General features: G+C 41.2%; 1 protein-coding gene and 1 long non-coding RNA gene across 4 annotated transcripts; both read right to left on the reverse strand.

The window, feature by feature from the left end:
- Window positions 1–15,964: 15,964 nt before the first annotated feature.
- Window positions 15,965–79,964, reverse strand: KLHL14 (kelch like family member 14). 2 transcript variants are annotated; one of them, XM_027638839.1, is made up of 9 exons: window positions 79,599–79,964; window positions 77,639–78,621; window positions 62,827–62,948; window positions 33,642–33,731; window positions 29,144–29,222; window positions 22,608–22,798; window positions 22,264–22,422; window positions 19,454–19,611; window positions 15,965–18,696 (listed from the first exon to the last, which is right to left on the reverse strand). In XM_027638839.1, exons 2-9 carry the CDS (start codon window positions 78,574–78,576, stop codon window positions 18,556–18,558), a joined length of 1,878 nt encoding a protein of 625 aa, XP_027494640.1. In that variant the 5' UTR covers window positions 78,577–78,621; window positions 79,599–79,964; the 3' UTR covers window positions 15,965–18,555. The 2 variants fall into 2 exon arrangements, with proteins under 2 accessions (XP_027494640.1, XP_027494639.1); XM_027638838.1 differs by lacking the exon at window positions 79,599–79,964 and having other exon boundaries at window positions 77,639–78,827.
- Window positions 79,965–104,932: 24,968 nt separating this feature from the next.
- On the reverse strand, window positions 104,933–127,180 carry LOC113945016. 2 transcript variants are annotated; one of them, XR_003526916.1, is made up of 3 exons: window positions 127,093–127,180; window positions 107,200–107,342; window positions 104,933–106,775 (listed from the first exon to the last, which is right to left on the reverse strand). It is a non-coding gene; the product is annotated as an uncharacterized LOC113945016 (long non-coding RNA). The 2 variants fall into 2 exon arrangements; XR_003526917.1 differs by lacking the exon at window positions 127,093–127,180 and adding an exon at window positions 111,912–111,943.
- Between the last annotated feature and the right edge of the window lie 16,999 nt (window positions 127,181–144,179).

The following is a 144,179-nucleotide window of genomic DNA, read 5'->3' on the forward strand; positions in this document are numbered from 1 at the left end:
CTTTCTGGTATGGCTATTCTCCCAGTTGATACCACTCAGGATTTAAAGAGTTCCCTATTTTTATCTCTCTAATTTTAGTCAGTTCGTCCAGCTTTGATTCCAGTTTGTGGCTGGTTTATTATCCAAAATGGGCATGAGCTTTTGCCCATCCCATTTTGAATGGCATTTTCTTGGCTAAATCTAATAATTGCCGATCTTCAGTTCTCCAAACTGGAGACCTGCCTACTTCCCAGTTCAGTGATTCCTATTGACTGAACCATTGTGTGATGCTGACCCACCATCATAGGAGTCCACATATATCATTTTTCCTCCATTCTGTTCTGCCAAAACAACTGCCCTTAATTTTCCTACTTGTGTACTACTTTCACCTTCTTCTATTGTTTGTTTGCCAATGTTAATGTTTAGTGCAGCAACCTTATATTGCCATTTACCCTTTATCATTTTTGCTGAGGCACCAGTGAAACAGTTTGAAATAGGTTGCTGTAAAAACAAAAACCCATTCTGTTGTGATAGGGTCATGGGGATGCACTGGTCCCAGTGATTGATATGTTTCTAATTCCTGTATTAAAATTTTAACTGCCTCTTCACGTTCCTAATCCCACCTCCAGTTTTCCCATTCATAAAAGTGAATATAATGTCCAAGCAATAGTAGAAAATCCAGGCAAATGTTTTCTCCAATATCCTAAAATTCCCATTAGCTGTTGTAATTCTCTTCTAGACTGGGACATCTGCAAGTGTTCTATTTTTCTTAAGGTGTCTGGAGAAATAACTGCACTGTCTGCTATCCACCAAGTACCCAAAATCCCTGCTTCTTTACCTGGTCCTTGACATATTTCTTAGGTGGGATCTCAACTTCTGCTTAATGCGGTGCTTGTCACACTGTTGCTGCTGCTTCCCCTACCTTTTCAGGTGAATCTACTGCAATTAGAATATCATCTGTATATTGATATTATTTCACATCTTGAGGAAGCGAGGCTGTCTGCAAGAGTTCAGCAAGGTCAACAAGCACAGCATGAGCAATCATGGGTGAACGTTTGTATCCCTGTGGGAGTCTGCAAAAGGTATATTGTACATCTTCCCAAATAAAAGCAAATTTCTCTTCATTCTCTTCCTGTAAGGGGACCATAAAGAAAATATCTTTTCTAGCTAGCACTGCCATCCATGGGTGCATGGCTGATTGTAGTGTGGCTATTAAGTTTTCAGCATTGGGTACTGCAACGGTTAGTGGGGCTGTGTTGGCATTTAAGCACTGGTAATTCCTAGTTAGTCACCATCTCCTGTCTGGTTTTTGAACTGGCCAAACCAATGAATTATATGAATTATATGAGGAGTCTGTTCTGGAGATGATTTTTCATTTTTCCAAATCAATTGTAACTTCATAAAATTCTGTTTCATGCTGTAGCAGGAATTGAGTATTGGGGGGGTGTGTGGGCAAGATAGGGATGGAGTGAGGGTGGAATGTACCACCACAGACGCTCCTTACAACTCTGCTTACCCTGTTTTCACAGCAGCCTCATCCATCATTTCCCACACACCTCCTGGGGTTTCTACCTTGCTTGTCTCTCCAACATTGTGCTTCATGAGGCATAGGTAGTACCTGCTGTAATGGAAGGACCAAAGATGTGAGAGAAGCCAGGATGGGAGACACACTGGCTAGTGAATTGTTGGATTAAATATCAGTGTAATAAAAGCAACTCAAAACAGTCTTCAGTCACCGAATGTGACAATAGGATACCAATATCAGAACATCAGCGTTGTAATTTCCTGTCCTCGGCCAAGTAGAATGGGAACTGACCCTTTGCACAGGCAATATAGGCATCAGGTTAGACTATCAGATCGCTGAGCCCTGGTCTCTGTGCTGCTTACTCCAGGGTCCAGGAATCCAGGCTGAGGAGGGTGAGGTAGATAGACAGAGCTTGTGCTGGAGTGAAGAACCCATCCCAAGAGCATCATCTCTGTCCCTGGAAGAAGAGGATGTATGAATACCTTTTCTCCAATCCAATATTACCTTTTTTTTCTTCTTCCTGAGGCAGGAGTAGAAATACTCTTGCATGTTCCTCACCCCTTTGAGAAGCTTGGGCCGGCTTTGCAGAAGAGTGCGATGCCATTCCCAATGAACTTTCTCTCTGTAACTTTCTCAACAGACAAAATTTTAGCTATTCTTTTGCTAAAGTCAACTTTGTCTGAGGAATACAGACATGTCAGAAGAAAATTTGAGGATATGTAGGGTCCTTCTGTGTGATCATGTGTTATAAGCCAACCGGATGGTGAATTGAAGATAATTGAGCTAAAGACCCATGTGACAATTAATAATTCTTACTAAATAAAGTTCTAATTTGATATTTTTGGTAATGTAACACTAAATGTAATAGAAGAGAAGAATGTCTTCTTTGTCGGCTTCTCACAGATGAGTTAGACTAACCCTGCCTGCGTGCTTAACCTGACTTCAGCAAGGCTGCTGGCAAATATGTGAATTGAAGCAGATGGACAAGCATGCATTTATAAGAGGCACTAACTGGTATAAGTAGAATAAAACCAACACATTCTTATGCTGTGTGATGTACCAGCACTCATAACTGTATAGTCTCTTTGGATTCCCCATTTTGATCAGAGTTGCAAGTCTTCCTAAATACAGTAAATTTCTTTCTTGAAGTCTAAGATCACTGAGCATTGAGCACCTCTTGTCATTAACAGTAGAGGCTTTATAGCTGGGTTCCCTCCTGTCTTCTGAAGCCAGAAGTATTGTACATGTAATGCAATAATATAGAACTCCCTGGGGCAGAAATATCACAGCAAGGAAGAAAAAAGCAGCTGAACCTTCATGGTTTCACTGGGTCCCTAGTGGAATCACAAGACAAAAAGTTTAAAATCCAAATCGATTTCAGGTTTTTGAAGGACCTATTTGGTGAGTAAATATTTCAGGTCTTCACTAAAGCTTTTGATAATATTGCTAACATCAAAACTCTCTCAGAAAGATGAATGTATAATATCAATAAGAAGAATGATTTTTGCATTGCCAATTTGTTCTTTACAGTCGCATGTTAAAGGTGAAATGCAGATATTTTCTGTCAATCCCTGGCTTTTGAGAAAGTATTTAGCCTCCACTGAGTCACTTATCTTTGCTGTTATCCTATCATTAGTAGTTATATATAAAAATATAGATGCTTCTCTCATGCAAAAATGAATCCCAATAACAGGTTTCAATTCCAATTTTCTATCATTTTTTGTGCCCTGTAAATAAATTCTGGTCTCTGTAAAAGTAAGGTTGAATACATTCAGGTTGCAATTCAAAAATGGTCTGAAGTGCACGCTTCTGGTTCTTGGACAGCATTTCAGCAGGCACAGATCTGCAGCTCACATTGAATGGCACATGCTAAATTCCAAATCATGTTGTAGCTGTGCTACGTATCTACAGATATGACAGACACAGACTGTAGGAAGAAATTATACCTTTTATTCTTGGAGCAACTGATAGAGTTGGAAAAAAATATACAAGCTTTCTGGCACAAACTTCTCTGCAGATAAAAAAAGCTATGAAGTTTTTCTGTGGTTTACAATCAAATAATAGGTCTAACCAAAGATATAATGTCTCCTGACCGATTTGCCCAACAGCAGCCTAGGCAGCATGACTCTGTGCTTGCTGGTGGTGTGTGTTGCGACTCTGCTGGCACCTACTGTGGGACCTTTCATGGGGACTGTGGCCCTCCCAGACACAGCAGAAGCGGGACAAGGCAGGGATGTGGCAGCAGGACGTGAGTGAGGCAATAAAGGGAAAAACCTCACCATTTGCCCCCATAAAGCCCACATCTATCTTGCAAACCCCCTCAGGCTTTAATTTCCTCTCAGGTGCCCCAGCTTTGTCCCTAGTTTGGACAACGTCCTTACCATGTCTATCCAACCAACCTTAGGTCCTATTACTCTTGTTCCGTCTTTCCCAGAAAGCCCACTCACCACCCCAGCAGCCACCTGCTCCATGGGTACCAACAGGCAGCCATGACTTGCCACAGACACCAAAGATGAAAAAGCAGAAATGTCACGGCTTTTCACTGAGTATAAGTTCAAAGCATTTCTTTCCAGGGAAACATTTAATAAATCAAAGTCTCAAACAGGAGACAGAAATTATAGCAGAATAAACCATATCACTGCAAGATTTATTTCAAAGTGCTGAGAGGCAAAACAAAGTATGAACATTCCTTCTTAATGTTAAAATAAGGGATTTAATGTTATGAAAAGAGTCTAAGAAACTACTTAAAAAAAGGGCAGATATTTTAAATCACCTGCTACTTCTACAGGCATGGTGGCTTCACCATCTGAATACTTTGCTCGAGTCAAGAAGTACTTCATTTCCTCCATTAACTAGACTGTATTTCCACAAAATGTGACTAAAGTACCCCTTTTTTGACCTTCATATTTTCACATGGACAAAAGCTTGTGGTAAATGCAGAACTGGGAAATTTTTAGATGCTGAATCAAGCTCATAATGAGGAAAATAACAGAAATCATAAGAGGACTAGTATGTACAATGAATCTGTTTCACCCTAGAGCTGCTTCCACCTGTCTTTCCCTGAGCACTGATCTGGGGACATGTGCCAGTACAAAATCATCAATTTCTACAGCAAGTTGGTGTTCAGCAAGTGAGGCATTTCACAAGGCGGTGCTGGTGCTCCAGTGGCCATACTCCCTGGGGGCTGTTTTTTGTGGAACTAAAAGCGTCATCCTGTGCCCAGAGTAAGGGTTTTGCCTTGCGCTCAGCAGCTCTGTGCCCTAGCCGGTGCCCCGATCCTTTTGTTCGAGGAAGCCAAAGCAATATTGCCCTCCACTGGTCCTGAAACTAGTTTAACTACTAATGTGAGTTGGACAAAACTGTTGTTGGTACCATCAGGGACGTTTTGAAACCAAGACTCAGATTTCTGGGACGCTGGTGTAGTTCCATCTGTGCTAGGAGCTTTTGCCTTTCCATCTCAGCTGTAGCAGGGACAGTCATTATGAGTGGCACAGCATGACTGCGCAGCAGGAGGGGGGTGCAAGCAACATCACATCCTACGTGGACCAGTGCTCTGTGAGAGGTCTTTGGTCAGGGGATCTGTGGCTCAGCTTTTGTTCAAAGCAGATAGAACCTTCACTCAGCATGAGCTCTGGCATTGTGCAATGTAAGCCTCCCTAGTGACTGGATTTCCTCATGCCAAATAGTTACTGTCCCAGCAGGTAAAACCTGCAGGTCCACTAAACGTTTCATATTTCTAAAGTTTGTAATATTATGTTGAATGCTCGCTTTTTCAACAACTTCTCACTACTGGCTAAGGAAGAGGCAAGGAGCCCTACTTACAATGCCCCCAGGCTCTGCAGGTGTCAGCACTGGCTCTGAGGCATCCAACGAAGCCAGTGTCACTTCAATAACCCATCCAAACACCAGCTCTGTGCTAACAGCAAGGGAGATTAAATACTTCCCATCATGCTTTGAGGCCCATCCCAAGGCTGTGCAGGCAGAGCTGCAGGCTGCAGGTTTATTGCTTTGGAGCGTGGTGTGAATGTGTGTGGCACCGGTGGGTTTCACCCGTGTGCTGGTGACATGGAGGAGGTCTGTTAGATGATAGGTATTTCTGGTATGGTGAGCAGCAGTGAAATGATTAACTGTCCTGGCATTTAAGTGACCATAATTAGGCTTCCTGTGAACAGCCCTTTGAAATAAATAACAGAAATTCACACCTATCTGGGTCCTACAGCTTTCCAGCCTATTTGGGGCAGGCTGAAATTGGGTGTGTAAATCTCCTTGAGTACCTTTGGCACTCTGCAGTTGTCTTAAGGAGCTCTAGCAGTTGCTGACTTTGCCTCCTTAGTTCAGTCTTTTAACCTGCTGTTCCCAGCATCACCTCCATGAATAAAAATGTTCCTGTTTTGCAAGGTATGCTTCCTGGGAAATTACTCTTCTAAGGACCCACAAATCTTACTTCTGTCTAAGCGTGGCTTGATACACCTAGAATAACTGTGGACAGTAAGTCCAAGACTACCGTGCATGGTTGAATTATGAAAGATTTTAATATTGATACACTTATTGTGACTTATTAAGAAAAACTCATTTAATTTCCACCATTAGTTTCTTTCAATGAAGTTGGAAGAGGTGTATGGGAGCAGCTTGGATGTCAGCAAGATTTCTGGTAGACTTAAGGACTTAATTTTAGAGTAATTTCCAATAAGTTGTGAGGAAAGATTATGGGCTGAACGTTTTTGCAGGATATTAAGAATTATATCACCCCTTCCAGAGCTATCTGCAAATCCTGTGCTGGTGTGATAAATAACCCCATGCTTGTCAGAAGACAGGGAGCAACCAATGTCCTTGCAAACTAGAAGAGGTCTGTTTTCCAGACAGAGTGGAAATGAGAGCTACAGTTGTTGTTCTAATGCTGTTAATGGGTGACTGTATGCTAATTAGTCAGATTAACTAAGCGGGTGAGTCATGCACTAACCCTTCTTGAGAGAAAGTGCCCATTTTGAGATGCTAAATGAGAACATAAATGCAATCAGGTATAGAATTCTTGAAAGATAAGACGAGAGCAGACCTGGTTGTTAATGGAGTCAGTGAAATTAATTCTGCTTTGGAGAGGGGTGCACATTTTCATATTCAGGGTTCATTTTAATGGGGAAGGGTTCAAAATGTTCAGATCTATACAATGCAAAGCTAAGTAGCTTTAATGACCTAACATAATAAAGAGATTTCTGATATTCTCTGCTATGTTTGTACCTTCAGAAAGATTTCTTTATTTTTCTTTTTTTCCCCCTTTAATTAGAGGCATTCAGATGTTTCAAATTAAGACAAAACTATAATATTCTGAAAAAACAGAAAGCCCTGTCATCTATGATTGATGGGAAAGTATTAAAAATGTTTATTGTGAATACTCAAGCAGTTTTGCCCACATTTGAGAAGTCGGCATCGATGCTGACAGGGACCACAGGTGTGGTCCTGCTGTGGTGCTGAGAGTCACCACTGTGGGTAAGGAAAAGAGGGCCGGGTACCCTTCTGTGGAGAAGATCTGCATCATTTTTTTGGTATGTTCAATCCCTTCCTTTCTTGGTGGCCACCCCCTGTGTGTGTGTTAGCCTATTTCAACATTTTTTTCTTCATTACTCATAGCACTGTAGGCATCAAGGAAGTGTAGCGGTGGTGCTAGCAGCCATAACACACTGTCTGGGATGCTCTGGGTCTTCAACTAAACAGGGTTCAGACAGCCCAGAAGCCCCAGTCTCCCCTCTGAAATCCCTATCAGCTTCCCAAGTGCCTGACATGGTGAGAGGAGGGAGAACCAGCCCTGGCTCCAAGTAGCTGTTCAATGACCAAGCCTGTAGATGGCATTTACTTTCACCAGCACCTCCAGCAGTCCTTTGGGCACCATGAGGCTTGCAGATACACACTGTATGTGCACATGTGAGCCAGTGGGGTGGTCAGTCAGTGCTGCAAGGAGGGCTGGTGCTGAACAGAACTTCTGAGGGAATGATGCCTGGGAGGTTCTGTGGTCATCAGGACCTCAGGAGAGCACACACGACCCTTGGGCACTGAATTTATCATGACCTTATTCTACCTCACACTTGCTTTTGAATATGTTCTGTTGACTCATCATTTGCCAGAAATAGCCTTTTCTCTGAAAGATTTTTGACACCTCCAGTCTGATACCAAGGCAGGTGCTTGGCAGTGGGACTGCTAGAAGTGCTGGGTCCATGACCCTGCCTTCCTTTCTAACCCGAAGCCTTCCCGGTGCCACTGCAATGGCCACCAGTTTCCAGCCCAAAGGTGGCTGCACTGAGGTGATTGGTGAAGTGATCCCTATATATATTTGCAATTCTCTGAAGTGCCTTGAGGCTTGCAAAAGGCACTATATAAATCAATTAATAACAGTATCGGGGTCAGTCAGCCAATAAGAATACAATTTAGTTTAATGAGAGATAAATAAGACAGAGTGAGAGGGGAAGGGAGCTACAAGTCTCTCTACTCGGTGCCAGGCTCTAAATATGCCAGCTCTTGGCTTTATCACAGTGATCATCAGAAACATGGAGGATAATTGTATCATCACCATTTCTTAGTCCAGTGGAATATCTATTACTGGTTTTGATGTCTTACTCAGCTCTGTACCAGTATGATTTTAGAAAGAGTGTACATTATTTTCATGAAAACAAATATGAGCATGAGGAAGCATTTTTCCCTTGCGTGCAATTCCTACTAAAGAATTTACATTCTTCTAATTTACTGGTTTACTGCACCACTTAGTGCACTCCTGAGATGTGCAGAATGTCCTCGCAGTTAAGAATGTGCAGATGAAATTTACCCTTTTTGCACTGAATCACTCACTCTTCCCTTGGAAGTCACCATGCTCTTTCCTCCCTCTAAATCTCCTTTAACCACTCTAATACAAGATTATTCTGCATAGTTACAAAATGGATCCAAAATGGATGGTTGGCAGTTTATTTGGATTTTAGGGTAGTTATATATTTTTGTAACTAGTCTGGTACTAAATAGGTGAATGAAAAGACATGATTTTACATTTGATTCTTCCACTGATATGGAACTGTGGATATAGGAATGAAAATTCTTCACTCTGGTGAGTGAAGACAAAAAGCTTGGCTACATCATCCTCATGAAAGCAGTATTTGATAAGTTGTCAGAAGATGAAGAGGACATGGAGCAATAACCCTGAGTGGGGTAGGACAGAGGATGGGGGAGGCCTGTGTGGCCAAATGAGGAGGTGTTCCATGTTTGTGCCACACCAGAATATAAGCTGGACAGCCTACTGCTGTACCTGTGTCCACATGAACCTGTTGGAATGTACTGAATGACACCTCAGGCCCCACTGCCCTGGCTGTGCAGCTGGAAGAGCTGTTAGGGAGAGTAGCAGCTCCCATCCAGCCCCTACACATGTCCTTTATGGGCATCCAGAGGGGGCTTGTGCGTTGGTATGCATTGGTACATTGAACATTGCTAAGGAATGTTCCAAGGCTCAGTATTACAGAAACAGTCATTAGCAGCAGAGCATGAAACATGTATCTAAAGCAGAATAAAGCAGTATGAAAACTCATGGTGAGCAAGCCCATAGCTGTAGGGCAAGACTGACTTGGGCTAAAATTTAACACAGTTTAGTGTAGCATCATTACATACAGAATCGTCTCACCTGGTTATTCCTAGAAACTTTTTTTTTTTAGCTGTTTTTGCACTCACTGCATATCTCTGTCTGGCAGTTGCCTGCAGCATGCTCTAAGGGGGTACTTGTTCAGACCTCAATCCCTGTGGCCATGGCAAAGGGAGGTAAAGGAGGCAAAACAGACCTTCCTAAAGCTCTTTGACAAAAAGCCGAAGCCAAATGGACCTGACTTCACACACATCAGCACTTCCAAGGTTACATGCCCCAAAAATACCACTTACATTTTTGAGTCCTTTCACGTGCCTCAAAACAGCAGCCTGTGCAAATCTAGGGCTGTCTGCTTCACACTTAGGTAATCCATTTGCAGCAACTCAGATCTGGACATGAAAACATTGCTTCTGCAAGGGGGGCTGCTCTTTGTTCTCTCTTCACCGTGCCAAAAAAAGCCAGCCCTGAACACTGTGACAAAGGATTAGCTCAAGCTGAGGCCAGGCTTTAATGTAAATAGCCAGACAGAGAATAGAATGGCTTCTTTTATCAAACTTAACATCCCAAAGCTCTACTGATTTCATTGTCATTATGGTGGTGATTAATTTGACCCAGAGTACTGCCACCCACTGTTAAAGCCTTCGCTGCATCCCTGTTGATAGCTCTCATGACAGAGATTACGGTCTGCCACTGCGTTGCCCATAATTAGTACTTGTCAAAATGAGGTTTGCCTATGGTAGCCCACTGCCCATGAGAAACCCATTCAAAATTAAACATGCTTTGGAAAATTGAGGACAGTTCATCCTCTAATTGGAACCAATGAGTACAGAATGACAACTCTTTTTTCTCATCTATTAAGTGTTGTTCCAGGTCTTAAAAATGATTTTGTGAGTTCTCTCCATAGCTATCAATAAGTGTCCTCTGGTGAAGTAGGAGGGTATTGATTCTGTTCTGCAGCTGGGTCCTAAAATGTTTGTACAGTTAATTCCCTAAAGCAATGTAGTTTAATTGCTTCATCCGAAACAGGAATGGGGTCAGGGCACAGTGGCCATCCCTGACACATGGACGATGCCAGCCCTACTGCCATCCCGGAGCGACAATGGGCCCTGAGGAAGGCAAGGGCTGGGCACAGCCTGGGGAATACTTTGTGCCAGGGGTGACACTGGGAAGGGGGCATTTGCATGAGCTGTCACGTATTTCCGGGGAGAGGAGGGAGTGAAGCTACACAGACCATGGCCTTCCCCATGGGTTAGCATAGAAATGTGAGGTTTATAGTGACTGAGGTGTAGGCTTCATTCATCGACTTTTTTGGTTGGACTAGACATGGAGTCTACTAAACAATTCAGTTTGCAGGCCAAGGCTACGACTCTTTGAGTTTTTCCCCAATGTAAGAGGAATGGACAGTGTTATTGCAACCCTGAATGCAAAGATTCAGTATCCAGTTTCACTAATGATTGCAACAAAAGGTTTTCTGATTAAACTCTGAACTACAGGGCCAGGAATGGATTAAGTATCCAAGTTGGAATCAAGTGAAGTTGATGTCGAATGACATTTTTCACATGACAAACAGGAGAGCTGGTGTTTTTCAGAAGCATGAATAGATACAACTATGAAAATAATTGCCTTAAGTGACCACCTAAAAACAAGAGGAGGGGATCCAGAGCATGACACCCTCGTGCTAGTCAAAACAGACTGCTGTTGGAGAAATACATCTTTTCATTTCAGGTACTGGCTGTGCTCAGTAGCTCTTGAAACCAGTGGAATATATCATGGCAAAAGTGAATGCTTGGAGAATAATTCACAAGAGGTGATGATGTGCCAGACATAATTCTTCACCAGTGTCTTTCATTTTATTCCACTAGAAGAAGCAAAAGAGCTTAAAAGACAACAGTAATTTTTTTTCTGAGTGGCCAGCCACTGATAAAAGTGCCACATTTTCCTACAGCAGGTTAATTAATCTTTATGCAGTCCTGTGTGTAAACTCCATTCACTAAAGTTTATTGCACTCCCTACCTGAATCTTGCACAGCCAGATAGCAGTTTTCATCCTTATCTTCTGTGGAAGTGCTGTTAAGAAGTGGATGTTTTGTCCTGAATGTTGCCAAAATATCAGTCTGATCTGTTCTGTTCTGGGCAAGTTACAAGGAGGCTTCCTAGGGCTAGAAAGACCTCATTGCAAAGCTTTGGTCTATTGCAACCCTGGGCTGCACTACTGTAAGTTAGACAGAAACCTCCTGGTCTTCTCTGCACTGGTCAGTGTGCAGCTGAAGATGTGGGCCAGCTCGAGATCAGCTAAAAAGCGAAAATCAGACTGCTAATAGATGTAAATTCTGTAGTCGGGGAGGAGAGACTGAGTTACAGGCTTAGAGAAAAGTGAAGACTGGTAGTCTGGGTTTGCAAAAACAAAGCTGTTGCAAACAGTTCTCTTTAACCACTGAAAGCAGGAGAAGGAAAAGCAGCTTTGAAGGTTCTGTCATTTGTAAAAATTTTAGATTATTTAATTGTGGATTTTCATTTTTGGAAAATATTTGTTTCCTATTTTAGGTTCTTCCTGGAATCACCTCTTTGAACTAATGAGACATTTAAGCTAGAAATTAGGAAGCATTTTCTAATGATGACGATGACTGCATCCCGTCACACATTGCTATGAAGGTTAGGAAAGTCAGCAAATGTCTGCTGGGAGCGAGTGGGCTGGACATCGCTGACCCCGCCGTGGTGTGGGGGAGGCGGGAGATGACCTTGGCAAGCGCCAGTCAGTCCTGTGCCCTATCACTCTGGCAAGTCTGAAGATTTACTTTCACCCTGAAGGTAATCAGTCAGTCATGATTTTGACCTACAGTTTAATGTGCTCTCTTACTATAGTTACAGACACCCTCCTTCTGGTTATGCTCCCTGCTGTGACTAATGGCATCTTTGCAGTTAAAGAGGTAGTTTTTAAAGAAAAACATCCAAGTTTCAGTGCTGTTACTGAGTTTATGGTTTTAGCAAAAACAGTGGCACAGCTGTCCTTGCTATGGCCTGTGAACTTGACATTTTTTGGGTGCAAATGTATACATGTGTATTTATACACCTTTCTTAAAACCACTAAATATACAGAAAGCAAGAATTTTTCTGTTACTGTTTGTGGAATGGATCATCAGTCTTGGTATTCATTATCCACAGTGAAGTACATTTTACGTTCTGCCTCCACTCATAAAAAATAGTCTTGGTCAGCCAAAGTTCTTTGAAAAATGAATTATTTTGCACAAATGCAAACAAAAATGAAAATGAATTTGCAAAGAATGAGGAACTTAATACCACAGAACATAATGAGATATTAAGCAAGCTTTGCAAATATGATCCTGCCAGTGTGGTTATCTGGAAGATGTTTAAGGGTAACATGAGGAACCATTTCTTAAACATAAAACCATAAGGATTTTAATGATATTTTGTGAAATAACTCAACCATTCATAACTATTCCTTTTTAAAACACTGCAGTGATTGAAGGCAATTTTCCAAACTGAAGAATGGTGTTTTAGATTAAATGATGAGATCGCTTTAAATAAATTCAATTGATTTTTTTGTCTGTGTAGATGCTGAAAAAAATTTGTGAAAATGTTACATTTGTTTAAATCTCCTTCCCTGGTTTTCACTTTCTAAATAGGTTCCTTGTATCTATTCACCTCTAAGCCCAATTAAACTCAAGGGCAGCAGATCACAAAAGCTAATGCTATTTGACCAAAATTTCTACTCTGTGTGGCAAGAAAATCAGCAGAAAGTAGCTCAAGTTTTGCTTTTCTTTGCTATATAAGAGTGCAGATGTAATTTGGATGCTAAGTGGAGTCACTGTACAATCATGTTAGATGCCCTGTTCTCATTCAATATGTGGAAGGTAACATAGTACCTCTGTTCTTCAAGAAAGGATCAATGACAGAAAGGTAGTTTTCTGCTGCAGAGAGAAGACAGACAATTAGAAAATCACTCTTTGTATTCAATCTCTGTTTACACTGGTTGACCACATCTCTTGCAAGCGTGCGTTTCTCTCTAGTTTCAGAAATACACGAATATATCAGCACCAGAAGTCTCCTCTCGTTTTAGTTTGCAATTCAGGATTGCTTTATTAATCAACGCAAGATGCATTCATTGAACTGGATTAATCCTGCATAAGTAATTTTGAAATTTCCTGCTGAAGTTATTTTTCATTTCTGGGAACAAATCATTTATTTGGATTTTCATATATCAGGATCACAGAGATTTGCCACAGTCAGATTTTAATTTTAGTTACATCTGAGCTGGCTTATATATTAGGGCACATAGTTTTGCATGAGAGCATCTTCTAAAATCTGTAATTGGTGTGGAACACTGACATGCACAGAATACATCTGACAAGGTCCAGGGAGTTAGGTTCAGTTTCGCTGATCAACATCTATGCTGCAGATTAACTGAATCTTTTATGGCATTACAAGCCCTCCAGAATTCATTAATGCGCTTTCCCTTCCTGCTAACTACTCTGACCTCCAGTGCTGCTGTCACTGCTTCCTTGGGCTGGACCTGAGAGGCTGAAACACTGACTCTTTTCCCCTGCTGCGCCAACAACAGAAATTAGAACGTGTATCTTATAACTACCCAGGAGTGTGTATGTTGGCAATTACTGTCTTGGCCGTCTGGCTCTGTTTGGGATGTCTGTCTCCTTTGTCTGTACCCAGAAAGCTCCATTCAAATTGAAATATGGACTCTCCCTTAAAGCAAGGGAACTAGAATACTTTATTGATGAGTGATTATAATACAATAGAAACTGGTATATATAATGAGGTTTGGCATGGATTTTTCCTCAGAAATTGGCTCACAGATGCAGCTAGCAGAGTAAATAATTGTACTAAAATCAGGAAGGGGGACAAACACATGAAGGAAAGCAATGCCAGTTTTGGGAGGTGGCATGTATCTTCTAAGACAGTGCTATAATTAATGAAAAGTGTATTTCTGAAATGCCATCTTTGTCATTCTGAAGGGCATGTGTACAGGTTGCAAGTTAGCAGCAACCCAGTCTTCTCACAGTTCTCAGGACCACAGGCTCAGGACCAGGGAAATAGTTTCATTCACCAGTCTATTGTTTTCCAGGTCCAGTTCATCAGAGGTACCTAGGCAAGTTTGTCATGCTGAGGACAAAATGGAGAAGATTAAGGTTTGGCAGGAAGGACAACAAAGAAGGAGAACCATGGAACAGTCCATGTGTCCAGCTCCCAAAGATGACACTCACCAGAGGATCAGAAATGGAAAGGGTGCTTCTCTCCAGCCCAGTAGGGACCAGGAGTTGTTACCCATCTGCTCTTCTTGTGCTTTTCACCACCAGTGTCAATTCTCCTTCCTGGTCACAGGTGTTGGTGGAGTTGGGTGCTCGCCACAGCCCAGGCACTGCAGAGGTGCCTCTGTGCATCTCCTTCATTGTTTTTGCTGTGCTGAAGTCCGTGCATTGAAAACTTGAGCACTGCATCACCTAAGTATTCTGCAGATTTATCCTTCTGCTTGACAGCTAGACCACTGGAAATGATTTGCTGAATAGGAGCAGTATCATCACCAAGTGCTTATTTAGTTTAATGTTTATCTCACATCCTCTTTTATTGCATTTTGTCATGTTTCTCTTCCACTCTTATATCACCTCTCTTGTAATTTCTTTCCAGCCTTGCTCTGATATGTGCTTCTCAGAAACCATCTTTGCTTTCCTCATTACTCCAGCCCTGACTTTCTCTGTGCCCATGATCCACAAGAACTTCCCACCTTCTCCTCTCACAGCCTCGTTTTCTGTTCTTTCCTTTCATTTGTACCTCTTCTTTCTCACTTCATTCCTTTCCTTTCTAAATCATATCTCTGTGCACTGCTTCCAGCTTCTCCTCTTCCTTCTTCTCCCACATTACTTTAAAAAAAAAAAAGTATAAATCTCCCTTTCTTCCTCTGCTGAAATAAAATAATTAATGAAACAATCCTATTCACTGTACTTCCTTATTGTAGTTGCTATTGACTCACTTTTCCCTTCCTCACAAAAGATCTGAACAGGGCTGATTCCCTCTTGTTAGAACAGACTCTTTCATTGTGCTGTCAGCCACCCCCCAGCACAGCTCACACTTGCTGTAAGCATTGGGGTCAGGGACCACCTATCAGTTTGCTCAGTGCACCCACCTGGTTTGCACAGGGCAATTCTGTTCCATGACAAAGGCTGGTAGGTATGAATAAATAATGCATGTAGTAGTATAGTAACTGGTATTGATGATGCTTCTGCTTCCTTGTAAAAACCCCTGCCTTTATCTTGTCTTTTCAGCCTGGAAATACCTCTTGTCCCAACTCCTCTACTGCACACCCATGCCAGCATTTCCCCTCCAAGAATGGAAATACCTATAGTTAGAAGGGTTAATTGCCACAGGAGGGTCATTTTGAAGAGGGATGAAGTTGCCACCACTAGCATTAAATTCCCCAAAGCAAGACTGGGTTTAACAAAGCAGTGCCCTTTCCACTTGAGATAAGCTAAGTTGGTTAGAGCATGGTCTGAATAAACACCAATGTTGTGGGTTTGATCCCTGTATGGGGATGGCTCGATTATCCTTGTGGGTCCCTTCCAACTCTGACTATTCTGTGAAACCATGGGACAGAGGAGCTGGGGAGCAGCACAAGGCAGAGGCATTTCAGAGGCGTGCAATTGCTTCTGTGGTCAGAGCAGGCACACAAGTGGAGCTTTCCCGGCTGGAAGCACAGGGCATGCACTGTGCTCAGGGGAAGACTGACTCACTACAGACTGCATTTACAAGCACTGGGTAGTGACACTTGGAAAACAATGAGGCTGTTATGTAACACCACAAAATAAAAGAAGTTTACACATCTGCATGATAAAAAAAGTTCCAAAGAATTTAATGTAGATAATATTTATACATACACTTTATAAGTCAGAATATGGCAGACAGTTGAATTAGTACATAAAGTTTTATTTAAAGTTTCCCCCCTACAAGCAAGCTTCATTTACACAGTCTAGTACTGTACAAAATTTACATTCTTTGTGTGACTTATTCAGTTAGCACTTTTCCCTTGGTCATGCCTTCCTGAAAGATAGAAAGATTTACATACAGTCCTCATAAATCTTTAAATTATCTTGGTAAAAAAAAGAACCACTTAAAAGGACAAGAAATATCCTTTTAAAATGGTACATTTTAATAGAGACAGGTGACAGTCATTGTTTACTGGCAGACCTTTTAAATGTCATTCGAGGTTTCCTCATTTAGTATCTTAACAGTTTCCTTTTTATATATATTTATATTTATATACTTTCAACAGGAAAGAAAAAAAAAGTCATGATTGCACCAAATATATTTTACAAGGGATCCCTTGGATCTGAACAATATAAATAAATACAAAACCAACTAAGATTGCACTATATAGTAGAAATGGATTGAGATTTCAGGATATACACTCCACCTTTATGAGTTCCTTAGTGATGCTCACTGGAAAACTCCCCAATGGCACATTCAAATATTAGCATCTTCAGATAATGATTTCATTTAAACATCTTTTCCAGGCATGCGGCAACCTCATCAATTGGATTATTGCATTTGTGTGGTATCAGTCTTTACTGCATTAGTCCAATTTTACAACTTGCATAATTCTGCTGCAAGCAAGGGAGTTGCACTGCAATAAAACTGGGCTGATGCCAGAGAGAAACAGTCCCGTGGTATTTGCTCTCTGTTATTTATATTGCTCTCAAGCATCAATATATAGTGTAATTTCTGTGTACATTCACCGTTTTTATATTTTGCAAAGCAAATAATGAATTCTTTCTCTCATCTATTGCCTCTGCAGCAGAAACCAACCTCCAGTAGTTGCCTGCTCCTTACTTAATGCACTAGCATTAAGTCCTGTCATGAAAGATATGTGCAGGGTTGAAAATGCAGGATCTGAGTGTCCTTTGCCTTTTATCTGGTGCAGCCAGCTACAACTAGGCAAATTAAAGGCCAGATATTCAGCTGACATAAAAAGTACATCCATTGGCTTCAATGGAGCAATGTCAGTTTATACCAGTGAAGAGGATGGTCCTGAAGGTGGATGCAGCACCAGTAAACCACAATAGAAGAATTATGCATATACGTTACTGAAGTGCAGATGATTATGCCTGTGAACATAATCATAGGTGGTGAAGAATCAGGCTCAGATTTTGTCACTGCTTTTGCAAAGCCAGGACAGAAAGGCATAAGCTTAACACATAGACAGTCTGATTTGTGCAAGCAACTATGAATTCATGAAGCAAGTCCTAAATGCTACTGGTCCCATGTGGTAGCATTCTGACTCGCTTTGCAATGTGTAAATAATTACACAGGCTATAAGGCAGTGGAAAGTCTAGCCTCATATTACTTTGGATCAATAGTAAAAATCTCTCAGAGTACATTTTAAGATCAACCACACAGGACTACTTTAACTACTTAACAGCACCTCTCCAAAAATGTGCATAAGCATTTCAGAGTCCAAAGTAATAAATTTATAATTAAATGCAGTCTTCTTGTCTTTGGAAGCAACTAGCATGGATGCTGCTATCTAACAGGTTACTGAAAAGGAATTAAGGTTTCTGGTACTTTTTTAAGTGGTCATAGAAATAACTTACTTTGCAAAGCCAGATTTTAAGGTATAGAACCAAAATTCTGTTATACTAATGTAGAAACAGTCATTTCGTGTGATTTCAGGGAAATGACTCTGACTTTACACAAGTGTGATTAGAAGAATTTGATCCTAATCCCTAAGCTGCTATTGCAAGAAGTGCTCTGTAAAGCATGGCTTTCATTGTAGTCTGCTTTCTGTTGCACTTACAAATGGGGACTTTGAAGGCAGAGTGTATTAGTTGCCAAGCTGTGCAAAAACTGAATGATATTTCTTTACCTTTTATAATCTTCTGATGCTGTGTTGCTTGCAGAGCGTGTGAAGTAGCTGTAGGTTAGGATTACAAAGGAGGAGACAATTCTGCAATGCAGTATGAGCTTTTCACTATCTGAATTCTGAAGCATTCATGAAAACAACATCCTCATGACTTCAACACAGATCACATGCAGGTAGATACAATGCACAATATTGACCTTGTCTCTTCAGGCTGTATTTGAACAGTTAACCATCTTTTTTTTTTTTTTTTAAGTTAAATTTGACGTGAGGAGTATCTCTGCAGCAGGAAAAGTTTAAATCAGTCTGAAATGGCAGTCTGTCAGCATGTAATGTTCGGTGTGGTTTAGCTACTTGCTTCATAAGACACCGGCACCTATCTGAGATGGAACAATGCTTGGGTTTTCCTTTCTTTTAGTTTGCTCCTAAAGCATAAATATGAAATGAGGGGTTGATTATGGTAGCTTTGTTTTAACAGGAATTCTGTTCTAATAAAATATTTACGTCACCCGTCATTATTTTCCCAAATGCAATCAGTGTTCGTATGAGTGCTCCTGGATTATCACTTGTTGTACGGTACGCAGGCTGGCAATACCACAGTTGAGCAGGCAGGTCCTGCAAGTGGCTCTGCAACATCTCCTTCTAGCTCTGTCCAAGTCCCTTTCTCAGGACTATAGCAAATAGTAGAAGATTTGTAGGCTCCCTGTAGTAGAACAAAATGTCACAGTAAATGTGGCTTTGGTAAAATCCAAGTCACACATCTGCTCTAAAGAGGTTTGAAAGTGGTTCATGATTTTGAGCTCTAACTTAGAAGTCCTTCAAGAGGTTTGGTTTTCATATGGGTTGAGCACCTAGCCTCTGCAAATCAGTCTCCTTTACAAGTGCCTCCTAAGCAGAGCTATAAGCATATAGTCTTGTCAATCACATTTTCAAAATTCCATCTTTTTATATTAGTCCATATCAGTGAATACAGTCTAATAATAACTTATCTATGATTCTATTCTTAAGCTCTGCCAGGGGAGTTTTAGGTTTGGTATTAGGAAGAACTTCTTCACAGAGAGGGTGATCAGGCACTGGAATGGGCTGCCCAGGGAAGTGGTGGATTCTCTGTCCCTGAAGGTTTTTAAGATGAGACTGGATGTGGCACTTAGTGTCATAGTCTAGTAACCACAGTGGTCGTGGATCAAGGGTTGGACTTGATGATCTTGGAGGTCCTTTCCAACCTGGCTGATTCTATGATTTTATTCTATGATTCTATGATTCTATTCTTATCTAAACAGAAAAACACGAAGGTGGAAAAACACTCCATGTTCTCCACTGAAAGCTGAAAACCAAACCAAAACCTACCCCTGCAGCTACCTCCCCCTCTCATCTCCTCTCCATCCCATCTGAGTATCAAATGGACTCGTTGCAAGAACTCAGAAGAAATAGAAAGGTCATTGCAGAAAGCAGGTACTCACCATACTCCAGCTGTAGCCTCCTACAAGATAAATACTGTCTTCAAGGACTGCGCAGCCAGGGCCACTGCGACCCTCCAGAATAGGAGTCTGGAGGATATTCCACTGGTCACCTTTTGGATCATAGCATTCCACAAGCATTACGTCAAGATGGGAGAAACCTGGATGAGGGTATTGAGAATAGAGAACGTGCTATGTTATGACATACATGTCAAAACATGTTATGTTTTATTACTCATTTTATTGTTAAATTTATTAAATTACAGGTACAATTATATTATTATAGCATTATAAACCTTTTCTTTTAGAAAATATTGCCATATACATTTAAGCAAACTTCGGTAACAATAATGTCTCATTATTTCAGTTTAAATAAATCTGTTGAAGGTTTTTACTATTAGTTCTACAGTCTTCTACAAATCATGAGTACATACAAAACCTGGCCACTTCAGAAAAAACTCATTAATAACTTATCAGCAATGCAATCAGATTCAAGGAATAGTCTTCCTCATCTATCAGTGTTAATAAAAGTTTGAATATGTGGGAAAAGACTGTCCTGGCAGTTTTTCTCAAAGGTCAGCAGATCTAATCTATTCAGAAGTCAACAGATTCCCCTTGGTTTCAGAGGGACAAAGTCCTTAGCACGATGGACATGATGTGCTGGACCAGTTTCAATTTTCCAGCTGATTTAAGGTATACCCTAAAGCACGCAGCTGTGATAAAGTCCTTAAGGCAACAAAAAAGGTAACCACAGAAACAGTGGTCCCATCCCTCCCTGACAGGCCGAAAATGCTCTAAGCAATTGCTGCTTTCTGATCACCAAAGGGCAGATGGGTCTCAGCTCAAGTCTCTCAAACTGTATTCATTAATATGAATTAAGTGAGCTAAACACAGACATAGAACACAGGAGTCCTGGTTACTGCTTCAATATTTAGGCATTTCCCTATCTCAAACTACTTTCTTTGTCAGAGCATTGCAGTAAAACTATGACTTTCTTAATATGCTGGGAGGCTTTACTTGACACTACTGCCTTCTCTTCCAGGTATGACAGCAAAGAGAAGTAAGATTTTCTGCAAAAAGGGTATTGGTGATATCGGCACTTCACAATGATGCTGCTTGCTAGAATATTATTTATGTCAGGAATGAACAGCTAATTTGAAATAATTTTTTGCTGCTGTAAGGTTTTCAAGAGGCCATAGAAAGGCCACTGCTGTGCACCCAGAATCTGTCCAAAGCTCTGTAACAAACTGCAGTATGCACATGACTGGATGCGATGTGGTAAATGCACTGCTAACACTACTATCCAGATCCAATGTCACAAAGAACAGCTTTTCCATGGAGCCCTGCTCCCTGCTGGTGGAGAATTTGCAGCATTTCATTTGCACTTCAGTCCTCTCCCTCCTCTCTTTCCTTGCAAATCTTCCTTTTGTTTCACTATACAGAAGAAACCAGTTTTCTAAAAAGCCCTTCTACCAGACAGCCATGTCCTAGAAGCCTGGATGTTAAATACCTCTCACAACAATGAGCAGTTCATACATAACAAAGGCATCTAGGGCAACAACTGTAGAGGCAAAAATATAATGTTCATTAGAAGTAGGTGAAACTGCAGGAAAAAAAATCAGAAGACGGGAAGGAAGTAATTCAATGCTATGCAAACCAAAGCATGTGCTTTAGCTATAGGACAGCTGTGACATTTTTTACTTTTGTAGGAGGAAAAGCCAAAACTGCAGAACTCTGCAAAATTTGCAGGTGTTCCTGTGCAAGCAGCTTTTACCCCCTTCACCTAAGGTCCAGTCCAGAAACACCTATCACAGAGGTGGAGAACAGAGGTGCAGTATCCATGAACCTGGCTGCAGGGGTTTATGCACCCATACTATTTATCAGGGAAGATTTACATGTGAGACTTTGTCCCCTACATGTTCCACAGAACTCAGCTCTCCAAAAGCAGCATGTGGCTTTACAGTTTCATGGGGACCCAGGTGCCAGAGTCATACATGGCCTGGTGTTACTGGCAGTTAAGGTGTTACTTTTTCTTTTGTATTACAATTTTCTCTTTTGTTGTTGAGAGTCTTTTTCTTTTTTTTTTTTTTTAAAGTAAGAAAGGAGAAAGAAGAAAAAACATGAATATAGACTGTCAAATATTGTCACGGGACAAAGGAGCAGAGCTGTGCTTTTTGTCTAAGTGGCTGGATTAAGCAGCATCTCTTTAGCAGTAACAGCAATGACATGTAGGCATTAAGACAAAAATACCAGATACCCCAGCAGTAGTTATTTTAATATGAGACCTTTTCAAAAGATGAAAACAAGAGACCTCTAAAAAGAATTATAATTAACAAGCTACATTTAATACTAAAAAGGGATCTAAAGAGCCTAGTCTTAATATTTAATGGCTGGAAGTTTGCTTTTTTTCTCTTCATTAAATAAGGCGCTTGTTTGTGTGTGTTGCTGTGAATAAAGCTCTCTTTAACTGCACATTTTAGAAAATGATTTACAAAGGAAAATATTGCTGGTACTTTCGGGTCAAAGAATAATCTGTTTGTTTCATTGAATTCTTGGTAATGACAAATTGTCCATGCCTTTGAGTAATGGAAGCTCCCATTTTTATTATCTAAAGCATTCATTACTCATATATTTAATGTACTGTTATAATTTTAAAATAATTTGCATAAAATGTTTTTAAAATTGCTGGCTCAAGTGTCCTGTTAAATTGTGTTGCTTGGTTTTTAATGTATTTAACAATGACTGTCTAACAAAAATATTCTTTATCAGAGATGTGGGACACTGAAATGCTTTTTTGCTATTAAAAATGTGACCTTTCAAATGGTTTCCTCCAATTGCATACAGTCGATCATTCATTACGGCCAAAGTGTGGATTGCTCGTTTTGTGTTCATGTCCTGTTTTCGGGCCCAGACGTCCATCACAGGGTCATAGCAGTACAGCCAGGGGACATATTCTCCATTGTGAACACCTCCTGCAAAGTAAATACACATCAGTTAATTAATGTAAATAAAGATGTTGGCTGCAGCAGGAATTTAACGCTCTGATTTTGGGGTCTGTGGGGGGTTGTTTGTTTGTTTGTTTGTTTGTTTTGTGGGGGTTTTTTGGGTTTTTTTGGGGTTTTTTTGTTATATAGCAGGAATTACACAAGACACTGGCCTGAAATATATATCTTGCCATTGTGAACGGCTCCTGCATGGGCTGCCAAAGGTTGCGGTAACGAAGATACGTAACGCCACTCGTTTGTCTCCAGGTTGTAGCACTCAACACTGGACAAGTAGCCAGTTTCATTTCTTCCACCGATTACATACAAGTTCTTGTCAAGGCGACAGGCATAGAAACTGGCTCTCCTGGAGGACAGGGCAGAACAAAACAAAAGAAGCCAACAACAAACCAATTAGCCATGTCAACTATTTTTTTCCCCTCTACAGTTGACTCCCTGAACTAAGATAGCTGCTCCTTCAATTGCTGCTTCAGAGAGAAGTGTCCAGGAGCCTCATATGCTTACAGCTATCCTAGAGACAATATCTGCTTTGCTAATCAAATACACACTCCACATCAAATAAATACTTCATTTTTTGTGTCAAAACAATTAGGCACACATAAACCTGGCAGAAAATAACCCTTTTCAAAGCTGTTTGTTGCTTTTTCACACCCGTGAAAGATAAAAAGGTGCTCATTAATGTTTGGGGCATTACCTTGTAAGGGATATAACAACTCAGTAAGACAAAGTGAAAAATGAGATAGATAATGTAACAATAATAAATTATCTTGACATTCACTTTCTTTATGGTCCTTCAAGGGTCATTGTTCCCAATTTACTAAGAGAACCACATCATCAAAATTTTTCTTCAATTATCATTTTTTTCTTCTTTCTGCAGTACTGCAAATAGAACAACTTCCCTTATGCTAGCCACAACACTACATATGTGCCCTTTAACTCAAAAGAGATCTGTCTCCTTCAAACTAACTCTGAGAAACGTTTTAGCCACCTGTCTGCTTTCACATGCAACTCAGGGGTGCAAGAAAAGAATTAATTTTTCTGGCCAGGACTGCTAGGCATATATTAGTTTGTCTTCCTGATGCCTCCAGAATTAATGGTGTTTGTTGCTGAAGTAAAAATTGAGCAGCAGACGATTTTGAGAGACCCTGTTTGGTGTAATCCACTTTTAGGAAAGCTCACTAGATCATTCAGCAGCAGGAAGGTTTGCTAGAATAGAGACCTTTAATTTTCATCTGCAATTATGTGAGAAACAAAAATTGCAAAAGAGCATAGCTGGCCTAGATGAAGAACTGTACTAAATATTAAATGACAAGAACTGTCAGTCCCAACATGAAATTTTCTTCTGGGTAAACCAGAGTGATGTGGGAGCCCAGAGATGAGCAGGCAGGTGTAGCTCTGAATGCTCCTGGAAAGGAGGCACACTGGAGTGTGGCTGCAGCTTTCCAAACCCTGCTCCATGGCTGTTATGATGCGCTCTGGTTCCTGCCCAGGTGGCCGAATTTGAATCTGGGAGCAGCTGCATATTGCACTCCTAAATCATTTGGTAAGTCCTGGGGGCTTGATGGTTGCCTGCACCATCAAGGACTTGAACCTGCAGACCAATGCAAAGCATTTGGGATGAGCAGTGGTCCACCTGCAGAGCACAGCACCCTCAATTAACAGCTTTGGTATGTCTCAACTCCTCCCAAGGCATCCCAATAGTCATCCCATGACGAGGTGAGCTAGCAAAGCCTGGTGTGCCGTCTCTAACCTGCTATCTAGCCAGGGACATCTTGGGAGCATTTTCCAGTGAAGGCAGGAATAAGATTTCTCTCTTTTACACAGCTATCTATTTTCATAAAATTTGTAGAGTCCTTTAACATTTTAGAGAAATCTCCCTCTTTGTTAAAAGTCTCTGAGACTGGCTGGTGGTTTATAAGTTGGAAGAGAAGTCAGGCAGACACCAAGATACAGCCATGGAAACAGCAGGGCTGGCTGGGCATTCAGAGAGCAGGTTTGACACAATGCTGCCTGTTCCTGACCTTACTTCTTGGATTTGGTGCACACCTGACAGGGCTCCTCACCAGCCAATGTCACTGAGCATCTCCTGTCTACTTCTTTGCTTTCACCTTGCCTGCAAATGGGTAGCTTGGACAGTATGGGACAGCATGGGACAGCACCCCTTGCTGAAAGGGGGTGAGAACTCCACTACGAGGATTAGACTACTGAAAAAAACCCTATGTAAATAGGAGGACAGGAATACTGCTAAGTGCTCCAAATCAAGTGACGAATTAAATAAGACCATTTAATTTATCTGTCAACGGGCAGATAGAAGCTGATGGCATATATTGCTCCGCATGGTCGGGCAGCAAATTGTGCATCTATGTTTTTAGCCTGATTTTCTATGGAAACAAAGCTTACTTGATTACACTGTACATGTACCCATGCCTGCCTGACTATTATCTCCTCAAAAAAACCCTGTTGGCTAATTTCACTCTAATCTGACAGAGGGTATAGGTATTACAGGCAATCAAGTGCTTATAAGCTTTCTGAGAATAAGTGAAGGGCCAGAGGCAAGACAGCCCACAGCTTCCCCAAAAGTAGGAAAAGCTGCAGAGATCACCTCCTATTACACATCAGAGACCATGCATAGGCAGGCATACATTCCCCAATGCTCCTGTGTCCAGCAGCCGCAAAGCACAAATCCACAGGGTCCCTGTCATCAGTGCTCCCACATCCACTCCTCTGTCTTTGTGCCCTTCTCTGATGAATAAACTGCTCTCAGCATGTTTGGTAGTTTCGGTTTTTTTGTGGTTTTGGGGTTTTTTTGTTTTTTTCTTTTTCAGTTCAGGTTTAATAAACAGAGATAGGTACAACTTCCAGGCATTATTCCATTAACTAGGATTTCACTGGCATTATTCTGTATGTGTACTCCTGGTTTCATCCACACAGTGTCACTATAAGGAGCAAAATAAAACCATCGGCACGCTTCAGTCTTCTGCTTGGATGTGAACATTCACTCAGTAGCTCCTGTCACAAATATTTTAAGCTTTTTGGTTTTTTACTTTTCAATGATACTGTGTGTAAGGGCATGCTGTTACAGTGTGTAAGGGCATGCTGTCAAGTGATGATTTTTAAATTGCTGTAAAATGTGATTCAGATTAAAATATAATACAGCAATCTTTGCATGACAACTTTCCCCACAATACTGGGAAGACACTATCCATTCTAATCAGATAACTGGAATGCACCTCAGGATCTGAATATGGACAATAAGACAATTATTTTGTGATTTTCTTCAGGACTTGCAGGTACTCAGTGTTCACTGGTCTCTGAAATGCTTTTCCTTCACAACCCTTCACTCAACCATCAACCCAACCAACTTCTTCTTTCAAGTATACACACATAAAAGGGAAGATTTTCTTCCTGATTTTCACAGATGATTAATTTATGCCCTGAAACACTAAACAGAACTACCAGTCTGAGATTTGAAACTACCAGTGCTATTAGTAATCATCGGAATATCTGGACCTGATTTCAGTCACTTATTGAGTATATGCTTTGCATTTTAAAAATAAATATTCTTAATAGGGGTAAACATTGCTATTATTAAAGTCGAAGACAAAAATAAAATGTGAAATTGTTTTATCTCCTTTTCTGTGCCTACTTTTCTCAGTTCACTCAGCCTCAGAGAGTACACTGACTTGCTCACTTCCCACTTCCACTTGTGCTTCTTTAGAACCTGGTACAATGCTCTGCTTTTTGCTGGACTTTAAACAAAAACTTTTAATTCAGAATATAAGAAAAAGCAAAATGTTTTAAATGTTAATTTGTTTCACACACCTTAAACAGCTCTGTGCTGAGTTGGCAAGATGCAACAGTTCTGACTGAGGTGTCCAGCTGAGGCTCACACCACAAGTTCAGATACAACTGCTACAAAGACCGTCCTAGTCTCACTGATTTGTTCTCTAAAAAGCATCCCATTGTTATGGCATCATCAGGGAGATGTGTATTTCCAAGCTTATGAGTCATTTGCTGGTTCTCTAGACAACAAATTTCTGAAAATAGTACATACTTTTCAAAAGTATCTATTTTTGAGATGTTCTTCAAATAAAAAGAAACCAAACTTGGCTTTAAAGAAAATACACTGACAGCACTGAATCCATAATGGGATTAGACTTTTCTTTATAGCTCCTATAGTAAAATCAATCAGATATGGATTTTGGCATATGAGATAAAAGTTTACTTATCAAATATTTCATCAGATTCTCGACTTGAGAATATACTGCCTGTGAATGAAACCCACATTTACCTGGCAGTCATTTCAAAGGAGCTATTATAATCCATCCAGCCAATTATTCTCAGACTAAAATTCCTAAGTAGGTTTTGACTTGATGGACCATAATGGCTCAAAAAAACCCCATCAAACAGTCTGTCTTGTCAATGGTGCCTGTATTATGCCAACAGAGACAGGGCATGACCCTGTACTCCTAGGGGGAAAAAATAGCCTGTTGACTTTAATGGGAGCTTTATCTGACTAAAGGAGCTGGGAAAGGAAGCTGCATAAAAGCTCCCTCTTATTTTTACAATCTTCTAAAAACTGGACCAGTCCCTACCTCTGAAGGCTGCAACAACTTTGAGGAAGTCATTAGGGATGAGCAAATACACCATCAAAAACATTTTAGAAAGCGATTTGAAAATTCCTGTTTTTCAACAATAGCCCCAATGCTTAGGACCCTTTAAAGAAAGAAAAGGAGCAAGCCTACGAGCTATCCTGGACAAAAGAGGTGGTAATTAACGCTGTCATAGTAGAAGTCCCTTGCAGAAGGAACTATGTATGAGTATTCCATTACTTTTAAATAACACTGCAAGGAGCTAAGATGCTAATACCTTACAGTTTATTACCAGGCAACTGCGAAGCAAGTAACACGCACAGCTGAATTTCTGACTCTTTGGTGACTCTTTCCACCAGAGCACAAGGCAAGTCACATGCCACACGACTTTCTAGTGAAACACAACTGGCCAACGTGGAGGTGGAAAAACTCTCACTGTCTCCCTTCTCCAACCCTCAGCTACCTTCTTCTGCCTTCCGAGCTTTGTCAGCCAAATAAACCCAACAGCTCAGCCAGCCGCACATGCCCTTCAGGAATTCTGCTTGCAGATACCCAGAGGGCTTAATTAGGACACAGATTAGGCTCCACGGAAGAGCTTCAGGCTTGGTACAAACACTAGTCAGTCTCCCGGTTCACCGAGGATGACCTGCATGGTGATGAGCAATCTGATGCTCAGCTTCTGTCACCCCTCTGCCAACACCTGAGCCAGCGGTGACTCAGTCTGGGGAGCAGAACCCTCTGTTTTAAGTTAAACAGTGAGAGCTGTGAGGTTATCAGTGCTGGCAGGAGTGAGGGAGAAGGCTGGGGGCTACCAGAGCAGGGCCACCACTGTTGGGTTAGCTCTATTAACAACAAGAAACCGAATTTTAATAAAGGATTTTTAAAGTAAAAGATGACAATATTAATAAAGTCAGAGACTATAATGCACTGTGATGCTCTTTTTTATCTCTATTTTTATGGTTAATTTTGTAAGTGCACTCAGCTCCAACAGGGAACCTGCTCAGAACTGCTCCCCTTGCACTTTTCTGTGCACTGGTAGAAAGCAGTATTTTTTTGTGACAAACATCAGACGTGGGTCTGCATTAGGATTTAGGTCAATCAAACTGAATCCTGAAAAAAGGTCCTTCTAGAATTCTGCAGACTGACATTTTACCTCTGGAAATTTGAAAAGACAGCCATATTTTCATGCATCTCACAATACACACCTCGAATCACAATGCTGCACTGAAATCAATATATTTATGACTGCCAGACACCTGAATACTGTGGACAGTCAACAAAGAAAGAGTTATAATACTGACAGCACATGGAATAAGGAGACCGTCTTAGGGAGACACTGTGAGATCTTTTGTACATAGAATTCATGAGAAGATGGGTGTTGAACTGAAAGATGAAAAACACTGAATGTTTTTACAACTTTGGATCTTCTGCCTGTGAGATTCTCCTTATGAAACATGCATCATTCAGTTCAGGTTTGGCGGACTTTTTTTCTGTCAGGATAGGATTTGGGATCCACAGTTAAGTTTACATCATCTTTATGAGTCATTGCTCAAGTCCACATGCACCTTTGCTCTCTGGTACACAGCAAGGTTAAAACATGAGCTACTCTAATATGCATTAGCTGACAGCAACTTCACTCAAGATCACCTATGACAAGTGGAGACATGTTCAGGAGAGCTTTTCATGGCTGGTGTGGTGAAACAGGATGGAGTCAACATGTGAGAGTTTCAGTTCCCTCTAAGATATCTGACTATAATTACTGCTTGTTTACTGCAAACTCATCATGACAGTTCAGTCAGGGAACATGACAGGACACTATGGAGACTTCATAAAAATTCTTCAGACCGTACTCAGGCAACCAGTAATTGCACAAAGTCCATGGCTATTTTGCATGAGTTAGCACTGCAGGATTTGGCATCTAGAGTTCTGAATTTGGAAACTTTTAAACATCAGGAGATGAATGGGATGCAACTGCATGCTGCAGTTTTATCTGTGTTTTCAGTGCTTCTGTAGGCCTCCTTACTCCCAGAACTAAGCCAAACCTCAGCTGCTCCTAGGATGAGAAAACAGAAATTGAAAAACACATAGCAGGTTTTTACCTCTCTTGCATGGGTGGAAGTTGTATCCAGCTGTTAAACCTGGGATCGTATCGGCTAACAAAGTTTGTACTGTGTTTCCCTGTAAAGATAGATTATTTTGACACTCAGCTGTTTGTTTTCATGTATTTAACATCATGATTGTAATATATATACCATATACTTCACAAGTTGACAGCTTTTATGAAGGGTTCCCCCTTTTACAACAATGTCTGATTACACTATGTGTACAGTAATAATTCAACAAATGGGGCACTGCAAGGTTTGAATTAGCAGTTGGTAGCAGTAAAAGCAGACAGAGATTATTCTTGCTCTCTGTAATAAGATCTTGAAATTGTGTATTTAAATTTACTTACACATGCTGTGGTATTTTCCCAGCCACAAGAAATCACAGCACTAAACAATACTACTGCCCAAAAGAGGGCATCTCCACAATATTTTTATGACTAGAGTATTTTGTGTCAGGTAAAAAAATTAAAGGGAGAACAAGTGCTTTTCTTTCTTCTCACATCATCTCTACGTGGAACATGGCAAAACACCCTTGTGCAAATAACCAGGAGCTGCATAAGCCATCAGCATGGGGTATGCAGCATTTGCACTAGATGGTTTATTCTACTATGTACTTTCAGTGTAAGTTAGAAGGAATTACAGATGTGCATCGAAGGGGGAATACACTTTTAGAATTTTATTCCAAGTGTGTTAGCTAAAATATGAAACATGAGCAACATACACCAGCTAACTATCTTCTCCCTTCTGTCAAGCCCAGGAACTGTGTTCATGTCTTCACGATATTAAGATTTCACCTTATTTTACATGCAGATTGACATCAAAGCAAGAAAACTGAAGCAAGAGATTGCATGGCAATTTCCTCTAACACCTGAGACTTTAACAGTTGAGCATTTCAGAAACAAAAACCTTTGTTTATGTATGTATGACTAAAAGATTGAATTAGAGGCTTCACAGGCCAGCAGAATAACCCAACAGCATATAAATGGTCACTAGGTATTCTACAAGGTGAATATTTTTGCATAAGACAAGCCTCTTGCAGGATTGGCTCACTTTGCCTGCTTCATTCCACACTTACTTCGTCATGTGTAAGTAGACCGTCAAGATTTAGAAAAGAATAACAATACAGCTAGAATTTGTATTCGGAATAATTTAAGAACATCTTCTACAAGAAAACAGAGAAAGAAACCATGATGACCACCCTGGAAGTAAACTCATTTCCTTGCTATGTTATAAGCATGTTCTGTATGAGGAGGGTGAAGCAGAAGACTGATAACTATTGCAGTATTTCCCTTCCAATCCAACAGTAGCCTAATAGGGACCATGCTTGGCACCATTCAAACATATCTCAAAATATAGGGTGAGATCCCCATACTCTAAGTGCAATTGGTCATTCTGCCACTGGGTTTAGATAAGTGAGACTTTGCTCTTGGTGCCTATCTGAATTCCTTTAGTCTATATAAACAATTTACAAAAAGAGGCATTGAGAGCTATAATGAGCAGTAAAACAGTAACAGCAGACATCTAAGTGCCTCTAGGTTTCACTATTTAGGACAGTTATTAATCTATTTGTATTTCAAAAAGCAGGATTTCAAAACAGTGTATTGACCATAAGTTTGGACTTCCACTAGGAGGTTTTAATGCTGCCATATTCACTACATCTTTCAGAGTTACTGGGGACTTCAGTGGTCACTGGTTATACAGCAGCTTTTTCATTGTTGTCATACAAACCTATGATTTGGGGACCTTGGCACATGTTCACTACAAATACCACATATATAGAAGATTGTAGAATGCAGGGTAGAAAGAGAAGGGTTTAGTAAGACTAGAGTAGGAATACAGGATACAAATGTGGTCCCTTCACAGGAAGGGAGATGAAATCAAACTAGAACAGGCACAGAGAAGAGCTACTATGGTGACAGGAGGAACTGAAAGTTTACCTTATGGCAGGAGACAAAGAACTTGGCCTGTTGCACCTAGGAAAACAAAAGCTGAAAGGGGATAGGAGTGCTGTCTGTAATACTTCAGAGAAACAAATCTCCAGAAGGGGTAAAACTATTAAGATAAAGGCCAGCTTTGGCATGAGAACAAGGTGATTTAGACAGTCAAAGAATACATTCTACTGGACATTAGAATAAGGCTCCTAGTCATTTAGAGCAATTGGATTCTGTAACAGCTTTCCAACAGGAGTACTTGGGGCTAGAAATCCAACTGCTTTTCAAATGTAGCTTAGAAAATTAACAAAATGGAACTATATGATGCCTGTGATGGCAGGAAAAGGACTTGATGACCTACTTAAGCTGCCTGTTGTAACTGGTTTGACTCCAGTTTAATTCAGGACTTAGAGAACTGTATCTATTTTTTTGCCTTGCTCATTAGTCAGGAGGTTACACATGTTAGGAAGCACCCGTCAGAGTACAGAACTTGGGATAAGTGATCGGAAATCAGGATTAGCCAATCAGGATGATGGGATAAAAGGTGGCAGATACTCTGCGCTCTACAGGAAGGTCTCCGCAGCCATGCCAAAAGGTGAAGGGCTCTGCAGGTTATGAAGGTTGGTCTTAAATCCATGTCTGTGTTGTGCATCCTGGTTTCATCAGCATTTACTCATGCAGGGACCCCTCGTGCCTGAAAAGGCATAGATATAGGTGGATTCAAAAAGTGAGAAAAAATGTCTCCCATGCTTTCTGCATTGCTAGGAAGCCAGAGGAGCAAGAAGGAGGCATAAGCACTCCTTGGGGACCATACAGCTTCTCAAGAATCAGACGGTCTGATGGTTGAAGCAATGTATGCTGCTCTTTCCATTGCTACCACTTCAAGGATAATTTTTTACACTGGAAAAAACACCTGGAACATTCTCATTCAAAGGAAAAGCCTTCTAATGCCTTGGCAAGACAGTTCCAGCTATGTAGGAAGCTCCTTCTGTGCTACAAGAATAGCACACAAGCAGGTATGTGCGAGCTGTTCCCCTGTAGCTGCACGTTTAGAGCAAACCGGTTCCAAGAAAGAACTAGCCCAGCAGTAGCACAGGATGTAGTTTATGATTTCAGGTCCACTTTTTGTGACAAGTATGATTCATTTCTCTTGGGGTAAATTCATTAAGAGACCAGTATATCAATGCTCCTATCTCTTTCATTGCTGTCTTCTCTACAGAAAATAAACTATCCCTGGTATTCACAGAACAAGGAAGTTGTTAGATGTATTCAGTAACATCTTCAGCTCAGTAGTTGATCTAGGCAACCATAGACCTAAGTTACTATTCATCTCACAAACAACTGTGCTTAAGTCCTATCTCAGATGCAGGACATGTACCCCTTCTAATCTCTCTTCATCGCCTTGCCATTCAGTTTCCATGTCTTTAAAATGCGGGTAATTATATTTCTTTTATTCTTCATGTGACATGGCCATTTAAGTATAAACTGTCTGGAACAAGGTCTGCCTCATACTATCCATATACCTACCACCAAGCACAAGGGGGGCCCTCAGTGGATGGATATGGCCGATGATCCCCCCAAAAAAATTGTCATTAATGATACTGCACTGTCTCCTGTTTAATATAAAGGACATTCAACAATAGAACTAAGGGGCTTGTCTCCTAAGACATTTAGTGATATTCTTAACTACACCAGAAACATGCTTATAGGGTGGACTGGATTGTTTGTCTCAGGTTTTAGGAAGTGAACAGATGTAACAATTTTCTATAATTTGGTTTAGTGCAGATGCTGAAATGGGGCATTCACAATAAAATATATGCAGTATATGTAATTTCAGCTGGATCCTCTGGTGTTTTAAAGTAAAAATGTGTACCTGCAAGCTGTTTTATGGTTTCTCAGTCATAATTATCTCTGTTACACAGACTGCTACAACTACAACTCTTTCTTTGTGTGCAAGCTTTTTAACAATGTCTTGACAATTTTGTGAATTTTGCAAGGCATGGTATTCTCCTTTTGCTTTGCTCAGAAGCCTGTTAAATTGTTTAATTTCTCTTTGCGGTAAATTTATGAAGTAATCAAATCAAAGAAGGTAGCAGCAGATAATCTATATGAGAAGCTCCTCACAAGACTAAAAAAAGGACCAGTGTAAGAATCTCAGAGTCTAGATAATTAACACATTAACAACTTGAGCTGTGAGTATCTTGTTTGACAATAGAAAAGAAGCATTCATCTATTGCTATTGCATTATTATATTATGACTGGAAGGAGATTGGAAATGAAGGTTAAAATTCTTAACAGCTGCTGCCTGGTGCATGCACTTGAAAGAGTCTGTTCTGCTGCCTGTGGCATTTCTCAAGGGATGTGGGAGCTGATGAATGATGGAGATGATAAAGCAAAAGTACCAGATATTCATTACATCAACAGCTAAAAGTAGCCTTTAGTAGGTTCAACAATTAGGCTGAAGGTCCTCAAAATCTCTTGCTAATCACTACAGCAGCTGACCTGACAGACAGACAGAGGAAGGCAGATGCTGCTTTTGCTTTTTAGTATTCTATACATACCATTAGGGTTCCATTGGTCTTCTCCTCCCAGCACAAACAAGAAGTTTTCCACTTCCACAACACAGTGATGGGCACTGTTATATGGCATAACTGCAAGCAAAGCAAGAATTCTTTGTCAGCTTAGGACACTGATTACATCAAGTATTTCCAAAGGTACAAAGTACAGCACAAAGATTACATCTGTAGGAAACTATATGGGAACGCATCACCCCAAGCATTTAAGTCCACTGACTTAGCAGTAGACAAAGCCACTTATTAGTAAACTTATGCTATTCAATCTTGCAAATAATTAAGAAATAAAGCAAGAATTCTGGTCCCTGCTGGGTCCCCCCTCACCTGCCCAAGTGCCATATATACTGCTCTAAAAACAGCTTGTAAAAAGGGACGAAGTTCCTTGAAAATAAGCAGATGCTAGGAATCCTAGTATGCTAGAAAACATTAAAAAACCTCAGCCCAGCTTTGTTCTGCTGGCAATGTTTCCACAAGAAGAGTCAGTATGTTCAGTAGCTTTCTATTACACAGCAATGAACAAGCCGCATTTCCATACAGTTTTAAGTTTTTAAATTAAGGTCCTGCTGATTTAATGCCTTTTCCAAATGTATACGCTTAATTTCCTGTACAATGTCATTAGCAGCACAATCACACATCTTCTATTCATCTAATCAGGAAGCCCTTTGTTAACAAAGATCAAAACTGTGGCATTAGGTTTGCAATATCCCCTTTATTTTACAGAGGTCTCTTGGTTACTGTGGACCAGCTACAGACGCAAACATCTATTTTTTAAAATTTATGCTTTCCACTGTAAATGCTAAAATGCAAAATTAATTATTATATATACATAATATTCACATATTATTGCAGTGTGCCATACAGAACTATAATGATATTATAAGATAAATGTAAACTTACACAGCATTAGTTATCATACCACATAGAGTAGTTTTGGCCCAGTGACACCAGTAGGAAAAATGATGTCCTTGTTCAGCTCATCATATGGGCACCTTAAATCTAGGTGAGGACAAATGGGGTGGTGATGTGCATGTACAGGCAGGGAACTTATTGCTTGACACGGATCAACAGAGCACTTAGGAAACCAGTGCAGTGGGAAATCAATATGACTCAGGGCCAGCTTTTACTTTGTGCTCTTTTGCCAATGCCAAAAAAAAAAAAAAAAAAAGAGGCAGTCTATCTCACACTTGAATTATTTTGGGTGATATATCTCTCATTTCATTTGTTTTATTATCTTTTATTTTTCTCGGAATGCAGTTGTGCAGTATAGCATATGCAAATAATAATAATAAGAAATATGCACAGCTTTGTTATTTAGGACACTTTTTTTTAAAGATCAAGTGGGCTCATTTAAGCTTCTTATTGAAGTTTTTGCCTAGGCAATGATGAATAAGTAAGGTATGTTTTTAGTTTCTAGTAAAGGTCGAATATCATTTTCATACTCTGTGGTCTTACAAGTCATGTAAGTGAAACAGTTCTCAAATTAGGCAGCCAGTACAGTGAAAGTTCATTAATTGAGGTTATTTGTTACTGGTACACCTTATATTACTGGGAACTAATCCTATACCAGACACTGCAAAAGATTTTATACTACCAAGAGATTCTCACAGAGGGATGAAAAAATTAAATAGATTTTTGCTATCTTTTGAGCCCTCATATCATATTTATCTCATTCTTTAGTCTCAGATGTTTTCCTATTTTAAAACTTCTCTCTCAAAACTCCAGCACTTTTCTTGATTTTGTGGATGCTTTTGTAGTACATAATGAATTTGGGTCTCTCCCCTGAAAAATTTACTGCCTTCCTTAAATGCTTTTTGGGACCCTTCCTCTCAAGAAGAGATTCCCTACGATCCATCTGCAAGAGCTTCAATTCTTACCTAATCCAATGCTCTATTATGGTTTGCAGTTAGGTCCAAGCCAGTAGTTGCACCCTCAACCTCTTCTGTTGGTCAATCTGGAGAGCTCTAGCGTTTACAAAAAGAACTGTCTGCAGGCACACACATGCATATTTTTCACATGTTTTCACTTTTGCAAACACTTGTGTTTATTTATCCTCCATATTAACACAAAGAGGGTCAGTAGAGGAAGAAATTCTATTTTAAGCTTTTCGGCTGTTCCCATGCATATAAGGTATGCAATAAGCCTCCCATACTTATTACTACAATTAAACCTTGAAAACTAATGGTTTAGTCCTGGCTCCTATTTAATTTGACGGCAACATTCTCACTGATACAGGATTGGGTCCAAATGATCAGAACTACCATCATGGGAAAGCTAAAAGGAAGCTTGCCTTAGAAGGAGGGTAGTATTTGGGCTTCAGAAGGAAAGGTGGCTGCAATAAAACACTGCAGACCTTTACTCTGACCTTTGTTTCTCACAGAGTTTTGGGGAAAAATCTGTTCTTGGTCTCGTGAATCTGCCCGTGGGGATGAAGGGAGCTGGAAAACACAGGGAGGATGGAGTGACAACTAAGAGGGAAGGAAGTTTTGGGCACTGAAACTGTGAAATCACCAACATCACAGTCTTTCCCCTTGGCCATTTTCAGGGTCCCTCAGAGTCATGAGTTATACACAGAAATCAAAGCTATGGGAATGAAGATTTTTTTTTTCCCCACCATAAAACGTCCCTTGAAAGCACCAGAAAGCTTGTGCTGTAAACCGTAATTCCTGGTGAACACACACCCATATAGAACTTAGATTTTCATAGGTAATAGTCCAAATTACATGGCAGTGAGCGTGCTATATTTGATGTCTAGTAGGAACTATCTTCTCAAACTCACTGGGCTTGACAGGGTGTAACAGGAAGAATTTGGCCCATCACAAAGTCTGGCCAGGCTGCTCCTTTCAATAATTTTACACGAGCCTTTGTCTGCTGTTTTGCTTTAGTAGTATGAAAATCCCATCTTCTCATTTTTCGATTTCAACTCACCGGAACACCTGCCTGCCCCACAAAAAGGGTATTTGAAGAGAACTTTGTACGCCACGCTCAAACACAGCTCAGTGTGAGTTTTTAGCGTGTCAGTCAGTGAGTTAGAGGGAAAGGGTAAGGAGAAGCTAATCAGGATGAAATGAGATTAAAGGCTGTCTAATTTTACAGCAACTGTGATCCATCAGCCACTGTGAAAGTGACAGTGGAAATGAATGATGGAGACAGACAGGTGGGGCTGTACATTTCACTGATTTATCCTCAAATGCACTGGGCCTTATTTTATTGAGTGAACATGACCGCATTTATCATGACTGTCATCTAAACCCACTTCCCTCCATTTAAAAAGGTCACTTTACTAGGAGGGAGTAGGATAGAGGCACTTTCAAAACAGATTTGAAATTTAATAACACATGTTTATAAACCCCTGTGCAAGAATTCTCAACTTTATTAAAGACCAATTTAAAAAGAAGGGGAAAAGAATATTAAAAAGAGAAGAAGATGAAAAAAGCCATGGTCATCTGAGAAACATGGTTAGCTACCAAGGTGATAGGTGCCAGAGAAATATGTGAGATAGACAGATATAAACAGATTAGTTGGAGGGAGCAGAAATCACCTCTTCTAAGGCTCTGCCCCTCACACACACTTCCCAAAGCTCAGGATGCCCATGCTTTCCTGGACCAAGAGCACAAACAAGTCCAAACAGCCCCACTGAAAGACAACACCCCCACCAGCCCTCTTTCCATGCAATTGATATAGGATTGGTAGGAGACCCTTGGTAAGGTGGGAGGCAATTTCCCAGGTATGTATGTAACAAGTAAAGCTTCCTAGGTCAAAACCAAATGGATGATTTATACTTGAGAATGATCCAGAAGGCAGTGAAGTCCAAGACTGCAGTGATGTTTGCTAAGAAATACTTCACTACATAAACATCAGTGACATTGTGCAGGAGGTGACACTCATGTTCGTTCTTCAGATGCAGATGCAGGTGGAGGACACAGCAGCACTGCACATCAGGATAGCTATCCCAGGCAGAAACTCCTCACACATGCCAAAGCTTAGCTAATGAAAGGTACTAGACAATGTTCTGGGACCTACTTACAAAAACAGAGACTACAGCTGACGGTCAAACACTCACGAAATGAAACACTCTCAATTGTAATGCCTATGAGGACAACCAGACACACCGATGCTTCAAAGGCACCTCCATGATACACCTCACTCACCTAACAAACAATAATGTGTGCTCTTTGTCTTACCCAGTTTTGTTTAGTTTCTGCCAATAATTGCACATTTAGGAAACAGCATCTGGTTGTTCTCCATACATTAATAAAAGGGTCATCAGTTCCTCCTCCTCCTTGCACCTTCCCCTGTCTATCATCACTTCAGCACTAATCAGCAGGGAAGAAGGGGGAATTGGAGTAGCGTTTCTTAAGACAAGAGGAGGCATAAGCTCTGGTCCCAGGAGAACTGAAATCTGTGATACAGTCTATAGCCATTCCCCCACTCTGCAAAAAACTCCTTTCAGAAACTGCACTTGATTTTTCTACAAAAAAAAAACAAAAAACAAGTGCCCCCCCCCCCAAGCCCCTGCAACCCCCCCAAACAAACAAACAAAAAACCAAACTCCATAGATTTTTCACTGCCCTGAATCGTTCAGCTGCTTGAGATACAGGAGGTACTGTAAGGAAAGCCAAGAAGTCTCTTCCTCAGCTACTGCACAGCTTGAGCACAGCCCTTCAAGACTCAGTACACACCAAGAAGTCATGCTTATCATCTCTAATGACCTGTGCAGATGACGCAAGAGAAGAGTGTGTTTGCAAAATGAGGATGTCATTATCAGAGGACATATGGAGTCAATAATGACCTTCCATAATATTAACAGCCTATCCTGTTGGCTACATAATATTCAACTACTGCTACTTGAAAACTGGCTATTTCTAAAGCTCTGAGGAGGGCAGGGTAACGAGAGATGTCTGTTTCTAGTACAGAAGGCACCTACAGACTCACTTTAGGAGACAGTGATTTGCTCATGGCAGAGACACAATATTCATTTCATTCCCTACCCTCGCTGCAAAATGCTGGGGAGACCACAGCTGGTCCAATTGTTTCCTGAGAACATATCAGATACTGTTCACCTTTCTGTGGTTCATACATCATTTGCTGGAAGTCTATGCATTTATTACTGAATGCTACTTGTTATTTCTCACCAAGGAGGTTATATAAACAAATGCTAGGATTCCTCAGTGAATTGTTCTCTTCAATTGTTTGTTATTTAATAACTGTGGGGAAAGATTGACCACAATAAGTATGAAATTCTAGCCTCAGTGAATGTGGTGGGAGTTTTGCCATTGACTTTAAAGGCATCAGGCATTCACTCACTGGTATTTTCAGTTCAAAAGATAATGAAATAAAGTTAAAAGAAGAGAATAATCAACAGTAGGTGGCAAACACCTCTGTTAGCATTCCTGGCCAAACTGCATTCTGTGACCTCAAATTCAAGTAAATACCCATGAAGTATTTTTTTCTAGTAACACACCAATGCCAACCATGAGTCTGAGCTCAGCTCAGTGGGGGAAGCCTGGGACAGTCCAACAGCAGTTACCATAAGCAGAGAATCTTAAGATGAAGCACTGTGCCTTAAAGTCACCTTTGAGAAAAAATAACTGGTATAGCTGTGGTCCAGCTGTACCACTGAGAACACCATCAGCTCAGCTAGAAAGTTCACCACCTCTTCATTCCCATGCCAAATTTGAGGCAACTTTGTTCAAGCCATCACAAGTAGGATGGGTACAGAGCTGCTGAAGTCATTTAGGATATAGTCTGTACTTCAACTGAGGCTGCAAGTAAGCAAAGGTAAAATGCCACCCCAAACCTATCAATTAAAGATAACATAAGCTCCAAGAAAGAGAAATCTGAGCAGATCAAAGTCCTTGGAATAATTCACAACACAGTGAATTATAATGAAGATACTTTATATTAATTAGGTATTTCTCATTATGAAGGTATTCCTTAATAATGAAAATATATTTTTTTTCATTCAGATGTCAAGAGTTACTCTTTTATACATTCTCTGAAGTAAAATGAGCCAGGTTCTTCCAGATGTCAGGGGGTTTCTTAGTTTAGTGTTTTTAATGGGCTAAAATTTTTGTATGTGAGCTTCTAAAATAAGATTAAATTCTGACACACCAGATCAGGCAAACACAACATCAGGAATAGCTGCCATGCTCAGCTCTCTCCTAAAATAAGTTGCTTTAAAGTTATTTGAATACAATTTCTGAGTACAGATCTGTCTGTTTCCATTGGTGAAATTCACCTGATGGCAAAATATTCTACTGGGTTTTCAGCAACATATACATTTGGTTGTTTGAATGAACAGTATTTATTTATACATTTCCGAAGCTGCAAGCCCCCATTTGGATTTCGTTTGAATAATAAAGCTGCCTACTTTGATCAATAATGTTTGAGTAAAGTAGGAAATTACTACACTCCCACCTTAAAAACTGGTGTTCCTATACCAAAATCCTGACACAGTCCTTCCTGTGCAATGCATAGCAAACCTATGCACACTCCTGCCTTCCTCACAGAAGTGACTCCATGCAGCTGACCTTGCCAGGTCTGAGAAGCACATGTAAGTGAATACACCAAACATCTTGGCACAAGGTGGAGCAAGGGATGTAACATGTGGTCTTGTGGAAAGGTTTCAAGTGACAATTCTCCTTGTTTTTTTATTCCCTGCTTACCCACATACCTGCTGAAGGTTGCCCCTGGCAACCTAGTTGCCCCACCGATTTCCACAGACTATTTATCAGGAGACACTTGCCCACCACTGAGTTATGCAATGTTACCTCAGTTGCACCCCAGTAGAATATGTTGTGTACCTACTCAGGCCCAGACTTACAATCTCTAAAGTAGAGCCCAGTATGTATTACTGGGGAATGACATCTCGTCACATCACAACGGTCTCACGATGTGACATGTTGCACAACAAAATCTTCTCATGGACGAAATGATGAATAGTCCCTGATGGGAGAAAAACACAGCAGAGTTGCCAGAAAGCTCTGGAAAAAAATACTATTTTGTCCCACTGGAGGCCTTCATATCCTCCAAGATGTCAACTCAAGGACATGCAATCCCTTCTCTAACAGTGCCGCAGGGCAGAAGACCACAGCCAGGAATGGTGCATTAACGTCCAACCGCCTGTGACCAGTTGCATCCATTTATGGCTCAATTTCTATCTGACCTTAAGATGCACACACTCTCTCGGTCTTCTCTGAAGATAACCTTCCAAGCTCAGGACAATCACAGCCACTGCTTGCGTTTTCCTGATCAGATCCTTTGATGTTGCTGAGGGACCCACATCTTAAAAAGAATTCATCGCATGCAGCAATATCCTACTTGGCCCCTACTACCCCAAAAAATGACTCTTTCACAGTTTTCTCTCTCAGTCTCACTACTTCCTACCCTGCTCTCAACTCTTGACTTGACATATTATTTTAGAGTAACCAAGTCTTGAAGTCATTCCAGGAGAAAAAGAAAAATGTGATTTTCCATTTGGAAAACGCTACATGGAGGAGGGATGTGCTCATATTTTGCCATATTAAAATACCAGTTTCAATACACTTAAGTTCACTCATAACAGATAAAATGAAACCTTCACTGCTACAGATTTTTGTATTTTTTTTCCTTTTAAATACTTTAGTATTTGTAAATGAAAGGTTTTATTTACAAGAAAGTCCTAAAGCACTAGGACTTAAAGCAGAAGAGGGTGGAAGGATCTGTCCAAAGCTTACCACCACGGGAAAAAAGTTGCCTTTCCCAGAAGACATACACCTTGTACAGGTATCTGAATTAAAGCCCGAAACTCCAACATGCCTAACTTCCAGCACACCCAAGAACAGCATGCAGAAGTAGGAATGTCCACATAGTACTACGTTTATGTACTTAGGTCGCCTAACAAAAGCTCAGGAGTCCCTGCCAGGGATGGCAAGAAGGCTCGAGTTAATCTGTAATGGACAGGCCACTCAGAAAACATTCTCAGGATGATGAGTGAGGGCACCAACAGGACCCAATGGCCCTGACCAGCCTGGAGTTCCCCCCAACACCACTTGTCCATGAGTGCAGGAGCCCCATTTCAGCTCAGGCCTAGGCACCCAGACCTGGCCTGGATGGACCCCATGCAGGGACACTGTAGTGTGTCTCCAGTCCTGTCTTTAGCCTTGTCTTCTGGATGGACTTTTGGCCTGTTCTCATGGAGCCACCAGCCCCATCATGCCCTGACACATACCCACAGGCAGGAATGTTACTCCCTGAGCAGGTTTTACTCTGATTCTGCACATCCCTGCCAGTGTCCTCAGAAAAAATAAAGGTACATGGAGATGTATCAGCAGAACTTAATGTTCTCATCACCACCAAAATAGTCATTCCTAAGTACTAGAAAATGCCTGTCTTATTGTTTACACTTTTCCCACAATGGACAGAATTAAATATAATTTATAATATTCTTTTTGCTCAGGATGGACAATAAGAGCCCACAGGAATCAATCCACACAAATTAGGTAACACTAAAGACTGGTTTCTCCAACAGAAACCAGACAGAAATGTTGCTCTCCTAGACCTCCCCCTTCCACAGATGGGGTCCTAAGGAAGGGAAATGGTAAACCCAAAATGGACAATTTTCAAATTCAGGGAAGAAAATTTGACTTGGGCAGCAAAACCACACACTTAAGTAAAACTGCCACAGATGACTTACTTTGTAAATCTATACACAAAAGAAATAAGAATGTAGAGCTGATAAAAAAAAAAAAAAGCCATTAATGGATGTGGACTAAATTTATGTTGATTTTCTTCTGCTTTGTATGAAAACAGCACTTTTTAATATTTTCAGAAAAAAATGACTGTGAAAAATGTGTTGGGGTGCCTACTCATAACAATCTAAAAAATTCACTCCATATGAACCCTCATTCTAGAAATTTTATCCCATCTCCTCAAAAACCTTTTGTAGATTCAGAAAGCATCCACTCAGGAAGCAGAAGAAAAAATACATTTCTCAAAACTGGATACCAAACTGAGTATCATAGCACAAGCAGCTGTTTTTTAAATCAAGAGGTGTCAAAATTCATGGGCTGAACCACGTTCACACAGAATCTCAAATAATTCACAAATCACACACTAGTGCATGGTCATGGACTGCTGACAAACAAGATAAAAGGTAGCACTGGCCACGCTGGGACTGCAGGATTGGACATATACGGTAGACTAAAGTAAAGCTCTTGTGATCAATACCAAACACTTAAAATATACATAACTAAGTATCCTCATCCGGCTTGCATTTTTTTGTTGAAGACATTGATTTTGCACAGAGTATTGTTCAGGAAAATATAATCTTCAGTTAGTTAGGTTAAGGAAAGAGAGGACAGAGTCCCTATGAAAAAAACTGGGACTCACTGTGCTAATAAACATGGTTTGGACCAGGTTCTGGTGGAGACTGAATCGAAGAAGCGAATGAAATGGAAAAGGGCAGGGATAGGTCAGGACAGATCAGAGGGGACATGGTAAAATGACTGAGACTGGAGGAAGAGAGAGCAAAACCTGTGAACACAGCAGCACATACAGATCCAGAGCCCGAAGTTCTGCAGTCTTCACACTCCTCTGTTGTCAGCACATCTAGGTGGAACCTTGTCATATTTACACCCCCTGGGTTGCAGAGATGTGTACCACAGATTTACAATACAATGTCTCTCAATACACCTTGAAAAGCCTGACTATGAAAATCTGTGAAAATGCTGTGATATGGAGCATTCAGACACTATGAACTGTCAACAAGAGAGGCTGCAGTGCACATCTCCTCTGGCACCTCTCTGTGTATTTATGCTGGTGGAGTCCTTAAACAGCTCACTGTGATTCTTCCCAACTGGCCATCTTGCTGAAGGTCCAGATGCAAACTAGAGGTTCCATTACTCTTTGTGATGGTCGATGTACTCATGAAGTCAAGAAACAAACAATCAAGAAACTACAGTGTTTCCTTAAGGTATATGGAATTACCAAGCTTCCCTACCTGGCCTGACAAACTGGAGTGAGCAGGAGTGCAAGGCCATGAGAAGGGAAAGACTGATGTATCAGCAGCAGCACAAGTTTGGATCAGCTTGTTGTGGTTGTGAAACTACAACGTCAACTTACATAATACCAAACCACTGAAATGGGTCTAACCCAGCTTTGCTATGGCCCTGTTGCTCTCCCTGCCCAGGCAATCCAGGCCGCTCTTCACACTAGCACAGTCTCTACCTGGCACCCCTCAGTGAGCCCTTTCAAAGCAAGAACCTGGTGGAAAAATAACCCAGAAAATAAGAGAGTATATTTTCATTTTGATTTAATGCCCTAAGCAGGCTCACCCAGGAGTTAAATGAGTTCTAACACTGACATGAAGGAGAAGATAAGACCATGGATGGGGTTTGGGTGGAAAGGGACTTGAAACAACAGCAACAGCTTCACCTAGAATATGGCCACAGCCCTTGAATGAAGCAGGTAACAGTGAACTTGACCTCTGACTGCAAGAGGTTGCTTCACTTTTGGAAGATGTGTAGGGAGAGGCTGAGGGCTGAAGGAGCAGATGGGATTTCTCACAGATAAGGCAGCTCCGCCCTGAGCAGGAGGATGGAATACTGTCCCTGTCTCTGCCACATATTTTTACTGTGGAGCTAGATAAATCTCTTAAGCTGTTTTTTTTTCACAGCTACCCTTTTCTCCTGTTCTGAGAACACTAATTACCTGTACTTCATTTTCAGAGTGCCTGATCTGATCTCTATGCCTGATACGTGGGAGTGCCCTCGGCTCGCTACTGTAACAGAAGCATGTGGGAGAGGCAGTGTGGAAAGGATGGTCTAAGGGGTCTTGAAATGGGCACCCCAAAATAAAGGATACCTTTGACTTTAACCGCATTACACCTCTTTTGCTCATCTGCAAAATGGGAACACTGACGGACTGTGCTCCTCACAAAGAGGATGGTACAAAAGTACCACAACAAATGTCCATGAAGCTGTTGGCCTCTGTTGTTGTGAAGTCTGTGAAGGAAACCTTGTGAAAAAATTCTTCTGTCTATAGAAGATCTCAGAAGCATGTGACAGAGAGGATCTACTTGCTAAACAACAGAGGAGAAATGCTGTGAGCAAAAAGTGAGCACAGTCCCTTCTGTGCACTGACATGTGACAAAGAATAGCATGTGATGTCATTGGTGATTGTATCTTAGTGCTTATGCAAACAGAGGCCGAATTAAGGCTGCAGAAGCAGCTTAATTCTCACATTTCTTACTCCAGAGGGCTTAGTATTGCCACCTATCTAACACTCTTTCCAAGCTTGGTGCAAGTCCCTCGTGCGTGACCCACGCCAGGTCTGACAGACAACTAACACCTTCCTGGTCCTGCAGCTGCTTCAGCATCTCTGAATCACCCATGTAGGTGCTGTGGAGTCCGAAGTCTACGAAGCCCACGGCCGGAGTTGCAGGAGCCCTCCTCCTCTTCCTCCTCCTCCTGCCGCATTTCCTTCCAGCCGGCAGTGTGAGGCTAAGCCACTAGATGGGGTGCGGCGTGCTAGGCAACCCCCTTCCCCTGGGAGAGGCATTTCAATCATCTTTTGGCTTCAGGTTTTGCAACCAACTAAAAAACAAAAGAGGTGAAATGCAGCACAAAAAAAAGTCATAGCCAACTTCCTCCCAAGCAGTTAACTTCTGCTTGTTTCTCGTGTTCGGCGTGAAAGGGAAGAAATCAAACGAAGTACGCAAGCCCCAGCGAATGCTCGGCGCATCAATCCTGGAGGATCCTGAGCCCCCCGCGGCTCCCGCTGCCTGCAATGGGCATGGCAGGTGCTCAGGCTTTGGCACGGGTATCAGTCATACCTGCTTTGCCACTTCTTGTCTCAGCTCCTCGAACCCAGACTGTGCAAGGATCAGTCAGCGATTTCTCTGGCAGTCCACACACATCTGCTTTCCTACTCCACGTGCCAGTCCCAGTGAAATATAGCAGGCACAGTTCCCGTCCCCACCAATACGCCGCCAAATTTCTCTCCCTCTCTCTCTTAATAATGATCTGGAAGCTTGCTTTTGACAGAGTGCTTCCACATTAGAGAGGTAAGGAAGGGGAAAGAGGACGTGAGGAAACTGTTATACAAAAAAAAATAACCTAAAGAATTAAAGGAAAAAAAAAAAGAGCCCTTTGTAAAAGAGTTACTCCCTTCCAATGGACAGTGCTTTACTCAGTTAATGACAAACTGAACTGAATAATGGTGGCCAGGTTACAGCTCTGGGGAAGGCATGATGAAGCTGAAGTGTGTCTATTCCATCAGGAAGGTGCAGAGGAACTGGTATTTACCTGCATACCCATCACTGCTGAATTATGCCTTCTCTCACTCTTCCCCAACGGAAGGCTTACAAGAACTGTCCCTCTGAAGGTATCATCCATACCAGTAAGACTACTTATTACTAAACCTATATATAAAATACAGTCAAAAATACCAACATCCTAGATCCTCCCTTCTCATGACCCAGCTCAGCCTTGTAAGCTCCTACAGACTCCTCTTCTTATTCTCCATGGCCGAGAGCAAAAAGCAAAATTGCAAAAAGCAATTTTGAAGTCAGTCTTTTCTTTTCCTTGTATGGTATGGGCAGAGGAAGATTACTTGAGGGCAGCTGCTGGGGATGCTCCTAACACAGGGCAGCAGTACTGACAGGGGTAAGCTAACCCATCAGTTCTCCTCTTTGCCCCAGCAATGGAACAACTTGTGTTTTGCAGCCTGACACAGCCAGTATTGCACAGATCCACATCCTTGCAAGTGTCTCAAAAGCCACTCTTTTTCAAAAAGAGCCACATGCAGGGATGTGTCCAAGTGGCAATGCAGCACTTGGCTTTGGCAAGATTAGACTTCAATGATGAACTGGGAGATGAGCACGGGCAGACAGATTTGTGCTGCTCAACAGTATGTCCTGCAGGTGAAAACTCAATTTAACTTCCATTCCTGATGAACTTGGATTTTCAAAAGGAGAATCAGATGTAAAAAATGTGGCCGAAAAAGAAATACAAGGGAAATAAAATAAGAAAGTGCACTTAAGCCATTCTTTTGTTAATTCATTGCAAAACACTGATAAAATGCACAGTGAATCATTACCAGACATTAATGCAGACCGATCCTACCTAAGGAGTTTGCAGTCTTCCTATAAATTAATAAAGACAGAATATAATCCCAACTGCAGTGCATTTGATCATATATATTAATATGGAGACTGCTGATCCACATCTGGCTAAAACAAATGTGTTTTTACACAAATTAGGTTACCACTGATACAAACAGTTTTGGTTCATACTACAGAGCAGGAACAGATGATCAACGCTATTGCTTTGGTTTAGCACTGTGCTTGTGAAAGTCACCACTTATCAGCTGGGCTGCAGTAATTGCTTTTAGTCTCTTACAATTAGAAAAAGCCACAAGCTTAAGCTGTCTTAAAGCACTGATTCCGTTGTTTAGAAGTGCACATTTTACCTTACATTTGTAACCACTCAGGAACATGAGCACTAGCAGGCATTGTGGCTCAGCGAGTAGGGGCTACCTTGGGGAAAAGCAGATGAGCTGGATCTCTTGCAATCCTTTGACCATAACAAAATTACAAAAGATATAGACTCAATAAACTTCCACAGATGACAAAAAAACAAGAATAGCAACTACCTGCAAAATGAGCTGGTGGAAGCAACCTACTCCTTATGTCAGTGTACCTTATTTATAAAACACTGAAATTTTGCACTGACTGTACATATCCCAAGAAGCAGTATGGAGTTTTTATTATAGAAATAACTTCATTAAAATTCTGTAGAATCCTTAAAGTCAAAATTTAGACATTAAGTCTGCAAAGGCAGCTCCATATGATCAGCTGTTTGTAGGCTTTCAAATGATAAGTCCTCTGATTTATTTTGGTTTCTGACATACTTTCTGGTGTTCTGCAATACATGGAAACTCTGAACAACTAAAAAACCTGTTTGAGACACTTGCTGAGATCCATTTCACTGGAGGTTCACATATACATTGATTCCTATTGCAGTACCAGGGTGCATAAACATAGTTTTGATAAAAATGAGTACTAAGCAATTTTGCAAAAATTTTGTCTTCAAATCACATTAAAAGGTTTTATTTGCTCCCTACTCTACAGTACAAGTGCTGATAACCCAAAACAGTTTCAAAAATTACAACCCAGATCACTAAATCCAAGACACTACATGTGCTTGGTGCCCCTTCAATGTACTTTCTTCAATTTACTTTCAATTTACTTTTCATTTTCAACCATAAGATCAAAACCTCCCATTTGAAAAACAATCAGTTGAATCACAAAGCTTTGTCTTAATATACTAAATGTGCAAGATCAGAGATAAAATTGTTGGCAGCGCAGCTAATGCAACTCTGCAGCAAGTTCCCTGAAATAATCAGAATTAGGTACTCAGTTGTGCTTTAGTTGGACACACAACAAAGGGCAGTATTATTGTTGTGCTCTGAGGGGACAGTCCCAGGGTAGAACTGTTAGTACCGAAACTGTTATTGTATGGTATAGTGATACCTGAACTAACTTCATGTTACTGACTTAGCCCCAACAGGTGTACTTTCAAGTTCTCCTTTATTCTAAAGGTCCCTGTTGGTTGAGGGCCTGAGTTCAGTAGGTGTTGTATCCACTGGTGGCAGGAAACAACACGTTAAAAAGGTATATATAAACGATCAAAAATGGGTAAATTGGGTATTTCTTTCTAGTTTTTAGTACCTGTCTGCAGGTTGTTCTACTTGACAACCACAAATCATTTATAAGTAGAACAGACATTAAATTCTTAACACATTTCATCCACAGATTTCATGGTGTGATGTGAATTTGGTCCACACAATTCACTTTGCTCTAATAGCCCAAACCCTCCTTTGCTTGTGTTTTTTCTTTTTTCCTGTGACACTTTCCTGACATTTTTACACCAGCCTCTGGAGTCCACTCAGGAAGAATTTCAGCTCTGGACTCAGTGGGCAGGTCTGGTGTCTGTCTTCATTGTCGAACCCAATCAGCTAAAACCAGTCACTCCTCATCCCCACCTGCGCCCTCTGTGGGTGGGGTGGCACCCAAAACTGGTGCACAGCCATCTTCCAGTATTTTGGTGTACTTCTGCAGCCTTCCTTCTGCAAAGAGGAAGAGGATTCCCATCCCTGGATGTGCACCCATGGGCCATTCCAGCAGCTCACTGAGACCTAACCCCTGCAGCATCCTGCAAAGCCTCTGAGCATCAGGGGAAACACAGAGCTCTCAAGAACACTTTTTGCATACTGCAAAAAAGCAATTAGAGACTTCAGAAGCTGAGGCAAAAAAACATGGTATCATATGGTTAAATGGCCAGCCCTCGAAGAATTTTTTTTTTTGTGAAAATCAATAGAAAGTGATAGATCAATAGAAGTTTTCTGTATAAAAACATTTACTCCTGGAACAGCACTGTTTTGTGCCATGTAAAACCAGAACATTTTTCCCTAAGGAATCAGTTATTTTCTCTGATGACAATGAATTATTTTCCAATATTGAAAGTTTCAAATGAAAGCCCTCGAATGACTGCAACTACTTCAGGTGGGCACCAGTGCTGTTTTACCTGGGGGTGGAACCCCTTTCCATGGCAGCCCTGCCTCTCTGAAAGGAGGCCAGGCTGCTAAAATAAAGCTGCTGGAGTGAAGCCAAATTATGGCTTCAGGAAAAGGGATGCTGTGTCAGGGCTTTATTGATGTTGTAAATCTTTGCAGTTAAGAAAAATCAAATTTCTGAGTGCTGAAGTGATCATTTCTTGGAGAGGCACTGGAGACAGCCTGGGAACTGACAGGAGGATTGGACAGTGGCTCCAATCTTGCTGGATGAAATGTGCCCCGTTGCAGAAAGCCCCTGAAACATCCTACATGTTAACAGAACTTAAGTTGGAGGCTTGAAGAGTGTATAAACCCTTACATGGGACATCTCTGCCCTAGACATATCTTTTTTTCCTGAAGCTGAAGTTAATGGGAGCCAGTGAATGCCCAGCTGATTTCAGCAGTTGTGATTCTGCTGAATAAAATAAAGTTTAAATGAGCTTGTACAGACATTAGTGGTAATGCAGCTGGGAGACAAGGGTTGCAAGGGGACTATCCAGAAGGCTGGGATTTGGACACCACAGATCATCCAGCTCTGTGTTACTGGCTGCCACAGTACTTAAAATAATTGTAGTTCTCTGGAGAGAGTATATAGATAAACTCTCTCTTATGTTAATGCACCATCATATAGAGTTGTTTACAGGCAGTACTTAGTAAAGTACTTAAGCATGTATTTAAACACGCTGCTGAACATCAATGTGATTAATACTTTGCTGAATTAGAGATATGATACGAATATATTTTTCTGCTGTTGCAATTTTTCATTATATACAGTTATAAGCTGGTCATAAGGATTTTCTTTCAGTTTTGCATCCAGTAAATGAGTTAATTTGGGAGTCAAATTCTGCCTTAGTTATTCCTGCACAATGCCTTTCATATGCATGAGGGAAGAAGACTGCTCTGTGACCTTTAATTGGACTTCTTTTTTGTTAGTCTTTAATCAAGGAAAAAACAAATCTAGTAATTTCCTTCTGATCCTGCAGCTCTTTGACATGCCTTTCATGTCATTTCAATCAGAAAAGTATATTTTATATATGGTTTGTATGTTTGTTAAAGCTGCACATACAGCAGCTGTAATTCTTGACCAGCAAGCAAGCAGCTACTGTTGAGCACAGATTGGAGTCATACACTCTGTTCTTTTGGCATGTAAAACCAGGGGGGAGGGAGGAGAAGAGCAGAAACATGGCCCTTACATCACTCATCATGGTAATTCTATTTAAATCTATTTTAATGATTTCTAATAACATAATTTGCCAAGCCTCCCCACCTGAGAGTGATTCAAGCACATCTCTCTCTCAATTTTCCCTTTCCTGCTTAGCCCAGGGAGGAACATTTACTCTCTCCTAGTTTCAAATTTTAGGGTCAAACCTTTTTTTTATTCCTTTTTTTTTTTTTAATAAGAAGAACTCAAAGCATTTGTCTACTCATATACATTAAGGTACTGGTCATTGTCATCACTGCAGAACTGTCACTTCACTTGCATTTACTTGCAGTTTCTGCTCACAAGGAAACAAGCTTGATTTAATAGTTTTAGTGACAGACATTTTAAGAGCTGAGGACTTCTTCCCCCCCCGCCAAATTAATGCTAAATCATGTGCATTACATACATTATCTACTTGTAATAAAATGGGAATATTTAAAATGATTCAGTCACAGATAATTTGTTACTGAAAACGACAGGTTCGCATCAGTCACTGGACGCTCTGGGTGTTTGCTGAGCTCAGTGAGCTCTTGGGTAGGCTTACCCACTTCATGGAAAACAGATGTTCACACTGTGGAAAAGATTCTGATTCCCTTTCATGGTCCCAAGAATCCTGAACAGGAGTGTCTCACACGAAACAGCCACGGTACTGGGCTCACTCCCACACTTCAGCCCTCACACACAGTTCACACAGATGCAGGTTAGTCAAGGGCACTGCAGCTAGAAACCAGGCATGCCTCCATGCCAAAAACACTGCCCAGTTTATTTCACACATGGCTCCCAAGAAGCCAGCACAGCGATTCTCCAGAACAGCTCTGGAGGGGCTCAAAGAGTTGGCTGATGTCATCACAAAACCTCTCTCAATGATTTTTGGGTGGTCTTGGGAATCCAGAGAGTTCCCAGCTGACTAGAAGCTGGCAAACATTGTCCTGATCTTCAAGAAGGAGGACCCCGGAAACTACAGGCCTGTCAGTCTCACTTCAGTGCCTGGTAAAGTTATGGAGAAGATTATTCTGGGAAGTATTGAAAAACACCTGAAAGACAACACTGTCATCGGTCACAGCCAGCACAGCTTCATGAGAGGAAAGTCCTGCTTATCCAACCTGACTTCTTTCTGTGACAAGGCAACCCACCTAGCTGATCAAGGGAAGCCAGGTGATGTAATCTTTTTGGATTTCAGTACAGCTTTTGATACTGTCTCTCACAAAATATCCATCCCACAGCTGGATAAACACACCACGTGGTGGGTGAGCAATTGGCTCACAAGTCAAGCACAGAGGGTGACAGGGAATGGGGTAACACCAGGCTGGTGACCTGTCACTAGTAGGGTTCTGCAGGGCTACATCTTAGGCCTGTGCTCTTCAACATCTTTATAAATGACTTGGATGCAGGACTGGAAGGGATACGCAGTTTGCAGAAGACACAAAACTGGGAAGAGCTGTTGACTCCCTCGAAGGCAGGGAGGCCCTGCAGAGGGCTGGGCAATCACCTTGACAAATTAGAGGGCTGGGCAATCACCAACCATATCAAGTTCAACAAGGAAAAGTGGTGGATTCTGCACCTGGGATGGGGCAACCCTGGATGTTTGTACAGGCTGGGGAATGAGATGCTGGAAAGCAGTGACATGGAAAGGGACCTGGGGGTCCTGGTCGGTGGCAAGTTGAATATGAGTCAGCAGTGCCCTGGCAGCCAGGAGGGCCAACCCTGTCCTGGGGGCATCAGGCAAAGCATCGCCAGATGGTCAAGAGAGGGGATTGTCCCACTCTGCTCTGCACTAGTGAGGCCTCATCTTGAATATTGTGTGCAGTTTTGGGCACAACAAGGTAAGAAAGATATTAAGCTGTTAGAGTCTAAAGGAGGGTAATGAAGACAGTGAAGGACATGGAGGACAAGCCATATGAGGAGTGGCTGATGTCACTTGGTCTGTTCAGCCTGAAGGAGACTTAGGGGAGACCTCATTGCAGTCCACAACTTCCTGAGGGAAGACGAGGGGCAGGCAGTGATCTCTTCTCTGTGGTGACCAGTGACAGGACCCGAGGGAATGACCTGAAGTTGTGTCAGAGGAAGTTTAAAATGGATATTAGAAAAAGGTTTTTCACCCAGAGGGTGGTAGAGCACTGGAACAGGCTCCCAGGGAAGTGCTCACAGCACCAAGCCTGACAGAGTTCAAGAAGCGTTTGGATGATACTCTAAGGCACATGCTGTGACTGTTGGTGATGGTCGTGTGCAGGGCTAAGAGTTGGACTTGACAATCCTTTTCAGTCCCTTCCAACTCAGCGTATTCTGTGAAAGCCATCCCTTTTTTCACCCCTGAGGATGATATATTCACAAGCAAAGGGGGTATGGTCATGGGGCTAGGTAAGATAGCTCATACTACAGCTGCCTTTGTTGCTCCTGCCTGGCAAATACCAGAAGACATCGCCTGTCTAGACTAATGAGAAGGCATATGTTAACGCAATTAATTAATCTGCCCTAAAAGATTGAGGCCAGGCCAGGATTTGTCCCTTTCCTAGTGCTCAGTCTGATCTTAAGCAATGGGATTTCCACCATTTCCCATGGGAGATTATTCCACAACCTAATAGATCTCAATGTCAGGAAGTTTTTTCCTGATATTCAGCCATAATTCATATCCATGAATTATGAGCTACTGTCGACATCACATCCATTGAGGCATTCCTAGAGCCTGCTTCATTTAAAATTATATGCTCTAGTTATGCAGGGTTTCTGTGTACTAGGGCAAAATGCTTTTTCTGCAGGTTAATTCATTACTATTCAATTTGTTAACACTTTTTTTCTCGGTGTGAACAGTCATTCTGCAGTTGCATACCCTGTAGTAGCACAATCCCCATTTGGGAGTAGAATCACAATATATAAATATGACAAAACAACATACCAAAAGTCATCCCTGTAAAGACATATTAGTCTGTTCCTGCAGATACTCCAGCATTCAGTTAAATGAAAGCAGTAGCTCATACAACACCTGGTATGAGACAGAAAGCTTAGAAAAAACCCTTCTCAAGTATGTAATAAATTTTATTTCTGTCTTAAACAGAGGGAAAGTGGGGGAGTAGGGGGGCCAGTAGGGAAGGGGAAAGGGATAGGGAAGGGAAGAGAGAGAGGAACTTAATAAAGCTGTGAGAAAATAGAGGAAAATTGAAAAGAGAATGACTTCCTTCAAACAATGAGCCACTAGAATGCAATAAGGGCATACAACAGCAAATAAAGTTGAGGATGCAAAATGTTCACCTCTTGTCATTATAGCACAAAAATTGAGACAGCTATGGCAGGCTTCTTAAATCTGTATTGCAAATAACTGTGTACAAAACACTTCTGGTAAGGAAACTGCCTTCTCTTTTAAGAAGGTTTGAGAGGAGAAAATTTATAAAACATGTACCAATTCCTCAAAAAAAACTTGGGATTTCTATGGGAATTTTTTATTATTACATTTTACCCAGCCAGCAGTACTTTGCCATCCTGTTTGCAACCTATCTGTACATAAAAGTCACATTACATACTTTCCAAAGTAAGCAACTATAAACACACCAGGGTTCATTTTCATCTTCATACATGCCTAGCTCCCATTAATGCTACATAAATCCCAGAGCAAGTAGGTAAGAATAAACACATAAATTTTACCTGGAATCACCTGAAAAACAGAAAGCAATATTTGGATGCACACTGAATTTACACAGTCCCATATAATTTTGTGCGAAAGTTATTCCAGATGGCTGATTTTTTAGAGACAGTGGCCAAATAGTATTGAGAGATCTACACAAACAGATCTGGTGAGAACATTTTGACCGTATTACCTTTCGCTAGAATTTACGTGACTTTGCTGAAATCTGTATCTAGCCAGGTGAGACACTTGCTTTGGACAGAAGACAGGACAGTGCAGCTCCCAGGATATCTGTGTTCACAGCAGACAGACAATGCCCATAGGCTGAGATTACTCAAAATGTTGCAGATCTTCTAGGGCAGCATTAAGCCCATGCACCTACACTCTGCTGATCACCTGGGTTTACCGGTGAAGTCACAGCAACTTCTTATTTGTAGCTAGGCAGTTTCTGGTTTGCAGTTAGCCTTGCAAAGCTTGACAAAACTTTCTTTGATGGGGCTGTGAAATACCCATTGGGACATACATGAAAGATTTGGAAGCTAAAAAATTGTACTCTGACTTAAGCAAGGCAGGGACGCAAACCTTAACTGCTTGCCTCTTCCCCAGCCCACAAGAGATGCTGAGAAGTTCTGATATGACTCTGGTTTTGCAAAGACATTTGAAAGAATTTTTGTTTGTTTTGCTTTGGAACTGAGCAGTAGAAGTTGCTGCAAAATGGAACCGTCATCCTCAAGCCACCTGTAAAGATATGAACCCAAGTAGAGAAATGACTTAGAAAAAGGTAAGCTCTGTAATCCAGGAAAAAGGTTTTGAGTCAAAGGTTCCGATGTACTAGCAAGGATATAGCAAGGAGTGGCATCTCCAGAAGCCAGCAGCTTTCTTAGTATGATGTCCCTAGAGAAGTCTGAAATCAGCATCTCTTGCAGGAATGGCACCAGCAGCTGATAGCTCATCTGTCTTAAACCTGCTGCCTTCTTACATGGGGCCACCCAAGGCTCAGCTCTGCACTGTCTCAGTGCCCTGCCTGAGGATGTCTCAGAAGGAGGATGTGTCCTGTTCTCTTGTCTCACTTAGGTTTTCAACCACTAACAGTCATGGTTGAGCATAGGCAGGGAACAGGACATTCTGGTAACACTTCTGGACTCTACCTGAAAGTAACTATTTGCCAATGGAGTTTCTGAGCACGAAGGTGAGTAGATTCAGGCATCTTTGTATGTGAAAGGAAATGAACAGCCTGATTTCCAGAGAGGTGGGTGTTCACAAGTCCATAATAAGGGGCAGAAAGCAGCCAAGAGAAGCTGAAAGACTATTGAGGGCTTCAGCACAAACAGACTGAATGCAGAGATAAGACTTGTCATTTCAAAGACATAGCACAGCAAGATGTGAGGGGACTGGGAATACAGGAAGGGAAAGCTATCCAGAACCTACAAGACACCACACTTACAAAGAAGGCACAGGGTAAAGAAGATACAGACAGTCAAGTAACCCCTGTGTAAAAGCAGAAGCTAACAACATTGTAATCAATAGGAAAAATGCACACAAAGACAGCTGATATTTCTTGAAAGTTATCTCAAATGGTAGTGCAGAGGAAAATAATATTTAACATAAATACGGCAACCACTGTGAGAACATGCTATGTTTTCACTAATTCTTAGACTTTTGTCCTGCTCTTAGGTATGCGGGCATGCACTGTTAATGGCACTTCCACGTTTGAATTGCCAAGCATCAACCTCAGAATGGGAGCTGTGGTTAACCTAAGGTATGTCACATGTGAAAAAATACTCTTCACTGTATTTCTGTTTCTCACTTCTATATTCTCACTTCTCTGTATGTGTAAAACGTGGCTTATTGGCAGTGTATACGACCACATGGAATTAATCTCCTAAATCCAGGCTTGAAGCTAGATATTCATACCAATCAGTCAAGTTTTCTGTGTATGAATCTCTCTTCCTTTGTGACCATATTTTCCTGCTTTTGAACCTTTTAAAAGGGTCTAAGTATGAGGATGGAAAATATAGATGGAATTTATGTTTAAAATTAGCTTTTAGTGCAATCAGTGTGTTTATTTAAGGAGTATACATATAAGCATGTGCATATGTATATATGTACAACTTCTGCATACACCTACCACATTTATTAAATCTGTCTAGTGGCTAATATAAAGACTACTGCCTTAGCAATATGCTAATGCTTGCTCAAGCTTTTCAATGCAGTGCTGAAACCATCCTTGACACAGCACTGAAGCAGAAGCTGCAGCATCCCCAACTGCTGGATAAATGGAGTAAGAGAGATGAAATATATCAGGGCTGCCAAGAAGTGCTCATCAAAATACATTTTTTGACTAAAGTAAGTGTGCACTGTTCTCACAAGTGACAAAAAAAGGGGGAAGGGGAAGAAATTAGAACAAGCATTTGTCAAGAGAACCTGTCCATCTGACTTGACACATTTTTTGCAAACATCACTTCTTTTATTCAGTTACCAATTGATTTGGGATAAATTGAAGGAGGAAACCCTTGCTTTTAACACCCTATCATTCTTCAAAAAAGTAAAGGCTTTACATTGGATGAATGTATTTACTTAAAAGACATAGCATTTCCAAAGGCACATTGTGCTAAGCTTAAGCTGACACTTAAGCCTTTGAAAATTTCTCCTAGGACCCTCTGATGTGAGCTATAATCATACTGTTTGTCTTTATAACTAACCAGGCTGGAAAAGACAAAACGGCATAAAGCACTCCAACACATGAAGGATTGAGAAGTTCTCAGAGTCTCTAAAGCCATTTCAGGAAAAGAGGAACAGGAGTTTTGGTATTAATTTGCTCAGGGAAGACAAAGTATCATTCTGTCTAGGAAAGGCTGATACAACTGAACACCACAGAACTGCCAAAGAAAACATGGAAGAAATAAATATAACCTATTGCAGCAGAAACAATGCAGGTTGGGGATTGGAGTTACCAAGGTTCTCTAATGCTGACCAAGACATGAAGCAAATCATTCTACCTTCCTTTTATTTGACTTTCCTTTCAATAAAATATATAAATAATAATGTTCAAAGGGGTTTGAGAATCACCAGAATGCCTAAGTGCTGGCCTGACATTCAATGTTACTGAAGATGGAAGACCTCTGCAGTGTCACAGAACATATTTAAGGAAAATTTAAAAAGTCAAAATGACAGAAATAAAATGATATTGCATTCAGACCAGACTACTTGCAGGAGACAGATTCATGTAAAAATGAAAGCACAGCCAACCTGGCTATGGGGAAGGAAGGAGAAGGTGGACTGTCTTTATCAGAGCATTGAGGATGAAAAGGTTACTGGTTGCTCGTTATGATCAGCAAGTCAGAGAAAGACAAATAAATGAGAACTCCTTGATATTGTGTGATTGCTGCTGGCAGGAAGGAGAGGGAGGGAGAAGGAAATCAAAGTGCCTGATTCATTGTTGTTTTTACATATTGACCAAACACAACAGACTTAAATACACTTAGCAAAGAGTAGGAAGGTCAAGATAACAAAAAAAAAAAAAAAAAAGACAGACTACAGAATAACTAGAAGTACCTTGAAAAGAGATGCTGGTCATCCTGACTAAACTCTCCAGTCTGGCGATGTTCTGGACATTTCCCTGTCTTTCCAAATATACTGTCTCATTGGACAATTATGTTGGCTTTTGCACTGGATTAAAATCTAGACCTACTGCAATCCCCATGCATAAATACATTATTGTCTATACATATATTTGACACTATTGTGCTGTTCACTGAATCATCTCTGTGGCTCACCCAGATGATGTGGTGAACTAGGAAGGTTAAGGAATGTTACAATTAACATGTTATTGAAAAAAAAGGAATGATATGAAAAAAATCTGCTGCATCTTCACATGGATGGAAAGCGCCATGAAAGATTTCAGTAATATTTCCAATATTTTACCCTTTTGTGCTTTCAAGAAAAAAGAATTTTGCATTAAAAGGAGGAATAGCTGTATATGTAGAAACTTGTAAGACACGGTTTCTCTTCTAGTCATCACTCCTAATCAGACAGATGGATAAATTGCTATGGAAAAAAATACAAAAAAACCCCACCTAAAACAGTGACTACATCATTTTTATTTATTTCTTGCATTCTGTGTTCACATAGCAAGAAATTTAATTCCAGTTAGATCATTCTCTTGTGATATTTTTTCTTTCATTTAATATATTTTTTAAATGCTTAGAAGCATTATGACAGAAAAGCATGTATTTTTTGCCCTGGTTTATACCCATCATCCTTACCATTACAACAAGACAAAAGCATTAAAGAAAAATTAATCATGTCAAAAGATTTTAGCAAAAAACAAGAGAGACCATGCATAAAGCATCGCTTTGTCTAGTGTGAAGTCACGCTCTGATTAAAAACATATAATGAAAGTGAAAGTAATACATCATTGCCTTAGCAGTAGGGTTTTTGGGAAAGCTATGCAATTCTGAACACAAAAAATCTTTATAGGCTCTGGATTTTGAAACTTGCAATTATTATAGAATAATTCTAACAAACAAAACATTGTTTCACTTCCTTAAAGTTTAATTAATCTTAAACACTACAGTTAAAACAAACAACCAAAGGAGTTCTAGAATTAAAAAAGGACTCCTGGCAGGACCATAGTTAGTAATTAAAACCGAACCAGCAGTGGCTGGTTCTGAGCAGTGAGGCATGAGGTGGTGACACAGAGACCCCCCCCACTGCCCCACATCCAGTAAGTAGTTATGAAGTCTGCAAAATATCATGGAATAATGAAACCCCATTAATAGTGCAGAACTTTTGCTGCTACTAAGGACTGTCAAACACCCATCAGCTCTTCTTTTCTGTCACTGGGCAGTGGTTGCCTGTTCCTGCTATATGACACACTGGTAGGGAAGCCTGAAAAGAAACCAAGAAGTGAAGATATTTGCTGTACTTTGCCATAGTCTATAAAAGCCTCTACTTTGCTTAGGCACAGCTGTGCAGTAAGTGTTTCAAATTAAACAACAACATGCACATTATTGATGTGCATAATATTATATATAATCTCAGATTAGGATTGTGCCCACATCAAGTAAAATTAGGTGGCAAAAGGTGCTTGTAAAATGCCACTTACTTTCTCCTTTTTTTTCCTTTTCTTTATTTTGCCTCTATTCCTTGTTGTCAACATTGAAAAAATAACTCTGAGAAATACCAGATAGGAAAAATACACAGTAATACTAGACTGTGAAAAATCTACGGATTCCTTGAGCCATAGCATTCTTGCCCATAGATGATGACATTAAAAAATTGGAAATGGGTGCATGCTTCCCCTCCTCTCCTGGGTCTATGAACAAGGCAAGTTGTTTTCCTGATACCTTTAGAATTACTCCCATTAGTACTGATGCATTTGGTGCTTTGGCTAGCCAGGCAGAGAGAGGTGGGCAGGATCCCCTGCCAATAGATCTAGTCTTGTCGTGGAAACAAAATGAGATTGCTACTCTGCTGAGCTGTCATACTTGATAGCTTGTGCTGTTTCACCTGCAACCATCTTCATAGCTCCAACTGCAGTGCCACAGCTCACATGGAGTCAGTAGTTTCTGATGGTTGATCTTCTCCTGTTCCTCATGCATCACACAAGGCAGGACATGGAGCCCTAAGCAACTGAGTATTTGCAACAGCCACCCTCCACACTGAGAAGGAAAAAGGCAGCAGGCAAGCAGCTCCCTCTCAAATGGGTCTGCAGTCCCTGACAAGGAAATTCTGGGGTTCCTCTGACTGGAAGGTGACCGGAACAGATTCAAGCTCCTCTCATCCATCTCCTCTAATCCATCTCCTCAATGGCCCTGCCCCTGTACACAGGATTAAGTGTATGCAAGCTTCTTTGCCACCTTCCCTATCCCCAAATGCCACCGGCACAAAGAACAGAAAATGAGGAATGTAGATTGGCTTGGAGGAAGGGAGAGGGAATTTCTGTGCACTTTTACATTGGATCAGTAAGCTTTTAAATGCAAGACATGGCATTTTGTTGGTGTGTGTGGGAGCCTACTGGTGGGCAGAAGGTTAAAGAAAAGACTTTTTAAACGTTTGCTGGTAGAGGAGGAAATCAAATACACCTAAGGCGATAATAAAATAGAACACCTTAAAATACCAGACTAAAAGAACTGAGATTTTTTTCTATCACAGAACCTCATGAGCAGGAGAGCTTTTCCTCTGTCCCTGTTCAGTATGGAGCAAACTCCTCCTTTGTACTGGTGAGTTGAGGGTGAACTGTGGCCTCAGGACTGACAGCACTGTCTAAACAAGTGAAAAAACCAGAAAAAAATCTCTTCTACCTTTCCTGCTGATTGTATATCTCTGATAACTGTGCACTGGGAGTAAAGAAAGAAAAAAATCCCCTTCTTCCTAAATTGCAAAAGTTACAAGAAAAAAAAGCTAGAACAGTGTCCCTAATTTCCCACATAAATGTCACAGTATGTGATAGAACAACATGAATGCACTGAACTATCACTATGTTATAAGCTGATTAGTTTGTGGTCTTCCCTAAAACTTCTCAGTCACAGTTCTTCAAGCCCCTGCACTCCTATGCTGTAGAGTCCTTCGCTGTTTTATGGAAAGGACAGAAGTTCTACTTGAACTCGTCTCCCATTCTCTCTTATATTAAGTTAGAAAATGAAGGGGATACTTGAAACTCTTACTTCACCTTTTTTTTTAATAGTTATTGTCACCATTTGGTGAGTAGCAATAATATTTTTTAAGAAATCATGCTTCTTAACATTTTGTCTCTTTCAGTGTGAAAAGACAGGCATTCTTCTCTGTGTTCTTCAAACTGCAGACCAGGCCAAGAGGGCATCCTTTTCTAGAAGGATTTGTAAGAACGGGATTACTCATGTCACAAGAGAGCTGCGTATTTGACAGCCATTGTCTCAGCCAACACTGAGACAGATCCTGGGACCTTCAGGACTTCCAGTGCTGAGCAGCAAGCACTTGAACATGAGCGAGCTAGCACTGTAACAGTTGAATTGATTGTCTCTTAGTCACAGCATAAAATGTTACATGCATTAACCATAATGGAAAGAGAATTTTTCTTCACTATTTCTTAGACGTAACACAGAAAAGGCTACATTCTCTACATAAAATTATTCTGAAACATCTCTTAACACCACCATAGACAGTGGTGTTATTCAAATACTGCTGATGGACATTTAGCCGGAGCATTCAGGAATCATGCCTCTGGGTAGTTTCCCACAGTCTTGGAGACAGCATCACAATGTAACTTTTACACAATATAACTAAGAGTTGAGTAAATGTCATTCTTACAAAATCTCACATATCTACATCTAGGTAAGATTCAGAATAAAGCTTTTTACTTTAATTCAGTGGAGAGTTCAGATCTTGAAGCAATAGAGCCATTCCTCCCGCCTCTCCTGGTGAGCCACTGGATTAGACACAGCAAATGAAATAAAAACGTGGACATTTCTGCCTTAGGCAGTATCATTGATTTTTCACTGACTTACCATCTTCAGAGTTTTCTTAGAAGTAGTGTACAGAGGTGAGCATCATATCTCATTATTCTGAAAAATGTGAAGCATAGTATGTTCCCCAGCACAGATGCTGTAGACTTTTCTAATGTACAGTTCATATAACCTTTTGTAATTGTCATTCTTACACAATACACTCAACTGTTAGTCCAGGTCATCTATACCTAAGCAGTCTTTATGTTGCACCATTTTGCGAAAGGCTCCTAAATCTTCCATGGGGAAAAGTAATTTGCAAGAGCATTATTTCAGTCATCATAGCAGTCTTTTGACTTTTTTCATCCTAACCTGTGGATATATTATTAATGTAGATGTATCCCATTACAGGGCTTTGGATAAGGGAGAAGAACAGAATTCTGTAAAATGTATTTTACTGGAGAAAAAAAAAAGCAGGTTTAGCAGGAAATCCACGTTTTACCAGTTGTCCAGTTTTAGAAGTATGGCTTTGATTTATGGATCAAAATTGCTCATTTATTATTTTACCTATACTGCTTTGGGCAATTTTGACAGTTAAAATTTAGTTTTATTGACCAATGCAGCCAGTTTAGCCACAAGGGGACTAATGCACACACAGCCTGCTGCACTCAAGAAGCTATGATTTGATTCCATGACCAAGTCAGACTGGGAATCGCAACCAACATAACAATAAGTTCCAAATCTCAATGCTCGAGGCAAAATACTTACTCTAAAACACAATCAACCCTTAAAAGAAGGTGAGAAAGAATTTTGTGATAGCAGCTTCCGTGCACTGTTTATTGTAGTTGATATATTCCACCAATGCTTCTGTCAGCAATGGACGCAGAGTAGTACAGAGGAAACCTTTCTTTAATGATTGTGGACAACAGATAAAGCTGGAAGAAGGAAATGAAAATGCAAAAGAGAATCAAAGGTGTGCTCTAGTACTATGGGTTACCAGGGATCTGACTCTAAGAAAAATGTCTTGAACACTGCCTTTGTTTTTTTTCCTAAACCAGATTTTATTCCTATATACATAAATATGCATGGATTCATGCTGCAGCATGAAAGACAAGTTTACTTAAAAAAACTTACTGGAATGATTTTAAGCCAATGTTAATTTAGGCCTATCCTATTATAAAATTAGCATCCTTTGCAATCTCAATTTATTGCTCCATTGTGAAGCCCCTTGTGATATATAAACAAATCTCTGAAGAGAAACAAATCAATAAAGTGTCTAATTTGATTAACCATGTTTTTAAATTCATCAAGACAACTGTACAAAAATAAACCACTTACTTGTCAGTATTTTCCATGTCTTCTTTTCATCATCATAATACTGAACCAAATTGCTGGGTAGCCGGTCAGGTCCGGGAGGCAATCCTCCAACCAATAACAGCATTTTCTTATTGGAACGAATTCTTCACCCAAAACAAGAGGAAAGACGAACAACCACATTACTGAGGAGTATTTTTAGTGGCAACAAAATCATAACCATCAAAAGAATGTTCACTGCTTGCAGTTTTCTATTTCATTTTTTTGTGTTTCTTTTCCCAATCATGTCTCAACAATTTCTTGAACCAAGCAGAAAAATGATCAGAAAAGCTGCGTATCTCTCTACTCATGGAATAATAAGCTTCCTTTATGCAATTTGTTAGAGGTTCATTCTAGAACGACCTTTTTCTTATATTATCCCTTTAAATCATCACTCTTTACAGCTGAATACACATGAAATGCTCTGGAGTTGTACTAAGGTTAAGCATTAAAGTTGCATGTCAAAAATCGTATTAGTCAAAATCATTATTATAAGCCATTCTACACTCAAAGAACCTTGAAAAAATTAAGGTTATGCAGAGAGTTTGTGAGCCAACTCTTTAATCACACACTGAACTTCAGATATATAGTTTAGTACAATTAGCAGCACTGGGCTAATGGTTATGGGTTAAATGCTACTTACAAGCACTTTTGTTTGTTTAATTTAGTCCAGACTCTTGCTTTCACTCTCGCCCCCGGCTCCCCCCCTTCTCTTTGCTCTCCCCCTGTGCACCACTGGCTATAGCAACACCAATTGGTAAAAATGAGACTGTGATGTTGTTGTGAGCCTCCCCAGAGTGGAGCCCTGCCAATGCTTGCCACTGATCCAGCGGCATGAACCTGCTCAACTGTGCAAAGTCACTCTAATTCCCTCCCTCTGTTTTTCTACCTTCTCCCCCAGGGGGCAACCACTGAAAGGAGTGACTACCCACCCATCAAGAGCTGGCAATTCGCTGCTATTAACCGTGACCGTGATTCCCAATCTGCCTGGCAGTTCTTAAGAACAGGACTGCAATGTCTCATCTGCAGTAAAAGCGGTTATCTGCACCCTGGCCTCCAATGCTCCACCTGATGAACGTACGATTTCTTTGCAGCATTAAGGGATTTAGCACAATTGTAAGTGAAAACAGGAGGGGAGGCCCAGACCCCCAGATGAGCCCTGATGCTTTAATAGTCACTTCGCATATAATTGAACTTTCATCAGTTATACAAAGCTTGGGTGAGATAACATTGAAATAAAAGTCTAGGCTCAAAATGTTCCTGTTAAGTAGTAAGGTGACGTAGCCTGGAAAACATCCATCGATAGAAATGAATGTGCAGGAGGACCATGAATTTGATGGAAAGCATCCTTGTCAAACACCAATACTTTTCCAAACATGAAAACATCCCTTTAGCACTCTGTGTGTCAGTATGCAGCAAACACCTCTGGCCAAGAAAGGCATCAAATGCCACAAATCAAAGCCCCATCGCAGCTGCACACAGTGGGGTCAAAGCAGCATCCAGGAGCTCCAATCTCAGCAGTGCACTCTGGCAGCAGGTACTTTATTCCACAGTTTACCCACATCCATAGCTTCACTCCAACCACTACCTAGAATGCTTGTTGGTGACCCAATTTATACCTGTGTTAGGATTGCAGCCTCTCTTGAGAAGAATGGGCCAAATGAACTAGGTTGTGCTGTAGATATGCACTGCCCACAAGGAACCTCTCTCAGGAAGGGAGCTGAAGGCCTGATCCACACCGTGCTCCAGAATAAAATTTGTCAAATGGCTATCCAAAAGACAACTACAGACTACAAAGGCATCTGTGACAAGGAAGGTCATCTGGCAGATGGCCCTGTTTGCTTTTAAATGGATTTTGGTGGAGGGATTGACAGTGAATGAAACAAAACCCTCAATGCAGTGGCAGGAGTTACACCACGGGGCAGTGACAGTGTCCCATGTTGTCCTACCCTCTGTTTCTCTCCTGACTTAGGGAGAGCCCTACAGTCCCTCAGTCTTCCTGACAAGTCAGCCTTTGATGCCTGCATTGCACCTGCTATGTACTGTCAAATGATGACTGTTACCTGCCCACCAGACTGTAGCTGTGCAGGATATCAGGCATCGTCTCATGATCACTGTCGGCACAGACTCAACTCAGTGAGACCAAGCTCTGGGGAAAGCTTTCAAAAGCATTGTCAGTGTCTTGAAACATTCAATCTCCCCAGTAAAGTTTTTAATGAGAGAACATTTGATAAAAACTATGCAACATGGGAGTATGATAAACTGTTTTTGGTATGAGTTAGGGATGACTGCACACATAACAAGTGGCAGAGCAAACCAGGGCCATAAGTCAGTTATGCATGGCCATCCCTAACGATAGAGAATAAATTGTTTATTCCAACCCTCCTGTGTTCTATGTTATATCACAATCAACTCCCTGTGTATTGTAAAATTCAGAATGCCCTTGTAAGGTTTACTTGATAAAGGAGTTTATTTTGATTTTCATCTTTCATCTGTAAAACTCCCTTCTAACTCCAAAGCACTGTGAAAATCCAATGAATGGCCAAGGCTCAATAGTTAAGGTGAAGAATGAAATGTCAGATACAACTCTGAGTTTCCAGACTTTGGCAGCTGCAACTATCCTTAACATTACTTTTTCAGCTAAACAGTCTGAGAACCTACTGTTTCTCACTTCTTCTTTTCTGTGTGGCTATATGGGAATATTTAAAAAATATTTAGTTTTTTTACATATTTTAAATGGGAAGTAGCATGAACAGAAGACCTTAATAAAAGTTTCATAAGAACTTAATAGTCAGCAAAGTCTCTACCAAAAGCACAGGGAACTCTCACATGGCAAAGAAGATGCAGGTTCCTTTACTCAAATAACTAGTTCATCTATATCATCTATACTGAGAGCTTTTCCAGTGAATTAAGTAAAGCTAATACAGTGGCTAAAGATATGCATGTTTTATACAGATGTGTTTTCCTCGGAGCCAATTTCTGCTTTTTAAGTTTTGGTGTGAATTCCCACAGTTTAGGTTTTGAAAAGAAATTTTCTTTATGATGTCATATTTATGTTCCATATTGTACTGAGCAGTACTGTTGCAATCTTAAAATACATTCTAAAATATGAAAAACATGTAAATGATCACTGCTTATATGCAGAAGACTTTTCCAAATATTAATAAAAATGTAATTCAGTGAAATTCTACAATGAAGACAGGATTTAAAAATATGTGTAATACATTAGCAATATAAAGTTTCTCCCTTTCTTGTATTACTATGTTTGTTATTCAAATAACTCCAGATTACGATGTGAAATGCTCTTCATTCTATCTGAAACACTGTTTCTTCATAGTCCTTATTTCACAGTGTAATATACTATTTAGTTACATACTGTAGTTCATAGTGTTCCTGCCAAGGATACTGTGGCCATCTTAAGTTCAACTAACAGTAGTGGATCCTGGTTGGGGAAGGCTAAAGTAATATTAGCCTTCGGACAGGCAGACTGATGTTAAGGCAAAAAAAGATGAGATAAATTTATCCATATCTTGTTCTTGAAAACATTTCTTATACCTAGACTCCAAAATTCTAGTTCCCACCAATGAACATTCATGTATTGCTATTCTGCACACACTTTGCAGTTTCTGTTCTGCTAAGACTTTTAAACACTTAATTCACCTTAATTAAGTTCCTGGGTACCTCATGTGGTGTGAAATTTATTTTGTGTACACACAAGACTGGAAACCAAAGTCTATTTCAAAGTCAAGATTTTCAAACTTTTATGGTTTCCCTCAAACACATAAACCAAGGAATTTGGGTACTCAGATAAGTGGCTTCATTTTCAGAGATACCGAATAGCTATCAGCATAACTAAATCCTACTCACTTCAAAGGTAGCAGCAGATGCACATCAGATCTAAACTCAGGTCACTAGTCCATAGTCTAAACTAAACAAAAATATGCATAACAAAAGGCTGAGCCCAAGAGAGTTTATCAACTTGCAAGGAATCAGTAGAAAAGATCATGAGACCTCAATACTCCTGACAACCACTCCTACTCTTTTGCAACGTTGATACCCTTATCTTAATGGAAAACACATGAATGGGAAATACTCTTCTTGTACATTGTTTTTCTTTATTCACATATCCACCAATCTTTTACTGATGGGTTTTCCTTATCTAGACAATTAGTAGAAGTACATTCTACCAAAGCTGGCAAGAAAACAAGCCCCAACAACAGGTTTGGTCCAGACTCTTCCAGTTTTTAAACAATGCAATAAGGCTTCCCCCACTGCTTTAGGGAATGAAAAAGAAAGAATACAGCCATGAAATGGCAATCCTGCGGTTCTTAATGCATCCAGTGTAGTGTTACACATCAGAAAAAAACTGCATCTTAAGATGTACAGGTGATCATGGTCATCAATGGAAAAGAAAGAAAGAAAAATAACACTATTCAACTATACTTTCCTCTTATCTCAGGGCTATAATAAACCCCAAAGCCTGGATCATTAATTATCTTTTAATATAGGTTATCACTATGGTTTTGAGTAAGAATAGAGCCAGGTAGCTCTTCAGAGCAGCGACTTGATAGACACAATGGCACGCCTCGCTCCTGCTTCAGTCCTGACCTTAAATGCAGCAGAACAAAATCAAACTTCAGGTATTTGCCCACTGAATTCGGGCACAAACAAAAACAGACAAAAGATCAGGTAAACGTGTGGTGAATTTTACTTACATCCACAAATCTCACTACATCAAAGGATTTGAGAAACTGAAGTCTGACAGTGATACTGGCAAAACAAGTAGCAAGAATCTCAGAAAAAGTGGCTGTATCAACCTGCAGCAGAAACAAAATATTTCAGAGAGGTTTAGATACCAACCTCAATGTAATAAGACAAAGAGATACATACTATCCCAATCAGCATTTCAGTTGCAGACCTTCTGTTTGTTAACCCTAAAGACTTAATTCCATCTTCAGAAATCAGGTTGGACCTTAGCAACCCTTTAGATACCCTCAAAAAGTATTTGAAGGGGTGCTGTGTCCAACAAAAATGTAATGGAGAATCTAGTTGCAGCCTGAAAATCTGAACTGACATTCTAGGCATCCATTTGCCCATGACTGAAGAAAATGTTTTGCCACATGTGATGTGATCTCCAATAATTACCTTACTCGCTCCTGGATGGACATTTCAGTGCAACAAAAGTGTCATATGAAAACTGCTTATTTCAATGGATTTTGGCTTCCATAGTTGACTGAAAAGATAGTCATGATTAGCAATACATGTTTAATAGAGAGGAAATATAATTAGCCAGGAGTTTTAACTACGAACTTGATGAAAGCCATAAGGTACAATGTAAAATTTATTTTGGACAAAGGAATCTTGTGAGGTTTTGTTATTACACAAAATGAATTAACGAACATCACAAGCTATAGATGAATAGGCATCCCGAATCTCTTCCTAACCCTATAGTACTGCCATGGGACAGACCTGAGCTCTCACAGCCTGCAAGTCCTGAAAGACCAAGTCCTACAGATCAGTCTCCTGATGGAACTCTGACCCACCAGGAATATCTTTCTCCTTACAGATAAAGTACAGACCTAAAAGGATATACTGAATCTGTCAAAACCTAAATCATGATAAAGTCTCCTGCAAATTATGACCAATAAATTATTTATTTCTTCAGTTCCAAGAATGTTCAAAAATGTGCTGAATGTATGAAAGTCACTTTATGAATGGATTTTTGTGATGGTTCTAAGCCGCACCTACTGCCCAAGGTACACTTAAAAGAACGCAAAAGAAATTTCTGGCAACACTAAAAACCTGGAAATCATTCTTATAATGAATATTTTGGGGTTTGTATTTTCATTCTCAGTGTGGGCATGCTTAGCAGAAGGCCCCAAGTGCAAGTTTTCATTGCAGCAGAGCTGAAGATGATGCGATGCCCAGGAGACACTTTCCTGCTCATTTAATACGTGTCGCTGACCACTGACAGAATGAAGTTTAGTAACACAAATACTAAGTTGAGAATGATCTGTTTAGACACTGATTGATGGGTTAGTCCTCTGAATCTACTACAACTTTTCTTTAATTTTTCCAGTGCTTTAAAAAAAAAAGGAAAAAAAAAGCATTGAAAAAAAAATTAAGGCACTGTTTGCTTTAACAACAATCATTCCTTTTCCTCCTAAAATGCAGAAGTCTGATGGTAAGTGAATCTTTTGTCTGACAGGCCACACTTAACTGTTACAAAGTCACCTTACAAGTTGAAGTCCCTTTATTTCTAAAGTTGCCAGACATTTTTCCATCCCCTGTATTAAAATAAGTAGAATCTGTTTGGAGCTCTGAATACCCGATTTTTCTTTATGAATCCAATCCCACTACTGTTAGGAGTTTAGGACAGTCTCTAAGTAAACCTTCAAGAGCTAGCTTCCAGCTTTTAGCTGGAAGAGTTTTGAAAGACAATGTCCCTTCCTTTTGGGATAAAAGCCCCTGACATGATAGGTAGCTTCAGGGTGGGCAACTATCCTGGAAAAGTGACATCTACCAGCAGTGCTCCTTTGGGAGGAACACAGAGGAATGTCCTTCTTGTCTTTGTCTCCCTGTATTACCAGCCTATCCTTCATGTTGACAGGTGACTGGTACCGTTCCCCAGAAAGATTCTCAGTAGCTTTCCCATACGGAGTCCTTCCAAGGTTGCTGTATTCATACACAATACTGTTGTTCATTAAAGCTTGAGACTGGCTTTAACAGACATGTTGCCTATGTAAGATCATGAATAGTACTTCTATAGTGAGAATATCTACATAAATAGATCATTTGAACACAAGCTGTTCAAATCTGACTGCTAAAGGAATCCTTTCTAGACACACAGTGAGTATCTGGAGCATTGTAAGGGATGTGAATCAAATGAATTGTACTAGGAAAGGAATCAAACGGATTGTACTAGGAAAGGAAAATGGTAAATGAGACACAAAACCTCCCGTGTCATGAATCTTATTGGCAAAACTATGCAAACAACAATTTTCCATACTGATGGAAATTCTAAAAAACTTTTAAGTAATTCCTTTTATCCAGATTACTTAAAAAAAAAAAAGTGAAAGCTAAATGTTTTATGTTTTTATAAACTGCTTTCTCTTCCCCACCTCATCTTGTTTGGCCTTATTTTGGGTTTGGTTGGTTGGTTGATTTGGTTTTTTGGTTTGTTTTTTTTTTTTCAGACAGAGATTGCAAAATGGAAATGCTTTATAGAACGCCTCAAAGTGGTCAAATTCTCTCTTTTTTTTTTTGCTAGGAAATTTCAATTGACTCTTGTTTTTGATTTTCAGACTCTGAAAAGTCAAGAAAGCCCTTTTTGTTTGGTTCCATATCAGATATCCATGTCAACCGGAGGTCTCTGCATCAGAGGCTGTGTTCTCCCCAGCTGAGGCTCCTCTTCCTTAAGAGGCCAAAGAGAAGAAAGACACCTTGCTGCTGGCTCACCCAAGGTATGATTGTTTACCTTTTTCACTGCTCTTTTTCTTTTTTTCCTGAAAGGACGCAGTATTTGAGGAATGCAGGAAGAACCAACTGTGGCACAAACTTCTATTTACTTCCAGCTTCACTGCAAACCGTCTGCTTCCATTGAACTTGGCAGCTGATATTTGCTCAGTTTATTGTCTGCTTTCCAAGAATACAGCAAGTGTTGCCTACTAAGTACTAGGCATGACAGTCTTTAAAGAAAATTTCAGGGAGGCAACAAATATGAAAAAATTATGCCAGGAAGTATCTACTAATAGTTTTCAACTTCCCATATTCTTCACATTCTTTAAATAGTCCTTTGGTAAGCCTGTAATACAGGCAGAACCTGTTTCAACAAAACCAACAAGAGAGATGTTTAGAGAGCAGGGAACCTCAAAACCTTCTTTCAGGATTCCTATTAACTACACTGCTCAATGTTTTCAGGCCATGCTGAGCAAAGGATAATAACAAACCTTGCTCCGATTTAGAAAACTGCTTGTATTTTTAAAACACAGGACTTGTTTGAAAAGATAAAACAGTGTTTTTACAGATTAAACATGGGGTTACCAGAACCAAAGCTTTTTTCCTGGCAAACTATTTTCTGTTGATTTTGTGTTCTACGTTTGCTCTCCTCACTCCCCTTACCCTCAAGGCTCACTGTTCTTTCTCTTCAAGTACAAATCCAAACAATTACACCATTACAGCTCTGTTCCATTTACTGCTCAGCAGTTACAGACTCAGAACCTCCATATTCTTCTGCCATAAAGAAAAAACTATAGTGACCCCAGGCCACAACATGCCATCTAAGACTCTCTCCTTTCTATCTCCTCTCTCCACATGAGGGGGATGCACATCAGGCAAAGAGCAAACAGAAAAGTCTCAGATCTGTAGCCTAGACAGGTGTGTGTGATGCTCACCATGATCCTACAGTGCTCCATTTGTAAAAGGTACACTCTATAAATCACTCCAGGAGGACTTTGACTAAGATGGAACTTCCTTATCTAGGAGGCCCTGCGCTACCATGACCTATGTACTTTCTGACAGGACAGTCATGGATTGTGTTGCCAAAGGATGGGCAAGAACAGCACAGGACCTCATGGGGGACAGCTCTGCTTTTAAGGACCTGCATGATTTGTAAATCTGCTTCATAGACTGTTGCAGGTGGTGGAAAAGTGTGTTTTTGCTAAAGCACAGCATTTGAGGAACAAGTTCTCATTTTCATAGGCACTTTGCCATTAGTTTGAGTGGCTTAGTAAGACTTTTTTTTTAACTTAGTTTAATTTTCCCTCTAGAACAAGATGTTTTAAAATCCAGTGAAAGATTTCCCCTTGGAAAAAGAGTTTGGAGATGCAGATGCAGATGCTTGAAGCTGCTTCAGGTGCTAAAAGGGGCAGGGTGACACAAAGCCAAGGAGCAGCACAGTCCAGCAAACTGCAGCAGCCTCTGGAGATCCAAGCTGAGAGGCACGGAGCAGTGGGCATTTGAGGTGTGTGTAAGGTTGGAAGCCTGGTGGAAGGGGCCCTCAGGAGTTAGGTAACAGCAGATCCAAGAGAAGGGACAGGTGGAGGTGAAGTTCTCGTAAGTTGGATCTGGGGACGAGTCCTATCACCTCAGGACATAAATCAGGAGGGACTGCCAGTTCACAAAGGACACTATCCCAAGTAGGACCTCTGACTGGGAAACTGGCTGGCAGGGCAAGTACCTGCACAGGGTACTTGGGAACCCTTCTTCACCTACAGCTGTTGGAAAGATGATTGCCCACAAGAAAGGCCATTAAATGCTCTTCATAAATTATATTTCTCCTAACAAGTACTATAACTGAGCCGAGAAACTGGCTATCACCTATGCCACTGCAGCTCCCAAAGATTTTACCAGCCAGGACATACATGTCTTTAAGAAGGCTCCTAAGGACTGTCCTGACCTACAGCAGTCATTTTAGACAATGATGCTGCCTCTGCCCATAACATGAGCTCCACGACTTCTTCCCTCTTGGACACTTCGTATCTCTCCACTTCTACTTCAGGATGAGCCTGTCTCCAAAGGTAAATGAATGCACATAAGGTAAGCAAGGAAAGTAGGTGACACTAACTAGGATTAAACTGACTTCAGGTCTCTGGTTCACTTCCCCATAGCCTCTAATATATCAGTCTCCCTTTTGCAGCTCAGCTGAGGGAGTCCTGGCACACATACAATTTCCTGGTATTAATTTGGGTAAATAAAACCCGACCCAAAGCCACCAAAATAAACCAGAGCCTCACATTCACTTCATACATACCACAATGCAAAAGTTAAGAATTCACATACATATTTTTTATCAGGATGTTAGTTTAGGATCTGAAATATTTCTCACTTGCAACTAATCATGAGTAAGAATATTATTTAAAAATCCAAATATTGGTGTTATGATAACAAAGGGACAGGTAGATAGTTATCAGAACACACAACAATGTCTTTCAGTGAAAAAACACAGAAATTTTGTTACAACCACCAATCATGTCCTACCAAGACTCTACAAAAGTGTCACTAGAAAAAGCAGCCAAACTGAACTACAGTCTGTGAGATTTGCAGACAAACAGTGTATTCAAGAAGGAAATTATTTAATTGTCAAGGGATGTAACCATTTTTCATCTCCTCTGTGGTAAGTAAAATAGACTTGGTATATATGCCTTCCACGTAGATGCTATTGTGTCATGCTGTTCAGCACTTTACACATTCCTTCTTCATCAACCACCTTCCTACTGAATGAAAACTTGTCATATCATCTTCATCACCTGTCACTGTTTAATTTGCTATCACTTTCACTAATATTGCCTAACACCACAGTCTGGATGACACCCTCTTCCCACTGAAGATAAAGAAAAAATCCCAAACAATCCACCTTTACAATTAGCTTTAGCAGGACCAGAATTTGCACTTCTAATCTCCCCAAGGTCTAGTAGTCCAGGGAACAAAAGTATAGAAAAGCAGCTGGGTCTGTATATGCTGGGACTTTGCTGAACCCATAAAACAGCATGGTCAGGCTTAGCCTTCTTATCTCTTTGTCTCTTTATTTCCCCCCTTTCCCTTGTACTCTTCAATTCTGTATTTTCTGCCTAAGACTTTTCCCATCTCATGTCAGTTGGTTGATCCCTATCCATTTTTCCTCCCCCACATCCGAAATAGCTTTTTCAGAGACTGGAATACTCAGCTGTTACTGACAACAGATGCTGTTTTTGCCAAGAATTAGATTTTTACCTTTTGTTTCATTCTGTATCTTCTTTTTATCTGCCATGGTCTTTTTTGTTTTGCTAGTTTCCTTTCCTATCCTATTCTCTGATTTTTCTCCCTTCAAAACTATTCCTCTCTTCCCTCTTCCCTCATCTGTATTTTCTTGCTTCCGCTACTTACGTCCCATTTCTCCTCTGGAGTATTTCAACTCCTTTATTTTTCTGTGTTTTTCCCTCTCTCCCATTTTTACTTTTCTCACTCCCCTCTGCCTTCAGGTACCTGATGCAGCTGTACAGACATCTAACTGCTGCTCTGCCTGCAAATCCTGAGAGGAGTGGACCAGCCCAAACGCCCACTGATGTGGAGAGGGGCTGCGTGTGTCCTGCAGCCGACAAACAACTCCCGGGACACCAAGGGCTGCCTCTTCCCACCCAGACTACCTTCTCACGCCTGTCTGGAACAGAGGGCATTATAAATGGTTACAGGCAAGTGAAACCATTAAAATCATGGCAATGATCTATAACAAGGCTACAATATTTACGTAAAACATTTAATAATAAGCCTCACAATTTAAATATTTTTTTCTATTATGCTCCATTGTCTGTCTACAGCTACATTGTGCATTAGCACAAGCAAAACTGAAGTTAAAAACTAGGTATTTCATTGCAGTGATGTGTTTTGACCCATTTTCATTGTTGCAAGTAAACATGGAAGCAGTAATAATTCTCAGTAGCTCACTCATCTTTAAAAGTGAATTTCTTTCCAGCAACATGGTAATGCTCTAACCCAAAACTTTTTAAAAATTGAAAATACATACAATGTATTATATAAAACATATTGCATTACACAATAAAGCATAGAGACATTTTAATCAACTCAATACTCTGGTGAAGTCCGCAGAGTCAAATAAATAACTAGGAAGATGAACATTCCTCTATCTAAATGCACTTTTTTCCCAGAATTACAGAAAACATGACACAGCACAAAGCTACTTGTGCTTTTCAGGGACAGACAAACACCAATTAGGCCTAATGTTCAGGGTCACTCACCCCACTCCAAGTCGAAATCAATTATGATTTTTCCTAGTGACATCAAAACTGACTATGCCTCAAGAGGCTTTAACAGCAGCTTGTATGCTGAGGCCCTACTGAGGTGAGGATCTCTGAGTCAACAGAATTACTAACTTTGCTTAGAGTTGAGCACCTAATTAAACATCAACTCAAAGCCAAAATACCCACCCCCTGTGGTGAAGTCCTAAACCTCAGGGTGCACAGCAAAGTTGAAAAGTCAGGAATGTAATTTCTCAACTTTTTAAATGATGATCATTTAGTTGCAGTACGTTGAAAATTAATCTTACAAAAATACACGAGGCTGTTCAAGCATTACCTTCTCTTAAGAAATTTCATGAAAAAAACCCCTGCTCTCCCTGCAGGTAAACTGTTTTTCACTGCAGCACGAGAGATATTCCAGGTACCTATGTAGCCCCAGCATCACTTGCGCAACAGGATCTGCATTTGTGGCACAAACTTTATAAATAACCCTGCTCACAGTGTACAGACTGGTTCTTATGAGCCAAAATCACTTCCCTCCATCCCTGACCACAGGACTAGCTTTACAGTTACATTTCAGAGGAGAACCCCTGCATTTTGAGCTCCCCATTACATTAATTTTCTTTAAGAAATATGAGTAGCCCCGATACCAAAGTACTCCAAAATGTGCATATGGATATGTATGTAACATATGTCTAAATGCCTTTTTTTTTTTTAAGTAGCATGTTACAAAAAAAATGTTCTTTTTAATTCTAATACTGAGTGCAATTCTCCTCATTTCTTCAACACACATGAAGCAGGTGGCTTTGGCACTGGGCTACTTCTATTTCTCACCAACCCACACTGTACTGTGCAGTAGGTATTACACTGCACAAGAGGAGCAGTTAATCTCTTTCTAAAGACACGTGTATCCTTTGTGAATGACCTTTCATTAAATTCCAAATTACCAAAGTCACCATTACTCATAGAAAAAAGTAATCAAAGTTTTAAAGTCCTTTTCTGTGCAATAATTTTTATGTACCTGCACACGTACTTCACTGTTAGTTACTTTTAAGATTTCCTTCTGCAAATTAGTAACTTAAGGAACTCTGCAGATTTTCTTCCTTAAAATAAAATTTTACTGAATGGATGTCAACTTGTTAAAATTGATGCTTTAGAGAAACTACAAGTAACAGAAAGGACAAGTCTGGAAATCTCCATAGTCTTGAGTATGCTGCATTTCTTCATTCATGTTTAAGAAGGCATTTAGGTACATTTAGGCAGCCTGACAAAATCTTTAAGTGATTAAGATTCAAAGATGGGCCTTCGTGACCTTTATGAATTTCCAGGAATATCATTCAAGACCAAAAATGAAAATATAAAAACCTGCATTCTGTATTACAAAGCATTTCAACATCTCCAACATTTTAACATTTGGAGTAAGTTCTAATGCCTGCTTAGAAATAAATCTGAATGGTTTTACTCCTGTTTCACTGCCACTAAAGAACCCAATCATGAAAAGCTAATTACAATGCTATTATTAGACACATGTTAAAGTTGAGAAGGTGACAGTACGTTTTCACCCATTGGTTAAGGGTCTCTGAAATACCACTGTCTGCACAGATGTGCAGACCTATTACAAACAAAAAAAGTAGTATTTGTGGTATTTGGAGTCTCCCATAAGTCATTAAGTAAGTGCAACTTAGAATCTAATCTAGGACTACTTAGAGTGCAATCCCTTTGTGTACACTCCCTCTTACAGGGAAAGCCAGCTCCCAGCAACAGGAGTATCAGATTCTTGCAGCATCCATGACACTTGTAAGCATTCAGTGGTCAGAACACCACTACATATCCTTCAAATGACATGGACCACTGAAGCTGGAAAGGTATCTTCACTGAACCAAGCCGGCTGGTATCTCAGCAATCCACCAGGACACGAGCACCAGCTTGCCCCCAGCGGCGTGCAGAATCTCGCCCGAGGAGTTGGTGGGTTTTTTTCATTTTTGAAAGTCAACAGTTTTGAGTATTGAAATGCAAAGGGTAGGCACCAACTTACAACAGCGGCATCTCAAAAATACTTTACACTGCAAAATGCTTGTAGTTGTTTTTTTTACTGCAGGATTTCAGAGAGACAATCCGTTAGACAACAAGGTGATAAGCATGACAGAACACTAACACAGTGAGCTAGCCAGAGATAATAAAAGAAGGGACAGCATTTCCAAAGTTAAATTGTCAGGGTACGCATTATATGAAATATAAAGAATACTCCATTAATGCTAATAGACTGTACTACCTAAAATATTTAATAATGTACTAGTTTTTTTTCTTGCTGCTAAGTCATTAGTAATATGCACCTGTTAGTTAAAAAGCTGAATAATGCAAAGTGTGTTTTGATTTCTCGTGTTACCATACCACTCTGTAATACCAACACTGGAAGATGTTATTATCTTTCCATTTTTGAATGAAATAAGTATAAACGTATTTTAAAAAGAGAAAAATAAATTTTGGGTATATTTACTGCTTGTTAAACTACATACTGTGCTTTCAGTTCCTGACACCCACCTCATATTGTCAATCTTTGATATCATGATTCATTACCTTATAAATGAAAATAACCGACATGTCATAGGTGTAAGGACTAATAAGTCACAAGCTTCTACGCACACAACAAGGACATCACCCCTCCACCAGCAATACCAAGGTGCACACGGATAATGTAGTTATTTGTGAAAATAATTAATTAGATTTAGGACTTGACTATTACAGCTTAAAACGCCCCGAAGACAGTAACATTGTGGGAGGAAAAAAGTTAATAAATGTCGCCTCTAATAAACAATTACAACAGGTTCCCAAAGCGCGGGCGGCCGGAGGTCCGAGGGGAGGGGAAAAAAAGTTTGTCGGTGCAGGGGGCGGGCGGCTCGGCCCCGCCACCGCCCCCCTCCAGCCGCTCCGGCCACCGCGCCGCCCCCGGCCCGGCCCCCGCGGGGTCCCTGCCCGGCGGGACCCCCAGCTCCGCACCTCCCGCGGGCAGGAGCCGCCGAGGGCGCATCCGTGAGGGCTGTCCCCCCTCCCCACCGCCCCCTCACCTGCTGGCCAGGCTCTGCCGGCAGTGCTGCCTGAAGGGCATCAGGTGGTAATTCATGGCGTCCAGCAGCAGCTTCTGGCAGACGGGGTCGGTGCGCATGAAATCCACCGACTGGACCCGCTCCACCAGCTCCGGCGCCGGGATGAGGGCGAAGCGGAGGCGCTTCATCAGGTCCGGGGCGTACTGCATGCGGGTCTCCCGGTCGTGCTCCAGCCAGAGCACGGACATCTGGAAGAGCGCCAGTTCCGACTCGACGGGGGGGGGCAACGAGTCGAGGAGGGCGCGCATCTCCTCGAAGTTGAGCAGCAGCACGTCCTCCACCAGGTACTTGTTGGCCAGCTTCTTGGTCTCCTCCAGGCCGTGCAGGGCGGCGATCTTGCACACCTGCTTGTAGTTCTGCACCGAGATCTGGTCGTTGAGGAACTGCACGCACAGCTTGGTGACCTGCGGGATGTGTAGGATCTTGCTGACCGACAGCACCTCCTCCACCGTGTCCAGCGAGAGGGTCACGTTGGCCGTGTACAAGTACTCCAGCACCAGCCGCAGCCCGATGGACGAGCAGCCCTGCAGCACCAGGTTGTTGATGGCCCGCGGGCTGGCCAGCAGCTTGTCCTCCGGGGAGGAGGACGGAGTGCCAGGCTCCTCCTGCGTCTGCGGCGGCGGCGGCTCCTTCGGCGGGCCTCCCAGCCCGTCCTGGGCGCCGGGCCCCAGCCCTAGGGCGTGGGGATGCCCGCCACTCCCGCCGCCGCTGGAGAACAGCGATCGGAAGTACTGGGAGCAGGAGGCCAGCACGGCCTTGTGGCAGTGGAACTGCTGGCCCTGGGCCGTCAGGGTTACGTCGCAGAAGAGCTGCTTCCTCCACAGCAGGTTGAGGCCGTGCAGCAGGTTGTCGCTGTGGCTGGGGTCGAAGGTGGAGGTCCTGTCCCCGGATCTGGACATGGCGAGCGGCCTCCGGCACACCTGCCTTTTAAACCCTCCTCCAACCTGGGCAGAGGGGTGGGGAGGAGAGCGGGGTGGGGGGGACACACGGGACGACACAACAATAAACACAGAGCTTTAGAGGCCCGGAGGGCGCATCCCGGCTATGTGCGCACGGGTGGCGGGGTCGCAGCCGGGGGACGGGGTCCCCTGTGCCCACCAAGCCGAGCCGACTCCCCCCTACCCCCCCCCGCCCCGGACACGGACGGGCTCGCTCGGAGGGGCCGCAACTTGGGAGGGCTGGAGGAGATTTTTTTTTTTTTGCCTCTCCCCTTTAACACCTCCCTTGCCCCCTGCCCCCTTTTCTCCTCCCTCCCAGGTGCAAACCGGGTTGCTCTACAGGGGCAGAGCGAGGAAGCCGGGGACATTTTAAAAGCTGGGCCACCCTCTCTCCCCCCAGCTACCCAAGCAATCACACACACCAAATACCCCCACCCCCCACCCCAACACCGCCAGGGCCAGAGAAACTACCAAGTGACTGAAACTCTGTCGGGCAGGCGAGCAGCCCTTCCCGCCCCGCTCGCCGCCAGCCCCCGGCCCCCTCTGGCCGCTTTGGCAACTCGGTGGCGCCAGGACCCGCGTCCTCCCCGGGGGGCGCCGTGCCCGTGGCGGGGGCCCCGGCGCTGGCCGGCATGGAAGGTGAGCCCCTCTCCTCGACCCACCGCGGGGGCTGCAATACTTGGCACCCCGGAGCAGGGACGGGGGGGATGGAAGCGGCACCCCGGGTCCGGCGAGGGGCCGCCCGGCGCTGTCCTGCCCGGCTCGCTACTCCTCGCAGCAGACGGCGCCGCGGCCGTAACTCCGGTAACTACGTGAAGTTCAAGTTGGCAGAAGGACGGGGGAGGCGGGAAGGGGTGGCGGGGAGCGGGGCCCTGCCCGGCGGTCCCTCGGTCCGGCCGGACGCCGCCGTGCCCTCCCCTCCCCGGCCCCGTGCCCGGCCCAGGGAGAGCGGTCGGCGGGGCTGCCCCGACCTGCGGCCGCACCTGCGGGGGCTGCGCAGCCACCGACCCGCGCTGACCGCATCCCGCCCCGCGGAGCGCCGCCGCTCTTCCTCCTCCTCAGCGGGATCCCGCCGAGACCTGCTCCTGCCATTGCAGCGCTCTCAGTCGCTCCTCGCCAACGCTGGGCTTCCTCTGCCTCCCTTCACCCCCGCCTCGCCCCATTTATCGGCACAGCGAGGGGCTCCCTCCAGCCGCTTCCCTTGCCCCGGCGCCGCTCAGCCCCGCTCCGCGCCCCGCCGCCGGCTACAAAAACCTCCCGGAGCCTCTCCCTTTAAGTGGACCCGGTCAATACCCCCCCTCCCCACCGCTCGCACACACACACACACACACACATACATACATACATACATACATGCACACGCAGACACAGACACATACTCCTCCTCTTTCTCCCTCCCTTTCCTTCTTTCTCGTTTTGCCCATTTCTTGCAATCGGAGTTTATTCGGTAAACGCGTTCGTTACACAACTGCCTCCCCCCCGCACACACAGACACCCCTTTCCTCTCCCCCATCAACAAACAAATCAGGAGGCACTAGAAAATGCACAGAGACGGTTAGACACAAGGCCAGAAACTTACCTGCTCCAACACCAGCTGCCAAAGTAAAGGTTCACTTAAGCTCCCCCCCAAAAAAATCAATTGTCCTTCCTTTTTTAAAGGTTTGCTTGCTCCTTCCAAAAAAAAAAAAAAAAAAAAAAAAAAGAAGAGAAAGAAAGAAAAAAAAAAACCTTCTGGTTCCCAACTCGAAGCAGTCACTCTTTACAATTTATTTTGTCGTACATCATTTGATCACCATGAATTAGCAACAGCAAGAAAATGTACGAGAGAGAGAGAAGGAGAGAGAGAGAAAGAGAGAGAGAGAGCGCAGAGCTTTCTGCAAGAGAAGAAGAAGAAAAAATGTACGTGTGACAAATTATGCTACCAAGAAACAACACATCATTATCCTTGGGCCTGGGGCTCAGTGAGTCGTAACGAGAGTAATAGGAAATCCACGGTTGGGGAGAGAAACGGTCGTGCATGGCCAGTGGAGAGAGACCATACAGGGGGATGGATGCTGGAGAGACTCGCAAAATTATGGCTCAAGGCTATTGTAAAAATTGTCGAGCGTAAATGACTGCGATTTCAAACATCTTTGGAAGAAAGAAGGGGAAAAAGCGAGCCCCCCCCCCCCCCGCCTCCCTCCCTCCCGCTCTCCCTCTCTCTTCTCTCTCTCTATAAAGAACCGTCAAGTTTTAGTGCGCATTGCTAATTAGTCAATTTCTCTCTGCCTTCACAGGCTGGCGACTTTGCTGCTGAGCTGAAACTGCTAATTTCTGTGACCAGCTTTTTTCTTAGCTGTGATCTGGATGAATGAGTAGCTGTCTCAGAGAGATGACAAAAATAAACTCTAATCCCCCCAAAAATTTCCACTACATCTTTCTCATGCATAGATTTATGATCTTCAAGCACCCTGTGCAATATGCAAACTTTTTGTGTGTGAGAGTGTGTGTGTGTGTCGTTTGGGGTGTAAGTCTGCTGTATTCAGGTTGCACAGTATTTGTGTCTCTGCTCTCGCCCCACACCCCAGGAGTGATGAAAATAATGTCTGATGTCAGTACCCGATATGTTGTCACCCCCATCCCCATATTATTGCTTTGACAGGATACATCATCCTTCCTTGCAAGTATGGTGAGGCTGGAGGGGTGGAAGGGAGAGACAGTGAGGCTACTAAATGGTGTTAGTGGTAAAACATTCCTTTTACATTTGTTCCCCTGCACTGTTCAAGATTTATGATCTTGTTGGAAGGCATATTTTCTCTATCGTTTTGTCTGGTTAGACAACCGTCTCTGAACTTCACTGTCAGCTCTTCAACAGATAAGGGTTCAGAAGTCACATTTTTTTTATTAGAAGATTAGCATATTGTCAGATTTGTCTTTCGGTTTTTAGACTCTGCAAAGCAGAAGCCTGAATCAAATGGCAGGAAAGCAGCTGCTATGTCACAAATGTAACCTTTCAACTTTCTGCCAGAGCTGATACCCTAGAAACGTGCATAGAACAGCCCAAGGGTTGGGGCTTTGTTTTGGTTTTTGCTCCTTTGTAGTTATAAGAAGCTGAGGGAATTCTTATTGTAGGCATTTTGGGCTTTTTCTTTCCACCAAGGGGCATTTTGGTAGAGGACGTGTTCTCCACACTTTATCTCATGATATATTGCACCCTCACATTTATAGCTCTGTTCTTCTGTTGTCAAACCTCCAATTGTCAAAAAAAAAAAAAAGAAAAGAAAAAGGTGGAATGTATGCCCTTGAATGAAATGAACATGAAAGGAGACTGGAACAAGCACTCACAGAAAGTTTTACCTGGTGTGAAAGCCACGAGCCATATCCCCTTTCACAGATAATGCTCAGGCTCCTGTTAATTAAAATACACACCAGGAGTGGGATTTTGAATGCCAGGTCTCATGGTCTTTCTCTTTGACTTGGCCAAGGATGCCAATGCATTTACAGAGCTGGAGTCAGATTGCTCAGAAATGCAAAGGACTGGAACTGAAAGGCGTCAAGGCAGTTCTTGCTTTTATTTATTTTCTGGTGACCTTAATAAAGAAGTTCTGCCACACCTTTCTGGTTTTCCTTGCCAGATAGCTCCCTTCCCCTTTCCTTAGACGTCGATTATTTCTACAAGACATTTCCAAAAGAGGTTAGGCAGCTGGTATTGTAGGACATGGTATTCTTCCCAAAAGAATGATACCATCATATACTGCTTCAATGTTTTGTTTTCATTGTGGCTCCCTCCCTGCTCTACCCTTTTGGCCATATGGATTTTGACCTTGTTGAGGTGAAGAGAAACGTGAATTACAAGATGACTCCATTTTGATAGGAGCTGGTGTTTTCAGTGATGCGAGTTTTCTCCCAACTGTAGTAGATGGGAAGAACAATTTTTATATCACGCTTGTGCTGCTGAACTTTACTGCTGTAATGGCTGTAAATAATCCCCATGGGGTTTTGTATCAGTTTGCACTGACTGATATGTCATACACACTTATACCATTGTAAGCTGCCAAAATACATCTGGGTAGCAAGTTTCTTGAACTAGCATATTGGTATCTTTTTCTTTTTAGTGAAAAGACCTGGTTAATTTTTATTTAACTTTGCTACACTAATGCGAGTTGAAATAAAGTTCAGTCTTCACTTATGTGTATGATTTGTAGTCACTTATGAATTACATTGGACTGCATATGGTATTTTTTAAATGGGCTTGAATATTTTGAAGGGAGACTTCAAAGTTTCTAAGTAAGTTGCTTGATTTCAAAGTAGAAAATTAAAATTTATCTCTTACATATGGCAGCTGTCGCCAGAAAATTCCATGTGCTTTCTTTCTTTCTGAGGTTACTCCCAGACCTGCACCATGTAAAATTATTCTTTTCTTTTCTTTGAAGCAAAACTAGATGTACTTGACACTTGGTTTAAGCAGAGACTTCACATCTCTAGTTTATATACCTAAACCCATCACAGGCTTCAGGGAAACCACTGGAATCTCCCCTGAGGCACAGAACACATAGCAACTCTGAAGCCTTCGCTATCATAGCTATAGGGCTTGGTCCCTAAGCAAGATTGCCAAAGAACAGCAGGCAGTGCCCTATGCTTTTGTCTTTTCAAAGCCAGAGGTTTGGAGATGATGTGCCTTTCCTTGCCTTCCTTTAGCTCAGCTCTTTCCATCCCTGCAGATTCCTCAACTTATCGAAGCCTGATTACAGAGGCTTGTAGTAGGGAGATCAGTACTACACAAGCTCCAAATCAAATCTTACAATTAAAGGAAGAGGTCCTGATGCAGAAGAGGCTTTTATTAAGACGGGATAAGTCATTGTCACTAAAATCCCAGAAACCAAACTAAGTAAATAAGCAAGGTAAATACTTTTCAGTAAGATTATTTCTATAAAAAAGAGAAATTTAGAACACCTTTATTATCTATGCTTATAATACAAAACATATCTCTGCACAACTGATGTTTTATGGGGCATTATTTGCAGATTTTGTTGTTGCAATACCTAATGGTATCCTGGTACAGCTCAGAAATTAAGTTACATGCACAGTATCTTTATTATTAAGAACAAAGTGTCAATTCCGAACACTTGTCCTTTTGTCATTGAGATTGCTGTCAGAAACAGCTTCAGCTGGCTCCTCTCTCTGGGGCACAGAATTTGCCTTTTGTGTAAGTCACCTGGCCTGCTGAACTCTCTCAACAGTCTGCATTTCCGCCACTGTTGCATTTCAAATGCTAGAATGGAGATGTTAGCACTCAACAGAGGCACCTGGATGGGGATGGGATCTGTCACCACAGGAAAAGTTCTTCTGAGAGGCCTTCCAGACAGGTGAAGACTACAGATGGGCTGGATCATTTTTGTTGGGCAACAAGCCATGCTGGTTGTTTGGACAGATCTAAACACGTAGGTCTCTTTTGAGGTACAAGTACTATACAAATAGATGAGCAACAGCTGATCTGTTACCAACAACATTGCTACTCTTGCTGAACATTATTGTATAATCCACTCTGAAGTTTCTGACATGGAAGACTTCTGAAGGGAGACCTTGCTTCACATCGCACTGTTCCAGGAGTACAGATGAACTACTCACTTCATCCATTACCTGTCCGTGTCAGTGTAGGGGCAGGGCAGGCATGGAAAATTTTGGGAGGCTGCGATGGTGGTTGTCAGACCCAGGGCCCACTAATCTGGACATCTGTATTCCCACCACCAGCACACAGTGATTGTACCTACACTGGCTTGTACACTTTGGAGTAAGTGCCTAGGAACCACCCATAGCTCATAAGTGCCTTGTTGTTCTCTGAAGAGGTCTTTTCCCTGGAAAGCAAGGTGATGCGAGGCATTGCAAGGAGCTGGGCAGGAGAGAGAATCAAGTTACCTTGAGTCTAATAATATAGATGTAACAACCTTGACCCAGGTGCATTATTTAATATTTCTGTGCTTCAGTTAACAAATGCTAAAAAGGGTTTTCATTAGTGCAGTCCAAGGCTCTCCCAGCTTGTGGTCCATTGGCCTGCTGAGCACATCTGCACAGCTCCACCCCCAGCTGGGTATTTTTGAATGTTTACTATTTCACTTGTGAAGCCAGTGGCTGCTGTAACCATGTGGCTGTAGAGACTGGCACAACTGGCCCCAGAGGTGTCACAGGCATCCGGATTGCCTGTGTGGTGTCCTGGTTAATCCATGCTTGCCTCGTGTTTTTAGATTCCTCCAGGAATAAAGACTGGTTTTATTTATATACACAGAAATATTGTGGAATATTGTTTCTGTGACTGGATGTATACAAAATAGAAATTTTACTGTAACAAAGAGTCGTAATACCATTAAGTAGTTAGACTTTTGCCCTGTTTCCTTAAAGCTCTCATGGGAGTGGATTGTGTGCTGCTACACAGGACCCGAAATGAATGATCTTAAGAGCACCAAAAAGCAAGTTGTTCCCTCCTCTCACAAACCCCCAAAAAGGCAATAGAGTAAACTACATAAAAAAAAAAAGAAAAAACTCATTCAGTTCAATGCTGTGCAATCAAGATGACATGGATAAAGTTTGTAGAAATCCTGTGGCTTCTGAAAAATCAAAATATAACGTATTTCCTCTGAAAGAGTTATTAAAATAGCTTGGCGGGTGGGAGGCAGAACTCAGAACTGTTAAAAGAAGCAGCTAAGCTTGGGGAAATTGCAATCTAAAAGCAAGGTGGATTAAGCAAATCCTTCTGTACAGAACCATGCTACAACTAGGAACCCTCTAACCATCACTTGGAAAAGCTTACGCTCTGGGACTTGATTTTCAGGCACATAATACGAGCTTTAGTGATTGTGTCTGCACTGTACCCCTAATTAAGGGATACTCTCTTGTGCTTAAGTCCATTTCTGTTCAGGAAAGCATTTAAGCATTTCTTAAACCATATTCTTAAGTACTCTCTTGAAGGTGAATGCCTTTCTGATGTGGGACGTGTCTGCATTTGCCATTCAGTTTGGCTGAGTTTTCCCAGCCTGGTGCACACAAGACTCGTTGCAAAACTAAGGAGGATACACTGGTGGCAACTGACACTGTGATTGCTCTAAAGTCACAGTTAAGCTTAGTAAGGAGCCATACCCATGTGGGACAGTGCTCCATCCCAGCTGCTTGGTTTCTTGAGGCAGCATTTTGGGGGAAAGGGAAAGCTTCAGAGAAACAGGAACTAGCTGGATGGCAGTGGCCACAGTACATCTTTGTACTGAAGTAATACATAATCCATAGGTTTAATGTGGCTCTCATAAGCCCCAAGAGAGCACTATCAGTTTTTAAGGGAGAGAGGAGTTACAAAAATTTTTTTTAATTGCCTTTCAACAAAGGCTGCTGACAAAGAGTTTTGTTCTCCATTAGATCAAAGTGCTCTGGGGACAGAAATCTTTCCCATAGTGCTCCATTTGAACTGCCCCAAAATTGTCTCCTCCCTTTGAATGTAACAGAGAGGACTCATTGAATGCCCAGTCCCTTGTGATGAAATAACAATGTAAAATAAAATGTGGTGTTAACTTTGACTACCAAGATACTTTTTCATTAACATTGTTTTGGGGGCAAACGTATAAAAATAGCAAAGCAAATCTGAGTTAAGATATGTGGTTTCCCCTTGCTTTGCTCCACCTTTCTCAGATAACACAGAGCTCCTTCTGACCTGGCTGCTTGAAGAGTAGGGCTGTGCTTAAATAGTACAGTCTTGTTCTGCTGCAGAGGGGAAAAAGGTGATGTCTCTATGGAGATCAGGTATCATAGCTTTCTCAGTAACCAGACCTATCACCATTGTGAAACAGTCAATATGCTGCTTCTTCCCTTTTTCCAAGTCAGAAGTCAGAACTTCCTAATTCAAGTTAGTTAATTTGCTAGGAGAAAAGAACACAAACACAAAACATGGAGACAGGGCTTCATGAGATTAAAACCAGGTAATCTTTAACTTTATGCAGTCAATGAAGGTCAAACATTATTCCCCTAACTGGTGTTGACCCTCACTGCTTGGTGAGGGTGATTTTGGTGAAATCCAGTAGTGCTTCCAATTTAACCTAACTAGCTACCCAGATAAACAAGAACCTCTATCTTGTCTCTACCAGGTCCAACTGCAAAATAGCAACCTAAGGTTGGTGCAGCATTGTAAAAATACCATTTTTTTAGTCAAGGAAAATATAAGTTTGATAGCAGATACTCTGAATGGGGAGAAAACAGTGGAAGGAAAAGAATCCCTTTCATTTGCTGAAAGGTTTCTGTTTCTCAGCAAAGTGGGCAGTTGTGTCCAGCTTCATGGTTCAAATTTGGCCAAGGCAGTAGAAACCAAAAAGTCATCACTGAAAGGCTGGCAGGGCTCTGTGTGTCACGAGCTGGCTGTTTCAGCCCAGCATCTAATTCACATAATCGAAACATCCTTGTATTTGCCTCTGAGTGACATTGCCTTGGAATACAAGCAGATCATCTATGGTCTGCTCTGGTATGAAGAATATGCCAGCCATTCACAGCTGGAAGTTTTTCCCTCCCAACTTTTCAAAGATTTCCATAGTGCTGAATGGGAAAAGTGAGGAAATCAGTGGTAGCTCTATTTCTGTTATACCAAAGGATTAAGAGGCGACTTTAGTTTTCTCTATCATCAATAAACTCATTCATGAGCTCTATATAGGAGGCAAAAAAGTGGGTGTAAAGGTAGATATCGTTAATTCTAAAAAATGGAGATGAAATGGAGCCAGTCACGAGAATTTAATCTTTTTTTTTTCTTTAGCTCAAGTTGCCTGGGTGATTTTCAGGTATGTATTGCTCACAAGATAACATCTTCCTATCTGCCCAGTGTCTCATATTAATTTACAACTAGATATAAATAAACCTTTCAAATATTCCAGAGCTGAGAAATAACACTGGAAAAAATGAAAAAAGGCTTCCATTTTAACTTCATTTGAATACAGTTCACCAGCAGACACAGGTTCATTGCTAATATAAAGGGGCAGTCCTAGTGGACCTAGTGACTGCTCACACAAGCTGTGAATTTGGTCCACTAGTATTTTACCAATGATAAAACTGGGAGACAGGCAAAATGAGGAACATCCCTCTGCTGAGAGATTTCTTTTTTGTTTTCCCCAAATTGGATATATTTTAGTTACAAAAGATTGCAAAAGTGTTCAAAATAATAAAACTTTAGGATTTCTGTGCTGCTTATTTCAATAATAGCCCTGTTGATTTAAAACAAATATGATTAAAAGGAAATTTTTTTATTGGTCCCTGACTTTGGTTTCAGACATGAACAGATTTTAAGTGCCAAATGACAAGCTGTTTAAAACGGGATTAACAATGGTAATTCTGGCTTTTTTTGAAGCATCCATACCACTATTATAACATCCAGGCTTTTTCACAGCCCCTGGTCCACTGTCAAGTACTCCCAGTGACAGACACCAAGACTAAAGCTAGGGCAGTGACCCGAATTAATTTTGGAAGTTACAGCTCAACATACAAGATTTCATGCAGTTGCTCTGATGACAAAAAATGAATTTACCACATGGAATCTCACAACATATTGTGCGGTAACTCAGAAAATGAGTTGAGTTGCCATGCAAATATATATATATATATATATATATATATATATATATATATACAGTACACATTGGCAGCATTTATAGACACTGATCTATTAAGTCATTTTCCTACACTACCTTCAGACCTTTTGTATGAAGCAGAAACACCATCATTAAAGCTATGGTTTGCCAGACAATTACTTTGTCAAATCTCAAGAAATTGCATAATAAATTGTATACATGCATCAAACATGAACAGCAGAGGGGTATAACAAGCTGTGTATTTCCAGTCCACTTGTTCTTTCATCTAAACAGTAGCTTTTGTTTTGAAGAGTATTCCTATGTTCTTTTCAAGGCATAAAATGTACATATACATTTATCTATCAAACTAAGTATAAGTAATTGAAACACTTAATATGCACAGTAATAAAGAAACGCATGAACAACTTCATTATTAATGTCTATTGATTATTTATGTTTTCAAATAGGCAAATGTAGCTACTAATATTTTATCATGTTAGTCTATATGTGCATTTTGGCTTTACCTGTTTATTGGCAAGTTTACTATCTACATTATGGGTATTTTTACGGCTGTACACTCATTTGCTATGCGCATAACTGAGGTCAGTTTATGAACTGACTAGTGTTTACTCAATTTGATTACTATGTAACATTGCTGAGACTATTCTCCCTTTGGAAAATTAACTGTACAAGGAAGCCCAGTAAATCTTTACTTAAAAATTCCAAACTTTAGATTGATTTCAGCAGTGGGTCTGTATTGATCTAAAAAGCTTTGCGTTCCTAACTAAAAACTAATCTTTATTTCACCCTTTAGTGACTGCAGCCATAAATATGTTCACTCATACTGGAGTTTAGTGGATTAATGGTTATTGGAGATTGTGGCTTCCAACTGAGGTTGGTAAACCTTAACCTTTGGAGGACAACATGAAGGCATTTACCCCTTGTCATCTGTAATAGCTGGGTCCCTTTCTGACAGTTACCTGAGTGTTAAAGTGGAGGCAGACCAGGGGATAGGAAATATAGCAATAGCAGCTCACTTTATCTATCTAATCACTTGTTATACAGACCACTGTATCCGGACCTGTCTCTTTCTGATGCAAAGGCACTGAAATGAAACAATTTGTTTTGTCTGTGATACTACGACTCCAAAATTTCCAAGTGCTAGAATTAGTTGTGCCTCCAAATTAATAGACAGAAGTATTGCGTCTCCTTGTATTTCATCATATTGGTGGGAGATGTTTTACTCAGGACAAATCTTTCTCACTGCCTTTGAGAGAAGACTTTCAAAGGCAGCTGGTAGGAGGCGTTACCTTACATTCCATTTCAATGACTTATTAGTTATTATCCAAAACATAATTATACTAATTGTTATAAAAACTGTAATTGTATTAATGTCTTGAAGTAGGGTTTATTCCAGAATGTCATGTTCTGAAATAGATGTCAATTAGCACTTAAGTTATGAACAAGCCATCCCTACAAAACTTTAATTCACTCAAGTCAGCTTAAGTTACTCAAGAAAGCAAAGTGAGGGTAGAAATTATTCCCACATGTAAGGACCAAAAGATCTGCCCTAACTTTTCATTAAAGAGAATAATGATTATTGAGAACATAAAAAAATTATTTCATTAGCAATACAGAGAAGGTTTCACTGGAACACGAAATATACAAAATGGTAGATGTCAAGTGATTATATTAACAGCCACAATTCAATATCCATTGTTCCAGAAAATATACTGAGCTTAAAGGAGAGATTTCTTCTGCAAGAAATATTGACTTGAGCCTGCCTAAATTCAAGACAGAGATTTATTTTTCATAAGCAGGTACCATCTTATGACAGTCACTTCTATAATTATTCCCATTTGAGAGCATAAGGGATACTTGTGTCAAAAAGGGTGCCTGGTTTTTGGAAACCGATCTTATTTTAGAACCTTTCTTTCTATTTCTATTAATTCTTCTATTTTTGCAAATAAAATTCCCAGGAAGGGAGATTGCTTTTGTAATAACATAGAATTGCTGTTGCTGGCAGCTGTTGCAAATGATTCTAGGCAATTTACGTCCCTGGAGACATTTCCCCAACATCAAGGTAATCAGGGCCAGTGGGGTATAATCTGGGAACAATTTTAACAACAAGTTTCCCATCCTGGGCCAAAAAACGCAGTCCCAGGGGACATGGAAGGTTGCTCGTTGTGCCTTGACATTCACTCCTAGCAGTTAGCTGCAGATTTTGCATCTGTTTTGTTTATTAAACTGAGAGCATTGATTCAAACATTTAAACAGAGGTAAAAAGACTGTAGGAATACCTGACATCTGCTAGGCAGAATGTTGCCCTTATTTTACCATTTCATTTGTCTTACCTTTTCCTTCTTCCTTCAAAACTCTCTGACTCATGTCCCAGCTTCACACTGCGTCAGATTTCACTCAGGAAGGTCAAAATTCCCAGGGATGCATGGCATGGACCCCAGTGTTTGCTGTCCTCACCTGAGATGGAAACAGGATTTCTTGGAGGTCTTTTACTAACTTTGGCTGACAGCAACAACCATTGGGGCTTCTAAAGATAATCTCCCTAAGCACTGGTATGTTTTTTTGTGAGGAGGACATGCTCACAGAACATCACAGGCAGCACTGAGTGAGGGGGAAAATATTTCTGGGAATCTTTGTTAAACCTATGGAAGTTCATCGCTCATGGTCATCAAGTAGGGCCACCTAGAGTAAGACTGCTGTTCTCCTCAGAGAATGCCAAGCTGCTTAGAATATTATAGGAAAAATTCAAGGAAATTAAAAATGACCACATCATTTCACACAGCAGTAAATATGTCATAAAGATTTTTTATCACATGGACTTGATGCACATTGGGCAGTAAGAAAATAGATTTGATCAACAGGAATAACTGCTCTACAGCTAATATGATCTACTGAGTCACAAATCCTCTTTTTCATAATGCTTAAATACGGATTTACATGATGGACTATAACAACTCCAAATGCACCGTTTATATTTATCATGTAAATAATGATGAGTTTTCAAATTAGAATGCAGATCAAAATAGCACACTAGTTATTCAATTGGCTTCTTGGTTCAGAAACTTTTTTGAATAGTTCAAAAGTGTCAACTGTTTAGACTGTGAGCATGCATTACTGAGACCCATGTGAGTAATGTGCACATGAAAGTGGTCCTTCTGAAACTCGGTAGGTTTACTCAGCTGTTTGAAGTTGCTTATGGCTGTATTTACCTGCAGGAGAGATGTCACAGTAAGTAAGGACACTTTGTTTTTTCTTGTCAGCTTCTGAAGATTCTGTGAGCTGAGCACTAAGATCATATTAGCATTCACTCTTTGCTACCAGAGGAATAATTTCTGAGTCCAAAGCACATATGATCACTAGTTTGCTAGTTTTTCTACCCTTTTCTTCTTCCGCAATTAAGTACTTCAGAAAATGCAAGAAACTTTGCCAGGCTCCTGTTGAAGTGCATACACCTTCAGAAATCCTGTGCTACCCTCTCTCAGCCTGCCTTTGCATGCCTCAGCTGCATAGTAGCCTTCCAGCTTGTGTGTGTATACACGTACATGGGGATCTCTGGGAGTCAGTATAGGTCCTGCATTTGATGTTTAAATCTTTAATAGTTAAGCAATACATTTTCCTCCAGATTGTCCAGTGTTGCTGGAAAACAGACACATTTTCACCTAGGATCTCAGCCAAGGGTGGCTTCTGTATTTCTCCAGTGCTAAAAACTAGTCTTGTGCAACAGGCCAGTACAAAGGTCTTACAAGTCAAGTTACTCAAGTCCTCCCTCAGCCCTGAAAATCAGTCTTGATTGCTGTAGTTTGCAGCTGACAACAGGCTTTTGGCTGCCCCTTAGTAGAAAGGTGAGGTCTAAAAATAATCGAGGTTCCGGGGATAGTAGAAAGCACAAAGGTTATTTGGCATTATCTTTTCCCAATCTGTAACCATATCCCCCTAAACAGACAGAGTCCATCCCCTTCTCCTTTCTCTGAGTTAATTATAACTTGCATTGAGTAGTGTCATGGAGAGAGACATAAAAAGCAGCAACACTAATAGTACTCAAGGGGGACTTAGCAGCTCTACAGCAGAACAAAATTCTCCCAGCAAAGAGTTGTAGCAATAAATGAGCCAGTTTGATACCAGTCGAAGTCCACATGCAGATAGATTTATTTGCTCTATATTGGCCATGCTTTTCCAACTTCATGAGATAGGGATATTTCTACAGGAGGAATTCCATGTTTAGGTTAAGAGATAACATGTCCCTGTAACATAAAGCATTCCCTTCACTACTGCACCAGTAGTGAACACAGGAGTTCAAATGTGCTTTTGCAAATCCTCAAGAGAGGAAATAAAAAAAGATTTGTTGACTGCTTGAAAATAAATATCTGAACTTACATTTCACCAGAGTTGAGGGCAGGTAGACAGGGGCATCTTGTTATCTCTGTGCCTGTTTAAGACAAGTCAGAAAAAGCCAGAGTCAACCAACTTAGGGGCAGAGCTTTGTGACGGCTTCCCCAGCCTGGATGTTCCTGAGCTCTGTGGGTGATCTGGGATCATGGGCAAAGCACAGTACATTGCAGTGAGCAATGCAAAACAGACCTCTAGTGCCAACATTTAGCTGCTTGCTTTTGTTTAATTTATCTGTGCTGGTTTAGATGTCAGACAATTTCTTAAGGTCAGTAGTGCCTTACTCAAATCAGCAGCTAGAGGTGCTGATGAGTATGAATATGAGTAGAAATATGAAACTACTCGCTGCTGGAATCCCAACCAGTCCATGTACTTCCTTCTTTTGATTACTACTGGCTTATCCAAAGTATCATATTCTTCCACCTGAAATTCAGCTATAGTTCTTGCTTCCTTCTCCTTCTCCTTCTCCTTCTCCTTCTCCTTCTCCTTCTCCTTCTCCTCCAGTGACCTTTCGCTCTATGTCTCTTCCGAGTAAGTGGTTATCAGGCTTCTCATTAATGGTCTGAGCATGCTCTTGCTCTTCAGGAAGATTCCATCTTGTAGGAGAAAAATGAACATTTTTCATCAAGAGAGCCAACACAGTAACAGAGCTGTAGCAAGCACTCGCTGGATTTATTTAACTTTATTTTACTGTAGAATTTACCCTTGTGATGGCCAAAATCCTATTTGTAAAGTGTGCATGCTCCTTGGTAAAACGTGAGCACAATGAAGGCAGTGCCAGTTCAGAATCTATAACTTTGAGATATCTATTTCCAATGGAATATCTTCATGTAGTAGAAGGCTTGAACTCATTCTGTGAACTTGTGCTCATGGCCTGGGTCAGGCATGGATGATAAAAGGAAAACAATGTTTCTGAATCTGCATGTAGCTGTCCACAGCACCAAAAGAGTCCTTAGTGTTCAATTCTTGAAGGTCTGAAAAGGTAAGAATGATCTCTAAGTTCTGGAATTTGTAGCTTACAGTTGTTTTTCAGGCTGCCTGTTGTTGAGACATGCCTCCTGTACAGTGTAGTTGATGGAAATGCTGTCCATCTAAAGAAGCTGTAAACCTTTTCCTCTGACTAGAGCAAAGGCAGCAGAAAGTTTTGTGAGTCATGGATCCGTGAGGAGCCTGACTTCATTTGTATGTGTTTCTCTTTTCTGCAAAACGATAAAGATTTTCTCTTGGTCCTTCTTGCCAATTTCTACAGCAGTGAAGACATCCAAATGGTTGCTCCAAGTCTACCAGATACTCCACAGACTTTTCTCCAAATGGAAAAGACCAACAAAATGGTGAAAACTGTGATAGAAAGGAGAAAATGTAAGGAGAAAAAAAAATTGTCCTACATTCTGATTAAACACCAAAGCGTACAAGAATTTACCATGATTTCCTGTCCTGCTGTTCAAGTCAAACTGAACTTGTCAACTATCACTTGGTCTTCTTCTAAAGTTTATGAAAAATAAACAGTCCTCCTGTGATATTGCATCAAACAAGCACCAGACAGAGAGCTCCCTTCCCCCATTACCTTTCTACCCCATTGCAAAGACTTACTTAATGATTTACATTGTTCACAGAGTCACTCAAGCAGGCAAAGTGGAATTCCACCTGATCAGTAACAGAGTACTTCCTATCTGAGCTGGAGTGTGAGCTGTTTGTCAGCTCTCCTAACATGCAAAGAGCTATATGGGAACTGCCGAGGTGACTATAGATTTTAAGAGCAACAATCTTTTTTTTTTGTTGTGATCCTGTGGAAAAAAGCCCATAGAGAATGTCATTAAGACAGGGGACAAAGTGAACATATGCACACCAACGTATTTTCCAGCCTCAATGTCACATGGTACATTGTCTCCATTATCAGACAAAAAAACCTCACAAGAGACAGAGATCAAAGGGTTAGCTTTTCAGTGATCTTGTCATGCAGCTTCTTAAATGATAATGTAAAGGTTTTAAAAAACATTTACCGTAATTTCTGCTAAGTGTCACAGCCTAGTGAACCATTAAAAGTGAAGCAGCTCACTGAACCGCGTGCAAGTGAACAGATGGAATTCCACCCTCCCTCTGCTCCAGAGCCTCCTCGAACAATGCAAAGTCTTCTTTCAAATCTCCTCCTCTGAGCTCATTACCCAGGGCAAATATGCGGCAGGTTCTACTGCCACAAAGGCTAGGGCTTGCTCTTCTTTGTGGTCAGGCTGTGCGGTAGAATTTTAAAAATCTAAAATAAAAATTCCCTCTGGTTTCTGCACTTATACAACCTTTCTTTGTTCCCCATTTATACAAATGCTGTGAGAAAAGGAGGACATCCTGATTTGAGCTTTCCAGGGTTTTATGGATCACTGTCAGTCTTGTTTTCTCCAGACTTTATATTGAAAAAAGTACCCATTTTCTTTGGGAACAGTTGTTTGCACTTACCTAGTTCTGCATTTTCTAGAAAGAGGTAGCCCTGCTGTTGTACTTGCTTCTTCCTTTTACATCCTCCTCTCTGCTTCCCTGCATAGGTGACAAGTAATTCTGCACAGGTATGCATGATCTTGTGATCTCCTTGCTAATTTTTTAGAGTGCTTTATGGGCTCGTGGAAATTTGGATCATTATCACGAGGTTGAAATTTCCACTGAGTTTTGTGGGTTTTGTGAGCACAATGTGAAGCATCTTCTCAGACCATTGTACAGTAGAGACTAGTAGGGGTCCTGCAAGCTCCTGTGGGGCACTTGAATCAGTGGTGCAGCAGCTGCAGAGAGAAGAGGCTGTAGGGAAGGATGGGGGATGCTTAATTCTTGGTAGGTGCCAAAGGGTTTGAGGGGGAGAGTATTCTTGCAATAGACTCTAGTTTCACTCGGTGCCATCCTCTGTCTCCAAGGAGATGGGTGAAGGATGTCACACAAAGGATTGATCTTTACTCATATATGGACACTTTTCACATCCCACCACAAAACTGAAAGGTCCCTATCTATATGGGGACTTGGTAAGCCTAATTTGGGCTGGATTCATTTCCCCGACATGTAACTGGACAAAATCAACGCTTTTCATCTTTATCTTTGAGGCAGCATGACAGTCTTATGTTTTGAAGCTACCTGGAGAGCATGGAGTACAAAATCTGTAGCTGAAAAAAAAAAACCAATTAAATCGGTCCTTTTCTAAATTCTGAGGCTGTTTGATAGTCATCGGTGTAGCAGAGGAAAAGTCACCATTTTGTCCTCAGCTTAAGCACACTGGAAAAATTGGAAGAGTTGTCTTGAAGCTTACGTGCTATCCATGAGGCCTGCTTTGAAATCTGGGATATAAAAAGCACCCTGACATCTTGAGCTCTGCACTTTGCAAGGTTGAACTGAAATAAGTAATTCCAGCCTTTCTGGATACTGGAGAAGGTTGGAGTTCAGCTTCATGGTGTATCTGGCTGGTAATGTGGGCTGAGAAATACGTGACTGTGAGGAAGGAAGAAGGAAGGCTCTGGCACCTCCTTCTCTGGGAGAAGCAGCAGTCCCCGTCACGGGCTGTGTACAGCAGCAGGAGATGCTGCCAGCTGAACAACACATCCCTACAGGGGCATGAAGTGCTGCTTAGCCAGGCATGACCAGACTGGGCTCTGCCTGGCCAGTCTCTCTGCTGACTGCAGCACGCTCTTACCAAGGGCATCCTGTTTTTCCTCGGGAAGAGGCAAAGCACCTCCCACAGCACATTCCCCTTTACCCACCACACAGCCTCTTGTTTTCTCAAGCATCTGATGTCTGTCCATCGCTCTGCTGGGACTCTTATCAGGGAGTGTCTTCCAGTTCCTTTTCAGGGTAATAGTTAGCTAGATGACTCTTGCCCTCCCATCACTAGTTGACCAGAGTGGAAAGGGACCTCTCTGGTGTGAAAAACTGTGATGTTCAGGAGAAGATAGAGAGTTTGCTCAGAAATGGTAACTGAAAATGTAGGTATACCAGAAGGACTCAGTTAACTTACTGGGAGAGGTTACACCACCATCAGCTGGATGCAGCAGCTATACAAGGAGAGGCAGAGTACCCAACTGCATCTCTGTGAAATTAAATACATGCACTGGAATCACACCTCTGACCATTTAACAGTTTGGAGGAATTTATATGGATCAAAATATACTTCTTGAATCTTGCATGCTATCATAGCAAGTGAGAATAACCACCACTTTGCCAGGGTAAGACCCCACCCTAGCTCTTATGTAGTCTCTTCTAAGTGTTCCTGAGCACCACAAGAGTGGGATCAGGCCCTTCTGTATGAAAGTTGTTATCCTGGTTTCCCACTGCCAGTAGCTTCCTTAAGGGTGCACTCCGTGAATAGCCCTAACTTCTGTCCTCACTCTGCTGCAGCCACAGGAACTGCTCTCAGAATGAAAACCTGAGCACCGGTCCTTTTATTTGTGGAAATAGATATGAATGAGTGCTCCATGTTTCATTATCATCTTTCTTTTTTTTCTTCTTCTTTTTTACCATTTACATTGCATGCATACACTTGAACAACTTGGCTTCAGTCTTGATTGAAATATTTAATGGATGTTATTCATTGTTGGTATTCTCTCAATGTTGTTCTCATTCATTTTAAAATTGCCAAACCTTCCCATTTTTCAAGGATGCCTGGCCTTTTAAATAAAGAAAGCATTTTGATACCTTTATTACATTTTTTGAGGCCACATTAGCTTGTTTTTGCTTTCATTTTTACTTTGATTCTAATAAACTGAACAGAAATAGCAGTCTATCTATTTCTTAAATACTGCATGCTTTTCCATTATTGTCTACAAACAGTTGATTCCAATCAACTTTCTTCAACTCATTCCATCCTCAAAATTATTGTACTTTTATAACCATTCACAAATATTTTCAGAAGTGCTTCTAGTGTGATTATATTATAACCTAGCCCTAAGGGTTTATTATCTTCTATATTATTCATTTCACCTAGTCTCATTTCCTTGGACAAAGTCCAAAATAGCCCCTGGTCTTGTTGATTGCTCCTCAAACCGAAAAAAACCAGTTTGGTACTGCACTCAGAAACATGCATCCATCCTTAATGACTCCACTACTGTTATGCCCATCAATGTCAGTATAATTGAAATTCCACTATAGTCACTGCCTCTACCTTTTTACAGCTTACCCCTTATCTATGTAAGCATTTCCTGATCTACTACTTTGTCTTAACCACTTCACAGGTGCATGCCAGTTTTCTTCTAGGATTGTTTCATACTTTTAAGAGGTCCTTATTCATGCTTCACATTTGTCAGTTATTTGACAAATGAATGGAAAAAAACTAGCATTCTAAGGAGCACATTACCTATTTTTGGATTTCCCCTCAATGTGGGAATCGGGCATTTCTTAGACTATTTGCCAACTATGGTTACTCAAGTACAAAAGAAACCGGTGAACATAATCAGAGGGAAAACACTCCCATATTTTCTTTTCTACATGCAGCTTTTCTTGGAAAATTCTGGCGGTAAAATAAAACAGAACATTTAGGATGCTTCAAATAATACAACCCTCCTCCTGGTGAGCATACCATGAGGGGGCTTCCTGACCCTAACAGTGTTGCAGTGCCAGCAGAGAGAAACCACTCTTCCATTGCTTAGGCATACACTCAGCCTTTGAGAGCCTAATTTGGCTTTTTATATAAGCAGATCTTCCTTAAACAGAATTTCCAGTTAGCAGTGAGCCCTTCACACTGTAATTCTGGAGAAGAGAGAACCTCTCCCATAATTTATTTTAAAAAAGTAAGTTTTACTCTTTACATGGCATGCTGAGATCTTTGATTATTGAGATGAGTGGGTAGAATAGTTTACTTTCAAAACTGCATAATCTCAGTGATGACACTGCTAAACTGTGTGACGTTTTAAAGGGAACCCAATGCTGCTGAGACTCATTGAAATGAAACCTGCACAGCTCTCAAAGTCCCCTGAGCACTGACCTTATCAGTGAGGGGACTGAGGGAGCCCGGAAGTTGCTTAAAGCAGTCGAGACTCATGGTGAGGGTACAGGTAAAATATATACCAAATAAGGCTTAAGGGCTGAGAACTCTTGCTATGTGTTGCTGCCTGTGAGCAGAAGGACTCTGGTGTGTCACTAAGACACCCAACTGATTGCCATTCTAACACATCCAGCCCACAGCTGTGGGAGAAACTCATGATGCTTCCAAACACGGAACCTACTTCCTCAAGGGGCTAAGTTTGCCGAGCCCTTCACCCAGTCCCTTCAAAATGGAGCCAGCAGCAGCTCACAGGGCCAAGCTGACACACCTAATGGCATTTCTATTGTCCAGGCACCCTGACTGACCCAGGGATGCTGCACCTGGCAGGTGTTTCCAGTGAGCAGCTCACACCAGGGTGCTGCCTTCTCACTGTCTCAGTACCTTGGGAAGCTATTTGTGAAAGAATTACAGTGTCCCTTCATTTTTCATATGCCTGCCAGTGTAATATTGTACCTAACCTAATATTTGGGCATCGCCCATTATGCAGTGCATGTCTAGTGTTTATTTCAGTGTCTGTCAGAGACCCAGGGTTAAAACTATTGGAGGTCCAGATGACATCTGGCTTCTCAGCTCCTCCAGAATATTGGCTGCAGTGTTTATCAGTGCATTATTCATCAAAACTGATGATGCAAAGTACAACATGCTGTCTGTAGCTCAGCATAAGAGTGGAAAGAAGTTGGCAGAAATGCCTAGTGTTCTGTGAGCAGCATGTAATCAATAGTCTGGGTGCTTGTTCACTTTATGTTGATGACTATTCCCTCTGGTACGTCTTTGTATATTTTTGGGTTCTCTGTATTACCAGCTGTGCAATTTTTCATTCTCTTTTCTTGATACCAGCTTTGATAGAACAGAAGGGGCAACCTTTTGTGCAGTAGGTGTCAAATCAAATAAACTATTTGCACAAAGCCAGAGAATGAGAGTCAGAGAAAAAAGATTTAGCTGCGAATTTCCATGACAGACTGATATTTCTTCCCATTTACCTTTTTTTTTTTTCTTAAAGAAAAGAGGGGAGTTGAAATGTAGTAGAGGTAAAAACTGTTTTAACCATCATTAAAATTTCAAAATGAAATCTGCTCTCCAGGTAAGATATGCCTAGCAAAACTGCAGGGTCTTCAGTGAAGTTACTCCCACTTACACCACTGTAACAGAGCAGAGTGTGAATGCTTATCTTTAATGTAAGAACTTTCAAAACAATAATCAGATTCTCAGCTGGGATAAGTTGGCAAGTTTCCATTAAAGTCAATGGACCTAAGCTGATTTACACCAGCTGACATTCTGCCCCAATATCTGCTGTACTATACACACCACACGCACACACAAGCCACTGGTTTATTTATTTTCAGTGTTAGACCTGCATGTGAATTTGGTGCTACAACAACCAAAGAACAGTGATAGGTGAGTCTTTTTAAAAAGGCATATTGTAGATAAAAACAGCCTTATTTTTCTTGCAGATCTCCCCTTGGCATCTGTGTATCACTCTGCAGTCTTACTATTCCTGTTCAATGCAACAATTATAAAGAAGAGTGGAACTAAAAATGGCTGTTTCACTTGTGGCCCAAAGCAAAATAGCAATCTTCAAAATTCTGAAATGAAGACTTAGCACTAATTCTCCTAAGCAAAACATAAGGAAAGCAAAGCAAACCAAGATCTTGCTATGTCATTTAATGGCTCTTCTTAGAAGGCCATTGTAATTTTTGGTTTACAAAGGGGTTCTCAAATGTGTCAGCCAGCAGTACGTGGATCAGTATGCACCATGGCAGAGGGGACCTGCTATTCATCAGTTATCTGCCATTTTCCCAAAGCCATGCACGGCCAAACCATGCATGGATATGACTGCTGCTGGGTCTGAACAGAGAATCAGTCCCAGAGCACCATATAACAAATATGCTGTATTTTTTATACTTGAACAAAACTACTGATGAGCAGTAAGTGTTGGTATAGTTGTTTAGGTAAGAGGAGCTCAGATTAGAAAATATGGGAATGTAAATCAGCAGTTTATTTGTTCTTTCAACAGCAATCTTGTGCTTTCAAGACTGAGAAATGTGCCATACAGTGATTAAGAAAAAAAAGAAGTAGAGGAACGATGAATTTCAGACATGAGGATGTTTGTCTAAGCAATGTTGCTGGAATTGAAGTTGAAATTACATTTGTGAAGCTGTATAGACTCAATAGGTACTGTTTGCAGCTCTTCTATCACAGCATGTGCTCTTCCTGCCTGAGACAGAGAAGTAATAACTTCAGTTCTATTGCCATAGCTAGGTAACCTTCCAAGACTCACTAGGGTCACAAATACAGGCCGTAAGGGCTCACATGGAGATGTGAGGAATATCAGAGGGCCTGTCTTGTACCTACTTTGTCTTGGGCACTTGGAAGTTATTTTTTAGCAGCTGCAGAATCCTCTGTGTTGGTACCAGAGAAAATGATGGGATAAGAAACATTCTCCCACTGAGAAGAAAGAGAAGAGATTTTTATACTTCTAAAGGTTTGCAGCATCAGATCAAAAGACAAACTGACCTTGAGGATGTGCAAGACTGAGGAAACATGGGTTATGCTGGAGTTGGTATCTCTGCCTTGGCTCTATTCCACATGCTTTCTGCAATATGTGGAGTATGTCCTGGAAGCATAATCTTTCCTAGAGGAGAGTTCTGATTAGCTCGTCAGACTGACCTGCTCATCTTATTTGTCTCAGTTCAGTAGGCATGCTGCTAAGCTCAGGCTTTTTGGATCTCTCTGAGTCATGGGGTGCTCTGGCACAGCAGATCTTCTAGGCTGGGAGTTAAAGAAGTGACAATGCTAGAGGCAAGTCATTTTTGAGAACCATAGAGAAGAGGAGGAAATAGAGAGTGAAAGTGGGTCACCACTGCTATACACTGGTCATAGATTTGATTTTGATCACAGCCTGTCACCAAATTGTGCCACATTTAGCCTTGTCCTTCAGGGGACTACGGTACCAGAAGAACTTGCTGTGGGCAAGATGAAGGAAACAGTTTTATTGTGGTTACCCATAAAACATTCAGCAAGAGAGAATTTCACTGAAGTGACTGTTTTACCTGGATGCAGACTGGAGGATTTGGACTGGAACAGTAAAAGAATTTACTTACAGTCATGTAACAGGTCAGGAGTTGGGTCAGGCCAAGGACCAAGAACATGTGATGTGGCGTACTGTCCCGTAATCATTAAACCATTTGTCATCCCTTACTCCTGTGCTTTTCAGGCTTTCGAAGGCTGAGCACACTTTCCACAAAATCAGATGAGAGGAACCCATCATGAACCTTGCAGCCTGTAACTAATGGTGTATGTATAGTCCTGTGGCTGTCTCCTCTCTGCAGTGTTCTCTGCCCTTCAGTGAACCCCTAGAGCTGTGTGATGTGATACTCCTCTTCATACCCACTCCTCCTCCTTTCTAGGACACATACATGATAGAAATATTAAGAATAGTGGCATCCGAAATATCCTTGTTTGCCTCCAAGTTGGCAATGGAGTCTTGCAGGGATGTTTACGTATTTAAAATATTTCTTATTCCAAATAAAAATGAAAATTTCCGAACTAGGGTGCTTGCTGGGATGTGCAATTGGGTAGTTTAATTTACTACAGAAAAGAATTTTTAGAAAAAATTCTGGTTTAGCCAAGTGCTTTGCAGATGTTTTGCTTGGTAGACTGAGGGAACATGGGCATATGGGTAGCTTTGGGAGGCTCTGGGTTCACACAGTCAGAAAATAAAGCAGGAAAGCTAGGGAAGACCACTGGGATATTTTCTGTAGGAAGATATCAAGTCATGGAAATAATGTGTTCCAATGGAAACCTTCTTTGGCATATGTTCTGGTCAGGTTTATTTCAATATAACTTTTTTCAGGGCTCTTCAGGGGATGAATAAGACTCCACCATTGCCAGCTGACTGTAACATCATACCCCAGTGTTATGTTGCCTGGACAGTCCCACCAGCCCAGTGTGGAGAGCCAAGATTTGTTTTCATTCCCTTTTTGTCTGTGGCTTGAATAGCTCACTGGGGGCAACAGCTTATGCCTGCCATTGTTCTCCAGTTCAGTGGGAAGCTGGAACTTTCTCAACATCACAACACACCAAGGGTTCCCAAGTCATCTCGTATCCAAGCATGGATGGCTTGGCTGCTGAGCCTGAGTGGTAGGAGAAATAGACACCAGGATGCACCCTGCCCCACAGACTATTTGTACCTCCCAGCAGCTGCAAGTGCCATTGCCTGCCTCAGGTTCTGAAGGCTTTTTTTGCAAGAGTACAAGTAGTACAAGAGTACACTTAAGTACCTGGAAACAGGATCAGAAGGACAGCTGAAACATCTGTCTTCATACCTGTGACATCCTGCTGAAACCTTTCTACTTCCCAAAAGGGTCTCTCTGTACCATGCACAACGAAATATTTTCTCTGCTTCACAGATTTTTGAAATTTGTCAGCTTAGAAGTATCAGACTGGTGTTTTGTACTAGAGATGGGAGTATAAACTGTCTCACATACCTGCTCACACACATGCATACACACAAAGTTATATGGACACATAAATCCTCCAAGTCAGTAGTATCTTGAATGACTGTAGGGTCATGAGGATTAGTGAAAGGGAGTCAGATAAAAGATGTTCCTTTCCGTGCTGTTCTGGTTTTAAATCAAATCTAAGATAAAATTTAGAGTAAAGACCAGAGGAAAGGAAATGTTTAGCTTTCTGGGACTCTTACTGTCAACTTCCATCTCAGATCCCCTAACTGAGATAGCTTTTACTGTAGCATATCATTTAAGTAAAATCCCAATGTCAGGATTTCCCAATTTTCACTTGTTGTCACTTGCAGTTTGATTCCATTTCATTCTGTGCTTTATCCACAGCTGCTCACCATGTCTAATAATTTCTACTACTTTCTAGAGATGCTGCTCCACCTGATTTCTGTCCCATAGGTGAGAAACCCCCTTTTCCCCTCACCTAACATCCTCACAAAGATGATCACACAGCTACGGGGAGGTGCACCCACAGCTCACATCCCTTTCTTGTCACTCGTGATACTTTCCGCTGTCCCTGGCCCAGCAGTGCCCACCTGCAGCTTGCAGTCTGGACCATGCTTTCTGCCCAGCATCCCAAGGTGGGGACTCCAGCAGCTCCCCAGCAGCTCTACCACCCCTTCCCTGTCCTCCCAGTCTCCACGCCATAAACCCATCTATCACAACACACATCCTGTCAACACACCCTTGTTGTGTTTTATGACATCTGGGCCATCTCCACATTGGGAGAGTCTGAAGAAAAATAAAAATGAAAGGTCATTTTGTTCTTTTTACACTTGTAAAATTGTATATGACATCAAGTTTTGAAGTTCAGAGCAGCTCCTGCATGGTATAATCCAATTGCCTTGCCACTAAAAATAGTCCCTAATCCAGCTCCAGGTGAGCTGAGCATCAATTTCCAAAGATGTATTTATCCCATATGCTCTAAAATGAAAATGTAGCTGTTTTTGTCACTAGACATAAACAAGATTTTTAACATTACCATTAGGAGTCATTTACTTGCCAAATATCCCCAAGGATTATATTGGTGAGAAACTGGTAAAATTATTCATCTATATTGTGGTGTCCACAATCTTGGGTCAAACCCTACAGTGCTGTAGGTAAAGAGACTCCCATTCACTTCGAAGTGGGAATATGACTTAATGAACATACATGAAACAAACCCCTTAGAAATTGACCCTTAGGGTATTATTTGTCTAATTTTTTTCTGATTATCTAAAAGATCATCTAAGCTTCCTTATAAGCTTCACATAAAGCAACCAAAGTTCATTATGTCATTATGCTACTATTAGGATTAGTATGACTTACTATCAATAGTAATGTGAGTATTTTGGAACATAAAGTCAAGTCACCTAGCTTGGTGATATATTACAAAGAACCTCAGGGAAATGAGGTCATACATAGAATTTTGCCGCAGGACCAAGATTTTTTAAGGGAGTAGTGATTTTGAGTGACGCAGGTTTAAAACGTTCAGAGCACTATTCAGTTAAAAAAAATAGATTAATTTAAGACTCTAACTAATCTAATTATTACTTACTCCAGAAAATACTAGTCTATTTCTCACAAGAAAGGAGGACATAAATTCCACACTTACCTTTTCAGGAATTTTCTCTATGATTAAATAGTCTTATAGGAATATTTCTTGTGTAGGAGTGAAATTGCATAGGAACAATTCACTCAGCAAAAACAAGCAAACAAACAAAACATCAAAGCCATTTCAAAGGCTTCTGTTTTCAGTGGCATAGCTATGGAATGAATCAGCATTAAAAATGAAGAAAACTGAACTTCTTTCCTTTTTATTTTTTTTTTATTTTGTGAACCGATTAGTTTGGATAATCTACTTTTTAAAAAAATGCATCCGCACATCAATTTCCCAAGCACTTTAGAATGCCACAATCTCATTTTGTGACCAGGATGTGAAATCCAAATGTCATCCAATTCTATCAGTAAATGACATTTTTGTACCTTGTGCTAGATATTGCGCTATATCAAAAACTCTCCAGCTTTTTTGGTTGTTTTTAAACACAAAAATATCTAAGAGAAAACAGAGACAATATTTATTTTGTAGTTTCATCAGAAAGATAGGTGGGATTGGTTTTATCAGAGACTGGGTAAAGGCTAAGGGATTTTTAATTCACTGTATAAATTCACAATATAAAGTCAGTGCTGGGCTGTAAATGTTGCAGGTGTAATATTTCCCATGTACATTTTTGACACATGCACACATGTATTTTCACCAACAGATCTGTAGACGTGGTTCTGTATAGGTAAAAAATGGAGTCTGCTAAAGGCACAGTAGAAAATTTATCCCTAAAATATTGATTACTTTCCTGGTTGTTAAATCATTATTAAAGCAGGCTGAAAATTCATTTGCAGTCTCTTCTAATACTAGCAGTGTCACAAATGACATCACTTTTTAACAAGATGGATGCTTCCAATGCTGGGCTCAGAAATGCCAGGTGGAATTAGCAACTTTAAAAAAAACACATTTCACTGTTTATTCATGGTGACAAGTGCTGTTTGCAGTGTACTTCCGTGTTCCTGGCCTCCATAATGTGGCTGCAGGTTTCTTTTTACTCACCAGCTCAGGGCAGTTCCAAAGAGGCAAGGCATAAGAAAGCTTGGCAGAGCACAGCCTGGTGAAGCATGCGGGGGGTTGAATTCCACCCTCCCCATTGCTCCAGTTCAGTGAACTGTGTCCTTCTGAATGCTCCCTATGCTGTGGCCATCGGAATTACAATAAAAATATTTGCAAGGTAGTCTTGAGTTGTCTGAAGAAAGGGACTTCATGCAGAGAAGGTGTCGGGCATAAACCTTAAAGCCTTTAAAAAATATTAGGGGGAGGCAGATGTGCACATTCAAAAGCGTCTTTTCTGCTGCTAAGAAAGTAACAACAAATAGACACAAGGTTTGTGTGGAAGATGATTTGCTGAAATGGGATCAGATGGTCATATGACCCTTTCAGACACTGGAATGGAGTGGTGAGCTGTTATTTCCCAGCTCTCATGTGCTACCACCGCAGTTGCCGTGTTTTTGTTATGGGCAAATTGATCACTTTGGAAAATAATTCTGAATGTTTTAAAATCCTTTACCTCTTTCCAAGGAACGAAGTTGTCAGCACTGCATTGTCTGTTTCATTTTTAGCATTATTATTGTTTTTCATCACAATAAGTAAGTTGGCCATGGCTATAAAGAAGGGGATATTCCTCTCAAGCCCCGCCTGGCACTATGCTTGTTTTGTACTCCCTGCTCCATGGGTAACCAGCAAGAGGTGCAGGCAATGTGTTCTGTTAAATGAGGAGCATAAGGGATATGTAATTCCAGTTGCTTGCCCTTGAGCAAACAAGTGGAGAGGGACAGGGAGGACCCTCTTAGGAACCAGTGAAAAGGGTAGAACACCACACACACATAAGATACTCTTATTTGGTGTAAAGCACAATGACTTTCTGAAGAATACCATGTCATCTGATATAGGAAAGGATCCTTTGGGAATTATTCTGCATTCAGGACTCCAATGATCTTTCCAAGCTGCCTGTTGGGCTGACTCTCCTTAACCGGCACTGTCCTTAAAATGCCTTCCAACATGCTTTCAGCAGGAAAAGTGTTTGTAGGACATGGCAACCAGCTGTTAGGCAGACATCTATACCGCAGGCTCCCGCACTGCCCCTGAAATGAACAAGGTTTTATAGGTCTACCTTAAAGTAATCTTTTCTTCTTCCTTTGACCCTTAGATTTTATTGTCCTTGGAAGTAACTGCAACTCTGTTTGGTGTTCTGTAGTTTATCTAAGGTCTTGGGTGAAGAACTGTAGAAAAATGCAATGAAAACATTAAATAATATAAATAAGAGCAGAAGCCAGATGAATGTAAGCAAAGTGCATTTAAAAGGGACTTTTTCTCATGGCTGAGGACAAAGAGTTGTGAGATGATGCCTTGGAGCATGTATTGTTGCTCTTTATGTGTTGCAGTGGGAAATCAAATTTACCAGAACAGTAGGAAGGGTGGAAACAGTGAAACCCCAAGCAACATTAGTATATACAGCTGAGCCACAGCACCCAAGAGAACAGAATCTGGGTCACAGCCTTGTCTTACCTTGCAACATGATGAAATGGTCTCTGAGGAGCACAACCAATGACCAAAAAGCAAGGAGAGAGGTGTTTGGATACTCAAAAGCCTCAGGAACAGGACTGCAGTTTCTCTCTCTATAAAGGGAATTTAAAACCTAAAGCAAATTCCTAAAAGAGGAAAACTGTGTCAGGAAGGGAACATCCAGACCCCTTCTGCTATTTTTCTCTTTCTTCTCCGTTTTTTTTTGGCTTTTCAGTGTGTCTTGCACCAGCTAAGAAGCTGTATGCCTTATCATACTTGTCTGTGTGTAAAAGGTTTTTGCCAAAGCATGAGCTGAGACACAGAGGCTGTATTTAGTCTGCCTTTAATGGTTATATTTAATTCAGTTTGCTTTTCAGAATCAAAAGCCATAAGGCGGTTGTGTCCATGCAGCATTTAAGGACTGTGCTAACATGGTGAGTATGACACAACAAAATTTTAAAGGTGCTAAATGTCTGCACCTGCCTTAAACTTTCAGAGGAACTAGAAAGGCTCAGCACATCTGGAAGAAGAAAGATGTTGCTGCTGTAATAATGTCTCTGAAAGACACAGGTTAATAGCTCTGAATAAGTAATTTTTTCCTCATTAACACTTTCCTCCCTTACCAGTGCAGGGAATCCCTCAACTTCCCCGTTGCAGCCAGCACTCCTCTTTACCCCAGACAAAGCCAACAACAAAGTAACAAAGCCTGTAATCCTTTACATATATTGCCAAATAAGGTCAAAGCTTACCTATTCCTTCAGCTCAGCTTTACAGATATTTTGGTTATCAACAATGAAACATCAGGTTTGCGCAAGGCTTTCTGCCTCCCACAGTTTGCCTGTTTTGTACAAGTCATCCTTTGCCTCTGTTATCTCTTGACCTCACGGTGACACAGTTCACAAACTGCTCCTACTGCAGTACAGGAGAGGCTCTGTGATTTTCCAGCACAGTTTCCAGATGAAGCTACTACCAGAGCTCCACCTGCATCTCTAGCAAGATGTTTGGGACAGCAGAGGAGCCTTTCATCAACGTACCTGGGCTGCTGCCATCTCTTTGTACTTCCCCATCATAGAAACCTGTGATGTCCTCTCTCTGCTCTTCCAGGCCCATGCAGGGACTAGCTCCACCTTTTTACCCTTTCTGGTTCTCCTAAAATGCACTTCTTTCCTTGTATTTTTTTCTGCTGTTGTCATTACAAAACGTTCTCATGTGCCTCATGACTTCAAACATATTTTGTTTTGCCCCTCTCCTGCCTCGCTCTGTATCTTGACCTCACATAGGACATCATTGTACCTGTCACCTTCTGTTTCTCCCTGTGGAGACACCTTCAGCTCTCCTCGCTTAGACATCTCCACTCTCTCTTTTATGACTGGATCTTAAGGTCCCATTTTCTCCTAGGCTTTTTTGACATGCTTCTTTCTAGGGGAAATGTCAGTGCTTTTCTACCACTTATGTATTCCTTCCACCTTGATGCCTGCCAGCTCACTCAGCTCTGGCTACCCACTCCCTGCTCTTGCATATTCTCTGCTTCTCTCATGGTTTTTTTCAGTTATGGTAGTGATATAAGTGCACTGTAGACCTAACCCTCAACACAGTCAGAACATTTAACAGAAGGATCCTGTTACCTTCCTTTCTGCTACCTTGTCCTTGACATGGGCTGCGGTTGCCTTTATGTCCCTAGACCACCACCCGTGCTGTTAATGCACAGTCAGAGGGTTACATGGCATAATATTTCAAGTTTTGCCCTTAAACTTTACCCACCTTTGTATCACACCTAAACTGTCCTATGGAAACTGAGAGACCTGGACATCACGCATGTAATGGCAAAGATGAGCCTGGAAGACAGCTGTGATTTTGGTTCAAACTTCCACTAAGGAATTGTGGCTGAATTGTGACATTGCCCTCATCAGGTGCGCCTGGAAAACTCTGCGAGGAGAACTTGAAAGAAACTCATGTTTTATTCAGTTTGTCACACAGAGCATGGTCAGCTTTGGAGGATCTCTGCTGACCCTCCAGATTGGCCTTAGGCAATACTTCCAATTCGGTTTCCCTCTTCTCTGCCAGCCTAATCCTCAAAGAAGGAATCAACTGCTTTGTTTTGCCCTGACAGCAGTGCTGGAAAGGGTTAATTTTACACTGTTTGTGACAGGGAGAATTCTGTGTAAACACTGCTGACATTTCATCACTGGGATTTGTCACAAACCAAAATAAGATCACATTCACCAGTTTAAAGGCCTTGAAGAAGTGTCACTGGCATCTCTGTGCTTTGGGCTGCTTTAGTTTCTCTGCTACAGATCTTGTTTTCACAGATTAAGGACATCCACAGAAAGTACTGCATGCACGGCTGAAGCTATTTAAGATCTGTGTTTTAGAGGAAATATGAGGAGAGACTAGAAGAATGCAAAGCAACACATGAGAGAGAATAACAACAGTCAAAAAGAATACGTTGATTAAAGTACTCCCCTAGGAAAAGGCGTGTCCTTCCTCAGGCTTAGATGGGAACTAAGAAAAACCTATCACCGAAGACAAGGTGGGGCTTTTTGGTCCCTTATCCCCTTTTGCATCACTGTACCCAGACAGAAGTCAAAGATTTAGGGTGTGGGTGAATGAAACAAAATTCATCTTTCCAATACATTTCGATACCTGGATTTCTAAACGAAAATCTTATCTGGAAGGGAAAAGCCCCAGGCTGTGTTATGACTCTCTGGACACTCCCTCTAACTTCTACTGTGTGACTAAAATGAGATGAGGACAACTGTGCAGCAGCTTCTCTTATGAGCTACTGGGGAGAGGGGCCGTAAACTGAGGGCAAACCTTGCCCTAATAATTTTAATGTGTGACATTTAAAGCACAATATAAATTTAAAGCAAACAATATGAGCTAACACAATACAATATAATCTATGATTTGTAAGAGCTGTTGTTAGTTACTCTTTAATGGAAGTACTGTAAAATGACAGCCAGCCAGTATAAGTTAATGCCAAAAGATGGGTTTGTGCTCTGAGCTCTGCTATGCCTGAGCCAATCTTCTGGGTAGGAAAAGCATAAAAACTACAAGTATCCAAGAATAAGTAACGCTTGTAAGTTTTCGGCAAGGAGATAATGAGACAAGTTCACCAGTTGGCTCAGCCTTACTGATCCAGACACAGCGATGACTCCTGGCAGGCACAAGGATGATACATAAAAAGCAGGTCATAGTTTTTAAGATAATAGATCAGAAAAATGGAATTAAAAGGGGGAAAAGTCTGCAGTTTGGATATTCAGCCATCTTCCCCAAAATAATACAGGCTGTCCTGAGCCACAGGGAGGACTTATCTCCCATACTGAGTGCCTCCAGGCTTCCTCTTGCAGGCAGTACCACTGCAGGAGAAGGAGAGCTTATTCTGAGAAGTCATTAAGGTTTTTTCTTCCTCTGATGGACCGCCACTTGATCTTTGCTTTTGGAAATGAAACCTGGACCTGTAATCTTCACAAGGCAAGAGTCACAGGTTGTGGTGATCTATATAGGTGCCTATAAGTTGTTAAAATGAAGTATTTAAGTCTATATTCTGCTTAAATAGCCCCAGAAGGGAGATACATCAGGATTGGACACTTCTAGCTCCACGGGGAGAAATTTTGTCTTGGTACCCAAAGTGGACCAGTCCTGTAACACCCTAAAACTGCAACCCTACTCTACATAAAGCTGTATGAGGCAGTCCATGACCACATGGGTAGATGGAGGAGCTAAGTATGGGGCTAGGAAGGCTAGGAAGCAGCAGCATATACAGCATGGCTGTTGGTGGAAGTGGAGGATCTATCCAAACACCACACAGGTGAGACCCACCTGCAAGGGTGCACAGAGCCATGCTGGCCACGGTGGGGTGTACATCCAAAGTGGGGGCTAGAGGATGAGCCAAGAAGCTGCACATCTCCCTTGCACCCTTCTTGGCTGTCTGCAATGAACAAATGCTTCCTTGGCATCCAAGCTTTCACGCACAGTGCATCCCTAGCCTGTAGATCCTAGTGTAGACATATTGCCTACACACTGCATGTAACCACAGCACTAGAGGTGCAGCACACACTCTTTGTCAGGGAAGGAGCTCACCATCTTCTACCAGGAGTGAGACAGGGGATAACACTGTGCCCAGAAGTCACATGTGCCTTGTGAAAGCAGCACAGACTCTTCACACAGCTGCAACATCACATCACTTAGCAAGGAAGAATTCAGAGGCGAGGATTCTGTGGGAAGGAAGAGGTCTGTGGAGGCCTGTGTTGGAAAGTACAAGGCAGGAGTTCAGAGAATTTAATCTCTCAAAGAGCCAGTTCAGGGTTTAGGACATTGAAATGATTGTAGAGTCATAGAACCATTAAGGTTGGAAAAGATTTACAAGACCAAGTCTAACCTTTGACCGAACATGACCGTGCCAACTAAACATAGCACTAAGTGCCATGTCCAGTCATTTCTTGAACGCTTCCAGGGATGGTGACTCCACCAACCTTCCTAGGCAGCTCCTTCCAATGCTTAACCACTCTTTCCTGATGTTCAGCCTGAACCTCCCCTGGCACAGTGTGTGGCCATTTCCTCTCATCCAGTCGCTAGTTACCTGGGAGAAGAGAATGATCCCTGCCTTGCTACAACCTCCTTTCAGGTGGTACAGTGCTATCTGCCTTTCCTGAGCATCCTCGTCCCCAGACTGAAAAACCCCATCTGCCTCAGCCACTCCTCATAGCACTTACCCTCTAGGCCCTTCACCAGCTTCATTGCCCTTCTCTGGTCATGCTCCAGCACCTCAGTGTCATTCTGGTAGTGAGGGCCCAGAACTGGACAGAGCCCCAAAGGTGCAACCTCACCAGTGGTGAGGTGTGGCCTCACCAGTGCTTCTGCCACATCTTCTGGATGAGGAGAGAAGATAGAGTCATTCTTATCTGGCCTATGAGTTCAAACTTGGCCGACAGTGGCAGACACTAATTGCTATTTCTGCATGATGGGTGTTTGTAACACTGCATGGTAGGCTCAGGTCAGCTTGAATGGCCAGAAATCAGCAGCAACACAAAACTGTCAACAAAACTCCTGGAGGTTGGCAGAGTCCTTGCTAAGATGTTGTGAGGAGACATCCCCTGGGGTGTGACTCAACCTTCCAAGGTGGATATGACAGGTCCTTGAAGGGCTTTTCTGTGGCTCACGTTGCACTCACAGCAGCCAGAGAGGCATATCCCTGTAAAAAGTGGGTTGAGATGTTCTCCCTACCATCAACTTGGTAAATTCCACCAGTACAACAACCAAGCAGTGCCCTAAGAACATACCTACATTTTAACAGCTAAAGGGGCACCTCCTTTTCATGGATCTCAATGGCACTCAGAAACTGAAATGGTGACAGTGTGAGAGGGGAGGAAGCCACTCTGCAGAAATTAAGTACTTGGCTGACATGGCTCCTGGGGCACATCTTCTAGGCAGATGAATAGGAAAACATGATCCAATCTTTAAGATGATTACACTGGTCAGATAGGAAAACAGGAGCTGCTTTTCCCCCTCACACCAACCTATGGCTGACAATATTATGGGTTAAAATGATGTTCCTAGTCAGTCTTATAATTTGGGTAGAAAGAATGAGTGTTAGTTAATTTTTATTCTTGCTTTTTACTGGGATATAGAAACAAAGAGGACACAATAGGCTACTGTGAGATGTCACCCTTTAAATTCAGATGGCTTTGTCCTTAAACAGTAAAGATTTTTTTTATCACTACTGACACCTCAATATATAGCAAAGGACACCCTGAAATGGTCATTGCTATTTCAAATGAATGGGCATCAGTACACCACATTGTCAAAAGGAATTATGCACAAAACCTGAGCATTTGAAAGCTGAACTTCCAGACAGTTATGGGATTTTATGCAGCTGAGAAACTGGTAGCAGTATGAAATAACTCCATGTGGTGTTTTACATGGGCATGTTTGAATTACACATACAACAAGAGCCTTCCATTGTTCACCCCGCTAGTGTAAGTATATAATTTTCCTGCTGTCTTTTCCCTCCTTTTGTTCTTTTCAGCTATTTTGTGATTAACACTGTCTGGGGAAGAATTTCAGTATTTTCTCTGGTTTAGCAGGATGTGAGTGAGGTGGTGCTGCTACATGAATCTTTTAAAAGCAGCCTAAGAAATATTTAAGACCTTAGTCTAGGAGGAACAGCTCTCCCAGGCATAATTTTTGGTGCTGGTTGCAGCAGGGAGCGTATGCTGTGAGGAAAGTATTATTTTTCTAAATGGAAGGTGTCAGATGGTCACGCAATGTGACTGCATGTTCGAGATCACTGCCTCCCATCTGCAATTTGTGACGTGTGAAAGATTCTGCCCAAATGTGCTCACCAACTGGAAACCCTCGGCACTTTTTTTTTCTTATCAGGAGAGACCAAGATAACCAATGGTTTTACAGATCAGGGATCCTATCAAATTAATATCATTCTAGGATAAAATCTGCTTTAAATACAACCACTAAACTCCAGCAAAGTTAACTAGTACATACAAGTTCATTCAACTGATTAAAAATCCCTACTAGTAAAACAAGAAAATATACATGGAATATTTTCAAGGAAAGTATTCTGCTCCTATCTTTTAGCCAAAGGTTTAGTATAAAACATGAGAGTCTTTTCCAACATTAATTAATGCCACCTAATTATAACACTTACTAGGCTAGAGCCAGGCATTAATATACTGTGAATAGTTTCTCCTTGTCCAGCTTCCCGCTGGATCACACAAGATGATTGCTTTTTGCCTCTCTCTATCAGTTAAATGGATGCCACTGTGGCTAGGGTAGAGGCTTAACAAAGATTATTTGCCTTCAGAAGAGAATATGCAGCCTACCAAGAGGAGAAGGTGCTCTAGGAGAGGGTGGCTGGTAGTGCCTCTCCTGCCCTCTGTCCGGTGAGGACAGCACATCCAGGGGGTTATGAGCCAGCAAGTCAAACCACAGCTGTAATGATGGTGGTAGGCAGGGGATGACTGAACCTGGACTCCAGAGTGCCTGCTGCAAGGTTCAAGGATTGTACGGAGCAGCATAGTCAGGATAGCCTGCTGTCAATTGTCCCAGTTGAGACAGGACAGAAAATGGTTCTGTCAGGCTACACCGGCATCCCATCTGGCCAATGTACAGTAACAAACCTGTATGATCCTTGCCTACCATAGAGTTATGATGTGGCTTACCCAAAGTTAATAAATCCCAGAGTACCCCAAATAAGAGTACTTGGTGAATTCAGAGGATGGATATAAACCTCACCCAGCCACTGGAGCGTCCTCCAGTGTTTTATAGTCTGATGAGACAGCTACTAGAGGAGAAATTCTCTCATATAAATTACTATTTTTGATGATCAGTAAGTTCTTTGCATTTTATTTCCCTTCTTGGTTCACCCAGGAGGTAGTAGAGCAGGTATCTCTGCCAACTCCCTGAAAAAGAGCAGATGTGCTCATGACTCAGCACTGGGTGCCTGTCTGAGGAGGGGCTGCTGACCAAGGCTGTGTGATGAAGAGGGCCATTACAGATGTGGCTGCAGCCATTTGCATGCAGCAGAGCTCTCTGTAACCTAAATGTTGTACACGCACAGTGGAACAGGAGAAGGAGATACTTGTACAAATTGATTAAAACCTTTCCAGGAAGATAGGAACTTGCCCACATACCAAGGACCTTGTTATCGCAACTATTATTGGTAGGGGGGTTAATTAGATTACAGGTACCTCTATTGTCTCCTATTACCACACAAACGGACTTCAGGGAGCTGTTCTTTCTCTCAGTGAAAAAAGTGCAGGTGAAAAGCATTTGAGCAACAGCCCTTCATTTACTAAATTGTTATAGCAAAGGTGATGACAAACCTGGTCTGCATTGCCTCTCAAGTGGGCCATCACACCAGCCTAGAGAACAGGGGAAATTTTGTCTCTTTTCATAGATGTCCCCACTAGGAGAAATACCAAATACTAGTTACAGATGCAGGTATCTTTATTTGAGGACTGGAGCGGAATGACTCCTGGGTCAAGGAGCTCCTCCTCATGTGAAGCCATGCCACATATACCCACTGAGCTCTACTTGGTCTTGCTTACCCCAGTTTATCAGGAAGGCAGGGAGCTTTCTTCAAGTGTTTCAGAGCCACCTTCTAGTTGACTAGAAGCCCTCCTAAGCAGTGCATACCCATGTGTGCTTCTGCCTATACTGTCCCTTAGACTCTTCTCCAACCCTATGCTTATCTTTTTTCTTGTCTTATGGATGCACACGGCCAAAGGGAAATACCTCTTCAGAGCCTTTAACACAAAATGCATACCCTCTGATCTCATATACAAAAGGATATTCATTTCCCTGACCAGCCTCCCAGCCCTTCTCTGCACCTGTCCAGACCATGCTCCTTTTCTTGCCTTTTAATCACCTATTTCAGATGATGCTTTCTCCTTATGCATCTATGTGATCTGATATAGTCCAGGTTGAATGGCTTCAGCATGTTGTTTTCTCTTAGTTACCCTTTGATATACTAGTACAGGTCCTTCTTTTCCCAAGTGTCATGGTTCAATGCCAGTTGGCAACTAAGCAGTTAGGGTAAGCAATACTTACCAGCAACTAAAACATCAGTGTGTTATCAACATTATTCTCACAGTGAATTCAAAGCAGAGCACTGTACCATAGAAAAAAAGGAACTCTATCCCAGACGAAACCAGGACACCAAGCCATATCTAAACAAAAAACTTCCAGTTTACTATAAAAGAAACAAACACTGAGACTCTAAAACTTTTCTAACCAAGAGGAGTGGAGAGCTTGCTACGGGCACTTCAGAATGAATCTGAAATAACAACAATTTTCTAAGGTATTCAGGCATGGGGGAAGATTAAAGCCCTACACTGCTTCTGCGCACATCTTCCTGCACCTACTTTGAAGCCTGCCTCACCCAAGCTTGCTTATTGCTGTCAGTTTATGAGCATCAGAGCCCCAGACAGTTTGCTCTCAGGAGAACGTACAGCTCCAAGAGGAGGTCTCGGCCATGTTCAGCACTGATTTAGAAAAACAGTACCGTATCCTAAGCCCTCTATCCATCCTATTTCTCTGCTTTTGCCCCATAGGAAGTGATGGCAGCTTTCTGACTGTATTTGTTCTTACCTCATAATTACTTTATCTTTCCTCTCTTCTCCCTGCAGTAGAAGCCACCTCACAGGTGCTGCTGGTGGTTTCTGTTTGGCAGCCAAAGGATCAACATGTCCCTCAGAGCTGCTGAGCAAGAAGCTTGCTGTAAATCACAAAAGTGCAGTAAATATGTTATGTCAGCATGCAGAGATAGGAAAGTCAAATGAAAAAAAGGGTAAATAGCCACTATGTTTCAGGGGCCAGAGCCTGACAAGACATTTTCTAACAAAGAGCATACTAGAGGATTCTTTTTTTTGTTTGCTTTTTAGAGCCTGAAACAAAACAACAACCCTTTTAAAAACTCTAATGAAAAAAAAAAACCCAAGCAGTAGGCCAATACTAAGAGTCTGTCACCTACTGTACCCCAAAATGGGGTGAGCTGAACTGACAAGTGACCAAAACATCCCAAAATGTTACGTGTATGAGCTGGTGGAGACAGCTTTGAAGGAAGATTTTGTATTGTTCAGAGAGACACCCAAGCATGACGAGGCTGGAATTCCATCTGTTCAGCTCTGTTCAATGAACTGGGTCACTTTCAATGGTTCACTAAGTTCTGACTATCTAAAAAGTACAGTTATTATGCTTTTAAAATCTTGAGCTGCGAGGCAATTTCACTTACTCTTTTTTCACCATCATCCATGAGTTTAGCATCTCTGAAAGAGGGTTAAATGTAGTTCACAACCTAGAAGATGGGTCATGTGTCATATACAACACTTGGGTTTCTGAAAAAGAGATATGAGCAAATTTGCTCACATAATAAACACACTTGTGTCAGAGCAATCCTTGCAGGAATTTGTTTTCTGAAGAACTAATCTCTAACACTGGGAAAAGCTGACTTCCAAGACTCATCCTTGCATTTTAGTCCTTATGAAGGTCTCTGTACTCTTTAGAACCTTCTTGAATATTCACAGAATATGCTGAGTTGGAGGGGACACACAAGGATAACCAAGTCCAACCCTTAGCCCTGCCGAAGACCATCACCAAGAGTCACACCATTTGCCCCAGAGTACCATCCAAACACTTCTTGAATTCTGTCAGGCTTGGTGCTGTGACTACTTCCCTGGGGAGCCTGTTCCAGTGCCCAACCATCTTCTGGGTAAAGAACTTTTTTCTAATATCCAACCTAAACCTCCCCTAGCACAGCTTCAGGCCATTCCCTCTGACCCTGTCACTGGTCACCACAGAGAAGAGATCAGCGTCTGCCCCTTCTCTTTCATTCACAAGGAAGTTGTAACTACAATATCTCCCCTCAGTCTGCTCTTGGCTGAGCAGACCAAGTGACCTCAACCACTCCTCATACAGCTTCCCCTCAAGGCCCTTCACCATCTTCATTGTCCTCCTTTGGACTTTCTCTAACAGTTTAATATCTTTCTTATATTGTGGCATCCCAAACTGCACACAGTATTCAAGGTGAGGCCACACCAGTGCAGAGCAGAGCAGGACAATCCCTTCTCTCACCTGACTGGCAATGCTGTGCCTGATGCACCCAGGACATGGTTGTTCCTGTTTATTGTAAGAACAGCCACAAAAGCAATTGGGGACATGAAAGATAATGTCTTTGGGGCAAAAAACCCCAACTTTTTCAAGAGTGGAAAGAGGGATGGCAGAAGAAAAATATATCTACCTTTGCCAAAATATGAACACTAGGGCTTAAGAAGGTGACCTCTACTTTAAAATACGGAATTCACTTCTCATTCCTATAATTATACTTTATCCCTACGTAGATTGTACTGGGGCAAATGTGTATTACTTTTTTTAGTGTTGTTACTTCTTTTTCCTCCATACAAAGGGGTTAATAATATTTAACTGCCTTTCAAAGGTGATTTATATTGTTATAAAGAATATAATGTCACCAAAACCAAGAGAGTTAAAGAATGAGCACAGTTCACCAACAAAACTATATGGACCTCTAAACAGAAACAACTGAAATCAGCACTTTGGAATTTAATGTGAAGAACACATTATGGAGCCTGCAATTAAAGACATTTTCCCCCTAGATGGTCACATAAATAAATGAACCATTCAGAGTGAATCAGTTCACTGAGGAGCAGAAAAGTGCACAGCATCAGCTTTCTGATCACCTCCTGACATGAGTACTCTAACTTCCAGATCCTGACCTCCATGCCCAAATTCCTCTTTAGTCCATTTAGGTCACTGATAGACAAGTACCCAGGATGAAACTCCTTGTGTAGATATTTAAGCTGCTACGCCCTAAATGTTCCTATTGAGTCACTGCAGATGCTGTATATTTAATCTTCTTTCTTCCCACCTGGCAGATGAAACTGAGATTTAATTTTTGTGCAAAGCAGTAACACAAAATAATGGTACCTCCCATCCAGGCATGTACAGGTTGGTGGAGAAGAAGATGAGCTCTTACATATTTGGGAGGAAGAAGAGGTCTTTTTGAAGTTGAGAGAGTCTTGCAGTTGAGATGCAGTGGACAGATGGTGCAGTAGGATGGTTTGGGTGTTACTATACAGAAAAAAATCTGCCATTTATGTTGTGGAGAAAAGAATGCAGACTGTAAGCTGCTTGAGTCCTTGCAGGTTTGGGGGTTTTTTAATAAAAAAGAAAAAAAATCTTAAAAGAATGTCAAGGGCAGTAAAATATACACCAAAACCAGAATTATTTTTTTTATATATCAAAATGATTGTAAGTATTATTGGCTGATTCTCATGTGATAATCTTAATTTCCATTTTGTGACTAATTACATTCAGTTTTGCCCCTTGCTTTCTTGCATACATTTCTCCAGTCTCTGACCCACATAACCAAGAAAATAAAAAGATAGAAAATAGTTTTTTAGTTCCTTTGAAGTATATCTCCAAAGTAAACCTTCAGATACATCTCAAGAAGTGAGTATTACTTCTGTTTCTTGAATTTATTCTCTTTTCTTTCCTATTTCGAGACTGATCTTGCATCACTGTCCTATCATTTCTTCATTTTTCCTGGTTCCCTAGTTCTCTTGTAGTTGCTGGTGAGGAGATGAGCCCTGTGGTGCAGGATACTGCATCAGCCCATCAACCTGCTGTTCTGTCGTTCATTTAACTACTGTAGTATGGATGCAAGTCTCAGATCTGGGTAGCGGGTGTCAGAAGTTTGTTCTAACTCAGGATCTGATGCCTCGCAGAGTAGTTTCTGCAACCCTTATTTAAGGATACATGCATTATTTCTCTGATTGAAGAGTTGTAGGTTCGGGCAATAGAAAGGTGGCAGAGAAAGGAGAGGTTTTCTTCAGAACCACACTAGGTAAGAAGCAAACATAACTCATCTGCAAGGTGATGGGAAGAAAACAAACAAAAAAAAGAGCAATGGTTGACAATAGGTCAGTGTCTGCAAGAGGCTAAATGTCATCAGTGCTCCTGACCTTCACAGCAGGTGACATGATACATTTTGCAGAAGGTACCACTGGAGCAGCAGGAGCATGTCCCATAATCATACTTTCACGGTGCATGTCCCTTAGGATGTCAGAGCCCTTACAGTATTGTCTCTCAATGCCCACTATTATTGGCATTTTTGCTTCATAGAAGCAGGTGCATTGAAAACAGCCACACTAGCAAAAACAGTCTCTAGTTTGGGCTCCTGAGTAGGGGTTAGAGTTGGAGTTCACATGGCTGATGTTTGACTTCTATCTTGGAGGCACCTAAGTTTGAGAGAGGAGGGAATGAAGTCCAGCCCAAGAGTTTGCACTTCAGACATCTTAATAAGTTACAGTGGGAATGGGATGTACAGTGCCTCCGATAGCGCAGATGCTCTCATACTGCTCAGACGCCAGGGCCAGAGACACTTGGAGAGGGAGCCACCTTTGAAAACAGTGTGTGCAGTTTACCCTCATTTCGGTCTGATTCTGCATTGTCTCACACTTTGCTATTACTTATGTCTGCATAATGAGACCAAAGCACACATTGGACAGTCCCTCCAGTTTGGGAATGTCCTGAGTCTGTAAGTAATCCTGTTTAGAAAATGTTTCTATGAATCAATACAGCAACTGTGATTTTAAATTCAAGTCCCCTTAACAAATAACTCTTTTGTTTGGCCAAGTGGCTATTACGAAATAGAAAGAACTTCATGCCTCATATGTTAAGATTAGTTTTTGGGTTGGTGTTTTGGGGTTTTCTTTTACTTTTTTAGGAAGAATTAGATGAGCAAAGGAACAGAAAGAAAAGCACTCTGCATCAACTACACCAGTACTTCCTTCTGAGTCACTGGCAGCTCTAAAGAAAATTATCTCAAATGTTTATGATCAAGATGAAGTGATAATTGACAACTGCTCTGGGCTACAAAAACCACAGAACAGAATAGCCATTCCTTTAAACATCTTTATACATAAGACGAAGAGGTGAAAAAGCTATATTAAATGAACAGATTTCAATGTGATTGACATGTGCAGAAAGTATCTGGCTGCCAGAACTAATATGTCCTTGGAATTTTCTAAAAGCATGGATGATAGCTTCATAACTTCCAAAAACAACAACCCCCCCACCCCATGCCAGTTATATCTAACATGGTAAAAGTTATACTGGAATTCATCTAAAAGAAAAAGAGAAGTTTATGTCTGAAATAAAATCTGACAACTGCTCAGGATTGTAAATTGGCTGTGTTTGTTATGTGAAAACAGAATACAGCCTGAACACCCAATACATCTATCTGTTGCTTCAGAAGCAGTGTATTTTACACAGTCTAAACTATCTGAGCTACTTAACTTAATATGAAATATGAATAATAACTGTAAACTCTTTGAGAAATAGTTATTTCACCAAATTCACATAATTCCAGAGGAAAGGCTGTATAAGCTAAGGAAGTACGGAAATAGAAATACTATAAGTACTGAAACAAAAAGGAAGAAGTTAAAAAATTGAATGCAAATAACAATGAACATAAACTAAGCAGAAAAATGCAAAAAAACCCAGAACCAAAGCTAGTGGACACAAAGAGGAAATTTACAGATTAAAAAAGAAAAATAATAGAAGACTCTTTTTAGACTTAAAAGAATAACAAGGGTCTGAGCTGAGGGGTATTTATAAAGAAGAAGATGAAACTATTAGAATAAACATTTATAATACAAAAGGGTGAAAGCATTCAAGAATTCTTTCTCTTTTTCCTTTAGGGAAAAAACTTAGATCTGTATTCATATGATATGAAACAGTTGCTAAACTGTTTCCCTGCATTCCCAACAATATATAAGGCTGATGATAGACAGCCGTTGTGAAAGTGAGATGCTTAAAATCATCAGATGTTTTATGTAGCTTGTTTAGATGTTTTATTTAGATTTGTTTTATTAGATTGTTAGCATTGATTTTCAGTAATTTTTGAGACAAACCAGATGTTGCAGAGGAGAAACAGAAAGGCAGTGTTGTGCGAGTGGTTCAAAAAGAGTAAGTACTATGGCCCCATTATCTCCAGGCCTCTCAGTCTGACATCAGGCCAGAGTAGTGAAACTGGACCATTGAGAGTTTGATTAATAGATAATGTAGGGTAATTAACATGGTTTTATAGAAAACAGTTCTTGTAAAACTAAGTTCCTAACATTTTTACAAGATTATTAATTTAATTGATAATTATATTGATGTAGTATACATCAATTTTTGTAAATTTTTCAACCTGTTTCTTCAAAGTATTTTGATTAACACACTACAGCAACAGAAAACCAGTGTGTCACATGTTAAATGCACTAAAACTAGTTAAAAGATATGTCTCAAAATGTGATCATAGTGTGAACAGTCACCACTGACTGTGTTTGTGGTTGCTAGTAGGGTTCTGCAGGTATTGGTTCTTGGCTGTATACCATTTAACATTGTCAGTGACATGGAAGAAAAGATAAAATCATTATGATAGAGTTTCGAGATGGTGTGACGTTTGGCGCCATGTTAAATATTGACCTGGAGAGATCTCTGATGCAGGAGGGTCTAATTGCTGAGACAATGGGTGCAAAACTCGAGCAATTTCAGTAAAGGTGTATGTGCAGTATTTGGGGGGAAAATACTTGAAAGAGAGGGAACATTTTCATAACAGAGTCAGGGACAAAGATGAGAATCATGATAACTAGTCAACTGGGTTTGCTCCTGCACCTGGTGTGACACTCTGCAGTGTCAGCCGTAATGCTGTCAGTGTCCCTTGTCCTGTTTATGTGCCCACAACTCAGACAGGTTGATACAAAGCTGTAGGTGGAATGTGGAAGAATGTCAAAGATAATTACATTATAATTACATGAGAAAACATGCCTTAATAAAAAAGGCTTAAGGAGCTCTATCTACTTATCTTGTCAGGATGGAGGATTAAAGATATTTCTGAATGACGGAACATTGATGCTAAATGAGTCTTCATATTTCTAGTCAGAAATGCAACAGCTGTTGGGGCCGAAGCTGGAACCTTAACATTCACAAAGCTGAACTGTGAATGAATGATTTTGCAGTAACGATCAAATGGCTGGTCTGTCCCAAACAAAATACACCTTTTTTCTGTCTTCTTGATGTTGAATGCTGTTGATTTTGCTGTTTAGAACAATAGATTCATTGCAAAGCTAGGTCCAGAGCTAAAGGTAGAATGTTCAGGAACTGAAAGTTTAACAAGGCCTACTAATAAGCCCGTTATTTCCATTTCCTAAGCAGGGTACTGTAGATATTCTGCCCAGGAGCTGGATAAAAACAGCCAGTTAATGTACTAAAGGTCAAAATTTCAAGAGTGCTCTACAAATGCATTACAACTAACTATTAATAATTCTCTCCTTTTTTAAGGGGTCCGGTCATGTCCAAGGGAATGCCAGCTACATTTTTCTTAATGTATGAGCACAAGTTACACATAACAACCTAACAACACAATACTGCCTCTTTAATGCTAATCTATTCCTTGCAATCTACTAGATACATGTAGAATCATTGGTGTGTATCAAGAGAGCAAAATCAGATTCTGAAAATATCTGAAAGGATGCACTAGAGTGTACATAATAATGTATTTTAATCTGCCAGGCCTTAAAATTAATCATGAATTCCCACAGAGATTTTAATAATTTTGAGATGATGTTTTTTTTTCATATAGTGATATTCTTGGACAGAGTTCTTGAAATGCTACATAGAAATGGGTGGGGGAGGGAAAAATGGGGGCCATTTTTCAATTACCGGGTTAGCTAAGACACAGATACGAGAGCTACTGTTTAATTGGTTGTTTTATTCTTTTTCTTCCACCTAATAGATAATCAGTAAGGTACCTCAAACACAAACTTTTATCACATCATAAAGCTGGCATACAGCATAAAGTTTATCTCTTTGGGTATATACTTATGGGAACAATTCTCATCAGCAAATACCGTACTGAATGACTTGAAACTTCCTGGGGAAGGTTGCAATTTCAGGATCTCATCTTATGTTTTGTCCTAAACATCTTTGTCTTTTTATGGAAAATAATATGTCGTGGTTCCTCATGGCTTCAAGCTACCCAGGGCCATAGTTTTTGTCCAAATGCCTGCAGCTCATAAGTATATTTTACCAGAACCACTTTGCACAGTCACAACAGAAGCATCATAACTCCCCCAAAAAACAAGATTTTTTTTTTAAATGCTCTGTCTTTGGTCTGTGACCATGCATAAAGTACTGCAAACAGCATCAGTATTGCTGAAGGTCTATGATTTTCAGGGCCAAAACAAAGGTATTGTTCCAAAAATTACTACTGAATTTAAGAAACAAAGGTATTTTTAACACACATAGGATTAAACACAGAGGTAGATGATTACCGTGCACCACATTACTGTTCCTTGGGAGATATTAATGTCATAAGGGTTCAAGCACGATGAGCAAAATATGTTTAAATCCTTGGAAAAACCCCCTCAAACTCGTATTTTTTTTAATTAAAGAGTATTACTCATGTTCCACCATTTATATGAATTTTGCACAGCTGTTTGCACTAATATGCGTTAAAATGGGCAATTACCACAGAAATCATGGTTTGAGACAACACACTTGCTCCATTTTAAATATATAGCCATGATCTTATCTCTCTCTTGCCCACAGACACACCTGGTTTTATGCTATTTGCTTTTTTGTTTGTTCCTTTCTAGTAGTTGGAGCCAAGAAATATTTCAGACACCAAATATTTGATACATTTATGGATCTTATGTTAGCAGCCTATGGGCTGTGGTTTTGGTTCTCTGTTTTAATGGTTAGGAGAAGCAAGAGGCAAATAGAATAGTGATGTTTATGATGAGAGGGTAGATGAAGGGGTCGAGGAAAGCTGAGAATAGCTGAAGTGTGTCTGACACAGCAGTTTCTCTTCTGTATCACTATTTTATTTTTATGAGGCTGCAGCAAATTGATAGCTTCTGATACCATAGTCAATAAAACGTTGTGTAAATTCCAGCGATGGGCTGGAAAAAGATTGAATTAAAAGGGAGGTATTGGGTCACATCCATATTTCAAGTAATTTGTGTGCTGCCTTATCTCAGTACTTGGGGGAAGCAGTTTCTTCACAACTAACCACCCAATTAGTACCTGCTGAGCTTCCAATGCTTGATTTTCTTCTGTCCCCCTCTTTCTATGCAAACCAACTTCTTAACATTTCCTTTTCATCCCAGTTTCTTAGAAAGTTTGGACAAGTCACAAAAAGGGATTTTATAAATAAAATAATTCTAAAATCTTCCCCATCTTGGAAAATATTTTTTGTAAACATGATGTAGCAGTCTGTTTAGTCATAATTAGTGCTGCAGTTGATTTAATGTTTCTGCTAGGAAGTTTTCTGTAGGGTCACAGGATAATTCAGGTTAGAAGGGACCTCAGCATGTCTCTAATCCTACCGTCTTCAATCAGGCTCAGCCACAAGCTCAGACCAGGTGCTTGGGGTTTTCTCTGGTCAGGTCTTGAAAAGCTCCAAGAATGGGGACTGCACAACACCCCTGGTCAGCCTTACTGTGTTCCTGGGGAAATTTTCCTTCTTGAATCAGTGTGAAGATGTCATATGTTCAACTCGTGCCTGTTGTCTCTTGTCTTCGCACCATGCAGAGTTATAAGAGACCAGTTTCATCTTCTAGATGATTCCCACATGGGTACTGGAGGGCTGTTATTAGGTGACCCTGAAGCTTTCTCATCTCCAGGCAAACAAGTCCCAGCCCTGCAGCCTTTCCTCACAGGACAGTTGCTGCAGCCCCAACCATTCTTGTGACCTTTGCTGAACCTGGTCCAGTCTGACGGTGCCTTTCCTGTACTGGGTGGGGGATGTAGTGTGTGGTGTGAGGGAACAGGCACATATAGTGTGGTTGTTCTCATCAGCATACAAAAAAGCTGACTAATTTCAAGGCTGGCAAGCAGTTGTGTAGCACACTGGCCTGCTGCACAGCTGGGCGGTTGCTGTTTTACTGATTCGGGCCATGAGGAAGAAGAGGAGCAGTGCACTGTTAGTACCATCATCCCTTTTCCGTCAAGTCCTGCCAGAGGTTTGCTCCTTCCTTAGTCTACTCCATTACCAAGGGTTCTGGTCATCCTACCCTCAGATACCATTAGTTTCACCAATCTAAAGCACCCCTTAACAACCTGCAGATACTAAGGAGGTCTCCACAGTACCACTTCAGCCATGTCTCTACTTACTGGTAATTAAATCAGAGCCAGGAGCTGGCTCAAGTATGATCCACTACTGTCCATACTGTTTCACTGCTCTCTGGCATGAAGATAATGCCAGTTAGTGTTCTCCCAGGCAGTGGCCCAGAGCAGTTGAGGGGGCATCATGAGCCAGAGGCCATTCCTGATTACGGTCATGCTGTTCTGGATGGACAAGAGAGCGGGAAGAGCCCAGGTGCGCAGGTGCAATCTGTGCCATGATATCTGGCTCAGGGAATGGAGAACAGTCTATGGCCTGTTTATCAAATTATAGGCATTTTGCATTCTGCCTGAGTCCCAGCAGCCATCTTCATGTCGCCTCACACAGCTCTTCAAGCTTTCTTTGGCATCTGCCATAAATAAATCCTATTCCTTACTCGCATCAAGTTTAGCTGTCAAAAATGTGACCAGAGTAAACAATGTAGAATTAAGCTTCCAGTGGACAAGTTAGCTATTCCATGGGTCTCTCAAACACTCTGGGGGCCATTTGCTACCTAGATCGTAATCTCTGCCATCTCTAAGATCTCTGCAATCTCTAACAACCTCTAGCAAGAGGGACACTCCTACTTGCTTACAAATTTGGCAGAATAGGAAAATCATTAGAGCACAAAGACCCCCTTTTGCATCTTCAACTAGCCTGAGTGATGAGGTGATAAGACAGCCATGGATTATGAGGTCTGTTTTATCCAAATCAAATATATTCAATTTACAAACACCATCCTCCTCCCCCAAACCCAACACCACGTCTTCAACTTTGAGAATTGTACCGAAGAATTCCAGAGGTGACTTTTTCTTCCATCAGCCTGGCCACATTGTAAACCTAATACTGCTGCCTGTCTTTTCATACTCTGTAAGGAAAAAGAACAAGAGCAACAAAAATCTTAGAGAGGAATCTTAGGGAGACTAAGATGGAGTTTTGTGGACTGTCTCTGCATTTGGATTTATTCAATTCTCTATGAATTAGAGAAAAAAATTTGCATCCTTCAGCTGATTTCTGAAAAACCTTAATGTTCATCATTACATTAATTTGATAGGCTATGAGAGTGGAATATATTTAGAGCTTCCCCTGCAAGTGATGGTGTCATAATACTAAAATATAGTTTACACTTTATGCAGCACCTTTTATGGAGAAGGACTTTCAAGCATTTAAAACCACAAAGAAACAGAAACAAATATGGCTCTGCTTACCATTGAAATGCAACCTAGAGCTGGAGGTAAGTATGCAGCAATGCAGAACAGAAGAGGAGTTTATGACAGAACATAAAGAAAAATTTTGTACCTACCAGAAACTGCAAGGGGAATTTAGCTAAGCGAAACGAAATTCCCTAAGTCAGCATCTGGAAAGGACATCCTGCTTATGTACTTTTCTTCCTGGAAAAATGTCTCATTTTTGGCTCTTCGTAATCAGCCGTTTAGACCATGCTGACTCACCATGAGCAGTGGAACTTGGAGAAGATAATAGGGGTGAAACTGATGGGATTCAATAGAAATTACTCTGAATAACAGATGGAATTTACTAGAGAATTATTTAAATTCTAGAGAACTGAAGAGCTAACCTATTGAACCAAGCAGCGTTTATAGCTTACACTTCTTCTAGGATGTCATAGGGTGATGTAAACACCCTGTGGAAAAAGGCATCACTGTGTCAGATATTTCCAGAAGAGCAGAATTGAGGAACCTGTACATAACTGCCTCACAGTCATTGTGATGCCACTGTTAACACCTTCATGATCCTCTCCTCACCAACAATCATTACCACTGCTCACAACAGCAGCTCCACGCGACACTGCTGGGAGCACCAGGAGCATGGCTGATGCACTCGGAAGGGTCCTGCAGGCAGTCTGGGGGATGCTGCAGCATCATGGCAGCATTTGCTATGGCAAAGGTTTAAATGGCAGCTGCAGTGGAGGGATTGCTGTACTCTAGAGGCTGCAATGTGATGGCTGGTGATGAACAGAGAAGCCACTCTAAAATACTTGAAATATGTCTACAATAAGACAAACTGTAACCACTGTATAATCATTTATATGAGCTAAACAATTTTAAAAATAACAACTATGAGTGTAATTTATGAATCTCTTATTTATGCATGTTTAGTAATTGCACTATTTTAAATTAATGTGATGTTTACTGAATTGTTAACATTTTGTCCTTTTAATTAAACACCTCTTTAACCAAAGCAAGGTTGAATCCGACATATCCAAATGAAGCACATAACACTGTGCAATTCACTTAAAAAACCTCAGATGTTTATTAGTGAGTGCTGGTATCTAAAGCTGTCAGACTGCTTTGCTTTTGCACCTTGTATGGATACTGTGCCGCTATTGCCAAGAAAAGGACAAGTATAAATGACATCAGAATAAAAGCAGAGAGAGCAATGGTGAAAGAAGAAATTTTAACAGAGATCTCCAAAAGATTGTCCCTCTGGCCTCAGCTACATGTATCAAAGTAATCCACAAAGAGAAATCATGTCAGACAGAGTATTTTGTGTTGCCACTTTGAAACTTAAGACATTATTTCTCGTTTAAAAGTGAGGGGTCTAACTTCCATATTACTTGTCTTTTTTTCATTCACACCTTCAATGTCACATTCACACCTTCAGTGTCACATTCACGTGGTTTTGTATGTTGTCTGTCTTAATAGGCAATACCAGTTTTCCTTATCCGTTTCATCCCCTGCTTTTTTTTTTTCAAATTTTACCTCTTTCTCACAGGGGGTTGTTAACGCAGCATCACACTATGGAAAGCCAAGACGGAGTGTTGTTGGAGGAGATGGAAGCAGTAGTAACAGCCATCTCATCTTTGAAAGCCATGGATAAAAGCAAGATAGTAAATGTCTGGGTGGGATAGGACATCTCCCCAACAAGCAGTGCAATGGATATGCCTGTGGAGCTGGCATTGCTGCTGAGCAGCCAGGACAGGCAAGCAGACCACTGCAAGGGCTGGTAGTCTCAGTGCTTATTGGGGCAGTGCTTTCCTGCAGGAGAAAAGTGGTTGGGCTCCTGTTGTACTCGGTGGTCCCTATGGTATTTTGTTTATCCCGAGGGTTTTTGTGCAGTGATTGTGGTGGGAAGATGGTGGAGTCCTGCAGATGAGCTGAGACGTCCCCAAGAAGTGCTGAGTAAGGATGTGCTCTGCACTGCCTTTGGCTGTGTGTGCATGTCTCCTAGTCTTAGGTCCCAGGGCACTCCAACCGTGTGCCATGACTCACAGTAAGTGGCTGGCAGAGACGCTGGCAGACCCGCTCACCACTGGCAGACAGCTCATGAAAGGATATGAGCTCTACCATACCTTGTGCAACACATCATGTTATTTTCCTCTTTCAGCCTTGTAAGTGCATGGAGGATCTTTGCTTGTGGTCCTGCTGAACCCAGAGGGCAAACCTGAGATGCTGCAAACTCCAAGTAGCACCTCAGACTCCAGGGAGCAAAGTCATACTTGTCCAGAATGAGAGCATTTGCTGCTAAGGAGGTACAGAAGCATACATGGTCTTTGTTTGGTATTTTACATAGGTGAATTGATTTGGCATGGTAGTATCTCCCTCCTGTCTGACAGTGGCCAAGCTCAGTTTGGCTTTCACTGGTAAAAAGTCTGAGTTCCTTTGGGGCAGAGAACAGCCACAGAGAAACAGCATTTTCTCCCTCTCACCTCAGCTCTTTTCTGCAGTGGGATAATAAGTGGAGCAGATAATCACCATAGGATGGTTCCCAGTCTAACTGTCAGGAAAGTGAAGAGCTCAGACCAAGCTTTACTGCAGCAGACTCAGGGTGTTCTGTTGCCACCATCAGTGCTGCCCAAAGAGGAGGGCAGTAGCTAGTCCTACTAATTCCATAGCCTCAGTGATATCCTTAAGACCATTCACAGCAAAGGGCTGCAGCGTTGTTGCCTGGTGGGAAGTCCTGAAGTACAGGAGAGTAGTGAAATACTTTTGTGCCATGAGGGTGCTGTGCCCTGGGGTGCTAAGAGACAAATAGCATAGTCTATTCATGTGCTCTCTGAAGGACACACAGTGCAGTGACAGGCCCACACATCTCAATGCACCAACAGAGATACATCCTGAAAGTCAGGGAAATGCACATTACCTTTTGCCTGGTGCCCTTGGCTGCCTGGGAACTGAGGTTGAGGGGATCAGGGCAGCTCCCCAGCAAAAGAAATGCTGCAGCCGCCCATCTTTAATGTGGAGTAAACAGCACTGATCATGTGCTCTCCCCTCTTAAATGCTTCACTGAGGGAGTTAGGAGAGATTTGGGTCCTTGCTGTGTGCTGTGGTGTTGCCCCTCCTGGATGGCAAGGGTTTCACCTGCATATGAAACCAGAGAAGTGAAAACCAGCAGAAACAGAAGTTCTTGCAGCTTCTTGTGTGTGCTGGCAGACACCTTCAATGTGTTGAACTGCTGAGCCGGATCCCAAGCCCTGAATAAGTCAGCCTTTAGATTGACTGTTCTTTGACCTTTCTAGCAATTTTTCAATCCAAGGATGTGCATTTTCTGAGGAGTCATTGAGTCCAGTCCAAGAATAATCAGGGCTGTGCTGAGGTACATCCCTTCTGTTATCCAGGATTTTATTTTCCCCTGTGCACATTAACTCCTATATCCTCATGCTGGGAGCAAGGGATCTGAACCTCATCTAGTCTTGTAACCGTTTGTAGCACTTGTTCCAAAGTTATGAACTGAACTAATTTCACCAGCACCACCAAATTTCTGACCAGATTTTAATGAAGTACAATGAATAGACAGTTCATTTAGTGCAATTCAGTTATAGAATTGTAGTCTTCATTCAAATCACAATAAAATTTTTTTTAAATAACTTCTCTAAGCAACTCCCTTAAATAGTCTGAATATTTTTTAATCAAAACCCTTTGGAATAGGCAAAATAATGCATATTTCAAAGTCAGATACTTTGAAGTGTTAATTTGAGGTCATGTATATTATTTGTGTCTTAATCAAATCAGTCTTTAATAATATATTTATTTTTTAAAAAAATTACTGTAACCTGCAATTAGTATGAAGCAATATTGAGTATCTCTAGTAGATAACATTTATGAAAAACATTTTAAGGGTACAAATACTTTGGGCATATACTGTCCTGGTAATAACAATACGGTCTGTCAAGACAGTATCAGTACCATAACAATTTTGATGTAGCCACCACTTTTAAAAGTAGTAAATGTCAATAATGACTTTTCAGCACTTCTGTTTTGAAGGACTACCTATGACCTGAAATAACTGAATTCCAGGACTGACATTAGAGGATTTTTATGGAACAACACAGTTACTACTGTATCCTGACTCTCCAAAACTATAAGTATGTGCTCAGCTGTAAATCCACAAGTGTCATTGTCTTTCACAGGACCATTTGTGTGTCTAAAAATCAATCATGTATACGTATGCAGAATTGGAATCACAATAACAGAAAACAGATGCAATGATTAATTACCCAATTGAAAGTTGTTCTCGAATACCATGTCTGACAACTCTATAAATCCATTGAAATCTGTGTTAACAATAAATGATCAAAGCCTCATACTAAGAGCATAGCCTAATTGGTAGGACAGGAAACACTTGGTTCAACAGGTGTTAATGAAGATGACATTTAGACATTGAGAAAACCCTTTTGGAAACAAGAGCAGTGAAGCATGGTCACAAATTGTTCGGGAAATCATGGAACTGCAACCACTGAGGAATTTTAAAGAAGAGGTCAGGAAAATTTTCCAGGGTTTTTTTTTCTGGTTTCACTCCTCCATCTTGTGGCAGAGGAGCAGGCAAGGTGATCTCTGGAGCTGTGCTCCTGTAGACCTGGTGTGTGTGTGTATGATTAGACCCTGATCTAGCAGAGCCGGAGCTGGACATCATCAGCACATGGATTGCACCAGAGCCTTCGTTGTCCCTAGAAAGTAGATGTACTGTGGAGTGGATTCATATCAATCAAACTATACAGGTGAGACACAGGAATAAGAGGAACAGCTTCTTGTCACTGCACTCTGGGGTGTGATGAGGGCAGCCACATTGCAGCAGTCGTGTCTCTGCCTGTTGACCCCAGCTGGCAGTGTGGGAGGTGGATGAGTTGCCCAGCAGTGCTCAGAGGTTGATGGAGATCTCTCTGGTGCCATAAAGGTGCAGCTCATTTGCACTTCAGTCTCATTTACTCACTTTTGTCATGTACAGTCTTCACACAAAGCTGGAATAGCCTCGACTTTGCTTTCTCCTTGGTTTTCACACAAATGTGACTCCAAGTGAGAGGGTTCATATGAGTATGTCTTTTCTATGAGTAGAGGGAGAATGAGAAGGTCTGTGCAGCCTTTTGCAGCTGTTGTGGTATTTGTCCAGTATATATCAAGGTATTTTCCAGAGACTTTACTAGAAAAAGTATTTCTAACCTGTGAGGCAAAGCCCCAGTCTACCTTTATTTAACACCATAAAAATATCTGAGCACCTTGTCTTCCGCCTGCAACTATGCTAGAAGAAAAGAAACACACTTTGTTCTTTCTGCATATTGCTTCTGAAGATCTGCATGGAGTAGCAAAGGTCTCATGCCATGTTTTTTATATGTTCATTTAAGACTTTTTGGTGTACTGTTGAATTTCTGACCCTGGGAATCAGTGCACAGACTGCAAATAGGGGTTTTTTTATATATCCATCTCATGCAAAGCCATTTTATGAGACAGTCTGCAGAATGCATATCAGACATGAACTTTGTTCAGGAAACTTGCAAGACAATGAGAGGGGACAACAAAAGGGTAGTTGGCTAAGGAGGGACACACCGGAAAAGCTCCAGACAAACCTGAAAATGGTACATTTGGAATGCTGTGTGTTTATATGGCTTACTCTTATCTTGAGCAATCTAGTTTTACTGACAGTACTCTGTTACTTACAGTTTTAGCAACTGAAAGAGGAAGTAACTTGATAAAGCCGCTTAAGGTCAGTTCTTTCCACGCTCCTTTATTCTATAGTGTCACAGTTCACCCTTGTGAATCAGTATGACCCCAGTGCCACACTGAAGGCAGCAGGAGTGCTTGAGGGTTAAAAGCCCGCACTCTTTCCCAGCTAGCGTAAAAGTCTTTTTGGAGATGGGAAGAGAAGACTATTTTGGCTAAGGAGTAACCAGCTCTTGGGCCCATGTTCTGGGGCTGTCAATGGCGGGAGTTTTAATTGCACTGTTCTGAAATCTCCTCTGCTTTCATTGCACCCATCCTTGCCTTTGCTCTCTTGCTTCTTCTTTCAAGTATCCTCTAGATGTTTCTTGTCTCCCTCAGATGATTTCTTGTTCATCTCTCCTGACCAAACAAATTTGTTTTTCAGTCCTTTACAGATCTCTATGCCAGATCCTTCATATAGTCTGCTTTTCTGTTGTCTCCTCAAAGATAACTAGCTATGAGTTCAAGGCTGAGGTGACAAGAACAGTAATCTTATTTTTCCCTTCAAATCTCTCCCTGGTTTTTATCTACACTGTTACCATAAAGTTAGTCACTGTGGCCTGGACCAGCTTTGACCTTACTCCTTTTAGATATGCCAGTGTTATATCTAAATCTGTATCCATGTAATTTACTCAAAATTTCTGCCTTCCAACCCAACCTATGTTGTCCTACATGGCCTGGGCCCTGGTGAGATGTTGACTCCTCCCTGGCCCATGCAAGGAGATCCTACAGACCTGGTTGCCACATCTGAGCAAGGACTACCTCACTTTGGCTGTTGCTACTCTTGAAGCTTGGGAAGAGCACTGTACAAACTTGAGCAGATTCACTTCTTTGTTTTCTTTAAGGGTTTGTTTGGTTGTTTTTTTTCTCTCGGATACCAATGAAAATCGGCACCAATCCTACAGCTGCTGTGCTGAGTGATCTGCCTTGTCTATACCTGAAAGTCTCTCTCTATGCATCCTCCAGCCATGTGCTGCCTCTCTCTGCTTACAGGCTCTCTGGGCTGCGATTCACTCATAGCTCTGTGTTGGTACAGCATATAACACAGTGGATTTAGGACATAAATACCTGCAGGGCTGTCAGCACGGCAAAGAATTGGCAACAATGTATGAAGAAAGTAGCAGTGTATACCTCTGCAATGTAGCGCCTTCGATGCTACCATTTGTATCATCTTAAGATTTAATAAGATGTATAAGTGCTTGGTAAGAGCTACTTTTAGTAAGAGCAGAAATTCTTTAGTGTCCTACATTACAGATAGAAAAAACAGAAAAAAGGGGATGTTGAACAGCTACTACTACTACCTGCTTTTACATTGGTTTTGTTTTCTTACCAGAGACACCTGATGTCATGAAAGAACCGAAGACATCACCATGAGGGTTTGTATGATGCTTCTGACTGTGCCATGTATGATATTCCCTTGGTAACAGTATTATCATTTGCTAATAGAGTATTTTAAATATCCCTGTTTACACAGAGATTTCACGGTCAAATTACCCCAGGAGCCAGAAATATGTGTAAACAGGAATGTGATGTCCAAAGTTTTTGCATCTTAGGTTTATGGAAGGTCTTCAAACCACTAATAATTTTTTAAGGAATGAAGTGCATAGCATTTTTCTCTCTCTAGTCGGAGACGTGCCAGATTGCTGTTTATCTGTGATCTTCCCAGCAATCTATGAAATTTGAAGCCTGGATTGATGCATATTTAGGTTTTGGAATCAGAAATTTGAGTTTAATGCCACTTTCTCATCAAGTGTAGAGTATGGTGTACATCTCCAGATGGCCTATACAAATGCTCTGCCGTACTTCACTCACTTTTTGAATGTCAAGCATCTCTGGGATTCAGCACATCACCAATTAGCATCTTATATCCATTTGACAGAAATGATTCCTCATTGTTTCATACGTTTCTTATTTAATAATATTTTCACACTGAATTCCCCTTCTGATAAGAGAACGGAAGATAACTGTAAGGTCAGGGACTGTTTGTAAAACATTTTTCTTCTCTGCTGTCCTGAGTTTTCACTTGTTTAAGCTGGTGGCCATCTCTGTGTTGAAGTTCTCTTAGTGAAGGACAGTCATATTTTGGTCTTACACACCACTGAGCAAGCGCTCAAGACTTTTTCATTTTATTATTAACATAGGACATGGCTCAATACCTCACACCCAGATCCTCTTACCCAAGAAGCAAAGGAAGTGCAGAGAACAAGAAACTGCCCCTCCACTTAAAACTGCCTCAAACCCCCTACTGTCACTGATTGCATCTCTGAATTCCACACTTACCCACAGTCCCTGAAACAGTTGGAGCTACCATTGCCAACCAGGCTTTTCTGAAATGCAACTTTGTACCTGTTTGAAGAGCTGACGTGGCATGCCTTTACCAGCCTGCTTTGCCCACAGTATAATATTGCTTCCACACAGTCCTTAAACTGTGCACTTGCAGCCCTCCACATGATGCCTGAAAAAAGAACCACAAGTACAGACACAGTTAAGCAGAACTGACTCTTAATACTGCAATGCCAGAGCCTTTCAGCTACATGTATTCAAACCACAGCTGCATGTGACAGAAACCAGCTTTTGTTTAGCAACCCAAGCTGCTCACATCATCACCCAAATCCAGGAACAAGTTTCTTCAGAGAAAATCCATGAGAAAGATTTGTTTCAAAGCTGGCAATGCTGGTGACATTACTGTACAAATCCTTGTTATGCAGGCAAACTATATTTAGCCTCAAAACTACATCCACATCTATGGATGCTTAGGAGTAATTAATACGGTATGCTCTTCTACAGATTGTACTACTTAGTTCTTTCACATATGCTTGTAAGAATGTCAAAACTCTATAAAGGTGCAAAGAAGGAAGCCAAATAGGGCTACAAGGGTGAGAGGGAGGAATATCTTCTGAGGACAAAGAGTGCCTGCAAATCCCCAGGAATTATCAGGGTTAAGCCCTGTTTGGCGTTAGTGTGGTGAGAGTATGGGGACACCCTCTGAGTGCAGATATGGGTGGAAAAGGGAATGAGGCTACTTGCATGTATTTTTAAGATGTAACTGTTTGCATGTTAGCAATAAATGCAAAGGTCGCTTTTCAGAAATATAAATGCATAAATGCATAAATCATCTGTACCCCTTCTGTCCACTCTGTGTCTTGTGATGAGGATGGTTGAACACAAAGCAGGTCAGGCAGGCCAGCAGCCACAGGGGGGAACTGTAGCATGTTCAAAAGAGTGAGGGGTGCCTGGGGCTGTTCAGAGCCTTCCACCGGCAGTGTATGCAAATCTGAGGGGAAACCTCAAGTGGCCCTGTGCTCAAGCCCAGACACCAGCCTGGGGTGATGTTGTTTGTGGCATCCTAGAATCAGCTCCCCAGATCAAGCTGCTCCTACTCCACAAGTATGGGGTGATAGCACCATTTGCTTTTTTTGCAAAACCAGGGGGTACAATCTCATTCAAGAGAGAGATGCATCCACCAGTATTTTACATCTGAGTTCCCCTCTCTCTCACCCTCTCCCTGTGCAGCTCAGGTAACCTGTGAGTGCTGGTGGCATCTCAACATCCTCTGATTCTGTGCCCATGTATGTGGGTGCATGCAGCTCACCCCAGGCAAGTACAGCTGGTAGCACAGCCGTCAGTTGCAGTGATATAAAACAGCAGCGGCCCAGTGATGCTCCTGCTGAGATATTCCCTCCTCACAGCTGTTCAAACAGCAAATGTACCCACACCCATGATAGGGACATGGAGTAAAAGCTGATGGAGGGAGGTGCAAACTGAATGGGGACACTGGAGGTGACCCAGTGAGGCGACAGAGCCAGGACTTCATTAGCTTTTCTATTTATTTTTGTTTTCTTTTGAAACAAACATGTTATGGGCAGGCATAGAAACTAAAATGTTTATATGTGTCCCTGTGTTCAGCTTCTCAGGTAAAAATGTAAAATGCATGCAAGCAGTTTTTTAAAATGCATATTATGTTTCTGATAGACCAGAACTGCTGGAGCAGATCAGATCTCTCAGTTAAATATGCATTCATACATTTTTAAAAAACGTATAATATTGACTATATCAGATATAATGTCTCCTGTAGAGTCATTACAGTGCACAGTGCAGGCTCTTTATTTGGTATTGTATCAATTTGTAGGGTGGACTGTCATGGTGTTAATACAGATGTATATTGATAACAGTATGAAAGCAGAGAAGATGCTGCATGCCATTAGTCAGATTTTAATTCCAGCATTTTAGCCTTTTAAAAATATATTCAAGATTAAATTCTCCCTTCCCCCGTGCCCAGTGAGCAGGGTCTGAAGTGTGGTCCTGTGTTTTGTTACATGGGGGTCACAAACTCACAGTTGAGGGGAGGTACACACTGGACATACAACGGGGGGCTGCAATGCAGAGTGGAAGAGAGGGAGTTTGGCCCGAAAAGATCAGATGGTTTGCTTATTCACTGGCAAATGAAACTGCTTTAAGGCTGCAATACAGGATGTGAAAAGATCAGAAAATGGCTTGATTTGTGTTTACTTTGACATGAGGTAAAAATGTCTAATGTAATAGCAGGTAAAAACATGAAAGGAAAAATATATTTACTGAACTGACATACAATATTGTGTGTCAGGCATGTGAACAATTTTTATAACCAATTTATACATACTTAAAAAACCTGGTTGTCTGTAAAAAAGCAAACAGAGCTATAGAGAAATAAACAGCATCTCCACAATAATTCTGTAACTTCATACTGATGTAACCCACCAGCTCACAGAAGAAGCCCTCCATGTAAAGGAAACCAGAGAAACTATAATGATTTTCAGATACAGTTGACAAGAGACCATTTAGTAAACTTTTATTTTTTTTTAACTAACAGTATGCAGGGATGTTGTATTCTAGGCTGCTACTAATAATCTCATCAGAATGCAAAAGCAGTGACTGTGTTATAAAATCAATGATCTGTTATATTCTGCAAGAATTTACAAAAGCCTAATGTCATTTACTACACCATGAGAACCATACTTGGATTAAAAAAACAAAAACCCCCAACAAAAAACAGAATTAAAAAACAAAAACAAAACAAAAAACAAACCCAAAAACAAAAAACAAAACAATTACAGCTGACAAAAAAGCAAACCATTCGCTAATGCCAAATTTTAGAGATATGATACATTTTAGGCTTATAAAAGCATATATTCTGAGTCCAGGAAAGGGAAAGGCATTCATGTTTGGAAAAGAGTCAGACAACAAGTTCATCTGAACCACATTCACAGCATAACTTTGCTGTGGGTGGTCAGTCCCCATCACCCTGCAGTAACAACTGGCTTTGTGCCCTAGGCTCAGGCTCTAGGGAACTTTGCCCGGCAAGTTTGGGGTTTTTTTTATCTCCAACACTTCTGACAGAAGAATGAGTGTACTACGCCTAGAAATAGGCTTTCAAACAATTGCAAAGGAAGGACTTTTTTTATACAGAATAAATGAAGCAAAACCCAGACAGACCCAAGATCATGTCATGCATTGAACACATCGTCATCATCATAATGGTTATTCCTTTTCACCAGCAATAAGATGTGTTTTGCAAACATAAACTAATTAAACCCCACAACCTTGGAAATGAGTCTGTAATTTCCTATAAAAGGGGAAACTTAAATGAAGGCCAGATTGTGACACACTTCCTAAGTACAAGCGCTCCACAAGTAGCTTCATTGACTTCCTCAAGACCCTTTTTGGTGTAATGTGTAGTTCAATGAGAGGTATCACAGCCTGGTGTTAAATTACTTGCCTGGAGGCTCACAGCGAGTCAGAGTGGGGCCGGCACCAGGCTCCGGGACCCAATTTCATCACTCCCAGAGATGTAAATTGTACCAAAGGTGATTGGAGCTGCATGTGTACATGCGATGGGACCAAAAGGCCCCACATGGCTGTTACCTGCAAGCCTTGCTCCCAGTCCCTCCATCTAGGCTGGGGAAGAAATGAAACTACAAAGAGCTTCTTGGAAACAGCCTGTGATGAATTGTGCCACTCTGGAAAAATTAGAAATACCTCTCACCTCAGTGACTATTTGCGTTAAAGGTTGAAATCGGTCATGCCATAAAAATCAAGTCCTTATTTTGGCAAATGGGAAAGCAGAAGATATTTGCCTGAAAAAAGGATTTGAGATGAGAGGCAGTCAGGCTTCTTAGTGGGACTCAGCCCCCAAGCAGCTGTGGCTGGGGCTCTGGGCTGGTACCCAGTAGGTGATGGGGTGACTGTCCTACACAGCCCTGAGGGCAGCCAGGTACCACGGGGGGAAAAGAGCTCCACTTAGGCACAGGTGCGGCAAGGCTGGGACAAAGAATATCTGTATAAGGAAGGTTGCACTCTTCATTATGAAGAACTGAGTTCTGACACATCCTACAATTACAGGACATAGAGAAATGAGAAGTGAATGGCACATCTGTACTTGAATCAAGGTTTAGATCACATGCTTTGAAAGTAGGGAACACAGGCCCATGTTGCACAGTAGGGACTTAATATCACACTAAGGAATTGCCCCCTGGGAGTAGTAAAGACTGATTGCCACAGGTTAACTCTTAGAAATACCTCCTGAGCAAGACATTGGAACTGCAGCATTGCAGTCATGCAGGTAGATCAAGCAAAGGAAACCAGTCCTGGCATATCCAAGCTTCTGTGTTTGACATAGGCTCTTCAAGAGTATTCTCCTAAGTACAATTTTCCATGTAACGATACACAGAGACTGATATTTCAGATGATGCATCTCTGCAGAGCAGACAACCTATGGCATAAAGATGGAATAAAGCTTTTACACTTCCAGACATCCTGGATATGCTGAGGTGCTGTACATTGCTGCCAGCAGAGGTAGATCATCCTTTGAGGTCCTCATTGATTTTGCTAGGTTTCAGAAGGACTCCGAAGCCCAAATAAAGAGAAAAGTATTTACTTGTTATCCTAAGCTTTCAGTGCAGCTGGTTCTCCAGTGCCATGTGTAAGGAGATGCATTAAATAGTGGTTAGATTCTCTTTGATGTCAATAAACAGAGAATAGAGTCAGACCATGCAAGTGGACTAAGAGAAACAAGGGAAAATACTTCTTCATTCAAAATATGCGGATGGAGAAATCCACATGCTTTATTCAAGAACGTCTTAGCTCAGCCTAGAGTTTTGGGTCCATTTTGAGGCTTTTTAAACCAAAAAATACGTGAGTTTTCTTTTACAGAACAGTGTGCAAGTTTGGGTTGCATTTCTTTCCATGTTGGAGGCCCATATGACAATAAGTGAAAAGATCAGAGCACTAGCAGCTCCGGAAGGCTGCATTTTCCCCAAGTGTTCTGAGACATGCTTGTCCTAATGTCCCTTTTCTCCCTCCTTCGCTATTGCTGTTTTCATTTGCTGACAAGCCCAACATTTAACATTTGCTGGAGTTTTCATATTGATAGTACGTTATATTGCCATTACTGAACAGTTTGGGGCTTTGTGGCTAGCTACCATGACAATAGATGCACAGCCTGGAACCAGTTTTAGTTAATTAGAGTCAATCAATCCAAACTTTGCTAACTTACTCATGTGAAACAATAGTATAATGAACCAAAGTCTGCAAGATGATTGGGAAACACAAATTATTGCACCCTGATAAATTAAATGTGACTATTGCAAAATCTTCCTTCTAAATGAATACTCAGAGAGTGAATGTATGGGTGAATAAGCATAATTTAAAATACAGAAAAAAAATTAAAGAAGCTGTTATAACCTCACTTCAGTGTTTTCATTTTTCTTTAAAAGAAATAGAAAACCAGAGTGCCATATATACAAGACCGAATGTGTATAACATTTTTAAGATTAAAATTTCTACACCAAGTAGTCCTACAAAATTGACCCCTCATAATTTGCAAACTCATAATTTCCACAATGCATGTGGTGTCTAAAAAGTGGAATCATTCTGTTTCGTGTGTCCTTCACAACTGCTTATTTTTCAAAGCTATTTGATAAACATTTGTCTGACCTTGAGAAGGGAAAGCCCTGAACATTTTCTGCCTATGATACGGCTGTCAGTTAGCCTTTCTTCACAGAGAAAAAGGCTTTTTACTCCCCTTTTAGGGTAATAAATATTTCCCTGATGCTTGGAGTTCAACTTACATGCCAAAAGAGAACTCATGTTCCACTGTTTTCTCTTGGTTTTCTAGAAGTGATATTTTTAGAGTCAAAGGATCCAGTCGATAAAAACAGCACCAGAATGGTATATAAACTTTTGTATTAAAATTGTATTTTGGGTAATGAGCTGGCCTGTAATTAGCTAGTCCAATGGTTTATGGCTTTCACAGGGTCTTAATTTTGTCCAGTATGCTTCTTACATTTTTTGATTCACAATGTGTCTTTCACATGTGCTACAATGTACAAAAGGAGACCTATGGCAAAGCACTAAGGCCCTGTCCTAAAGAGATCAGTATGTAGAGATGCAGATGAAACAGGGTGCACACCTTGACCAGCTGAACCATGAAGGATCCTCAGAATTAAGCACATGTGATTTAAGAAGTAGGTTTAAATAAAAGGGAGAGGATCTCCTGTATGATGGCTTCACAAGTCAACATGAGATTTGAAAGGCTGGGTGCATCAACAAATGTGTTTTCTGTAAATATTTCAAATTATTTGTTTGATCAACCAGCCCTTTCCAGAAGCAGCAAACTATTTCTGCACATTGATGTACTGAAACAGATTTGGGGGGAAGGGGTTTATGTGGGGGAGAGGGCAGAATTTTATCTATTCTACATAAAAATTTAAGAAGCTCTTGAAGCTTATGGGGTGGGAAAGTTTGTGCTCGAGACTGAAGTTTTTCCCAGTTGTCTCCCAAATAATCAGTCCTGAGGTTTGCGGAGACTTGCGTTGCTGAATTACACCAGGTTGTGCTAGGTAACAAAAGATAGGATCTTTTCTGTCCCCTTATGGAAGTAATCATGTTTTTCCTGTCATGTTTATTTGTATATTATTTTCCATGAACTACACCAAAGTTCATTGTTTCGACCATAGAAGGGCAAGTTAGGAGGTGTTACAGAGTAATAAGGTTGATGGATATTTCCTCTCCTATTTATTTCATTGTTACTTGGATTCTGTTTCCATGCAGAGGTTAATCTGAATTTGGTTTTGAAAGAAGATAAAAATCTGGGTGTTGTGTACACATCGCTCATGTCCAGGTTGCTCTTGTATCAGCAGTTCTGGATAGGTTGGAGGGAAAAAAAAGAACTGAATCATTTAAGATTTTGCAAACTGGACATTTGGCTAAAAGAAAAAATCTGAGATGTCATTTTTATATAACACAGTTGGATTCCTAAAGCTAAGGCTGTGAGCTGTTAACAACAAATTCAATCAAAACCATCTGACAGACATTTCTAAAGCAGTTCAGAAGATCTAAAATTATATCTTTCTCTGCAATTCAGTGAAGGGGTCAAGAAAACTAGTAAAATAAAAATGTGAATGGTAATAGGGAAAATTGAACTAATTTACACGAAATAATTTACAGTATAGATTTTCAAAAAACTTTCCACTCCTCTTCTTTCTTTTCTTCCATGACCTGAATTTTCCTTCCTGTGATTGCAAACACATCTTAAATACAGCTATATTTTAAATAATGGCATTAGAGAAAGTCCTCATGTAATATGCTCAGTAAATGTAGAGGCCTGATTACAGGTAACCAGTATTTTTCATGTCTGTTCTACCATGACTGTCTATTAGTAAGGCATGAGAATTTTATAAAGCAAACTTCTGCTGTTGCAGGTATTGGTAGAGAACTTAGAAAAAAACAAAGTAATAAAGTATATGGAAGCCATAGCAAATGAAATACAGTGTTCTCTCATTAAGTAAATCTGGGAAGGTGGATCTCAGAACTTGAGTCAGTTTTTTGCTAAGAGTCTAAAGTAAGGTACTTTAATACATGGAAATCTAGCTTTGATTTAATATGCAACATGACTCTAGACAACGCTGTTTTGTTAGGGAACTCGCTTCTTTAAATGTCTCTTGGATGGGAACTCATCTGAATCCAGTTACCTTCACTGATATGCCTGTGACTGAATAAGCCTCATCATGACCTTGCAAATTTAATTCTTCAGTAGAATAATGATGAGAATTTAAACCATCCATTTTGCTCTAACTTTTCTGTACTCTTCACCCTAAAATTACTACTTGGCATTCAGATCCTCTTTCCCTACCACCATAACTATTTTTGTTTCATTTTAAAACCCAGAGATCATGATACAGAGAGAATATTATTGCAGTTTTCCCAGATGGGGACTACCATAAGGACCTATCAATATCCCAGCACTGCTGTGCTCTTTATATATGCCTTTTTCCTTACCCATCATTGACCTGACCATGTCCCTTTACAGTTACTTAATAACTGTGAAGTCTTTGCTGAGAGCATGCTGTTCACAAAATAGGTTTCTCAACCTTAAATATACAATAGAAATACCCTTTGTTTACTTTACACTAGTCATACCAGTGTATAAAATTTATATTTGCATCTAAATTTCTATGCAGATGCAAAGTTAACTTAGCCTCTAGCACTGTACAGTGGGAATGGGACCAATGATTATGCACAATTATACCACTGTTAATGACCATAACTAGGAAGTGGGTGAACTTGTTTTATTTTCTATAAATCACACTGGTTCTTCTTTTACCTTTTTCTCTTCCCTGTCAAAAATCCTTGTACCATGCAGTTTAGATCCAAATGACTGCAACAGACAAACTGTTAACTAAGTTATTCTTCCATTTTGCTATAATTGTGTCCTCTGCTAAATAATTAAGTTATCACTTAATGGAATAAACAGATTTTACTGTATTTTTAAAATTCACTGAGGGGTCTGATCCAGATTCAATTCAATTAATAGTCATCATTTGAGAATACCTATGGTCTTGGTAACTTTGAATAAAAATTACTCCATCTAAAATTCTGCCATGGCCTTCTCAGAAATCCATGGAGAATTCAGAAAATCTAACCCATATTTGAAAGCTACCCTTGGGAATAAGCTATGTCCATGTTTGTTTGGTCTGCACCAAATACAGGCTGGGTACTTTATCAGAATGACAACCAGCATTCTTGCACTGATAAACTGCTGTACCAAAGAAAGAAATGCCCTGCATTTTCAGAGGTCTTGCTTATTGCTTCAGTCTGTGCTAGCAGTTTGCTGTCATGAACATGGTAGCTCACATTAGTAGTATTCATAGTCAGAATGAGGAGGAAACTGGACAACAGAGCTATAGTTCCTCTGGCAGGTCCTGGTAAGCCAATAAAACATTAGTTGGGAATCTGTCCACATGAGTCACTGCACCCAATTCCCACTCACACTGCTTTACCCTGTGGTTCTTCCACCCCTGGCTACGACTCTCTGTCTTTCCAGGTTT

Source organism: Corapipo altera, unplaced genomic scaffold (assembly GCF_003945725.1).
Source record: "Corapipo altera isolate COAL_440 unplaced genomic scaffold, ASM394572v1 49, whole genome shotgun sequence".
NCBI lineage: Eukaryota > Metazoa > Chordata > Aves > Passeriformes > Pipridae > Corapipo > Corapipo altera.

Bases quoted from the DNA above. Each gene is read 5' to 3' on its own strand.
- KLHL14 (XM_027638839.1), bottom strand. From the start codon at position 78,576: ATGTCCAGATCCGGGGACAGGACCTCCACCTTCGACCCCAGCCACAGC. The intron at 62,949-77,638 runs GTGAGGGGGCGG...TTTTGGGTGAAG, and splicing joins CGGCAGAGCCTGGCCAGCAG to AATTCGTTCCAATAAGAAAA. The intron at 18,697-19,453 runs GTGAGTACCTGC...GTTCTACTACAG, and splicing joins GAGGCTACAGCTGGAGTATG to GGAGCCTACAAATCTTCTAC.